The 144,179-nt window shown below is 32.5% G+C and overlaps 3 protein-coding genes and 2 long non-coding RNA genes across 8 annotated transcripts; 2 read left to right on the forward strand and 3 right to left on the reverse strand.

The window, feature by feature from the left end:
- Positions 1 to 510: 510 nt before the first annotated feature.
- On the forward strand, positions 511 to 2,244 carry LOC127719379 (uncharacterized). Its single transcript, XR_007990269.1, has 2 exons — positions 511 to 875; positions 1,753 to 2,244. It is a non-coding gene; the product is annotated as an uncharacterized LOC127719379 (long non-coding RNA).
- Positions 2,245 to 3,238: 994 nt separating this feature from the next.
- On the reverse strand, positions 3,239 to 27,626 carry LOC127719371 (vigilin-like). Its single transcript, XM_052225472.1, has 25 exons — positions 27,581 to 27,626; positions 27,420 to 27,494; positions 23,846 to 24,104; positions 22,333 to 22,432; positions 21,435 to 21,550; positions 19,356 to 19,562; positions 18,847 to 19,062; positions 18,331 to 18,537; positions 17,834 to 17,941; positions 16,427 to 16,531; positions 15,764 to 15,842; positions 15,056 to 15,195; positions 14,272 to 14,490; positions 13,583 to 13,669; positions 12,850 to 12,981; positions 12,337 to 12,555; positions 11,157 to 11,243; positions 10,470 to 10,604; positions 9,623 to 9,841; positions 9,274 to 9,451; positions 8,895 to 9,019; positions 7,717 to 7,956; positions 7,135 to 7,356; positions 5,596 to 5,814; positions 3,239 to 4,754 (listed from the first exon to the last, which is right to left on the reverse strand). Exons 3-25 carry the CDS (start codon positions 24,047 to 24,049, stop codon positions 4,527 to 4,529), a joined length of 3,792 nt encoding a protein of 1,263 aa, XP_052081432.1. The 5' UTR covers positions 24,050 to 24,104; positions 27,420 to 27,494; positions 27,581 to 27,626; the 3' UTR covers positions 3,239 to 4,526.
- Positions 11,256 to 12,321, reverse strand: LOC127719378 (uncharacterized). 4 transcript variants are annotated; one of them, XR_007990267.1, is made up of 5 exons: positions 12,015 to 12,321; positions 11,868 to 11,965; positions 11,703 to 11,769; positions 11,605 to 11,653; positions 11,256 to 11,555 (listed from the first exon to the last, which is right to left on the reverse strand). It is a non-coding gene; the product is annotated as an uncharacterized LOC127719378 (long non-coding RNA). The 4 variants fall into 4 exon arrangements; XR_007990268.1 differs by lacking the exon at positions 11,256 to 11,555 and having other exon boundaries at positions 11,580 to 11,653; positions 11,703 to 11,800; positions 11,899 to 11,965; XR_007990265.1 differs by lacking the exon at positions 11,256 to 11,555 and having other exon boundaries at positions 11,580 to 11,653.
- A 9,341-nt stretch (positions 27,627 to 36,967) lies between the features above and the next one.
- Positions 36,968 to 77,239, forward strand: LOC127719369 (E3 ubiquitin-protein ligase MIB2-like). Its single transcript, XM_052225471.1, has 27 exons — positions 36,968 to 37,050; positions 38,353 to 38,572; positions 39,077 to 39,260; positions 41,264 to 41,370; positions 42,414 to 42,584; positions 42,771 to 42,892; positions 44,531 to 44,641; positions 44,777 to 44,875; positions 46,324 to 46,597; positions 48,271 to 48,321; positions 55,956 to 56,189; positions 57,781 to 57,967; positions 58,770 to 58,876; positions 59,722 to 59,916; positions 63,018 to 63,181; positions 64,189 to 64,290; positions 64,762 to 64,866; positions 65,544 to 65,763; positions 66,459 to 66,553; positions 67,191 to 67,345; positions 68,591 to 68,747; positions 69,197 to 69,360; positions 69,948 to 70,074; positions 71,766 to 71,877; positions 73,012 to 73,100; positions 73,768 to 73,946; positions 76,004 to 77,239. The coding sequence occupies exons 2-27, from the start codon at positions 38,365 to 38,367 to the stop codon at positions 76,185 to 76,187; spliced, it is 3,903 nt and encodes a 1,300-aa protein (XP_052081431.1). The 5' UTR covers positions 36,968 to 37,050; positions 38,353 to 38,364; the 3' UTR covers positions 76,188 to 77,239.
- A 12,665-nt stretch (positions 77,240 to 89,904) lies between these two features.
- On the reverse strand, positions 89,905 to 91,455 carry LOC127720750 (uncharacterized). Its single transcript, XM_052227505.1, has one exon. It carries the CDS (start codon positions 91,453 to 91,455, stop codon positions 89,905 to 89,907), a length of 1,551 nt encoding a protein of 516 aa, XP_052083465.1.
- Positions 91,456 to 144,179: the final 52,724 nt, after the last annotated feature.

The raw sequence follows: 144,179 nt of genomic DNA on the forward strand, positions 1-144,179 counted from the left end.
CCAAGTAAACTAAACATTGACCAATGAACCATGAAAATGAGGTCAAGGTCAGATGAACCATGCTAGGCAGGCAAGTACAGCTAACAATTCTTCCATACAACAAATATAGTTGACCTATTGCTTATAGTTTAAGAAAAACAGACGAAAACACAAAAACTTAACACTGAGCAATGAACCTTGAAAATGAGGTCAAGGTCAAATAAAACCTGCGTGACTGACATATAGATCATAAAATATTTCCATACACCAAATATAGTTGAACTATTGCATATAGTATTAGAAAACAAGAGTGCACACGCTGAAATGTCTCGCCTTCTTTACTAATCATTGATATTATGTTGATAGTCCTAAATATAAAGCTTTATTACAACTGTCACATAAACTAAACATTAACCAAGTAAACTAAACATTGACCAATGAACCATGAAAATGAGGTCAAGGTCAGATGAACCATGCTAGGCAGGCATGTACAGCTAACAATTCTTCCATACAACAAATATAGTTGACCTATTGCTTATAGTTTAAGAAAAACAGACCAAAACACAAAAACTTAACACTGAGCAATGAACCTTGAAAATGAGGTCAAGATCAAATAAAACCTGCGTGACTGCCAAATAGATCATAAAATATTTCCATACACCAAATATAGTTGAACTATTGCATATAGTATTAGAAAAAAAGAACAAAACTCAAAAAACTTAACTTTGACCACTGAACCATGAAAATGAGGTCATGGTCAGATGACACCTGCCCGCTAGACATGTACACCTTACAATCATCCATACACCAAATATAGTAAACCTATGGCATACAGTATAAGAAAAACAGACCAAAACACAAAAACTTAACTATAACCACTGAACCATGAAAATGAGGTCAAGGTCAGATGACACCTGCCAGTTGGACATGTACACCTTACAGTCCTTCCATACACCGAATATACAAGACCTATTGCTTATAGTATCTGAGATATGGACTTGACCACCAAAACTTAACCTTGTTCACTGATCCATAAAATGAGGTCGAGGTCAAGTGAAAACTGTCTGACGGGCATGAGGACCTTGCAAGGTACGCACATACCAAATATAGTTGAACTATTGCATATAGTATTAGAAAAAAAGACCAAAACTCAAAAACTTAACTTTGACCACTGAACCATGAAAATGAGGTCAAGGTCAGATGACACCTGCCCGCTAGACATGTACACCTTACAATCATTCCATACACCAAATAAAGTAGACCTATGGCATACAGTATAAGAAAAACAGACCAAAACACAAATTAACTATAACCACTGAACCATGAAAATGAGGTCAAGGTCAGATGACACCTGCCAGTTGGCCATGTACACCTTACAGTCCTTCCATACACCGAATATACAAGACCTATTGCTTATAGTATCTGAGATATGGACTTGACCACCAAAATTTAACCTTGTTCACTGATCCATAAAATGAGGTCGAGGTCAAGTGAAAACTGTCTGACGGGCATGAGGACCTTGCAAGGTACGCACATACCAAATATAGTTGAACTATTGCATATAGTATTAGAAAAAAAGACCAAAACTCAAAAACTTAACTTTGACCACTGAACCATGAAAATGAGGTCAAGGTCAGATGACACCTGCCCGCTAGACATGTACACCTTACAATCATTCCATACACCAAATAAAGTAGACCTATGGCATACAGTATAAGAAAAACAGACTAAAACACAAAAACTTAACTATGACCACTGAACCATGAAAATGAGGTCAAGGTCAGATGACACCTGCCAGTTGGACATGTACACCTTACAGTCCTTCCATACACCGAATATACAAGACCTATTGCTTATAGTATCTGAGATATGGACTTGACCACCAAAACTTAACCTTGTTCACTGATCCATGAAATGAGGTTGAGGTCAAGTGAAAACTGTCTGACGGGCATGAGGACCTTGCAAGGTACGCACATACCAAATATAGTTATCCTATTACTTATAATAAGAGAGAATCTAACATGACAAAAAATCTGAACTTTTTTTTCAAGTAGTCACTGAACCATGAAAATGAGGTCAAGGACATTGGACATGTGACTGACGGAAACTTCGTAACATGAGGCATCCATATACAAAGTATGAAGCATCCAGACCTTCCACCTTCTAAAATATAAAGCTTTTAAGAAGTGAGCTAACGCCGCCGCCGCCGGATCACTATCCCTATGTCGAGCTTTCTGCGACAAAATGTCGCAGGCTCGACAAAAAGACCAAAACTCAAAAACTTAACTTTGACCACTGAACCATGAAAATGAGGTCAAGGTAAGATGACACCTGCCAGCTAGACATGTACACCTTACAATCATTCCATACACCAAATATAGCTGACCTATTGCATGCAGTATTAGAAAAAAAGACCAAAACTCAAAAACTTAACTTTGACCACTGAACCATGAAAATGAGGTCAAGGTCAGATGACACCTGCCAGCTAGACATGTACACCGTACAATCATTCCATACACCAAATATAGTAGACCTATTGCATACAGTATAAGAAAAACAGACCAAAACACAAAAACTTAACTATAACCACTGAACCATGAAAATGAGGTCAAGGTTAGATGACACCTGCCAGTTGGACATGTACACCTTACAGTCCTTCCATACACCGAATATACTAGACCTATTGCTTATAGTATCTGAGATATGGACTTGACCACCAAAACTTAACCTTGTTCACTGATCCATGAAATGAGGTCGAGGTCAAGTGAAAACTGTCTGACGGGCATGAGGACCTTGCAAGGTACGCACATACCAAATATAGTTATCCTATTACTTATAATAAGAGAGAATTTAACATTACAAAAAATCTGAACTTTTTTTTCAAGTAGTCACTGAACCATGAAAATGAGGTCAAGGACATTGGACATGTGACTGACGGAAACTTCGTAACATGAGGCATCCATATACAAAGTATGAAGCATCCAGGTCTTCCATCTTCTAAAATATAAAGCTTTTAAGAAGTTAGCTAACGCCGCCGCCGCCGCTGGATCGCTATCCCTATGTCGAGCTTTCTGCGACAAAAGTCGCAGGCTCGACAAAAATGGGAAAGTCTCTTAAAACAAACTATCACTTAAACAGTAAATATTCAACAGCTTACATTACAATTTTTTAAAATTTATTCCATACCATAAATCTCACTAGAATTGGTTGGATGTCTTTGTTGTAGAAATAAGATTGGCTATAAAGAAAGTAACACTACTTTTTATTTCTTCCTTTATTTGTATTCTTGGTCTATTCAATGTACATCTGTACATAAAATGTCAGTAATTTTGACAACAATATATATATTATAACCTCATTGTCCATAAATATTAAGTGGTAAATCTTAAACAATTGCATCAAAAGTGTCAACAAAAAAAGTGATTTTGTGTATACATCATAGACATATACAACCTTATTAATAATATTTAAGTGTTAAATAAATTTAATATTAAATTTACACTTTTTTTGTATGATAATGATTACATTTCATATGTTAAATTTTCGTTGAAATAAATGATACACATTTAAATTTTGACTAGGGTATACGATAAAATCTAGTTAACAAACAATATTCTCACTCAACACTATAATAGTCTCGCTTTGCATATGGTATTTGAATATTTTATACATATAAATCAAAGCCCTCATAAAATCAAATTTATACTTAACAAGGGCATTTAATCATGCACTGACCAAAAAACATTGTAAAAGTGTAACTTATACATAAAAAAAATAATCAACAACTCACTCATTCTCAAAAAAAAAATGTATTCCCAATTACCACAAAAAATAAAATATTCAAAACAGGCATAAAATACACGTATAATATATGATATAGTTATGCTATGAATGATTATACTTCCCAGTTTCCAATATCGATCGTTTTAAAACAAGTTTTGTGAACTGATATGCAGTCTTCAGAAAATGATAAAATTCATGAAAATGCTCTTAAATCCTCTTAAACCCATAACTGGAAAAAACCTATAGATATTGGGTATTAAAACCACAAATGGAAATGGGGAAATATATTTCTTGGTTTTGAGACAATGTACACAACCAAACAGCAGTATAATTATAATATTCTAGAATCACAGCACTAAGTTATCTGCCCCTTGACTGAGCACTACAGTTATCTACCCTTGTCAGACTAAAAGATATTTTCTTTTTTTCTTTCATTCTGTATACTGTGATATCATTTAATTGTACAGAAAATTAACTTATTTGAAATATTTCATTTTAGTCACATAATCTATCACATTTATATATATATTCTTTATTTTATGTACAATTATTGTGTATCACATGTGTGTAATATATTTTTGGTATTTTAATTTTAATAAAAATATATGTTTTTCAAATTTAAATCCAATATTTTAAATTTAAACAATAAATATCATATAAATGCAAAATTACAAGTTACATCTTTATACACAACTGTGAATAAAGTTCTACAGTAATGTAAATCATATTCTACCCCCTCCCACCCTAACTGTTCAGTCCACATTTTAACGTTTTCCACCTGGTTTTGGTCCCCAAGCATGGCTAGATTTAGGCTGTACTACAGCCCCAAAAGTTGGGAAATCATCATTGCTCATAGTGTCTGGAACCTGAGATTGATTCCAAGGAGCATCAGTAACAGTGAAACCTGCCCCTGGCCTTTCCTTCCTGGGTCCCTGATCTCTCTGGGGTTTCGTCAGTTGCTTAAGATATTCCTGGTCAATAAAATCTTGAAGCTGAAAATAAATTAAAAAAAGCCCTTTGAATTTATACTTCTCTTACAGGACATTCACATATATTATATTAAAATTATCACAACTAAGCACACTTTCTATCTATTTACATCTACTTGAGGTACAGTTGCCATTAATTTTTAAAGTTAACAATGTTTTCTAATGAACATTTCGTGAAAAAAACATTATACGAAAAAATAGTAAAGGGGAACAGTTTCCAGTCTTTTTTTCTCATATGATTGTCCGAGTATTTGCTTTCTATAATTTCATCTGAACACAAACCACAAATATATATACGGACTGTTCCAGAATTAAACACATGGGATGCATGGTGGACAACGTTTGAAGACAAAACTTTCATGTTTCTCATAATACATACAAAATTCTGAGGTAAAAGTGCTTAACTCAGTAGATAAATGTTGGAACAGCCCTATGATTACATCAACCTCCCTTACAACATCAGAATACTATGTTAGCTATCAAACTTAATACCCAATACTTTTACTGCACTAGAGCATTTATTTAATGAAGTACATGCATGAGACATTGAAATAATTAACCTGAAATTATTCCCGATTCAAAACCTAAATTCAACATTCTCACAATTTTGAAAATTGAACCTAAAATTAAGCTTATCACCAATGATATTTTTATTGGTATTACTTTAAAAGTTTATTATTATCCTACAAAGTCCCAAAAATGACAAGCCACCATTACTTTCTGATTATTTTAAATTATGCAAAGACCACACTACTTTATCGTAAGAAATGTACCATAGCATTTTACTTGATTGTAATATCACAGTAGAGTACAAATTTACATTCAGTATCCAAATAAGACTTACAAATTCCTCTTCAATGTTGAGCAGATGATCTCGGCAGTCGTAACAGTCATCCTCTCCACCGGAGATATATATAATATCAGGATTTTCATCGGGACCCCTTGGGAAGCGGATATCCACTTTGAAGTCATCCATTAATTTACGGATGTTCTTGCCTTTAGCACCAATAATACGAGGATGGACGCGATGATCAAGCTTACATTCAATAGAAGTCATTTCCTCCTGAAATATATAGAATTGGTATGAAGAGACATTAAATGTCGAAATGTGCACCTGGTGCAATAAAATTGATACCGTTAATGTTATCACTATAAGGTTGCTGTCTCCTCGACATATACCAAACATTTCCTTGTATTCATACACAAAAATCAAATAATGTTTTATTTCAATCAACAGATATTTTAACTTTAAAACTGATATATCAAATATCAAATCAGTATATTATTGGTTAATTCCAAAAATTGTTTGAAGTTTTTTTTATTTTCCTTATTATCAAAAAAAGGTTTTAAAATATACTTTAATGTGAATTCAAAATCATCAGCTATATTTTAACCCTTTCGCCGATGAGTCCTGGTTTACCGGGATTCACGCTTCAGACAGCTGACGATGAGTCCCGTTTTACCGGGATCGGAATACCTCTTTTATATTTCCCACTCAAAACAGTGCAAACACGAGTTATCTTTCTTTGTTGAATACCTGGATGAAAGTGTAAACATGGCGCTTCCGTTTGTTGAAAACCGTGTCAAAATCAGAGGAAATTTACGGAATTTACGAGAATTTAAAATGGGGGAACATTTTTTTTGAAAGAATATGGAAGAATTGAAGCCAAACTAGTATACTTTTTTGACATAAAATGTCGTTTTATGTACAAAACACTTGGAATGGACATCGTTCAGTGTAAGGAATTTGTACAGCCTCATTAAATTTTTCAAAATTTGCCGTTTTGGGTTAAAAAATTACGGTTTTGGGTCAAAAAGTAGAATTTTGAGAATTTCACCTAGATAATGCCGAAAATTTGAAAATTTGAATATTTTACGAAGAAAAAAATTATCAAAACATGAACAAAACTGTGAACATGGTGTTAGTGAATGAAATAAAGACACAAAATACTACAGACAACTTTTTATTGACATTTATTATGAAGATCTCCCACTTAAGTAATAGTAGCCAGGGAAGCCATCGTCTCAGAGTAGCTTCTGTCTGGGCAGCTATCGGTGAAAGGGTTAAAGTAGAAAAAGGCAAAACAAATAAAGCTTTAGATTATGATTGTTGAAAGAATCTTCAAAAACTATTTCTACATACAATAAAAATGAAATTTTCTTCATTTACTGGTCCAATAAGTATTTTATTGGTTTTGGAAGTCAGATAAAAGTCCTTCGCTAAGTATGTACAGTGGTTATTGTAAGGTTTTTATATCTTTTTGTTCTGCTGTTTAACAAGCATATAATTCTGAATGTAGTATCTGTATTTTCATTAATATATGTGTTCAGCCTACCACATGCACCACACTGGGTGATATAGACACATAGTATTATTACTTACATAATCTCTGACCATCTTAAGAATTTCTGCCTTGGCAGCATTGGCCTTATCTTCGTATCCAGTGATAGTTATGATATTAGTATCAGGATCCTCTTTACCGGGGAACTGAATGTTAACATCGAACTGATCACGTAGTTTGTTAACCACGGCCCCACGACGTCCAATGATCTTAGAGTGATACTGAGGATCCACCTCACATTTCACTTGGAAGCTTTTCAATAACTGTAAATACAAAAACAGGTTTATTAATTTGTTTTAAGTAAAAAGGAAATTTTGTTTATATTCTTCACAAGAGTGTGCAAATGCTGTAAATAAACTCAGAAAATTTACATTGTGTGTTGTATACAAATAAATCCCTGCCTTTTCTTTAATTTCAAATAATTAAATTTTTGCTTTTCCATATTATATTAGTACAATTCATTGGATATAATGAAATATAATCCAACATGTATAGCATGAAATACTTAACTTATTAAAAGGTAAACTTCATTTAGGAATTGATATCCACTATACACAAGTGTTGTTAAAAAGTATGAATAATCAAAGATGTGAACTTATTAGATATCTTCTAGTTTGACTTACTCTATCCTCTTTTTCCTTTTCTAACTGATCACATCTCTCCTGTAGAGCCTCTAATGCCCGTTTGACATTGGCTGGTGGTCCTGTAACCTTGACCTTGTCACTATGGTCCTCTGCTGGGGGTATTGATATGTTGACATCGTAGTCTCCCATCATTTCACGAACGTCTTTACCTTTAGCACCGATAATATATCGATGGTAATCAAATGGCACAGTCATTTCTTCAGTGACCGGAACCAAATCCTGAAAGTATACAAATGAGCTTTCATCACTTACTGTTTACCGAACAAATTTCACTGGTGAGTTATTATATGATGTTTTTGAGTAGTATATTGAAGCTGTAACCCATAATTTCACTGTAAGTTGAATTTGTTGGGGAGACATCATTAAGTTTTTCAGAACATTGTACACAGATTTTACCATGAATAAGACAATTAGGTAATCACTTTTTAAATGACAGTATAGACAATCTGTTTTAAAAATAAGCACTTTTTATACACTTATTTTAACAGGGAACATCAAAGCTGACTCAAAGTATAAGAAAATTGTCAAGAACTTCAATAGAGGTAAAAATATTTCATATTTGGACAAGAAAATTTTCAATTGAGCTTTCCACAAATATGTATTTACTAGAGCTTTCAATAAATCCATTGTTTGTTTTTTGAAAGATTTTTTAATTCTTTCATTAATTTTAACAAAAGTGTAAAATTTCTAAAATTAAAGTTTGATTTTCTGGAAAACTGTCATGGTAACCTATGTTTAATTCCCCATGCCATTGGTTCATGAAAGACACTGATTTTATTCCCTTTGTACTGGTTCATAATGAAAGACATTGTGGTTTTATTCCCTACAGACTGGTTCATAATGAAAGAAATTGTGGTTTTTTTCCCTATGGACTGGTTCATAATGAAAGACATTGTGGTTTTATTCCCTACGGACTGGTTCATTATGAAAGACATTGTGGTTTTTTTTTCCTACAGACTGGTTCATAATAAAAGACATTGTGGTTTTATTCCCTTTGTACTGGTTCATAATTAAAGACATTGTGGTTTTATTCCCTTTGTACTGGTTCATAATAAAAGACATTGTGGTTTTATTCCCTTTGTACTGGTTCATAATAAAAGACATTGTGGATTTATTCCCTTTGTACTTATACATAATAAAAGACATTGTGGTTTTACCTGTAATGCCAGTTTAGCTGCCTCACAATTCTCTGGTTTACCAGTTATAACAATGATATCGGATTTGTTGTGACCTGCCTCATCCCCGTTAACATCACCATTTGGTAAACTGTTCTCTGCTGGAACTGTACATAAAATATAATATAGGGATAATATGGAGGTCAACAACACTTATAGTATGACTGTATCAAATTATCATTTAGAACGTTTCAGTACTGAATATCAAAATAATATTCCATAAACTGGGATTCTTATTTTATCTTTAAATTCAAAATTGTCATATCAATCATAATCTCTTTTTTCACGATGCAACAGTATTAAGTGACTATATACTGTCAAGAAAGAAGTAATTCAGACTTATATCATTATATAACCTTACCTGCTCCATTCTGTCCACCATCATTCTGACCTCCACCATTCTGTTGTGGAGCACGGTCAGGAAATTTAATGCCCACTTCATGAACTCGTGTAATTTCCTGAACATTCATTCCACGATTACCCATGACAGTTCTATGATACTGTTGAGGGATCACACATTCAACTGTCACCTGTGCATCCTAAAATAATTACAAAATTATTATAAATCAGTCACTTTGACCAAAAATAAAATATAAACAAGCTTAGGGTATCTTAAAAAAGAATTATTACATCTGTATGTTAATTTAAAATACATAAGCCCAAAATATTGTTTTTTTACATAGTACAGTCTTAGAAATTTAAGAACTTACGAGATCTGCAACAATTTCCAGAATCCTCCTCTTAGCTCCCTCAACACAATCCTTAGATCCTTTGATTACAACCGTTTCAGATTTAATGCCACTACGAGGGAAACTGACAGTAACCCCACCATACTCATCAGCGATGTGCTTTAATACTTCACCACGACGAGCTACAAAGTGTCTATGGTGTTTTGTTGGTACCTGACATTCAATAGATACGACGTCATCCTGGAAAATATAAATACAAAGATATAACCAACACTCATATAAATACATTTACAGTCAAGTTTCTATAAATACATTTAGTCAAATTTCTATAAATACATTTACAGTCAAGTTTCTATAAATACATTTACAGTTAAGTTTCTATAAATACATTTACAGTCAGTCAAGTTTCTATAAATACATTTACAGTCAAGTTTCCGTTACTATTTTCTTTGTGTGTCTTGAGTTTTCTGAACTGTATTTCAATTCTCCATAAATAATTTCAATTTATTTTAACTCAGGAATACCAATTTTGGTGGATTTTGTAGGCATGGGTAAACCACAAATTGCTTGTTCCTGATAAATTCCGTCCAATAAATTATCTTCTTTATTCCACAAAAACTAAGGAATCTACAGTAAATGATAAAGATAATGAAAACAAAACAGCAAACCAACAACATACCGAAGACATCTTGCTGCTGGTAACTATTTTTTTAAATGAGAAAGTATATAGAAGTTGTATACAAGTATCATTATAAAATTGATGATACAACATACTGAAGCATCTTTGTGTCCATGATTTTTTTGAAAGTATTTAAGTTGAATGCAATAATCCTTCATTAAAGTGGTGATTTAATTATTGTCAACTCACCAAGCTCTTGATTCTTTCTTCTAGTTCTGCTTTAGCTTGATCAACTGATTCTTTCTTTCCAATGATTGTAATCAACTCTTGGTTGTCATCATCCTGACTGGGGAAAATAACTCTTGCTCCAGTTCTCTCTCGTACCTATTTATCATGAAAGATGTAGGTGAAATTATATTGTATTATGTTATTTATAATACATCGAAGTGTTGTTTTAAATTGGCAGACATCAGATTAAAATGAAAAATATTGAAACAAAATAGTTGTCATAATTTCATGCATAAGTTCCAGTTTAAAACTGGAAAGTAAAATTGTATCCTAAACATCAAGAACTAACTTTTCAAGTTTTCTAGCTTAAATACTTTTTCAATTGGCCTTTCCTGAATTTAAAGAATTACAATGTATTTCCAAAAGCACTGTCAACAGAAGAGATGTGCAATGCTAACATAACTTAAACAAAACAGCACTGACTTACCATTAGTGATTTATCTTAAACAACTGACATTATCACAAACTTATCTCAGAAAAAAACGACAGAAACAGAATGCCTATGTCTCAATTCCAAGACTTGTGCATGCAACACAATTAAAATGGGGCAGGATTGTTTGAAATGCTGTTAGCCACTAATTAAGGTTTATTATTTTTTTTAAATATTCTCCTGCATACTTTAGATTTTGAAATACCAAATATAAATACCTGTCTGATATTTGAACCATTTCTGCCGATCAAGAATCTGTGATATTCTGGCTTAGCTCTTACTTCAGCAGTAAATCCGGATTGTTGCTGCAAAATATAATTATATTTATTTCAATGTTAACAATGAATCATGTCTTCAGTTTCAGACTTCTTTTCTTGTATTAATAAAATCCTATATGGAAATGGTAACTAGATTATTACATTACTTTTTAATTAACTCTGAAAAAAAGTAAAAATACCAACTACAAGGTAAATTCAAAAAGGGGAAGTCCATAAAAACTAACAAATGAATACATTTAGAAATCCTTTATTTCTCTTTTACAATGGTCATATATTATTCTCTTAATGGCATTTTGAAACTGATACACCTATAGTTACTTTCGCTAATGCTTGTTAAACCTACTGTAACTGATACATCTATAGTTACTTTCGCTAATGCTTGTTAAACCTACTGTAACTGATACACCTATAGTTACTTTCGCTAATGCTTGTTAAACCTACTGTAACTGATACATCTATAGTTACTTTCGCTAATGCTTGTTAAACCTACTGTAACTGATACACCTATAGTTACTTTCGCTAATTCTTGTTAAACCTACTGTAACTGATACACCTATAGTTACTTTCGCTAATTCTTGTTAAACCTACTGAAACTGATACACCTATAGTTACTTTCGCTAATGCTTGTTAAACCTACTGAAACTGATACACCTATAGTTACTTTCGCTAATGCTTGTTAAACCTACTGTAACTGATACACCTATAGTTACTTTCGCTAATGCTTGTTAAACCTACTGTAACTGATACACCTATAGTTACTTTCGCTAATGCTTGTTAAACCTACTGAAACTGATACACCTATAGTTACTTTCGCTAATGCTTGTTAAACCTACTGTAACTGATACACCTATAGTTACTTTCGCTAATGCTTGTTAAACCTACTGTAACTGATACACCTATAGTTACTTTCGCTAATGCTTGTTAAACCTACTGTCTTTTAAAGTTAGGAAACAAATAATATATCTAATGTTTTCTTCCATCGTTTTTTTCCTTTACGTTTTTTTTACTTGTATCTTATTCAACTTCTATTTCAGCAAATAAAGATACAACTGGTTTTTGAGCAAATAAAATATGTTTAAACTAATATGATATATAGATGACTAACTACTGGTCTACCTACTTTTTCATTGGTTAATTCTTGAAGTTGTTTCTTTGCATTTTCGACATCATTCTTTGGTCCTCTGATTGTGACCGTGTTGGCAGTTGATCCTTGTTGTGGGAAACGAATAATGACACCACCACATTCCTGAGCAATGGACCGTATCAACCTGCCTTTAGCACCAATTATAGAGTTATGCAGATTGTGAGGAATTTCTATCTTTTCTTCCTTGATATTAGCCTGTCAGATGAAAATAAAATATCTAACAATTAGGAATTTCTATCTTTTCTTCCTTGATATTAGCCTGTCAGATGAAAATAAAATATCTAACAATTAGGATTATTTTTTTTATCATATTACACAATTCTATGACACATAGATAAACAGTCACCAAATCTGGATAGAAATTGAATCAAAATACAAGATAAGATATATTGATTATCAAACCAAAAGAAAATACTACAATGTTTTTTTTTTTCATTTGATAACTTGATTTTGTATGTATATACAATGATATAATAAAGCTGTACGTACCAAATCTTTCTGAATATCTTCAATTAATTTTCTTGCTTTTTCCACATTTGGTTTCTTGCCAGTAATTACTATAACATCGGATTCAGCGTTCTCGCTTGGTAAATCTATCTTTGTGTCAGTCTCATCTCTTATCTACAATAATAATTGTTTCATATTTAGTACTGTACAAAATCAATTCTCTACCTTAACTCGAAATAGAAAAAAAATATCTCTTTAATGAAATAAAAGGTAAGTGGATTGCTCTGATATCAAAATATAGATAAAGCAGTTTCTTGGCAATAGAAAGCAGGCTAAATGGACCTATTCAGAAATTCAAATACTGCAAAATTGTATTTTTCCTGGCATTATTTTTGCAATAATTTAAAACACGCGTTTATATCCCTACACAAATAGTTTGTACACGTCAAAATGATTGATGTGAAGGGACAATTTATGTTCAATGTGTGCCAATTTAAAACCAGCAAAAAAGGTATTGAAATAGCGAATATCCACATTTATATAACTGTCCTCGTCAATGCCTATTTAGACAAATCAGAATGTCCAAAACAGGTATGTTCCTTTAATGCAAGTCCTTTTAAAATCGGTCTGATGCAGTTATTTACATCTGCTCAAATTTAAATAATAAATCATGGAAATCTATGTCATAGCTGATCACCTTATTACAGCTTTAATGACCATTTGAACTAGGTTAAGTAAACTAAAAGTAACACTACTAATTATAGTCAATAAATACCTTTCTAATATTAGATCCTCCTTTACCAATGATGTTCTTGTGGAAATCTTTGAAGATGTGTACTTCTGCTTTATAATTGCTAGCAATCTGAAGGTACAAATTAGTTTATTTGTGTATATTTACAAAGACATGAGAAGTATTTGGAACTCTTTTCTGGTTTGTATAGGTTTCATGGCTAACCTGGCTTCATCCTGGTTGGTCAGACCAATGCCTTATCAAAGAATTCAAACAATAGTTAATGTTTTATTAAAAAAAACCATTTCAAATTTAAGCTGAATTTGAGAGTGAATCTAAATGCAAATCTAAATGCAAGTCTAAATTTGAATAAATTTTTCATTGTTATGTAGACTCAAAATGTACTTTGAATACCTACACTGATTCATCAGCATTTACAGATTATATCAATTGCAGAAGTACATTTTTAAAATGAAATGGTATACAAAGATTTAAGTACAACAATTGCATGTATAATATATGTTCCTTTCTTTATATTCTTTTCTGGTATCTATGTATGGACTTCCATCAATGTTGATTCATTTATATGCATCACTATTTATTTTGCAGACTGAGAAAAATTGTATTATGTGGATACTTGATTTCCTGGTTTTGATAAAATCCTGCTCACGAGCATTCAAGAATTTTGTTGAATTCTGAAATTCATACTATATGAATGTGTAACTCAGACATACCATATCTGTGTGCATTGAGATAAGATACTTGTAACATTTATCCACATCATCTTTAGGTCCACGTAACTGTACAATGTCACTCTTTTTACCAGGATCAGGGAATGTTATCTGTACTTGATTAAATTTATCCTTGATTTCTTTGATGTTGTCTCCCCTGGCACCGATTAGTGTTCTATGGAATCTCTGCTCTATGATTATGTCTCTGGTCTTCTCATTTTCCTAAAGTTAGACAGGGAGATAAAAATTATGTAGAAAAGCAAAAAGAAAACAAATTTAATCTGGTATATACCTGTCCCCCATCAAACGTTTTCCCCAAAAACATCCCAAACAGAATTTTCTTTTTTAAATCAAGTCATTAATATAAATGTATTTAGAGCAAAAAAGTTATTCAATGAAAGTTTATAAAATTCTTTCACTTGGGTGATAAGCTTACATCAAAATGGAGCATCCAAAGATTTTCTATAAGACATTATTTTACAATTAAAATGAACCAAAACATTAGAAATTAATACTGTTATCCAATTTTCTCAAAGTAGCCCTTTGTAGCAGAATAGCAGCCATTTATTTTTATGATTTTTAACTTTGTTGCCGTATTTATAATCATTTATAATAGAAGATTCAATGTCTGAAATATCCACGACGATTTATAATTTTTCTACATGCAAAAGTGACATATATAAACTGCTGTCGAAAATTAAGCTGTTTACAGCTATCAAATCTTGTTCAAAGGAAACATCAATTATGGAGACAAAACTTATTGTTCCCATCCTTAAGGGGTTCTTACCATTCTTCGAGCCATTAGCAATAATTCCTCCTTGGCCTTCTCCACTCCTTTAGGGTCACCTTCTATTCTAATTATAGGGCTGTTCATTTCATCAGCTGGAATCTTGATAGCAACACCTGTCTCATTTTTAATCCGTGTAACTAAAAGTAGAAATTTTATTTAATGCATTGATGTTGACTGATCAGTGTGTAGTAATAGTCTTCCTTAGTTATATTTCATGTCTTATGCTATTCTGATCATTTTCGGTCGTACACCACAGAATAAGTCTAAATTTTGCAAAATCTACATTGAAGCTAACAAGACATTGAACCATTTTTTGTTGACCTTTGGAACCTTTTTTTCCCTGAATTAATTTTGTTATACTTTAGGTTCTTTTTGGTTTAATAGTTCAACATTTGTATAAGTTTTGGTTTTTCAAATAATTTGGCCACAAGCATCAATGAAGAGACAAATATCATTGACATGCCCATCTGGTGCAGTAAAATTGGTACTGTTAATGCTTTTTAATTGGATAGCCAGAAATATATATCATACTGATGGACAGAATGGTGAAAAATATCATTAACAGCGTATACTCATTCTCTCAAATATAAGTTTTATAATTTTAACTCTTGTTAAGTAATAATCCCCCCCCCCCCCCACCCTCCAACTTTCAAATCAAAACTTATTTTTTATTTATATATAATTATAAGTGGGTTAAGTATTTACCATTTTGTCCATTTTTTCCAATAATGTGTTTGTGAAAACGTTGATCGACTGATATTTCAGCAAATGACATCCTCTTTTTCTGTAAAATACAAGACAAATGAAATTAACATCTTAACAAAAAGAAGTACGGAAGCGAAAAAATGCAATGATGACATTAAGATAGGAAAATGTCTTTAAATATTGTAAATTAAACAGTGAACCATGATTGCATTACTTTGTATATGTTTACATGTATTTTCAAATGGTCCAACGCACATCAACCAGATCAAGCTCATTTGACAAAAAGAAAGGTATATGAAATGGCATGGTATGGAACAGGAAAATTGTTGAAAAAGGCAATCAAATTTTTGTTAATACTTTTAAATAAAAAAACTGCCTTCTACTTTCTAAACATTTGATTAATTGATTGTTTAACAGGACTTTCAACACTATTGTGCTATTTCGTGGCGGTCAGTTTTTATAGGTGGAGCAAGCCAGAGTGCCTGGAGAGAACCGCTGACCTTCAGTAGGAAAACTCACATTCCTAGTCAATTAAGATTAGAATCTAGCGCACCTGCCAGTTCTTAACATTTGAACCTGTTGACCCGAGGTGTTTATTTCATTATAAGACCAAAACAACCAGGTTATATACTTGCTAAACATTTGAACCATCACAGTACTTACCAGATCTTTAACAATGACTTCTAATTCTTTGACTGCCTCATTGACTTCCTCTGGTGGGCCTTCTACGTTTATTTTGTCTGTTCCTTCAGTAAATTCAATATGTACCTACAGATTTATCAAGTGAAGTTATAAATACACGGAGACAAATTGATCAAGTGAAGTTATAAATACGCGGAGACAAATTTATCAAGTGAAGCTATAAATACGCGGAGACAAATTTATCAAGTGAAGTTATAAATACGCGGAGACAAATTTATCAAGTGAAGTTATAAATACGCGGAGACAAATTTATCAAGTGAAGTTATAAATACGCGGAGACAAATTTATCAAGTGAAGTTATAAATAAGCGGAGACAAATTTATCAAGTGAAGTTATAAATACGCGGAGACAAATTTATATAGTGAAGTTATAAATACGCGGAGACGAATTGATCAAGTGAAGTTATAAATACGAGGAGACAAATTTATCAAGTGAAGTTATAAATACGCGGAGACAAATTTATATAGTGAAGTTATAAATACGAGGAGACAAATTTATCAAGTGAAGTTATAAATACGAGGAGACAAATTTATCAAGTGAAGTTATAAATACGCGGAGACAAATTTATATAGTGAAGTTATAAATACGAGGAGACAAATTGATCAAGTGAAGTTATAAATACGAGGAGACAAATTTATCAAGTGAAGTTATAAATACGAGGAGACAAATTTATATAGTGAAGTTATAAATACGAGGAGACAAATTGATCAAGTGAAGTTATAAATACGAGGAGACAAATTTATCAAGTGAAGTTATAAATACGAGGAGACAAATTTATCAAGTGAAGTTATAAATAAGAGGAGACAAATTTATCAAGTGAAGTTATAAATACGCGGAGACAAATTTATCAAGTGAAGTTATAAATACGCGGAGACAAATTTATCAAGTGAAGTTATAAATACGCGGAGACAAATTTATATACAGAATCTTGGTGTCAATGCCTTTATGTGCACTATTGAAATCCTAAATCATATTTTTAAGCAAAACATTTTCAAACCAAAGCTATAAATCTGTTACAAAACTAAATACCATTACACTTTGTAGACTAGTCATAAATCCTCAAAAAATATATAAAGCGTGTTGAGTTGATCCAAGCAGCTTATTGTTAATGCTTCATTGTAGTAAAAAAAGATTCAAATATATATATAATATGTTTTTAAGGGCATATTTTTTTGAAGAGGAGTATTTTAGTTAGGCACAGATTATGGAAAAACCAATTAAAATTATATGCAGAGTGGGACTTTTCAATAAATATGTGACTCTGGACTCCCCAGGTGCATTTATTTCTAGAAAAGCCATTATAGACATTTCTATGTAAAACTAAGCTAAATTATATATACATGCAAGACATCAACTACTTTAATCTACCTTAGAAAATTGTTCAGTAATTTTCTGGATGTTTTGTCCCTTTCTACCAATGATGTATCTGTGTAGCCAACTAGGGGCACCAACTTCTGACATCACATTACTGTTTGCCTGAAATAAATAATATCTTTAATATTTATTTTAATAAATAATATCTTTAATATTTATTTTAATATATCAATTTTTTTTTAATATATATTTTATATATTAATATTTCAAGCGAATATGAAATATGACTTTTCTTGTAATTACTGTATTGAATATAATTCCTTATAAGTTATTCAAGGCCTCAACATTAAATCTTATAGTCTGAATAATATCTGTTGATACCATCTGTTCATGTGTTTGCTGTGTCAAGAACATAAACTTGGTACATTTAAAGTCATTTTTCAACAATAAAATCATTTTATAATTATCTTTAAGTCAAAATTATTCCCTGAAAGTATAATTTTCATAAAGTGAAAGAATTCTTGCTTAGATAACCTCTATGAATATCTAACCTTTGAATACACCATGGTTAGCGCTGGTCCCAGTTTATCTTGTTCTCCTCTTAAGGTTATAGTTTCTATGTTATCATCAAGGGAGGGAACTTCGACAGCTACTCCTGTTTCTTTAAGTATCTCGTGTATTCCACTGTATCTCGGTCCTATGATATACTTGTGCTGGGTTTTCCTTACTTCTACTGATACTGTTTGGCACTTTCTTTTCTGTAATGAAGTAATGAATAAATATTTAACGGAAAAATATAACTTCGTCATTTAAAATCAATACGCATACTACTACTAATTTTTTCTACCTGTAAAATGCTTTTTGTGAATTTTCATTCTGAGAAGTGTATCAACGAATTGACTCTTTCCTATAAATTCAAATTTTTATATATTTTGATAAACATATTAAAAAATTAAAGATATTGCTGAAGATTCGAATTACACTAATAGGCCGGGTTCAAGCACTTTTGTCTTATTTGTGATTGAATTGCTGTATAGTTGACAAATATAATTAAATGTAATATTTACCTTATCCATATAAATTCTCATAATTTCATCTTTACATTTGGCCACACCATCTTTATCTCCTGATATAACAATCTCATCTTTCATTACACTCGGTGGGGGGACATTTATTTTGGCACCAGTCTCTTTTATCAGTCTGTCAACGTTTTCATTTTTTGGTCCACATATGAAGGGATGATATATTTTTGGCACTGGTAGTCTTTCAAATGCAAGTTTTGCCTAAAAAAATAAAGATTAAATTTAAGAAAAACTTGAGACTCGAGAGCAGTAAACATATTCCATTCTCTAGTGGAGAGTTGTCTCATTGGCAATCATACCACATCTTCTTATTTTTATATCAATTACTTTATCATTTTATTTACTATAAAAAAAAGTTCAAACAAAAAACTATTGACAAAACATGCATTCAATATTATCAATTTTGTTTTTCAACCTTCATTTCTCACTTTAATAAATACTTGCAATAAATCTTAAATAGAAAAATCATCTGATATAAACTTCAAAAATCTTACCTGTTCATCAGATGTACATTGTATTTCATGTCTAGCTCTCTCTATCCCCTCTTTGGTGCCAGTGATTCTAATCAAGTCGGATCCTTCGTCAGGTTTTGGAATGGAGATTTTTGTTGATGTACTCAATTCCAATTCCTGAAGTTTCTTGCCACTTTTCCCCAAAATGTATCTATGATGTTCCCTTGGTATTTTTAGGCCCAGTTGAGCCTACAAAAATAATAATCCATTATATGAACATATAACTTTAGAAAATCTTTATAAAGAAAAAACACGGACCCGAAATATACTTGTGTCTTACCTTTAAGTTACAATTATATATTTTGATGTATTTTGTTGTGATAATACATAGTTATGTCACATCAGTCATGTCAAAATACATCGTCCTGTCACATCAAACATATCAAAATAATCTTAAATTGAACCAAAAACGGTTACTGTAAACCAAACTTATTTTCACAGATGTTTTATTTCGCGCTTAGCAATTTCTATCCAACTTCGTGATTTTCAAATTTTCTTGTTCAACAAGGAAAGATCCAAGTCTCACATATTTGCGACGATTTAAATTCGTGTTATTTTTCTACTACCGTATAAACTCGCCTAATAGTCGATCCTACTATAAGTCGGGGGCCCTTTTCAGCTCCAGATTCTAAGGATTTAGTCTTGACCCTCGTATAAGTCGGACAAAATTTGGGCATTTTTTTTTCAGCTGACAGTAACTGAACGCCGGTAAAACCAATGCAAATCCAGGAATAATATTCATTTCTGCATTAATGTTTGTTTGGTTTGAATTTAGTTGATGCTCATCATGATAATTTATATTGCTGTTACTAATAAAGATATATTCATTTCTCTTGTTTTGTTCACTGTTCAAATGTTAGATTAGCCATGTGTTGTTTACGTAATGCATCAATGATTTTGTAGGGTATGACTAACAACCTATTGTTTGAGAAAAGCGAATATAAACCAATATGAACCGGAAAAATTTAAAGTCAATCAACACTTGATGAAAATATTTTTCACAGCATACATAACTCGGTGTTAAATGAGCATGTACACTTCATAATTCTTATTATATTGTGATGATTAAAGGATTAAAAAAATTAAGTGAAGCTAATCAATATATTAAAATAACTAACTCCAACTCATTAGTGTCATCTGTTTACCTATCACTGATAGTTTTCACACCTTTAGTAAATACAACTCTTTGTCTCTTAATTGGGGTTATCAATGGATTATATTGGCTTGTCAATCAATTTTGTAATTTTTGTTTGCCTGAGACACTTTAAGGAATAATATTTTGATTTTGGGAATGAATCTTAAAATTATTTTTTGATTATTATATGATTTATAAGCATTGAATTGATATCATGATATCACAATAATGACACAATAACTCCGCTGAAAACATCCTTTCACATATTTGGTACATTGTTATCTCCTTTTCAATTTTGGTTCTTGGCTCTTCTTTTGGGTTTTTAGGAAAACCATGTGACCATGAAAATCAATACACAAACCGGAAACAGTAGAATTTCAACACGAATTTGCAGAAAATGTTTACCAAAGAACAAATAAAACACAAAGACAGTATTGTAGTCATTTATTTTCAACAAAAACTTTTTATTTATTGATTTATGTAAGTTTGGCAATCAAAAACGTAGTTTTGAACAGGAAATTCACTCCTGACCACTTTTCTCAAGCTTGGATTTTTCCTCTGGTCGCTAGATCTCGTCTATTAGTCGGTCCCCCTCTCTGGATTATGAATTTTACTCCCAATTTTCCGACTAATAAGCGAGTAGCAACGGTAGTGAAAGTATCAAAAATAAATTGCTTGTGAAAATTAGTTGGTTTACGGTATCTGCAGCAGTATTAACATGCACAGTATCAAACCATTCAAGAACCACTGTTTAAAGCACATATAAAGCCAATTCTATAGTCTAGACTAAGCGACTCATTTAACTTAAAAAGATAATTTATGTCAAAATTCACATGTCACTACACATCCCAAATGTACAATTTGGTGCTTTTAGAACTTAAATAAGATTTATCTTCTTTGCTGCATATGAATTATTGTCTCATTACCTGTGTTTGTAGCCTGGCAACAATCTCTCTCCTAGCCTGCATCACATTTTTGTCTTTTCCATGAATAACCACTGTCAGACTCTGATCTTTGGCTAAACTCATTTCAATGGATACATCTATAAAACAAGGGAGATAAAACTAATCTCCATGGATACATCAAGAATCAAAGGGAGAATCTCATACCTTTTGCTAAAAGCTGAGGAGACATTTGCCAGTTACTAATGCAAGTGTTATTCAGTGTGCATATTTTTAAACTACTTTACTTCAATTGTTTTTTTCTTCTGAAAGCAAATTTATGAGAGCAAATAATGAATGGGATTGTCCACATTTGTAACAAGTGGCTTTCAAATGAAAACTGATGGTAAGAAGTTGTTCAATATACTTCTACTAGTTCTATGCAAGAGAAAAATATATACATATTTCAAGTCTGCCTGAAAATTCAGGCTTCACTAGGTCAACATGTATATTTACCGTAAATAAACTGTTGACACAGATATGTCTCGTCTGTCTGCATAAAATTCAGAATAAAACAATCTGATGGACAGCAACATTGCTTATTAATTCAAAGTCACTAAACCATGATCTTGTGAGCAGGGCCTCGAAATAGTTGTAAAACTGATATGTACTGATAGTAATGCAACTTTAATTAAATATCAATGATCTATCACGAGTAGTTCCTATCAAACTAACTTTAGCAGAAAACTTAACAATTGTTGTTGCCACCGCTGCAGCCGTCACCGGTAAAAGCAATCCCTACGAGTATGTCTCACTTTCCGCAACCTTCGTCGCAAGCAAGACAAAAATAATTTTTTTTCAGGATGACGAAACACAGCTGTTAGCAAAGACCTGGTGTGTAAAAATATATATAAATACTGAACAACAAATATAAAGAGCTTACTGTTTCTAGCCATTATTTCTTTGCATGTTTCTGCTTGTTTTGTTTCATCACCAAAACTGTGATCATTAAACCGTCTCTCTTCTACAGGAACAGTAAAAACCTATAATGAAATGTACCAAATATATAGTAACTAACAAATCATATTCAGAACCGATCTAATTTTTAAACACTTATTATATGGATGTTGATTATTGTAACCAAGATTTCATAAAATTGTTCAAAGGACAGTCTGACATTAGATTCATCTGACCAACACTGTTCCAAAGATTGTTTTTTAAGTTTTTCTATAGGGAATGTTAAATAAAAATAAACTGCTTCGCCGAGCGCAGCTGGATACGCCTGCAGAGGTCCAACCCTGAACAGTTGGGGCAAAAATAGACACAATATTCACACTTGATACAGGTCTGAATTTGGATTGTAATTAAATATTTGATATATTATAGGTTTCTGAATAAATGTAGTCAAAGAAGTTGAAATTGGTTATATGAAAGATTTCTTGCTGTTGTGCAATACACTGTGCTGTTGCGCAATACTGAGTAAATCTGTTGTCAGACTATAAACAAATAAAATCTTATAACTCGGAAACGTAAAATCGAAAATTTATAAAAATCAAAAGGAAGCTTACAAAAATAGATATAAACAATTTAATAAAGTTTCATAAAAAATGCTGAAAGCATTTTTGAGTTATTGTCCGAAAACTGGAAAATCCCCCTTTTTGTAATGAATAAAACCCCATAAATTGGAAACGTATAGTCTGAAATTTATAAAAATCAAAAGGGAGCTCATGTTGATAGAAATAAACAATTCACCAAAGTTTCTTGCAAATTGGTGAAATTGTTTTTGAGTTATTGTCTGAAAACTGGAAAATCCCCCCTTTTTAATGAATAAAACCCCAAAACTCGGAAATGGTAAATCCGAAATTTATAAAAAAACAAAAGGGAGCTCACGTCAATAGATATGAACAATTCACAAAAGTTTCATGCAAATTGGTGAAAATTTTTTTGAGTTATTGTCCGAAAATTGGAAAATTCCCTCTTTTTTAATGAATAAAACCTCAAAACACGGAAACGGTAAATACGAAATTTATAAAAAACGAAAGGGAGCGCACGTCAATAAATATGAACAATTCACAAAAGTTTCATGCAAATTGGTGAAATTGTTTTTGAGTTATTGTTAGAAAACTGGAAATTCCTCCCTTTTTTAATGAATAAAACCCCAAAACTCGGAAATGGTAAATCTGAAATTTATAAAAAAACGAAAGGGAGCTCACGTCAATAGATTTAAACAATTCACCGAAGTTTCATGCATATTGGTAAAAGCGTTCTTTAATCAATGTCCGACATGTTGACGACGGACGGACAGACGGTCAACCCTAATACGTCCCGTAAACAGGCGTATAAAAAGAGAGCGAGCACAATTTAAAAGGAATAATCAACATGACTGTGGAGACAGCAACCATATTGAAACTTGTTGATTTTTGGAACCTGAATAATGGATCATAACCAAAACATACTTGTGTGCATGTAGATGACCTCATGAGAAATTTGTTGTTAGCTGGCCAAGGTCTAGTAGGTTCTGTCACTGGCAAATCAGCAACTGGTCTCGGTGCTGGCATTGGCAACTCTGGGAAAGCGTCGCTGTATGTTGGTGGACTTGTTGGTGCATTTGGCACATATGCCACTTCTTCAATATGTGGAACCTCCATATTTGTAGCCATATTCAAACTCGTTTGTCAAATGGGAGTTCCAAGTCGAACAGTACTAGCTGAAAGCCTGAAACATCAATATCTAATATTAGGTACAAAAATTAAATGTTGACGATAAGAAATTTTAAAATAACTTGCAACCACTCCCATCTTAAATGAAAAATTATGTAGTTTAATGCAAGGAAAATAATAAATGCTCTAGAACTTCCAGTGTTGGTGAAAGCTCTGTCTGACTGAAAAAAAACAATTTCAGTTATTTCTTCTCTACCGTAGAAAGGCTTGTATAGTTCGCAGTGGTACATAGTCCGCACCCCCTTCTCCCCACGAAATTTTAGGAAAAAAAACTTTTTGTAACTGTTAGAAAAGGTCTAATGAAACTCCGGTAATTTCAAATCCTGTGCGGTCGTTTGCGGTATTTTCTTGGAAAAACCTGTTTTCCATCATCAAACAGAAGCTGAAACTGCTTGTTAATGATTCTAGAACACTTCATGATTGTTAAAATAAGTTTAATTCACTTAAAAAACAATTTAGAAACTTGTGTATGTTTAAACAGGAAGTTTAAAAAGCACGTGTAAAAGAAGAAATTAACCGGTGAGAGTCGAAATCCGTACATAACAGATATCACTATAATACGACTTTGAAAGCAAAACAGTTCCATCCTTTTGTAAAACAGTCTTTAATATATCTATCACATTAATGTTTGAAGGGTCTTAAGCTAATACAAACCATATTAGTCAGTATGGAACACCAAAACGGAACGAACAATAACCGATTTCGTTTTGTAGTTTACAAATTCTAAGCTGGTTTACGGTTGTCTTTTTCACTATGTTTGTATCGTTTCAATCTAGCAGATACCAGTTTATTTCAACCAATGCATTGAAAAGAAACGAGAAATTTGTAATGAAAGGTTTAGTTTTTATATTTATCAGTATTAATTTGATATTGAATAGAAATAACTTATTAATATGGATGAGTTAAAATTATTAGTTTGAAAAATGATAAGAGCGCCCTCTACAATAGAAATAACAAAGATGGCGGAACGTAAACAAACCACCTCGACCGCGAAATTGAAATTTTTCTCTTATTTCTTGCTTATTGTACTCTATAGTCCGCACCCCGTCTGGAAGGTCCAATTTTGGAGAATAAAACCGCGGACTATACAAGCCTTTCTACGGTATATGCAATTTGTAACTGGAGATTTTAATATTGACATTAAGTACTTCAATATGAATGATCCCATTTGAAACAATTTCAGGAATGTAGGTTAGGGATCCCATTTGAAACAATTTCAAGAATGTAGGTTAGGGATCCCATTAGAAACAATTTCAGGAATGTTGGTTAGGGATCTCATTTGAAACAATTTCAGGAATGTAGGTTACAGATACACATAGCTCAAAACTCATGTTTTGAGCCAGGTGGTCATAATGAAAAAAATTGGGCCACCACTTTTTTCAGACTCACATTTTGGTAACCCAAGTAGAATTTTAATGGCCCAAACAGAATACAACAATCTTTTATTAATTTTCATTTAATAAAATTCATAAGACTTCTTTCCCAATCATGACATTAACCATCCTCCTCGAAATCAGTTTTAATTATAACTTTTTCACATTTTGTAAATATATGTTAAGTGAAATAATTATCCTGATATAGTAGGAGCTCTGATACAAAAAGGAGGATTATACCTGTACAGAACAGAGCAATGAATTGATAGACACATTGATAAATTTCAGAATCTTTTGTTTACATGTTTCTTATATTTTTTTAGCACTGCACATGGTATTTAATGAATAGCCAACATCATGAAATAATGACTTGATTTAATAATTCAAAGCCTAAACCACTACTTCCGAATCATAGGGAGAAGTGACTTCTGTTTTGAAACTGATAGAAAGCAGTGGTGAGACTTAAAAGAAGTGTTTGTTTGCTTATGGCCCTATAATGTTTTGTTTTTACAAATATATAAAGGGCCATATGCATTCTATTTATTCTATTCTTTTTTTTATATTGTTCAAATCATACATGAGAATTCAATTAAAGTAACAGTTGTCTTAAACGGTAATTTATACATTTAGTTAAACATTCATATTTTTTTGACTTGTAAGAAGTTACCAACTTGATATCTATCAATATTAAAGAAATGTGTTAGTAAATTAAAAAGGAAAATAAATAATAATTCATCAATTAAAATTCAATGAAGAAAATAGGAATTCTTTGCTTCTCATTAAAAAGATATATAAATTTAACAAATTGAAGCATCTTACTTCAATAAATTGAAACAACGCATTTACATTGAAATAAACATTTATTTAAAGGAGATCTAACCAAATTTCAGTTAAAGAGTGTTGAAAGAGTATTTTTCATTTTATGGATCTTTATTCTTCTGTCAGTTGTTCCATTCGTGTGTCTGTAGTTGTCATCGTAAGAATGCAGATTTCGGTGATAGTTGATCGGTCTACAATCCGTGGTTAGTATAAATATTTCAATGGCGGATTAATAAAAATTTTAAAAACAAATAATGTTTGAGTTTGACAAGCGATTTGGAAAATAATATGATGTTTTAATGCAATAAATGGATGAAACATGAACTAAAGGCAATATTCATGAAGTAACAAATTTATTTGCCTTCAATGAACTTAGGTGTGACACTCAAACAGAAGTTTATCAAAATAAATCAATAATTTATATAACTAATTGAATGTTTCTCTCGTGGTTTTTTTTTTTAAGAAACATGAATCGGTACATACAGAGCTAAAGGTGTTTGGCAGAGTAATACAAGTGAAAAGTTTACAGTGAATAAATCTTCATATATGCGGTAAGGTTGGTTTGGAACCCTCAAGTGACATTTTTTCCCTTTGCAGATAAATTCTATTTGAAATAGCTACAAAGATAGGAGTCTTCAAAGTTATTAAACATCAACAGGGTGAATGAACAAATATGAGCCTCTTTATCTAGACATTGTCATGATTGTTATGTACAAAACTTATCACCTTGTATTGGTACATTTGTAATTCATTATTGAATGCTGATGGTGTAAGATAATTAAGCATTACAAAATGATAATTTGTTTAACCAATTCTAGCATTACAGAATGTAACTAAAATTGGTTAATCAAATAAAACTGCTCACATTTCTTTCATCTGTTGAGGGCAAGGTAAGGGTGAGTAATTAGTACACACACCAGATCAAATATGCATAAATTATATCAGCGTGTAATATTACACATAATTGCAAAGATTATACATCATGCATGAAGAATCATTTAAACAAAACAGATTTCATCAAGAAAAACAGTCAAAATGTCAAAAATTTAGCAGCCACGTCGACAGGTCCGAAGGAACATGTTGACGTGTCGGGGGTCTGGGTATAATTTCTTACTTACTTAAGTACTGCGTCCAAAAATCCGTCCTAAATTGGTTTTTTCTTCTTTTTGGGCTCCAATGTGGAAGCTGCAAGTCTACAAAAAGAATGAATTGTGTGTATATTTTGATAAACAAATGATAAAAATTGTCAGAATTTTGACAAATATGGACCAACACTCACCACCTCCAAAAGGAACTAACTACACTGTGTAGTTCGTGCACCTTGATATCATTGCGCGATTGATTGTTTTGAGTAAGCAGTATTTTGATTGGTCATCTTTGGGTCAAAGTTGAAAAAAAGAACCATTGTAGCACCACATAACATGTGTAGGCGAATACGCACTATTTTGGAATCAAACTTTTTCTTATATTAAGAAATTATTCAATATTTTAAGCCAAAATGCACATGCAAACTACATAATCTTTTTTCTAAAATTTTAATCGAAATAATCACTGATCTTTTTTATTTTTTCCATGTCACGTGGCAAACCTGTGACGCTTTTCTTGACGTCAAAAGGTCACATAATTAACACTGGGCTCCAAGGGGTTGTAACTTGTAAATAACTCAAAAAGTGGAGGTAGTCATATAGGATTGAGGGTCCAAAAATTGTTCATATTATTTTCAAGATAATATGAAAAGATATTACTTAATGGATTTTTTATGTATTGCCTGGAGAGTAACTTTTTTGAATCATATAAGGTCCGTGCAATATTTATCAGGCAGCCACGGTGGGACCGGTGCAAATTCTGGTTTAAATATAATCAGTATTTTTAAAAAAAGTCTTTTGCATGTTTTAGTCATTTTAAAGGTCAAAGCACATGAGCAAGAATTTGTATAGTTAAAAGTATACAAATGCCTCAGCAAGGCATAACCTCCAACTAAGAAAATTTTGGTGGAAAGCCTAAAAGTTTTGCCAAACCACAGCCTCTGTACATACGAGGTTCTAGAAGGGGTTTACGGAATAGAGAATAATGGACAAAAAAACAAAAATAAAGGGCAAAATATAGAAAGATTAGAGAATAATTGGCCATAAAATAAAGAATAGAGAATATGATCGTGCTAAAATTTAAAGAATACAAAATAATGGGCAAACAAAATAAGGAACAGAGAAAAATTGCCTTAAAATTCTACAGAGAACGAAGGATCCCAACCTAGACCCTCCTACATGAGGGTTTGGAATGGGGGGTTTTTCGTTTATGAATTCTTTAGGGGATACTGGGATAGCCATTTGATTTTTCTTATATTAGAAGGATTTTGAATTAATATCCTGTCCAGGTATATAATGAATAATTTTGCCCTTGGAAGACAGGATGAAAAAATGAAAACACCACTTTGATAAATTTCATGCGTCCAATGCAAATGAATATTCTGCAATACAAAATTAATTGTATACACAATGGAAAATGAATAAGCCTGAGTAGCAACAGATTAAAATGAAAAGTCAACCAGTACACCCCCATATTAAATGGTCGTACCCTTATATATAGTCTCAGCCTGAATATTTTAGGCAATTTTTGTATATTCTTTTAATCTCCTTTTGCCGATTTTTCTCTTTTCTTTATTTTCTAGCTTCTAGCTCATTTTTCTATTCTTATTTTTTTTTTTATTGAATTTTATATAAGATAAGATAAGATCGATCCTCTTTATTTCAGACTCATAGGTCCCAATATACATAGACCGTGACTTATTCAAGTTGCTGCTAAAGTATTTTTGTAAATAGATTTGTAGAACTATGATAACACGCTTGCTTCAAACAGTAGATTTTCCATTGTTCACCAATGTTTTATCGAATTTTGTTAAGATATATCAGAGACATATAAATACATGTCTCTGGATATATGTTTCGTTATTCTCATTCACAAAACGACAAATTTATTATTTTTAGAATATAGCAAAGTACTCTCGACCAATGAAATTGTAGGATTGGATGCCTCTTAATTGTGAAGAATGAATGTAAATCATGTTCTTAGTAAGGGATTATCCTATTATTTGGGTCTATTTACAGTTCAAAAGAAAGAGTTTCTTTAAATGAGTTACTACTGCCCCGAAGCACAATTATTAGATTGAAAGGATTTATCACACAGTGATTGAAACTGACTAAAAGTTGAATTGTGAAACAAACAAAAATCTCAAAATAAGTGGAAGTTTACTGGTGCAGTAAAATTGGTACCGTGAATTTTATTATGAAAATATTAATAACTTGAAATTACTATAAAATTAAACAATACCAAAGCAATGCAAAAAAAAAAGAAAAAAATCTTTCAGATAAAAAATAACCTAAATCTTTAGCTTTCCAAAACTTTGATTACTTGATCAGCGGTTGGGGAGAATAGTTATTTCCAATACATGTATTCCGATAAAAAAAAACCAGGAATTTAATTTTGAACATATTAAAAACTTTTAAGGGCATTATTTTTGAACATTTCCCTGACATAATGAAACAGTATTTGATGTAAAAAGCCGGACCAAATTATTGGCTGTGAAATAAAATATAGTTGTAACTCAAATGTATTAATTGATATAAACTGTAAATAAAAAAAGGATAATTCCTCACTAAAATATTACATGATTTACATTCATACTCACAATTAGGAAACATACAATTCCTACCTTTTCTTTCTACTGTTGTGTCACCTAATATCTATAACGCATTTTTTTTTTAAATATTTCCCAAATGATAAGAAAGTCCTCACATCACTAAAACTAATCCATAAATGACATGCCGAAAAAGGAAGTCGTGCATCAATTATAAACATTGCACTGACAATGAAACTAATTCTTGAATAGGACATTTGAGCCTTGAGCACTTTACAATATTCTAAGTTTGTAAGAGAATCATAATCCCTTACTTCATGATAAGTACTCGCTAACGCTCGTACTTATTCATGAAGAAAGGGATTATCATTCTCTTACATATACGTAAACGCATTTATCATTTCTCTAAAGAATGGATATTGAGTATTGCCTCAGGGTTTGTTATTTGAATGGTTACATCGAAACGGTATAGGTATATCTACAGATTTAAAACAAATATCACTGTATGTCGATGCCAGGCGAGACTATGCCAAACCGTTCTCGTTTAAACCATTTTTTGAAAAATTTACACACTGAGAATTAAAATTTACACACTGAGATTTCATAAAGACGCACTGAGATTACAAAAAATGAAAACCACACACTGAGAATTGAAAATTACACATTAAGACTTGATACACACTGAGAATTGAAAATTACACACTGAGATTTCAAAAAGACACACTGAGATGAAATAAACTGTTTTTCATTTTGAAATTACACACTGAGAATTTAAAATTACACACTGAGATTTGGGCGCACTTTTTATGCGCACATATTTAATTAGCATACTTAATCTGAATCTATTACAAGCTTAAAACAACTAGGGGACATAACTCGTTAGTCCTTCAATTTGGCGCCAAATAATTTATAAAAAACATTAGAAATACAACGTATAGAAAAACTACGTTATTATAGACCAATAGAACAAGAAAATACCCACTTACTCTCATTACAAAATATAACCAAATGGTGAAAAACTTTATTAAAATTATCAGAAAACATTGGAACAATTTGCAAAAAGACAAACAATGCAGTGAAATTTTTACCAAAGTGCCTATTATAGTATATAAACGTAACAAAAATAGAAAAATTACCTTGCGAAATCAGGGTAACAGTTGAAAGACTTTTGAAAAGGGACACATGCTTAAAGAGTTTTAAATAAAAACTCCCGATTTTTTGAAATCTCAGTGTGTAATTAACAATTCTCAGTGTGTGTTTTTCAATTGATTTCATCTCAGTGTGTCTTTTTAAAATCTCAGTGTGTAATTTTAAAATCTCAGTGTGTAATTTCTATTTCGCAGACAGTGTGTTATTTTAGGTTTTTAAATCTTAGTGTGTTTTTTTTAATTCTCAGTGTGTAATTTTTCGAAAAAAGGATTTCAACATAGTTTTGACGAGAACGGCTAACCATACGAGACAATACATCGGGAATAAAGTCAAAACCAGTGGCGGATCCAGAAATTTTCATAAGGCCCTGGCACCCTGCCCCCCTAAATCCACCTCTGAAAACAAAGATTGTTCAGGCGCAGTAGTAGCACTCGCATGTTTAGTGCGACGAAGCAACCGCGGGCTTAATAATATTTTCAATTTTATTTGTTTAATATAACTTATTTCTTACACATTCAGGACACTCTTATGATTATCAATGAAGAGTATTACCACACTACGATTATCAATGAACAGTATTACCACACTACGATTATCAATGTATTACCACAATACGATTATCAATAAAGAGTACTACCACACTACGATTATCAATGAAGAGTATTACCACACTACGATTATCAATGAAGAGTATTACCACACTACGATTATCAATGTATTACCACACTACGATTATCAATGAAGAGTATTACGACACTACGATTATCAATGTATTACCACACTACGATTATCAATGAAGAGTATTACGACACTACGATTATCAATGTATTACCACACTACGATTATCAATGAAGAGTATTACGACACTACGATTATCAATGTATTACCACACTACGATTATCAATGAAGAGTATTACGACACTACGATTATCAATGAAGAGTATAACCACACTACGATTATCAATGTATTGGTGCTATTTACTAGGCCAACCAGCGCTACAGGGAAACATAATCAGACATAAGATATACAGCTTTATTTAAAGTTGGTATGAGCAAGACAACTACAAACATAAGCTCTGAAGAGCTGTAATCCGACCACTGAAGACATAGATTCCTAGCACGATGCTATTCACTGAAGGCCATCCCTGTGTTTAGTTTAGGCGAAACACATTATATTTCCAAAAATAGCAAAAGGAATAGGAGACAAGTTATAAAAACTAAAACCTGATTGACCAAACAGGTGCTCCTAAAGCGTCAGCGGTTCCTACATCTTTGAAACATCTGCTGTGTTTGCGGTACATCGACAGGTACGGTGAAATGGAAATTCTATGGCACACTAGCTATTATTTGAACACAATATATTACATCTTTAATAATATAAATAACCTACTATCCCATTCATGTATAAAATGATTGCTAAACAAGAGTACACAAGCCGAAATGTCTTATCTGCTTTACTGAACGATCATGAGTATGTTGAAAGTCTTTAAGATCAAGTTCTCACTACAGGTATCATAAAACTTAAATATTATTAACGATAATTAAAATATTAACGATAATTAAAAAGGAGGTTAAGGTCAGTCGAACTCTGTCAAACGGACATGTGCACTTACAATTATTCTGTACGGCAAATATAGTTGACCAATTGCTTAAAGAATCTGAGAAACTGACTTAATCACGAAAACTTAACATTGACCAATGCACCATGACACAAAGTTTGTCAGACGGAACTAACAGTATAATAGTCCCAGCGGACATGTACACAGTTAGTACAATCCTTCTATTACACCAAATATAGTTGACCTATAGCTTATGGTGTTTTAAAAGAAAACGAACCTTTATAGCTAATCACGAAAACTTAAAGTTGATCTCTGAACCATGAAATGAGGTAAAGGTCAGATGAAACCTGTCCGACGAACATGTCATATACATTGCAATGATTTCAAACATCAACTAAAGTTGTCTTATTACTCATAATATCTGGAAAAATGTCTCGCAACATAAAAAAAAAACAAAAAAAAACAAAACAAAGCTATACAGTTTTTAAGCAGTCACTGATCCATGAAAATGAATTCATGGACATGCAACGGTCAGATGCTAGAGGGAAACTTCAGACCATAATGCATCGATCTGCATACAAGATATGAATTATCCGATCTCTTCTACCTTATGAAATGTAAATAATTATGCAAGTAGTTTACGCCTTCGCCGCCGCTGGATTAGCACTCCCTATGACTCGCATTCGGCGACATATGTCGCTAGTGAGATAAAACCCAGCTAGTATCGTAACGCAATCGATGCGCTTTTAAATTTGCCAAAATTATTTGATCTTATATTTTTAAACATTTATACCCTGGTAACATGGAAATTTGAATATCGTCATGAGAGCTACAAATAACTTGACTAGATAGAAAGCTAAAGCTTCTAGGAGGACCCGATGAATTTTAAGCACCAACTGCAATAAAGAACATTGAATAGAGAATGGAAACGGGGAATGTGTCAAAGAGACAACCACCCGACCAAAGAGCAGAAAACAGCCCAAGGCCATCAATGGGTCATCAACGCAGCGAGAAAATCCCGCACCCGGAGGCGGGCTTCAGCTGGCCCCTAAACAATAATGTATACTCGCTCAGCGAAAAAGACGCCACGCTAAACTCCGAAACATACAAATAAATCAAAATTAAAAAACAACACAAGACTAACAAAGGCTTGAGGTGCCTGACTTGGGATAGGCGCAAAAATGCGGCGGGATTAAACACGTTTAGTGAGATCTTTTTGTATGTCGATATGATATTTTTATACATTCATTCAACATTGGTTTTAAAGCTATAAACGGCTACAATAATATCCATTAAAGTGTGTATATAAAACAAACACGTATTTCCGACTCTAAATGAGCCCCTGATAGTGAGGGAAAGGGATTGACATCATATTGATATTGTACAAAAACATGACTTTGTTACTATTTTTATGAAATAAAGACAACAAAGAATGGTCTAGTTGCTGTACAAAGTTCATCTGCTGATAGCAGGCAAAATATATTTATTTATCAGTTAGCTAAATAGGAGCACACGAGCCATGTAACTTGAGAACTAAATCATTCATAAATATTGAAACCAATGTAGAGCTCAAAAACATCCCTGTTTTACTCAAACAGTCAAAAAAGGATCGTGTTAACCCTTCACTAAATGTAACAGAAAAGAATACATATATATATGCATATTCGTTTAGATATCATAAAATGAGCAATTTATATCATATAAACATAATTTGTAAATAGTCGATTGAATGTATCACAGGTTTCTTAAAAAATACAAAACCAAACTTTTTTCTATAATTCAAAAGGTTTATCAATAATTATAGAATTTAGAGTATTAAGTTGATAATAGTTTTCAACTTATATTCAAAAGATTAATAGAGAATTCGAAACATTCCTGATTATCTATATACATTGTATTTGAACAAAGACCAGGATTCCTGTTAGTTTTATAAATCTTAATAGATTTCAAAAATTGTTCAGGGTATTTTGTTTTTCGGAATCTAAGAAACTATTTTTAAAAAACCTTATGTAGAAAATTTTTATATGCTTGCATTAAAGGATAGGAACTCGTTTTTCAGTTTTGATACATGTAGTCTTCGTGTTTTGTCCCAAGGTGTTTTTCAACTTTCTTATCAGGCCTTTAACATTTAGAAATAAGTTTTACATTCCCCATCACCGTGGTCACTTATTTTTTTTAACGCTCATTTTCTTTTTTTTTTTTAAACTTTTGTCTTGACTATTGACTTTGAAAGCTGAATGACAAAGCATTGCAGATAATATTAATAAATTATTAGTTATTTGCTGATTTTTTTGTATAAATTGAAATCAGCTTCAAGATCATATATACATGATATATGCAAAAAAATCATTTAATATCTAACACCAGATATATATACATGCTGCAGCTACACTGTGGAACAGTATTTACGAACCCCTTTAGCATGCTCAGGACGGACAACAGTTTTTATACGCCCGTCAAATTTTTGACGGGACGTATTATGGTATACAAATGTCCGGCGTCCGTCCGTCTGTCCGTCTGTCTGTCCGTCTGTCCGTCTGTCTGTCCGTCTGTCTGTCCGTCGTAAACATGTCGCACCGTAACTTGAGAATGACTTATCCAAATTTCATGAAACTTAACATAGTTGTTTCTTATGATGGTCAAACGATCTGTATACTTTTTGGTGAAAATAAGATTAAAACTTTTTGAGTTACGGGACTTAGTAACTAAAACAGGTGTGTGTTTTTTTTCACATGTCGCGCCGTATCTCAAAAACAATTTATGATTATTGCTTAAAACTTTACACACTTCTTAGTTATATTAATCTTAAGATCTGTATACTTTTTGGTGATGATTCAAAATTTTATTTTAGAGATATTGAGTATTTTGTTAAAAAAGGGGGAGGGGTTTTTCACATGTCGCGCCGTATCTCAAAAACAATTTATGATTATTGCTTAAAATTTTACACACTTCTTAGTTATATTAATCTAAAGATCTGTATACTTTTTGGTTTTGATTCAAAATTTCATTTTTGAGATATTGATTTTTTTTTAAAAAGGGGGATTTTCACATGTCGCGCCGTATCTCAAAAACGATTTATGATTATTGCTTAAAATTTTACACACTTATTAGTTATGTTAATCTAAAGATCTGTATACTCTTGGTTTTGATTCAAAATTTTATTTTAGAGATATTGAGTTTTTTTGTAAAAAAAAAGGGGGTTTTCGCATGTCACGCCGTATGTCAGAAACTATTTATGCTTATTGCATAAAAATTCACACACAAGACGACGGGCGTATCATGCGCTCATGGCGCAGCTGTTTATTCTCAATTTAAATAAAATTGAGAATGGAAATGGGGAATATTGATTCAGTCTTAGAATGGTTCGAAATATCGATGTTCTGCATGTATTTGATTTCTAAGTCTTCGCTGTTATACTGTCAGTAGGTAGATATAAGATGTGGTATGAGCTCTGCATTTTGATTTTTATTAGTGTTTTATCATACTGCTTTCCATATATTTATTAACTAAAATTTTTAGCTTACTGAATGAATTGCTTTGTAATCTAACGCTTATTTTTAAAATTTTCAATTGTTTACCGCTGCTGGCATGCTGTCAGATGACCCATAGAGGCACTTAACACATGAGTGATGTTTTTTTTGCCAAACAGTTCTACTTATTTTTTAAATAAAGTTATAATTTTTATGTAAGTTTGCGAGAAACCTGAAATTTTGATTGTTGCTTGGCTTTATTCAGTTGTATGTCTTATATGTGATAATGCTTTGTTTTATTTGTTTTGTATACGTTTTTATATTCGTTAAAAAGCTCATCAGAGTTGAGGTTTGTATGTTTTTATGTTTGTATGTTTTTATGCTATGCCGAATCGAAATAAAGTTTGCTATATATATAGAGTTATCTCTCCTGTTCCATTTGATTTGATTTGTTCCAACACGTGTGTTTTTCAGAGCTTGTGCGTAATCTGATTATTTTCGACGAGTTTGGCAATGCTGGTGTTATATTTATAAAGGAAACAACAAGATTCTTTCTTAAACAAAAACACTCATATGTTATCTGGGACTATTATACTATAATAGTCCCAGATGTTATTAACTGTTCTATTTTTAGTCACATAATTATGTCGAAGTATGTAATCAAATACAACAAACACTTTAAATCTGATCTATAATATATAACATGACATTTAAATTTTGACTTTATATATTTATGGACGATGTAACATATATATATACATCTCCTCATGTGAATCTAGTTGGAGGAAAACTATAAAATATATTGTACATTGTATTGTATGAATATCAGATTTAGGTCTTTAGTGCAACCAGCGAAAAGGGAATTTCCACTTTCAGTTTTAAGTGTAAAGTGAAAGTTAAAAAAGAAAACTTAAGAAGAGGAAACATATTGTCGCAGGTAAAACTGTTTTATTATATACTAACATGCAGTTAAAATATTTGCAATGACCTAATTAATCCTTAATCATATAAACAAAAAAGTAAAAAAGTCGAGCATTTAAAGTAAATATTCCAAGAAGAGCAGGTATATATGCAGAAAAAGGTCAAGTAGCACAGTTTTTTTTTGTTTTTTTTTTTAAATTAAACAAGTTCATCATAAGGGATTGACAAATTTAGTCATATTTAAACTAACTTTTCTCTGAGTGCAGACAAATGTGTGCACCTAGAGATGTTTTAAGGCATGGCAGCTAGGACCTAGAGAAGAGGTGCCAAAATAAACTGAGCTTGCTATGTGATATGGGGTTTGCACATAGTTGGAGGCTGTACTTTGACCTATAGTTGCTAACTTCTACATCATTTGGTTTCTTGTGGAAAGTCATCTTCTTATTTTTATAACCCCCAAGGGTGACTGGGGAATAGAAGTATGGTCACCATTGGTCTTCCTCCGACCGGCAGTAAAACCCGTGCTAAAGTGGGGCGTCCGTTTGGCTGTGCGGGATGTACAAATTTGCAGCCACGTCCGGTCAGAATGGGGACGTTAAATCCGATGCCTCGTGTAAAGAGAGTGCCACGCTCTTTGCACGTTAAGAACCCTTGCAACAACTCTTTGAGGGGTCCGTAGGTGGCCTGTTGCAAGGCTAAATTTCTGTCCTTATCCAATATACCCTCATTTCCCAAGGCAGTCTAAATTTCTCCGACCATAATCCCATAATCTATTACAGAACCTACCTATTGTATTTATTGTGAACTTGTTCTCGTCCTGAATATGCATGAAATATTTGCCACTGGGCGTTAAGCAACCAACAATCAATCAATCAATCTTATTTTTATAAGTTTGGAAACATGTTTGAGATGTAGCTTAATTGGTCAAGCTTGCAAAAATGCACACAATTGTTAAGCAGGCTAAAACAATACCATGAGTAAAAGGAGTTCTTCATTAAAAGAGTGAGTGTCTATACTTTATTTCAAGCTCTTTATTGCCAGATGTCTATGAAACTTGTGGAAAATTAAATAGAGACTATCTAAAATCTACTATAAACATTATTTGCTTAAGGACAAAAAAACCAATAGAATATAACTAAAGAACAATACTGATTAGGTTTCTGAAGTTGAAGAACACAGGGAAATATGGCAGGGTTAAACTTTTGTAGTAGCACTTATTTGTTTAAATATTTTTTTCAGCATAGATGCTAATTGAATTGAGAACTAGTAAATCTTTGTTTTGTATATTTTCAGTATTCTATTTTTTGTATATTTTCAGTATTCTATTATCATGATAAAATCTGGAATACGAGTGATAAGAGGCCCAGATTGGGACCCAAGTATCCATGAGGATGGAGGACCAGGTCATTTAGGGACCATCATTGATGTATCCAGACAGGACCAGACCTGTACAGTCCAGTGGGATAATGGACATTTATCTAACTGTAAAGCAACTTCAGACCAACAAGATCTTAGGATTGTTTACACTGAAAGTACAGGTAGTACATCAATTAAACAAGATTCTAGGCTGTAATATTTTATGTTTTGTGGGGTTTCCTTCTCAGGATAACCACTAATAAACTTGAACAAGTAAATAATTTAGAAAGCAAAGTCAAACTTCAGGAAGCTATATAGGTCGCCCTATGTTGGTTGAATAATTTATCTTATAAAGAAAAAAAGATAAAAAACAACACTCCACAAAGTCTCATCATGAAATTTAATTGAAATGTTCTTCTTTTTTGGCCCTTCTATGTATCATATCTCGTGTCCCTGCCTACCATTCTTGAAGTCTTTTATTACTATATTATATAAGTCTCTGTGGAAAAAGCAAATAACATGTAAGACAACACGGACAACACCATGACTGAACAAATATTTTATCATCCTGAATTATGCATGTAATATTTGTTGCTGGATGTTTAAAAGCAGCAATCAATCAATTATGCCATCATTAAAAGTTTGTGTATGCAGCTTTAAAACAGAAAATTAAACTTTTTTTTCAGTTACAAAAGGAAATTCACACTTTGCCTACTGCAATATTTGTAATAACTCACGACAGAATGTTAGTGGCTTGAGATTTAAATGTGTGACTTGTAAAGATTATGACTTGTGTATGAAATGCTACATGGCAGATGAACACGACAAAACACATTCATTTGTACGAATCAACAGTAGAATTTCTAAAGTGTATGTATTTAAAAATTTTTGTGATATTTAAGAATAAAAGTATTTAATACTTATTGTTCTATGTATTCATTATTATTAGGGCCCCGCCTAGTGGCAAGTCGCCAGGCTGTAGTGATCAGTCTGTCCGTCCGTCGGTCCGTAACAAATTGTGTCTGCTCTATATCTAGAGAACCGTTATAATTTCATACTTTATACTTGACATGTATATTAACCAACACCAGAGGGTGTGTCATAATGTTTGTACAACTTCCTAGGTCAAAAACTTTGGTTTCATTTGACAACCCCATGTCCTATGGTAAAAATACAAATTTTTTACCACACATTATTTACAGCGGAGCCCACAGCGATGGCTCCCATCTCAATGATGTCTAGTTTTCATTGTAATTACCAATTTTTAAAAAGATAGTGGATTTCGTGGGTATACCTGAACCCCGGAATTTCAAATGTTCAATAAAGTACAATTATTCCATAAGTGTGTATGCAGATTTTGACAAGCTTTAACCCACAAAATCTAATATCCACAAAAAATGCAATGATTCCTCAATCCACGATTGGTGCTTATGAAAAAATGAATCTGCAGTATTTGAAGATTTGCTGCCATCAGTTCTGGATTTGATTTTTACAAATATCTGTCTTAGTGGCTCTCTCTGTATTTATCCAAAACTGCATTTTTGGCCATCAAATTTCAAGTAGTGGTTGCATCTTTTCAAATACAGTTCTGTTCTGATGTATAATGATGTATAACGAAAAAAAATTATCAAAAATTATGATTCCATGTAGGTTGGAAAAAAGGTTTACATCCCAAAAATATAAAATTCTGCAAGAGCTTGTAAATGATTTTGTTGCAGTAATGTCACACCATATATGGACATGACATCATGTACTAATGAAAAATTTGACACTGAAGGTTATTCCATTACTTGTATGCTTCAAATTTGGATAAATAGCTTATTTTATTGTGAACCAAATGAAACTTTTCCACAGAGTCATCTCCTATTGGTCAATCTATTTAAACTTTTGTCAGTTCTATTGTCCAATTGATTAAAACAATAGCTATTGTTCTCTGTGTAGTTTATTCACTGGGACCTTTAAATTTTTTCTAAGAGAAATCCATCACTTATTGATTGATTTACTTGAGTAAAAAAAATTATCTTCTAAGAGGATTAAAATACATGATCAACCCTCAAAACTGTATGTGATGCATTTATTCAAAATTAATAATATATTTTCATTTTGTTTAATATAAACACTGATTTAATCATAAAAAGTTGATTTCTGACAAATTTTTTAGCATTGTTCTTTTTGAAATTTGCATTTGTTTTTTTTTAATTAAAAAATACATGTAAGAAGGCCTTAATTTAAGCATCATCATTTCCAGTTTTTATTTGTCAAACACACAAAAAACAAATTTTAATAGGAACAAATCTTGTGTTTATGTTTGATGTTTTTCTGCTTTGTATCAATCTGATGACTTAAGCCTTTTTCAACTGATTTTTATAGTTTGTTCTTATGTTGTGCTGTTACATCACTGTCCCAGGTTAGGGGGAGGGATGAGCGCTCACAAACATGTTTAACCCAGCCACATGTGCCTGTCCCAAGTCAGGAGCCTGTTGTTCAGTGGTTGTCGTTGGTTCATGTCTTTCATATTTGTTTTTTTCGTTAATTGTTTTGTTATAAATTAGGCCGTTTGTTTTCTCAATTGATTGTTTCATATTTTTCATGTTGGGGCCTTTTATAACCAACTATACGGTATGGGTTTTTCTCATTGTTGAAAGCCGTACAGTTGCCTATTATTGCTTACATCCACCTTATTTGAGCTTTGGTGGATAGTTGTCTCATTGGCAATCATATATACCTCATTAATCTCCTTATTTTTATAAACAAAGGCATAGATTATATGATATATTATTCAGCTTTTGAATGCTATTTTTGACAATAATCCTAAATACCATGTGAGTAAATTATACAGGCTTGTTGAATCCTTAGGTTGTATGTTATTTCAGGATACCTATTTTAACAAGAGTTAAATCCAAGAGAACTAAGTTGTATGGATTTGGACCTGGAGCCAGTGTCATGCTTACACCATTTGCAACCTCATCTCATATCGATGGTAAGTAGAAAAACTAAAACACTTTCTATTTCAGGGATGTGTGGAGGGGAGGGGGGGGGGGGGGGGGGGGGTGTTAGTCAGGGGGGATTGGGTTGGTAAAGTTGTGATGGTGATGGGGACATTTGGAAGTTTTGTATGGCATCCGAATTTGGCCAAAAATTATTTTGTTTTAATTAAAACATGTTTTGCCTCGTTGATTGATCATTACTCTGGTAAGATGTTCTTGAACTCAAAATTGTGGATCAGTGCCTGAAGTTGTTCATACTTTTAACATTTACAAAAGTTAATACTTAATGAAATTTGGATGGCACAGGTTAAATTATTGAAAAATATTCATTGTGTTTCCTGACACAAGCATTCAGCTTAGGTTGATTGTTTGATTTACACAAGTTTCACTGTGTGTACACGATTTGTTTTACACAAGTTTCACTGTGTGTACACGATTTGGTTTACACAAGTTTCACTGTGTCTACACGATGTAATCATAACTGTTTTACTGATGTAATTAAAAAAATCACTGTAATCTCTTCGAAAGTATGAGTCGTCCTGAATATGTACAAAGTATGGTATTTGCCACTGGATGTAAACCACATTGATTGCAAACAAAACATTAATGTAAACCCTAGTAACTACTTTATTCTGTCCTTTTTTTGTTTTTAACTATTGCACTCAATTTGATCTATCAAAGATCTTTTAAAAAAGGTCCTATGTGTTTGTACTAAGGAAATTATGGAATCGATCCATATATGGACATTTGGAGCTGTTAATATATAGATATGGAGATGTGATTGCTAACGAGACCACATTATCCAAATGATACTGAAAGAACTGAATGTCAGCAAATGACATTGGATGAACTATATAGTCTTTCAACAATGAGCAAAACCCATACTGTATAGTACATGTAAATGATAGACAGCTACCAAGGACAATCATGAAATTACAAGTTGTCTTATCATATTTAGAAAATCAAAAACTTCATTTTATAAATCAGCACCCGATATATGTCAAATTAGATTGATATTTTTCACTGATATTTCCAGATATTGGAAGAATTGAAGAAATGATAGAAGAAGATGGTGGAACAGCTAAGGTCACATGGCCTTCAAGGGAGGTAACTACAGTAAAAACTGGTAAAGATGGTTTAATAGAAATAAAACTGGTAGAACCACATCATGTTGGACATGTTTATATTGACCATATACCGGCAGTAGGTAAGCAATAAGTAAATTAAATTTACTACACTACTTCCTAATTTTATTACTAAATTTTTAAGAGCCTTATTGAGAGGTTTTAGTGATTTGGAATACTGCATGTTGATTCATTGTTAATTGTGGGATAATTTTTTCGGTGGATTATATAAACTGGTCAGGATCTTATTAGTTTTTTGATAATTTCAGATTTATCGCAACCTCCTGATTCATGTATCAATCCTGGAGACAAAGTTTGTGTTGATCTGAACTTTGACACATTTCAAGGACTACAACAAGATTATGGTGGATGGATTGATGATATGGAAGAGGTAATTATATCTAAACAAAAAAGTTATGGAGGATATAATGTTTTCTGTCCTCACAAATTACTTTTACTCTCATATTTTTATCCATTATTAATATTACTCAGAGGTTACAGGCTAGAAAGGAACATACATTTTCCCGGATGCTAAGTAATTTCAGTACGCCTCCAAATCATTTGATTTTTAGCTCACCTTGCCCAAAAGGGCCAAGTGAGCTTTTCTCATCACTTTAGTCCGTCGTCCGTTGTCCGTAGTCCTTCGTTGTCCGTTAACTTTAACAAAAATCTTCTCCTCTGAAACTACTGGGCCAAATAAAACCAAACTTGGCCTAATTCATCTAGTTTAAAAATTGTATCCGCCATGGCTAAAATTAGAAACATGTTTTAAAATGCAGTTTTTAGCTTATATCTCTGAAACTAAAGCATTTAGAGCAAATCAAAATTGTTCAGAAAAGTAAGAACTACAAATAAGTCAACATGACCAAAATTGTCAATTGACCCCATAAGGAGTTATTGCCCTTTAAAGTAAATTTTTCACTATTATTTGTAAATTTTTGTAATCTTTTACAAAAATCTTCTCCTCTGAAACTACTGGGCCAAATTAAACCAAACTTGGCCTTAATCATCCTTAGGGTATCTTGTTTAAAATATGTATCTGATGGCCTCACCCATCAACCAAGATGGCCACCATGGCTAAAAATAGAACATAGGGGTTTACATAGAAGTCTTTGGGAAAATTGTAAAAAAACAATTTCAAATGGTCACAACTTGAAAACTAATTTAAATAATGATAAGGGGTCTTCAGTTACTTTTGTAAGACTACAATGGGATGACCTGCTTTTAATTTAACTACTGGGCCAAATTAAACCAAACTTGGTCTCAATCATTATTGGGGTATCTAATACTATTTATTATGATTTAAACCTTATTTTACATGATTTCCAAAACCACAGTAGATACAGGTGAGCAACACAGGCTCTTGAGAGCCTTTTGTTTTTAATGTTGTTATAGAAACTACTTAAAAGTCAGCACATATCCAGATTGAATTTGAAAGATTACACTTTTCAATATTGTGAAACAGGCATGTGGAAATGTGTTAAAGTTAATTTTTTACACTAGAAGCTTTATTTAAAAAATTCTCATATTTCATTGCTCTCATTACAGATGCTTGGAAAAGGATACATTTTTGAATAACCTATGTAGAATAATGGAATTTTTGTTTTTAATACTGACTTCATCAGCAAGATTATCACAAGTGAGCCCGCTGATGTGGTATGATTGCCTGGTGAATGAGACAACTAAGTCTGTATAGAATAATAAATTGCTATTATTCTTTTTAAATAAATCTGCAATTTGTCTCAACAATATGCTTTCTTGTGTTAAGAATATGAAATAACGTAAAATAGTAAAAGTTGCAAAAGTTGCTTGGTTGTTTGAATGTTAAGTTGCATATGGAATTGAAATAGTGATGTTGCTGCACCTGCTATAATATTACATGACATCATTGCCTATTTTTTTTTGAGTATCAGGTCCTGACCATGATTTTTAAAAATATTAGGCAATAGGATCAAAGGGGAAATGTACAATTGCAGATAAATTCCTTTATGATGTAATGTAATGAAGATATTTAAATGGTTATTTACAGATAATGGGTGAGACTGGGAAAGTTGTGGATGTACCAAGAAATACCTTGTGTGAAGTTTACTTTGCAAGTGTATCCAGAACTTATGTGCTTTTTATTGCTGCTTTAACAAAGGTAATGCATATTTATACAGAACAAAGAAATATATTTTTGCCATATTTGTACAGTTTTAATATAGACTGAAAAGAGTGAAGATATCTTATTCTATCCAACTGTAACCAAATTTTTAAATTGATGTACCTTTTGTAGATGTCAGTTCCTGTTGTTGGCGACAGAGTTATGGTTCTTGCTGATGTAGGAATCCTTATAAGACGTCAAAGATATCTGTGGAAGGAAGCAATGAGGAATGTGAGTACACATATTGAGGTTTTCATTTTGATTTCATGGCTTTACCCAGTAATCAGTTTAACAGGCAATAAAGAAGGTTTGCATGTGATAATTAATTAATCTTATACTATACAATATCGAACTGGGGGAATTGGTTGTCGAGTGGTCTAAGTAGTTCAACTACTGTATCAATAAGCCTGTCAACACTGAAATTGTGAGTTTGATCCCTGCACCTCACTAGGATTGCCAGTTTTCCTATCGAATGTTATGTTTCTCCACGGGCACTCTTTGTACCTCCACCAATAAAATCTGGCCACCATGAAAATCCAATAGTGCTGAAAGTGGCATTAAACACCAAAAATCATTTAATCAACAATATCATACTGATCAAAATGTATATCATACAACTGACAATTGATGAATAAAGTGAAGAAATGTATATTTTAATCTATTGTTACTACAGCATAATGCATAGACGTATTTACACTTGTATGCAAATTTGTCCGCCATTACGTAAAATTACACAGGTTCCCGTAAACTTTAACATCATAATTCAAAACATTTGACGTCACAATTAAAAAGTGATTGTTGCCCGACGTCCAAAGGTGATTCGGAGTAGATCTAAGGTCATTTGGAGGCGAAATATAGCTAAATACCAAAAGTGTAAATACATTTATTGACTGAAGTAGTTCCCTTTGATTAACAGACTCATTACCGCTATAATGATGGTTTTTGTGAATTAAGAATTCCACTAGCAAAACTTCAGGAAAAACATATCACTTTATAATGATAGAAAATGAAGGGTTTGATTTATTAGTTCATGACACATGATCATGTACTTCACAAACTTGACTTAACCAAAGCAAAGGAATTGCTGTTCTTCATCATAAAGTCACAGTGAGGCCTTTAAAATATAGCAAATGTCACATTTCACTGGAAATTTATTTTGGTCCCTGTTGGTTTGAGCAAAATTCTTTGCTAGAAATTGATCACCCTACATCAACCGATTGAAGAACACAGATGTGGAGAAATATCAACACATTATAAAATATATCGGGCATTATAATGTCATACCTATTTATATCTAATTCATTTTATGGTCTTTATAGTCGTTATTTAAGCACTGAAAGCTAGCAAATCAGACATCTTCTAAATCTACCTGTTGTCTTTTTTATGGTCCTGCTGTAGGCAACAGTGCATTAAGTGTTACCCTTGACTGTCTGTCCTTCCGTCTTTCTGTCTTTCCTTCCTTCCGTCCTTCCATCTTTCTGTCCGTGGCAATCGTGTCCTCAGACACATTCTTCTTTTATTTTACAATTCAATTCAAATAATAACTATTTATAGTGCTTGAAATATTACACCTTTTTCTAATTGTAAACCAACCTTAGAAATAATTATTCTGCTATCTTATGCAAATTTTTAAGCCATAAATTCAGTAATTTATTTTAAGATCAGTTTTTTCTCTTCAGTTGATAGGTAAAACTGGAACTGTTGATAGTATAGATGTTATGGGTAATCTGTCCATCAGTTTCTCTGGGAACAGGAAGTTTGACTTCAGTCCATCTTGTGTAGTCAAGGATGATGGTGACAGTGTAGTACCAAGGGACGATAGTGATGACGAAGGCACTATCAAAATAACATTGGAAGATGAACCTTCTGTATACCATGAATCAGAATTGAAGGAGATGCCTACTCCATTTGGTGTTGATGAAGAATCTGTTGACAGCTCTGATGGCTCTGATAGTAAGTATTATCAATTAGTATAGTAATGATAAGCAACCATGCAACTTTAAGATATTTTCTGTAAGGCCAAACAATAATATATGTGCGTTTAGGGTTTCCTCCTATTTGGGTTATTTTAGTTCTGATAGTATTAGATATTTTGCTTCATGTTGGTTGAAAACAAAACTTTACAACAAATGAGATGATTTCAGTTTCCCAATTGTGAACTTTCCATTTATAATTTCCCCTCTCTTGCTGGATCATCTTTAATATATTTTTTCCTAAACCAGCTGTATTTACACAGAAAAAATTTAGAACTAGTCAATGATCCTTCTAAAAATCCTACTAGACAGCTTCATTTTAAAGCTTTTTCTGCATGTAAACTGCATTTATCATATGGTTAATATGAGGAAGGTGTTACCACCGTGATTACCTGCCAAAGGGTAAGTGCCATAGTATATAGACCCTATTCAACCCTTCTACTATTAATGCTCCCTTATTAAGATATGCATGAATCCCTTGCTAACTTACAACAGCAAAGTTTTAGACATAAGTGATGAATATATAAGTATGCTTTTATTTTGTTATAGATTAGTCACTGCCTCTCCTACATGTCCACTTGGATCTTTAAAAACACGACCAACTTATATATTTCAAGACTTGAAGTTTTATGATTTCACAAGATAATTGAGGTTGATTATCACAAGTTATTAGGAAAACTTCCACCAAAAAATAGTTCTTTGATTTTCTCCTACCTGTTGAAATTAATGTTGATTACTACTGTAAATTCAGAAATTATTGCGATGTTTTTATTATTGCGAAAAATGCGACAGGGTTATAATCGCAATAATTTAAACTCGCATTTTGAAATTTTATATACGAATTAAACAGGATTTTTCTCAATATCGCAAAAATTAAAATCGCATTTTAGTCTAAAATGACAAAATCGCAATAATATATGCACACAATAATTTCTGAATTTACAGTATATCAATCATAAAAACATGTTTTGTATTTGTTTAACCAACTCCAGTCTTTTTTGTCAAATACTGACTATAGGAATTTCTACATGATTCTGTGCAGATTATTCTATCATCCTATTAAAATATTGATAAAATAAATCTACTTATATTGAAAGAATGGAAGATTTACTATTTTTACCATTCCAGGGACATTGATAATGTCCCTTATCATACCTTCTTCCTTATATTTCCAGCTTTCTAGAGTTCCAGATACTTCAAGCATATATACATATTCTTGTCCTAAATAAGCATTTTGTGTGTTTTTTTGTTGTGGATGTACTGATTTTGTGTCATGGATGTATACCCCATATCCTTTGTTTTTCTATTTAAGGAATGACTGTAATATTTTTTCTGTCTATGAAGAAATAACATCAAAAATGTGGTGCACACTGAATAACCCACGTAGCAGGTTATTTTAAAGTGTGCACCACATTTTTTATGTAATTTCGAATAGACAGAAAAAATATTACAGTCATTTCTTATAATTTAATTCTAAATTCCATTTTAAACCGGAGTAAACCATGAAAAACGTTGATGACGTCACAGTCACATGACAAAATTATGTCTATGAGCTGATAAACAAAACAACGTCAGCCAATCAGAAGACGTGTTACATCCAAAATTAAATAAGTACAAGATATTTGTTACTGAATGTTAACTGAATATTTACAGATGATGAGGATGGTATCTCCAGTGATGAAGAACATGTACCTAAAGTTAACAGTAAGAATGTTTATCTTAAGTTATCTCCCTTTATATCATTTGATTGATTTCATTAAAGCTCACGACCAGGTCATATTTGAACAACCCAGGCATTGAAATTGGGGTGGGTGTATGAAACAATGATCTAATGAAAAACTTGGAAAGTATTATAGGTCTTTGGAACAGAACTTTTAATGCTGTTTTTCATCTTATGAATTGCTTTGTTATAAAGTGTTTATAACTTACAGGAGAGTAAAAGGTCTTCAGTCATGCACTGAAGTGTTAACACATTAAAGGACTGTTGTTCAAATGTCTTTAACATTTGGAATAAGTGTTACCTTAAAAAAGGTCTGGTGGGGGTTCACAGAATATTAAATAATGGCCAAGAAATAAAGAACAGAAAAAACTTGAGAGAAGAAATAAAGAATATAGAGAAAAAAAGGCATGGATAAAAGAATGGCCTAAAAAATTTTGCGGTCGTATATTGGTATGACGTTGGCGTCGTCGTCGTCGTCGGAAGACACATTGGTTTTCGCACTCTAACTTTAGTTTAAGTGAATGAATCTCTATGAAATTTTACCATAAGGTTCAATACCACAAAAGGAAGGTAGGGATTGATTTTGGGGTTATGGTACCAACAGTTAAGGAATTAGGGCTCAAAAAGGGGCCAAAAAAAGCATTTTTGTAACTTCCAGACATAATTTGTTTGTTAGTGTATGGATCTCTCTGACATTGTACCACAAGGTTCCATATCACAAAGAGAATGCTGGGATTGATTTTGGGGGTAATTGCCTCCAAATTTTAGGAATTAGGGGCCAAAAAGGGGCAAAAAACAAGCATTTTTCTAGTTTCATGACAATAACTTGTGTGTAAGTGTATGGATCTCTCTGATATTGTACCTCAAGGTTTCATATCACAAAGGGAATGCTGGGATTGATTTTTGGGGTAATTGCCTCCAAATGTTAGGAATTAGGGGCAAAAAAGGGGCAAAAAACAAGCATTTTTCTAGTTTCATGACAATAACTTGTGTGTAAGTGTATGGATCTTTATGAAATTGTACTACAAGGTTCCATATCACAAAGGGAAAGCTGGAATTGAGTTTGGGGGTAATTGCCTAAAACGTTTAGGAATAAGGGGCCAAAAAGGGGCCAAAAATAAGCATTTTTCTAGTTTCCAGACAATAACTTGTGTTCAAGTGTATGGATCTCTCTGAAATTGTACTGCAAGGTACCATACCACAAAGGGAAGGCTGGGATTGATTTTGGGGGTAATTCCCTCAAAATTTTAGGAATTAGGGGCCATAAAGGGGCAAACAGACAAGCATTTTTCTAGTTTCAGGACAATAACTTGTGTGTAAGTGTATGGATCTTTATGAAATTGTACTGCAAGGTTCCATATCACAAAGGGAAAGCTGGGTTTGAGTTTGGGGGTAATTGCCCTAAACATTTAGGAATTTGGGGGCCAAAAAGGGGCAAAAAAACAAGCATTTTTCTAGTTTCCAGACAATAACTTGTGTTCAAGTGAATGGATCTCTCTGAAATTGTACTGCAAGGTACCATACCACAAAGGGAAGGCTGGGATTGAGTTTGGGGGTGATAAATCATAAGGGGGTTCAAAAAATTTGGGGGGGATTTTTTTTCCTTTTTTTTCTTTAAAATTTTCCATTTTAAATTGGTTACTTCTGATTTATATATAAAAGCAAATAATAATGATATGATTTGAATAGGTAAATTAAAAAAATTTAAGTTCTTGGACCACACTCATTCTGTGTCAGAAACCTTATAATGCTGTGTCAAATATTTAATTACAATCCAAATTCAGTGCTGTATCAAGCTTGAATGTTGTGTCCATACTTGCCCCAACTGTTCTGCTATTTCATTGAACAATGTTTTGAGGAAAACTGTTGAATTAGAAATTTTTTATTGTTAGTGCTCAATTGTATTGCACACCTGTCTAACTTTTTATTTATCAAACTAAGTAATTTTTAGCTCACCTGGCCCAAAGGGCCAAGTGAGCTTTTCTCATAACTTGGCGTCTGGTTTCTGTCGTCGTTGGTGTCGTCGTCTGTCGTTGTTAACTTTTACAAAAATCTTCTCTGAAACTACTAGGCCAAATTTATCCAAACTTGGACATAATCATCATTGGGGTATCTAGTTGAAAAATGTGTCCAATTACCCCGCCTGCCAACCAAGATGGCCGACATGGCTAGAAATAGAACATAGGAGTAAAATGCATGTTTTGTCTATCATTTTGAAACTGTTATAAATAGAGAAAATCTAAAAAAGCAAAAATATTCAGAATGTTCTACCAATTGTTTATATACGTCAAAACTGTCAGACGACTTCTTTTAGGAGTTATACGACAAATTTTACCATTTTTTGTCATTTTTGCCTATTATCTTGAAAACTATAATAGAAAGAGAGAAACTTTAAATTGCAAAAATGATCAGCAAAACAAGTTCTACAAATAAGTCGAAAGGTTGAAATTGTCAGTCGACTACTTATTAGAGTTATTGCCCTTTGATGACGATTTTTAACAATTTTTTGCGTTTTTGCCTTATATCTGAAAAATTGTAATAGATAGATAGTAACTTAATTAAACAAAAATGATCAGCAAAACAAGATCTACAATTTAGACAAATGGAAGAAATCGTCCGACAACTCCTTATTGGAGTTATTGCCCTTTAATGACGATTGTTATCATTTTTTTGGTTTTTGCCTTATATGATAAAAATTATAATAGATAAATAGACACTTTAAATCACAAAAAAGATCAGCAAGGCAAGATCTACAAACATGTCAAATTTTGCTGATATAGTTATTAGACTGTCACTCTTTTTGTCGAGCATGCGACTTTTATCGCAAAAGCGAGACATAGCGATCCTACATTCCGTCGGCGGCGGCAGTGTCCACAAATATTCACTCTGTGGTTAAAGTTTTTCAAATTTTAATAACTTTCTTAAACTATCCTGGATTTGTACCAAACTTGGACAGAAGCTTGTTTATGATCATAAGATAGTATCTAGAAGTAAATTTTGTAAAAAAAAATCCTGTTTATCCATATTTTACTTATAGATGGACTTAGTTTTTCTGCCAGTTAATATTACATTCACTCTGTGGTTAAAGTTTTAAAAATTTTAATAACTTTCAATAAACTATCCTGGATTTGTACCAAACTTGGACAGAAGCTTGTTTATGATCATAAGATAGTATCCAGAAGTAAATTTGGTAAAAAAAAAATCCTGTTTATTCATATTTTACTTATAAATGGACTTAGTTTTTCTGCCAGTTAACATTACATTCACTCTGTGGTTAAAGTTTTAAAAATTTTAATAACTTTCTTAAACTATCCTGGATTTGTTCCAAACTTAGACAGAAGCTTGTTTATGATCATAAGATAGTATCTAGAAGGAAATTTTGTAAAAATTTATTTCCTGTTTTCTGTATATTACTTATAAATGGACTTAATTTTTCTTCCAGTTAACATTACGTACAGTCTGCAGTTAAAGTTTTTAAAACATTTATTAGATTCATAAACCATCCTGTACTTTTGTTTCATTAACTCTAAATCTATTATGTGAATTCTCCTATCACACTGAAAACATAGACAACAGCAAAAGTAGGCTAGACACTGGGTTCTGCGGAACCCTTACAATTTTTTTAGGGGTGATTGCCCTTAAATGAGGATTTTTTTACCCTCTTTTGTGTTTTGAGCAAAAACTTAAGATGATAGAGAGAAACTTATCAGATTAAATGATCAGCAATTTAAGATCAACAAAACAGAGATTTTTGTCATGAATTCTATTCTTGTCTACAATGTTGAAGAGTGTCCTTTGTTGAATATGCACACAGACCAAGGTGAGCTACAAAGGCTCTTTAGAGCCTCTAGTTTGTTTTCCTACAGCAAAACACAACCTTTGACCTCTTTGGAACCCGCTGAACCTTGAAGAATGGATATAATGAAGCTGTCACATAATCTTGATTATAGATTAAAGATTTTTAAATGTCCAAATTTTTTTTTTATATTAATGTTTTTGCTTACATGCATCCACATCATTTGAACTCTGATGAATAGTTGTCTCATTGGCAATCATACCACATCTCCTTATTTATTTATATTTGTTTACACGTAGTATTCATGTCCAGATTCTTATCTTAGAAACTAAGAGAGAGGGTCATCTAATTTTATAAAATTCAAAGGCGCAAGAATTATCAGTTCAGTGGTCCCATGTCTTATTTATGAACCCAAATTCAGAGGTCAGACTTGTTTTTTTGAACCCACAAGGCACATAATGTATAAGTTAGAATATAATTGTAAAGTATTGACAGTATAATGGTTTCAGGGCAACACATTTTGTTTTATTAGCTAGCTCTTAAGGCACAAAAAGGCTCGGGTAATCATTTCAGAGTTCTGACCCTTTCACTTTTGGAAAGGGCCAAATGGGATTAATAAGGACGTCCCAGATATTTAAGTGTAAAACTAAGTTTAATTTTCATTAAATTATGATGTAATCTAATTTTCTAAAAAAAAATCCCTGCCTTTTGAGTTAATTTTTTTTTCAATGTATCATTCACTATTTACAAGGTATTCAATCAGAAAATTATTAAGATACCAACATCCCAGAACTATGTCATTTTTATATGTGTTAACACCATTCTTATATGGTTTATTTGCTGTGAATTGAATTCTCTATTAGTATTTATACCACTAATACCTTCTAGGTAGTATAAGGCCATATATATATTCTGTTTCATGTTTTAAATCTCCTGAACATGCATGAGAAAATTGCCAATGGACGATAAGCAAACAACAATCAATCGATCATGTTATGAAATACATGCAGAAGTTTTAGTTTTCACTCAATAATTTACAGAATTTTTATCATTAATTGTTTTGTTAAATGTTAAAAAATTTGTCCTTTTAAATTACAATCCATTGAATTTAATTTATCTGGTCAATTTAATTTAATTCAATAAATTTCTTTTCTTAGTTTGATTGATTGTTAGTTGCTAAAGGTCCAGTGGCAAATATTTCATGAATGTTTATGAATGTTCAGGACAATTCTTAGTTTAATCTGGGAACAGTATAGCTAACAATATATATGTTCCTGGTTTAATGTACTATGCATTTCTCTTAATTTTCAATTAAGGAAACAGTTATTTTGAATGATTTTAACTGAAAAGTACATATGAAAAAAGATGACTGTCTATATGTTGTGATTTTCTACTTTCTGTTTCCTGCATGTAAATACTATAGTTTACTACATCTCAATTTCCTTATGTCTGGACATGTTCAAGTTGAATAGCTTTTTCCAAGTAAAAGTGCAAAATTAGTGCAAATAAATCAAAAGAAAATATTAAAACTTTTCATATTTATAATATTCATATTCAACCTGCTGTTTTAGATTATAAATAGATACTACAAATTCCATTGATTAAGGTCTATTTATAGAATATACTTCCTTGTTGGTTTGTCCAGGTTTTAAGAAACTGAAAAGTTTTCTGATCCTGGTATTTTGGAGAATCAATGGAGGCAGCTAGTAAGTTTATAGGATGATTCTAATTATTTTACTGGTATTTTGTATATAATGATTGGAACATAATTTAGTATTCATTTGGAAAATGAATTTCTACTTTCTCTTTATGTTAGACTCTGCATGGATAATGAATCATATGTTTTCCCAACTGATGATCGATGCACAGTTTTTAAATGCCTGTATTGGCGTATCATATACCTGATTTTAAGCTTTGTGAACAAATATTGAGAAATTTTCTCTATTTTTTTTTGGAAACTTGCAGTTAATAAATATAAATTCTGCATAATAATATCAGACATGCACTGGAAGGATAATTAGATAATTTGAAGAGCAAAAGAAGAAACATTTTGTCAGATATATTAAAAAAAATATTCAACAAGTGTAAGTACTGTTTTGGAAAAGGTTATGGAAAATCATTGAATGATTTGGAAAATGTCAAATTTTCTATCTGTGAAAATGATATATTGAGTCTTCCAAATATACTTTAATGCCCTCAGACTAAGGCAAAGGGAGCATTAAAGTTTACCCTGGTTTGTCTATACATCAGTCAGTTTGTATGTACGTCAGGAAATTGTTTTTCGTTTTCTAACTCTAGTTTGCCTCAATAAAAGGTTATGAAATTTATACACAATGCTTGTTACCACCGAACACAGATCAAGTTCCAATTTGGTTCTAAGAGTCATTGAGTTATGTCCCTTTATTGATTAAAACAAATTGCTGAATTTGCTTTATTTAATTGCTGGACATCTGTCCTGTGAACTCATTCTTCTTTTATTGATTATTGTGTTGTTGGTACCACTATATCTGATTTACTTAATGGACCTCATTGGTCAAGTGGTCAATCTACAGTGGTCAAGTGGTCAATCTACAGTGATCACTAGCCTGTCAACTCTAAGACTGTGATTTGACCCTTGGTCATGGAAAGTAACTGTTTCACTACAATCATTGATATGTAAAATGCCAGTTTACCTGCTGATCAGTTCTGTGATATCCTCCTCAAGTACTCTGGCCCCTGCTACCAATAAAAACTGGCTGCCATGGTATAACCAAGGTCACTTAAAGTGGCATTAAGCACCAGCAAACGATACAAACTGATTGAATTTATCCCAATTTAAATCTCCTCATCTTATTTATATTATATTACATAAAGATTTTTTTTAGTTTATTACTTGTAAATGAAACTGACTCAATCTCAAGGTTGATGTGTTTGAACTTTGAACTTAAATCTTTTCTTGATGTACACATACCTTCCAACTTTTCAAAATCTCTATGGGGGATTTTAAGAGGAAGTCTACGGACCTAATGTTCCTCTTATATTGTCATAAGGGTTTTTAATCTGCTACATGTACTGTATGGTTTGAATGAGTATATATGTGCTTAAATACCCTTTAATTCCTTTGAATGCCTGTTTTGAGGTGTTCAGTTTACTATAATAAAGAATTTCAAAATTCAAGACAACTCCTGACATGGGTGATATCCCCCATAAATAGGGATAGTTGGCAGGTCTGATGTACAGTACTAAGATCAGAAAACTTCTACCCTTATAATCTCACAAGGTCTGATAATCAGGAAAAACAAACCTCTGGATTATGTTAAAGAATGATCTTCTGTATAAAATATGGGATAACAGGAATAGCAACAAAAAAAAATCGTACGTAAAAACAATATAAGGTGCCGATTTTGTCAAAATTATTAGATTTAATTTGAAATTTTTCAGGAGCTCCATAATTTCCATTTCAGGATATCCTGAAATAATTCAGGACTTCAATAATTCTATTGCACTGGATAACTGGAAATATTTCAGGACCTCCCAAAAAATAAATCAAATTGTGGACAGTGTCGATCCTGAAATAATTATAAGTATTTAAGGATTCTGAAATTGAATTATGGAGACTCTGAAATATATAATTATGGAGCTCCATAAATATTAAGGAATCATATTCTGCATAAATAAGGACCTCATGAAATTAGGCAATTTTGACCGATTATCTATTATACCTCCAATTAAAATCATCCTAATTCAAAAAGCAATAGCTACTTGATGGACGGCAGATGAATCTTTCTTATCTGAGAAAAATAAATCCTCCAAAATCTAGTGTATTCTGATTTTTTTTAATAGCATCCATGGTTATTGCCCCTGGTTTACGAGTGGTCAGAGGACGAGACTGGAAATGGTCAGATCAAGATGGAGGTGAAGGTCATTTAGGAACTATACAGGAAATCAGTGGTATGAGAAAGACATCATGTCCAGACAAGTGTGCAGCTGTATTGTGGGATAATGGTTACAGAAATACGTACAGGATTGGATTCGAAAATTCATATGACCTGAGGATCTATGATAACGCGGGAGTGGGTAAGTTGACCTGAGGATCTACGATAAAACTGGAGTGGGTAAGTTGTACAGATCGAAAATTCATATGACCTGAGGATCTACGATAACTCTGGAGTGGGTAAGTTGACCGTAGGATCTACAATAACGCAGGAGTGGGAGAGTTGTACAGATCGAAAATTCATATGACCTGAGGATCTATGATAACGCGGGAGTGGGTAAGTTGACCTGAGGATCTACGATAACGCTGGAGTGGGTAAGTTGTACAGATCGAAAAATTCATATGTCCTGAGGATCTACGATAACGCTGGAGTTGGTAAGTTGACTGTAGGATCTACAATAACGCTGGAGAGGGTAAGTTGACCTGAGGATCTACGATAATGCTGGATCGGATAAGTTGACCTGAGAATCTTCAATAACGCTGGAGTGGGTAAGTTGTATAGATTGAAAATTCATATGACCTGAGGATCTACGATAATGCTGGAGTGGGTAAGTTGTATAGATCGAAAATTCATATGACCTGAGGATTTACAATAACGCTGGAGTGGGTAAGTTGACCTGAGGATCTACGATAATGCTGGATCGGATAAGTTGACCTGAGGATCTTTGATAACGCTGGAGTGGGTAAGTTGTCTAGATTGAAAATTCATATGACCTGAGGATTTACAATAACGCTGGAGTGGGTAAGTTGACCTGAGGATCTACGATAATGCTGGATCGGATAAGTTGACCTGAGGATCTTCCATTACGCTGGAGTGGGTAAGTTGTATAGATTGAAAATTCATATGACCTGAGGATCTACGATAATGGTGGAGTGGGTAAGTTGTATAGATTGAAAATTCATATGACCTAAGGATCTATGATAGTGCTGGAGTGGGTAAGTTGACCTGAGGATCTACAATAATGCTGGAGTAGGTATTAAAGTTGACCTGAGGATCTACAAATAAAGTTGGAGTGGGTTAGTTGTACAGATTAAAAATTCATATGACCTGAGGATCTACGATAACTCTGGAGTGGGTTTGTGGTACACATTAAAAATTCATATGACCTGAGGATCTACGATAATGATGCATTTGGTAAGTTGTACAGATTGAAAATTCATATGACCTGAGGATCTACGATAATGCTGGAGTGGGTAAGTTGACCTGAGGATTTATGATAATGCTGAAGTGGGTAAGTTGACCTAAGGATCTACAATATTGCTGGAGTGGGTAAGTTGTGTAGATTGAAAATTTATATGGCCTGAGGATCTACGATAACTCTGGAGTAGGTAAGTTGACCTGAGGATCTAGAATAACTCTGGAGTGGGTTTGTTGTACAGATTGAAAATTCATATGACCTGAGGATCTATGATAATGCTGGAGTGGGTAAGTTGACCTGAGGATCTATTATAATAATGCTGGTGTGGGTAATTAATTAAGTTGACCTGGGGATCTACAATAATGCTGGAGTGGGTAAGTCAATGTAAAGATCAAAAATTTATACGATCTGATAAGGTTTGAACTTGTAGCATACATGAATAAAATCAACTTCAGACATCATGCTTACTACAACACTTTTATAAAATCCAAAATTAAAGTAGTTGATATGAAAATGGATTATTATTTTTTTATAGCTGGTAACAGACACCAGGGAATGAAATGTACAGAGGTAACCTGTGAGGAAGAGGAAGATGATATTATGGGATATGTATGGCAGTGTATATCTAATCCGGAGGTTACATTATGTAATAACTGTTACCATGCAGATAAAGGGGATGTAACTGAAGGTTTTCGTAGAATTGAATACCCAGGTCATAAAGGGTAGGTAACACTTCAATATTTAACGAATCATGATTCATGGGGCAGGACCTACACAATCACCATTGAAATGAGATGTGCTTCACCATTAAACATCATTGAACTACCACTAGTGCTTTCCCTTTAACTGACTTAATCAATAACTAATACATGTAAATTATCAACTAAAAGTTTCAAAGTAAATTGACCATGCCTGAGGGGACAAAGCCTAATAAACTCCATGGACAGGAGATGAGCAAATGCTTACACAACTACATACCAAATATTATTGACCTACCACTAGTGATTTTCATTAAACTGACCTAATGACAAACTTATATATTGTTGAGGCAGCTGACAACTATAAACACCAGAAACAGGATGCCTAAGTGTTGCCTGACTAGGACATTGTTGTGTTGAGACAAAAAACCTAAGTTTTTTTTAAACACATCAAATGCTATCATAAAAGATCACTATTGAACTCTTGCTTATGATTACTTAGATTGTGTAGTCTTCATTAGTTTTAAAATTATGGTGGTACCAAACACCTTGACTAAAATTAATTTGGCTCGTTTAATTTTCATAACATTTTGACAAAATATTTACTTTGACCCTTTGACAAAAATATAAAAATTTCTAAAAATTTGAACCACACACTTTATCAGAAAAATTTCATTGAATGTATAGCAGTTTGACAAACACTAATTTTGATCATTGAATATTTCCTTAACAATAGAACGTGATTAAAAGGTTCAGCTGATTTTTACAGAGTTATCTCCCTGTAGTGTTATTATGTACCACCTTAAACTTTCATTTATTTGTACAGGGTTAAAGTACCAAAACGTCAGATGACACAGAGACAAAAACTGTTGGGAATTGATGTTGGTGCCAGAGTTATAAGGGGAGCTAACTGGAGATGGGCTAACCAAGATGGTGAGTTAATATTAAATAATGGCAACTGTTTTTATATTTTTTATTTCAGTAAAATGATATGGTCATTTTCCATTTTAGCATTTGCAAATTTAGAATTAAGAGAAATTCTAATATGATGTTTTTCAAATGCTTTGAGTACACACCCGTGGTAAAATTTGAATTTATTCATTCATATGTCAGCTGATAGGCAGCGTCATGATTTGTTTGGGCTGTTCCGATCCTTCTCCAACGTCATATGCCTTTTATGGATGATTTACCTCACGTCAGATGATGTAAATTACATCATTGAACGATGATGTAAGAATGTAAGGATTTAACGGGAAAATGCTTATTCAATTTTCCATCGTCAATAACGTCAATATTAATAGTGTGTTCAATTACTGGAACAGCAAACATTTCCCTTCACATAGAGCGCTTCGATACAAAAGAATTGCTGTCTTTGTCCTATTAGAATAGAAATAATTCATGGGGCTTGAATTTATATTGATATTACCACAGGTTGGCCCTTTATGCTGATATTTAACACCTTGCTGTCGCTTGTGGTAAAATATTTAGCATAAAGGGACAACCTGTGGTAAAATAACGATAAATTCAAGCCCCATGAATTATTTCTTAAACATATTGAGAATAAAGATATCCATGAAACACATGACAACCCAATAGAATACTGCAAAATAAGAAAATATCAAGTATTTCAATACCTTCATTAGACATCAACCCAAAGACAAAAAACATGCAACTCTAGTGCTGAAATCAATTTTGCTTATTTGTACATTATCTGCAGTCAACCAGGTTAGTCAATAGATTGAGTAGACAAAAAAATAAGAAAAATTTTCATTAAATAGGTGGACCTGGTCAGCAGGGAGAGGTTATTGCCCTTGTGAACTTCAGCTTGGACACAGATCGTGATGCAGCAGAGATTACGTGGGGTAACGAGCACTCCAATGTGTATAGACTTGGCTATGAAGGAATGGTAGACCTGAAGTGTATGAAGCCAGGCACTGCCAAATATTACTACCCCTATCATTTACCAGAACTCAGTAAGTCCATGATCAGACCAGGCACTACCAAATATCATTACCCCTGTCATTTACCAGAACTCAGTAAGTCCATGATCAGACCAGGCACTACCAAATATCATTACCCCTATCATTTACCAGAACTCAGTAAGTCCATGATCAGGCCAGGCAATATCAAATGTTATTACCCCTATCATTTACCAGAACTTGGTAAGTCCATTATCAAGCCAGGCAATACCAAATATTATTACCCCTATCATTTACCAGAACTTGGTAAGTTTATGATCAGGCCAGGCAATACAAAAATTATTACCCCTATCATTTACCAGAACTCAGTAAGTCCATGATCAGACCAGGCACTACCAAATATTATTACCCCTATCATTTACCAGAACTCAGTAAATAGATATAAGAAGTTGTGGTATGAGTGCCAATGAGACAACTCTCCATCCAAGTCACAATTTGTAAAAGTAAACCATTATAGGTCAAAGTACAGCCTTCAATCCATTATCAAGCCAGGCAATACCAAATATTATTACTGCAAACTCAAAATTTTTGCAAGAAATGTGATTGGATAGGTTTTTCAAAACTTAGACTTGCATTTTTATACGACCGCAAAAAAATTTTTGTGGTCGTATATTGGTATGACGTTGGCGTCGTCGTCGTCGTCGTCGTCGTCTGGCGTCGTCCGAAGACACATTGGTTTTCGCACTCTAACTTTAATTTAAGTGAATGGATCTCTATGAAATTTTACCACAAGGTTCAATACCACAAAAGGACGGTTGGGATTGATTTTGGGGGTTATGGTACCAACAGTAAAGGAATTAGGGGCCAAAAAGGGGCCAAAAATAAGCATTTTTGTAACTTCCAGACATAACTTGTGTGTTAGTGTATGGATCTCTCTGACATTGTACCACAAGGTTCCATATCACAAAAGGAATGCTGGGATTGATTTTTTGGGTAATTGCCTCCAAATTTTAGGAATAAGGGGCCAAAAAAAGGGGCAAAAAACAAGCATTTTTCTAGTTTCATGACAATAACTTGTGTGTAAGTGTATGGATCTTTCTGAAATTGTACTACAAGGTTCCATATCACAAAGGGAAAGCTGGAATTGAGTTTGGGGGTAATTGCCGAAACGTTTAGGAATTGGGGGCCAAAAAGGGGCCAAAAATAAGCATTTTTCTAGTTTCCAGACAATAACTTGTGTTCAAGTGTATGGATCTCTCTGAAATTGTACTGCAAGGTACCATACCACAAAGGGAAGGCTGGGATTGATGATGGGGGTAATTGCCTCAATATTTTAGGAATTAGGGGCCAAAAAGGGGCAAAAAACAAGCATTTTTCTAGTTTCAGGACAATAACTTGTGTGTAAGTGTATGGATCTTTCTGAAATTGTACTGCAAGGTTTTATATCACAAAGGGAAAGCTGGGTTCGAGTTTGGGGGTAATTGCCCTAAACGTTTAGGAATTTGGGGCCAAAAAGGGGCCAAAAAACACATTTTTCTAGTTTCCAGACAATAACTTGTGTTCAAGTGTATGGATCTCTCTGAAATTGTACTGCAAGGTACCATACCACAAAGGGAAGGCTGGGATTGAGTTTGGGGGTGATGAATCATAAGGGGGTTCAAAAAATTTGGGGGGGGGGATTTTTTTTATTTTTTCCTTTTTTTTTTCTTTTAAAATTTTCCATTTTAAGTTGGTTATTTCTGATTTATATTTAAAAGCAAATAATAATGATATGGTAGGAGATACACACCAAACAGGATGTGTAAATTATTATATAATAAGTATTGTGCAATAGCAAGAAATTTTCAATTGCACAGTATTGCACAATAGCAAGAAATCTTCAATTGCACAGTATTGCGCAATAGCAAGAAATCTTCAGTTGCACAGTATTGGGCAATAGCAAGAAATATCCAATAGCACAATATTGCGCAATAACAAGAAATTGTCAATTGTACAGTATTGCGCAATAGCAAGAAATATTTAATTGCACAGTATTGTGCAAAAGAAGATACTTCGTATAAATTGCTTATTTCTTGACAAATTTCAATGGGGTTTTATTCTTGAATTCTTGGGGTTCTTTAATATGCTGAATCTAACCGTGTATTTAGTTTTTGGATTTTGGGCCCTGTTTTTAAATTGGTCCACATTGAGGTCCAAAGGGTCCAAAATTAAACTTAGTTTGATTTCATCAAAAATTGAATTATTGGGGTTCTTTGATATGCCGAATCTAACCATGTATTTAGATTCTTAATTTTTGGTTCCGTTTTCAAATTGGTCTACATTAAGGTCCAAAGGGTCCAAAATTAAACTTAGTTTGATTTTAACAAAAATTGAATTCTTAGGGTTCTTTGATATGCTGAATCTAAACATGTATTTAGATTTTTAATTATGGGCCCAGTTTTCAAGTTGGTCCAAATCGGGGTCCAAAATTAAACTTTGTTTGATTTCAACAAAAATTGAATATATGGGGTTCTTTGATATGCTGAATCTAACCATGTATTTAGATTTTTGATTTTTGGGCCCCGTTATCAACTTTGTCCACATTGAGGTCAAAAGGGTCCAAAATTAAACTTTGTTTGATTTCATCAAAAATTGAATTCTTGGGGTTCTTTGACATGCTGAATCTAACCATGTATTTAGATTTTGGATATTGGACCATAATAGGTGAATGTCCAATTTAAATTTTTAAGTTCTTAGACCACATTCATTCTGTGTCAGAAACCTATGCTGTGTCAAATATTTAATCACAATCCAAATGCAAAGCTGTATCAAGCTTGAATGTTGTGTCCATACTTGCCCCAACTGTTCAGGGTTCGACCTCTGCGGTCGTATCAAGCTGCGCCCTGCGGAGCATTTTATTAAATTTTAAAGCATTATCAAATCAAAGCATACAAGTTCACTTACAAATGCCCCAAAAAATCATTCTTTTTGGATAAGGCTGTTGAATATATCTAAATTTAAATAGGACAATCTAATAGTTTGTAGTAAGAAAATTGTTTTCAGATCAACGTGTATATGAAGTTGATTATCATAAGAACAAATTTAATGTAGCAAAATAGTAAAGATTTTCTCTTTACCAGTATTGTATATACTAAACCTTTTTTGTGTCCTTATAGAAATGCCAGCAGAACCATTTCACATTCCTGAGACAGAAGAGGAAGACATACCAGAGGCTGATGGTAGATTGAGGCCAGGAGATAAAGTCATGATAGGTGTGGACCCTGATGTCTTTCAGTCCATCCATAAAGAAATGAAACTTTGGAAAGAAAAAATGATGGAGGTATATATATGTAATCCAGGAACTGTTGACCCCTCCAGAGTACCTGAGTTCATCCTTTGGTTATATGTCATTTCGCCTCCTGGTTTTTGTCTCGCCCGTGACGAAAGTCGTGGAAAGCGAGACATAGGGATTGCTTTTCCGGCGACTGCTGCGACCATTTCTAGGCCCTGTCTACAAGATCATGGTCCAGCAACTTTGAATTAATAAGCAATGTTGCTGTCCATCAGATTGTCTTTTTCTGAATTTTATGCGGACAGGCAAGACATATCTCTGTGTCAACAGTTTATTTGTGATGTTTGTGTTACTTAGTCTGTACTGGTAGTAGAGAACACAGCAACCTTCCAACATGGATCATAAGATTTAATATATCCCCATTTCTAATGGAATTTTCCTTTAAATCCTATTTACACATCCCATGAAGACAAAATAATGCCCTTCAGTATGCCGATCTTTATGTTAGACAAAGGAAGTCCAGGTTACCTTTTTTGCATTCCTTAATCAATCTTTTTGGTTAGTTATGTTGAAGTAGATAATTGATAATACAGGGATTAACTTAACATACAGGGATTAACTTAACATACAGGGATTAACTTAACATACAGGGATTAACTTAACATACAGGGATTTATTTAACATACAGGGATTAACTAAACCTTAAGGGATTAACTTAACATACAGGGATTTATTTAACATACAGGGATTAATTTCACATACAGGGATTAACATAACATACAGGGATTAACTTAACATACAGGGATTAACTTCACATACAGGGATTAACTTAACATGCAGGGATTAACTTCACATACAGGGATTAACTTGACATACAGGGATTAACTTAACATACAGGGATTAACTTAACATGCAGGGATTAACTTAACATGCAGGGATTAACTTAACATACAGGGATTAACTTGACATACAGGGATTAACTTCACATACAGGGATTAAGTTAACATACAGGATTGATGGGTATCATCTAAAGCATCTTTAACTTTTCATTTCAGATGATAGGGATGACTGGGAGGGTAGAGGGAGTTGAAGGCGTGACTGTGGCAGTCAACTTTGATGGGGACAGATATAAATTACATGAAATGGCTCTCAATAAGGTAGGTACATTAGCAAGTGGAACATATTTAAGAAAGTCTTAGAAAATTCTTGTCTCTTGAACAACCTTATCAAATTCTTTATTTTATGAAAAGAAAAAAAGTGAAAGAAAAGAAGAAAAAAAAAGGAAAAGGAAAAAAAGAAAAAAAAAGAAAAAAGTAAAATAAGTTGGGCATAAGTGTTGCTTTCAGTCATATGTAATCATTTTGCTTATAATAGGTGGTGAGTTTTTTTTTTTACATGTGTGATTTACTCACAATTAAACCAAATCAATTAAAAAAATAAAACGAAGTAGGTTTGACTAGTGCATTATAGCTACCTTCCTGTAGTAGTGAACACATGTTAACCTTAATGATCATTGCAACATGCCTGTACCTAAAAGTTGGTACAATATTAGTTTGTTTTGAAAAAAATTAGAAATTTATTTAATAATTAATACTTATTTTAGATTACTATTTACCTCAATTTTTTAGGTGGAAGTATTTTCAGCAGGTGAATTTGTGAAGATAATGGAGGATTATGGGAAGGTTCAGAAATTACAAAATGGTCATGGGGACTGGAATGATTTAACTAGAAAGGTTTGTCGGAATTAAATTTCAGTTCTTGGAGTTATTTTATGACAATGAACTTATGAGTTCATTCTTTTTAGATTAATTAGAAGATTAAAAAAGAATGGAACCATGTTTATATGTATTGTTAAATGAATGTTAAATCACAAAATTTGTTAAATGAAAAGTTAAGTTGTTATTTTAAGTTATTTTGCAAAAGAAAAAACTCTATTTGTATGTTAAATGAGTGGTAGGGATGAGTGGTAGAGATGAGCCACTGGAATTATAGAATCTGAAACTAATCAGGTTTCAATAGTTTTCACAGATGCAGCAATAAAAATCACATTCATAATCACATCAGATGTTTGTCAAATCTATTTATATCTCTAAGAAATAGGGGGTAATCATGAAAGCTTTAGGTGTATTTTTTGTCAAATAGGATATGTGTTTTTACAATTCAAAATATATGAAATGGGTGGGGTACTGTATGTCTCAGCTGCTAATCCCCACCACAGAGAGATTGAAGTGTTATTATATGAAATATATGACAAAAAAGGTAGGTGAGGTTCTCTTTTTGCATGCATGAAATATTTGCCACAGGACGCTAAGCAAACAACAATCAATCTTTTTGCATAAATGCTGTACGATAAAAAAATCCCACATTTCTTAAATTATGTAAGGTGCAATATAGTTTTATGTATTTTCAGTCTTTAGGAAAGAAAGGACAAGTAAAAAGTGTCAATGTAGATGGTGATGTCAAGGTCAAGTTTGGTGAAGTGTCCTTGACCTTTAACCCTGAATGCTTGACTAAAACTGAGGGACCAGCAGACTTTATGACTAGCAGTAGGCCTGAACCAAGACCTGAACCTAAACCTGAACCAAGACAAGAACCTAAACCTGAACCCCCTCCTGATAACAGGAATCCAAGTATGTATAAAGGGGGTCCAGAAGTGGAGTTCTCCTTCATTTAAGAGATTGAAAGTTTGTATGAGTCTTATTCCATGTGAAGAATTTTTCACAAGTCATATGCCATGATTAAATGAAGGTTACACAAGCTCTGTTCTATGGTAATTTCTTTTCCTTTTCTTACATTCTTGCTTACACCCTCACTAGAACATGACATCACAATTTTTTTACCAAGAACACATCTGTTTTTGCAGACCAGATAAGCTTTGCCAACATAGGGTTTAAAATCATGAGAGAAACTGATTTTACACCTGATTGTAAAATGTATACTGTAAATTCAGAAATTTTTTCAATGTTTTTATTTTGGCAAGAATTGCAACGGGATAAGTTATGCCAAAATAAAAACTTTCACTTTAAATTTTGATAGCATTATTTGTTAGCAGCATTTCCAGAAATTACAATAATTAATCTCACATTTGTGTCAATATATTGTTCAACCATCATAATAATGAATGCACACAAAAATTTCTGAATTATTTATAATTTGAACCGGATTTCAGAAATAAAGTCTCTCATAAGTTGAACCAGAGTATAAGATGTCTCTGGTAACTTTCTGAAAAAAGATATCAACTTATACTGCGGAATTTACAATAAATGAAATATCAGTAACATGTCTGTCACATATGAATGGTAAATATTTGTTGATTGTATGATAGGTACAGATTTCAAGGCTGCAGTAGAACAAGACATGGAAGATGATGTGTTAATACATTTGAACCAAGAACCTACGATGGAAAAGAAACGAGAACTTGTAAGTTACTATTCACAGTTAATAGCATATTCTGGGTCTTTTTATTAAGGAAACTCCACACTGGACTTTAAGCAAGCAATAATCAATCAATCAATCGAAGATGATCCAGTATTAGTTAAGACTTTAGTCCTAAATTTTTTTAATTTTAAAAGGAAAAAGGCAATGGATGTTGCTTTTTAGTCTTCAATATCCTTTTGATCTTAAGGAATGAAAATAGGGGAAACAACTGTTTACTAATTCAATATCCATGTTTACTATATACGCGTCACCAGGTAAACTCATTTTGAGTCAGTAAAATTACCAATGGATGTCCGTAAATTTTATATTTTTCACTGGAGATTTCAACTGTTGATATATAATTTGACCGTTTTGTGTTTCTTTAAGCATACTGTTTTATGTTTTTTTAAGCATATAAAGCTATTTTAACGAAATGATAAAAATCAAAATGTTTAGTCTCTAAGAAAATCTATAAGATTTCCATTGCTTTTTTTACAAAATGGATGAAATTGGATACTATGGAGTCTTTCTGAACAAGTTTATTTAATATGAAGTATGAAGACTTGTCAGCCTACCAGAAAGATGATCCTTGAACTAAAGGTTCCGCTATCTTTATTACATATTTGTACATCTGTTTTAGGTGAGTGGTCAAGCTAATTTCCATCCCATTTATACAGCCTGTAAGAATGGGTCTGCTGGAGTACTGAAAGCCTTGTTAAAGTATGCTGGATCACAGGCTCTGGAGGAAGGAGACGATGGGACTAAAAGTACACCGCTACAAATCGCCGTCAAAAAGTTAGTATCAATACATATGCTCATAATTTATAACAAACCTTTCTGAATTTATCCGTTAATAAATTTAGAAATTGATAAGAAACTAAGGTTTCAACTCCCTCGGGCAAAGTTGACCTTAGATGGATTTAGCTATTTTTTGTGTGTCTTTTTAGGTCATATAGCTCCTCAACTCAAATATTCGTCTTTGAGTGTTCCTGATGAAGGTAAATCAAAAAATTGCTTCAGACGCATGAAATATATTATCTGTTGTTTTCAATTTTTAACTGCATTTCCATAGGAAAATATTGGTTATTAATTTGGTGATGTACGGCTGTCAGGCGGTTGGGTGGGTGGCCGGGCGGGCGGCTGCCAACCAGTGTCCTTGCAATAACTTGAAAACAATTTGAAGAAATCATTTCAAATTTAGATATGTTGTTTCCTGTGACTAAATGAATTTTCAATTTTCACGATTTTAGCTTATGTGGTTGTTGAGTTGTAGACCTTTTAATAGCGAAAAGTGATACTTAGATTGATTTTGGCCTTAACCTTTTCTGAACCCTACAAAAAATCTTTTTTTTTCACTTGATCCTGTTTGGGGGTCCAGATTTGTAAATATCATTTTCGAGCAGGAAAATCCGATTTGCTGTCAATCTGACAGCCTCTTGCCACATATTGCTGTCAAGTGTACCCTAACATAACAAAGTCCGTATCTGGTGATAGAACATACATGAGGACAGGAGGACATGATTATGACTACATCAAATAGAAATATATCCATGTCATCTGTCATACAGATATTCTGTATGCAAACCTATCAACGGACCAATATTTTGGGGGAACATCTTGGAATTTTTCTGCTCACCTGAAATATTTCAATGTGTTATATTTTTTGGAAATAGTTAGGCATCTTGTATCTGCAATGCCTCCCTAACCATTGACTAGATTTCAATAAAGATTTCACAAAACTTTCAGTAACTAATTACATTTTGCATGCCCTATATTCCAAAGCATTGTTTGGGTTCTCATAAATCCTACCATAGCTTTATTAATGGGAGAGTGAGGGTGGCAATGAATGAGCCAACTATGCATTTTTGTCATATAGTATTGATTGAAGCAAGTTGGTAAAATTTTATTACTCATATTTACAAGTTGAATGTAAAGTGTGATATTTTAACATTTCAAGTTTTATATATCACACTCTTATGTTTAACCTTAAAAAATCGTCAGAACTTTAGGTATTTATTAAACATCTTTCTTCTTTTTCAGAAAACATTCTGATTGTGTAGAATTACTGTTAAGTTACAATGTGAATAAGGATGCTGTAAATGACCACAGACAGTCAGCTGTTCATCTGGCTGTACAAAACAGAGATGTAGCCACGCTTCGTGTCCTAAGGAAACATAAATGTGATATTAATAAAAAGGTATAGCTGTTACAGCATGAACAATTATCAGAATTTTTAAGTTTTCAGGATTTGGCCATTTTTTGCTCCTATATTGTTCAAATAAAATGTTGACCTTTTCCAGATGTCTGGATTATTTGCACCTTCTTTACTTTCACCCATGTCTTTTGATGAATGTTCTTGATTGTATTATTTCTATACTGGAAAATTACTTTCCGATTTGAATTTTCCTTGGAGTTCGGTATTTTTGTTATTTTACGTTTTACAATAAAATAAAGATTTGATTTAGAATACCTGTATATGTTGAATGAATGCTAAAATTAAAAATATCTTTAATTAGTTGTATAAGATAGAAGCAATTCATCAAATATCATAGCTTCGGTTTTTTTTTGTGTTTTTTTTTAAGATGCATTTTAAGAACAAGGGGATTTGTTACAATAATATTAGATGTCATATTTTTGTTATTATAGGATGCCCTAGGAGATAGTCCTGTAGTAGATGCTATAGTAAGACAACAGGGAGATAGTACAGAGATGTTAGATGTGATACTAGATTGGCCAGGAATTGACTTGAACTTTGAAAATAAAAATGGATTTTCTCCAATCCATATTGCTGCCAGGAAGGGAGATTTAGGGTAAGAGATAACTATACATATGCCATGAAAGAGCTGGGTAAATTGTTTTATGTCTGTTCGTCCGTCCTTTCGTTGGTCTGTGCCGTTAAATGTTTGTCACACTTTTCTTTGGAACTACAAATCTGATCTTCCTGAAATTAAATGTCAACCTTCATGTTAGCATGCTCTACTGTGTGATGTGTTTACAGATTTATTGATCAATAACTTATGGTTAACCAAATACTTATTTATATTCTTACACATGATGACCATGTATGAATGTTAATCACATGTTTCTAAGAAAATGTAAGAAGTTTGAGGCCCTAATGCAATTATGTATGACAAAATAAAAAAAATTACAGACTAATGACTTATGGTCATCTGAAGGATGTTATTCAGTAGATTTATAATAATTTTTGATTTTCAAATTCAAGGGGCCAAAAAAGTGGCCTTACAATACTTTTTGATTATCAAATTCAAGTGGCCAAAAAAGTGGCTTTATAATACCTTCTCTTTTTAAGTTTTGTTTGTTTGAGAACTCTTAAAAAGCTATTCCTGTTTTGTTGATAATCATCTCTTGATTAATTATATTTGACTTTTATCAACAGAGCAGTAAAAAATCTCTTAAAGAAGGACAGAAAGTTACTCAATAAGGAGAAGAGTGATGGGTACACACCTTTACACCTGGCATCATGTATGGACCATCATCAAGTCGTGCAATATCTACTGGACCAGGTATGTATGGACCACCATCCAGTTGTGCAATATCTCCTGGATCAGGTATGTATGGACCACCATCAAGTCGTGCAATATCTCCTGGACCAGGTATGTATGGACCACCATCAAGTCGTGCAATATCTCCTGGACCAGGTATGTATGGACCACCATCAAGTCGTGCAATATCTACTGGACCAGGTATGTATGGACCACCATCAAGTCGTGCAATATCTCCTGGACCAGGTATGTATGGACCACCATCAAGTCGTGCAATATCTACTGGACCAGGTATGTATGGACCACCATCAAGTCATGCAGTATCTGCTGGACTAGGTATGTATGGACCACCATCAAGTTGTGAAATATCTCTTGATCAGGTATGTATGGCCCACCATCAAGTCGTGCAATATCTCCTGGATCAGGTATGTATGGACAACCATCAAGTCGTGCAATATCTCTTGATCAGGTATGTATGGACCACCTTCAAGTCGTGCAATATCTCTTGATCAGGTATGTATAGACCATCATCAAGTCGTGCAATATCTCCTGGACCAGGTATGTATGGACCACAATCAAGTCGTGCAATATCCACTGGACCAGGTATGTATGGACCACCATCAAGTCGTGCAATATCTACTGGACCAGGAATGTATGGACCATTATCAAGTTGTCAGTTATCTCATGGATAAGATATGTTTATTGGTAGATCATTAAGCTATTCTCCCCCCAGGCAAGATGGCCAATAGCTTAGCTGTATTTGGCAAAACCTTTTTTAATGTTTTGATTTTCAATGCTTTTCAGCGTTGTATTTGATTTGGCCTTGCTATTGTTTTGATTCAAGTGCCATTGTCTTTTGTTAATGGAACTGGGTCTGGCACACCAAATTATAAATCTGGTATCTCTGAAGATAAAGGTTTTTGTTTTTTTTTTTTCAGTGATTTCTCTGGACATGGTTTGTTTAAGTGGTTACTACTAAGTGAGTCTGTTTTGACTTATCTTGTTTTGGTGTCATTTGAATAAAAGACAGAGAATACCAAAGAACACTGTAAATAACCCTTCGGATGTGAAAAGAATATCTTATTTTCCACATTCCTTATGTGCCTGTTCCATGTCAGGAGCCTGTAGTTCAGTGATTGTCGTTGGTTCATTTGTTTTATTTGTACATTGTTATGTTATAAATTAGGCTGTTAGTTTTCTCAAATGAATAGTTTCATATTTTTCATGTCAGGGCCTTCTATAGCTGACTATAGGGTATGGGCTTTTCTCTAATTTTCATGCTTTTTACACATCAAATAAAAAATTCTCAATCGGTGTGAGAAAAATATTTCTCATCTCTAGAGGAAACTTTGTTCTCAGCAAATGATCGGTCAGATTCAGTTATGACATCAAATTTTCTTGGTTTCTTCTGAATTTTTATTGTGACGCCATGAAAAAAGGCGATCATGCCTGATGACGTCACATAAAAAGAACACAACTTTCTGCAAATCTTTGCAAAGGAAGGATAAACTTTGTTTATATAAAGTCTAGTAAACATTAGAGAAACCAACATCAGTTAAATTTTAATTATTCATTAAAGGTCGGCAAGCCTCACGCTTTAGATATTAAGATTTAACTGTCTCGAGTGGAGAAATATCATAACACACTATGGTGGAAAGTTGTTTCATTGGCAATCATACCACATCTTATGATTTTTATACTTATTTTTCCAGCCTGGTATAAACATTGATGCTAGGACAAGAGACAAAGGTCAGACAGCTCTGTTGATTGCTTGTTTCTATGGCAGCAGAAAAACAGCAGATATTTTACTGAGTGAAAAATACAGTAAGTTTACTTTTGAATTATTATTGTTCTAAGGGTCTGAATTATATAGTAATAATTGGTTTTGGTTTTGCTCATTGTTGAAGGCTGTACAATGACCTATAGGTGCTTACATCCAAGTCAATTGGACTCTGGTGGAGAATTGCTTCATTCACAATTCCCTATTTTTATATTAGTCACTATCATTTATATGTATTAATTCTGGAACAACACAAGTGAAATATTTTGCTGTCACGGTTGTGCAAATGCATCCAATCTCATTTGGCTGAAAGTCAGTTACATGGTAAAAAAAATCATGTGGTGCTCAAATAGGGCAACAAGATTTTATTGAAATTTACTATGTTTCAAGGATCAAATCGTAAAATAGTTTTCATGAGTACCACGGTGCAAAATGTGTATTAGATAGATTAAAATGGCATCAAAGTAACCGTATTGGATGTTTTCAGTGAGATATAATGCATGTATAGTCAGGTAATAGTCTTGGGAGAAAGTTTTGCTTTGGTGATTGTAAAATAGTGAATAATTATTTCCGGAGCATCTGAGATCACCCTCCATTATTGGTGGGTTTGTTGTTCCTTCTTTATTCGTCTATGTTGTGTTTTGTATACTGTTGTTTATCTATTTATTCTATGGCATTGTCAGTTTGTTTTCATTATGAGTTTGAATATCCCTTTCATATCTTTCGCCTCTCTTTTAAAATATATATTTAAGGAATGACTGTAATATTTTTTCTGTCTATGAAGAAATAACATAAAAAATGTGGTGCACACTGAATAACCCGCGTAGTGGGTTATTTTAAAGTGTGCACCACATTTTTTATGTTATTTCGAATAGACAGAAAAAATATTACAGTCATTTCTTATAAATTAATTCTAAATTCCATTTTAAACCGGAGTAAACCATGAAAAAACGTTGATGACGTCATAGTCACATGACAAAATAATGTCTATGAGCTGATAAACATAACAACGTCAGCCAATCAGTAGACGCGTTACATCCAAAATTAAATTATTTTGACATAATAATTAATTGATTAGTTAAACTTGTTTTCACTTATTAAAAACTAAATATTTTATGAGGTTTGACAGTTTTGTTGACAACATTATTTTAATACAAACATTGTTTTTATTTCCAAAGATTGCCAGATTGATATCAGGGACAGTGATGGTAACAACGCCTTACATTTATGTCTGAGTGGTCCACCACAAGTCATGGAAATTACTGAAGTAAGTATGGGGGAAAATTTGAGGGGGTGTGACAATAAAGGGGAGATTATATTTGAGTGGTCCACGTGGCACAAGTCATGGAGATTACTGAAGTAAGTATGGGGGAAAGATTGACAGGGTGTGACAAGAAAGGGGAGGTTATTATTTGAGTGGTCCACCCCTAAGTCATGGAAATTACTGAAGTAAGTATGGGGGAAGATTGACAGGGTGTGACAAGAAAGGGGAGGTTATATTTGAGTGGTCCACCCCTAAGTCATGGAAATTACTGAAGTAAGTATGGGGGAAAATTTGAGGGGGTGTGACAATAAAGAGGAGGTTATATTTGAGTGGTCTACCACAAGTCATGGAAATTACAGAAATAAGTATGGGGAAATTTGAGGGAGTATGCCAGTATTTTATGTATCTATAACACATGTAAAAAATTTAAATCATATATTATTAAAGATTAATAAGAAATCATTAGAATTATTTGTACTACTGGAACAAAGACTTGATTATTATATAAAAATACATCTGTTCAACATTTATGATATAAATTGTTTGCTTTCCACATTTAGGAATTTCTTTTATTATTAAAGCAGGATTTTAATGAAAAATACCTCAGGCATAAAATTTTCGAACGGCAATATACTCTGTTTATAAATAATTGATTCATTTGTATTAACAGATTCAGAGATCAAACCTTCGAGAAAATGACAAACAAATAAAGCAACAACTAGACCTGGCAGAACTCTTAGTCAATAAAGGTGTGTCCTACACTGTTAAAAATAACAACGGAAAACTACCGCAGGAACTGCCTTCTGCAGAGAAATTGAAAGAAGAATTTACTGCTATAATAGTTTTAAGGTATGCAATTAAATATAGATTGTAAGATACCATTTTTGTCTCTCCTTGATGGAGTCAAAAAGTGAGACTTAGGTTACTAAGCCAGTGGCGTCAACAATTAGTTAATGTTTATGATTAGGTCAGTTCAAGGATAACCACTTATGATATTTGTTATGCAGTTGTATCAGCATTATTTGGCCCTGTACCTTTAGTCATGTTTCATTGACTTTGAATATTTTGCACAATTTACATGTGAAGGTATTGCTATTTTAATTTCAACATTTGTGTTTTAATATAAAAAAAATACAGGCGAGACATATCTCTGAGTCAACAGTTACTTCATAATGGCCTTGGTTTCCTCATGATGACTTCAACATTAAACTATTGAGTTTATTATAAATGTTGAAATATTACAAAACTAAATTTTGATCACATATTACAACATGTGGTAACTCAGAGGAGTCAAAATAACTTCTTACTGGAAAACTTGTTTTAGTATTAATATGAAACAAATTAAATTTCCTATAGATATGGGATTGTAAAATAAAGAATGAATACTTCACATTATTTTTTAAACAAAACATCCAAAAAAAAAAAAAAAAAAAACATTGTATCATATTTTTACAGTTTCAATTTTAGGAATCAAAATAGTCTGCTGAATTATGTTATAAGCTTTTATTTATACTTTTTCTTTGAAACAGCTTTTTTCAGGAGAAGGGCAATAAAATGCCTCTGCATATTTCAAATCAGTAGTAAACATTATAATATTGAAATTAAAAGACCCTTTATATTTTATATATGTAGAACTCAAATCTATGGTGGGTTCCATATCTATGGCAGATTTCAAATCTATGGCAAATATGATGTCACAAACGCCATACAAATCATAAATCTATGGCAGTTTTTGTTTTCTCCAAATCTATTGCAGATTTTGAAAAAACATAATTGTCTGGGGAAAAGTGTAAACTATAGCGTCATAATTATATAATGTCATATTACCCGGGACTCGCAGAGTTTTACAAACAAATACACAGGGAAACACTTTTCCCTCTTGGTTGTTTACAAGAAGATTTTGTCTTTTATCCAGAGGAGGGACAATATGTGTAATACTGTCCTAATCAGGCAATGAATAAAGGCACCACTGTTTTTAGAAGCGAATATTTATTAAATCGTTATCAGTAAAAAAAGATTTATTAACGCCCAAATAAATATTATGTAAAAAGGCAAATTGTTTAATTCTTTTTATTCAAACTGCATTTTGGTTTGTTAAAAGACTTTCATTTTGACTAATGGTTGAATGACTGGGTTGAACAGGTTCCATGCACAAAGGAAGAAATGCTAATTCTCCTGGGGTACATCATTTCACTTCTAAAGTTTGTTTCAGTGTATATGATTTCCTCACTTAAGAAATGTTATGGTCGCCATCAAGATTTTGGAAGCTCCATTTCACAAATAGTTATGAATATGCTTCCGTCGTCGTACTCCTAATCTGTTTTTCTAATACTGACTTTAACTTACTACTGCCTTTTTCGTTACCTTTGGACATTGGTACGGGTGCCACATTCATATCATGTCATAGATTTGGAAACTAGAAAATCCGCCATTGATTAGATCATTAGAAAAATTGTCATAAAATTGGATTTTAAAAAATCTGCTATAGATTTAAGATGGCATGACATCATATTTACCATTTGGAATCTGCCATGGATCTGGAACCCGCCATGGATGTGAGTCCTACATATATACTGCTGACCAAACAATTGAACAACTAACTATAATCACACATAGAAAAAAAAGTAAAAATATACAGTAAAAACTGTATATCAAGGTCACCCTCCAAACCAGAAAAAAATGACCTTATAAGAAATATGACTTTTGAATTAAGGTACAAAATGCATAGGTATTACAACAGTGCGACAAGGAGAAGGTGACGTGCCAAGACAGGATTTTGCTTCAGTGAGCTGGTGACCTTAATTGCAGATAGGACTTAGATATTACAACAAGGACAAGAAGGAAGAGACCGTGGAATGTTGAAATGATTTAGTTATTGTGATCATTAAAATTATATCTTATTGTAGATCGAGTAGAGAACAGCACCAGTTATGTCCCTTGTGTGAAGAAGAAGGTAACGAGGTGTATGCTGTATTTGTGGTACAGCCGTGTGGATGTTCTCTTTGTAATGGATGTTTCAATCCTAAGTTCAAACGATGCCCTAACTGTGGTAAAAGTATACAGTCATCCACAAAACTCAAGAGGAAGTAATCTTTCAGAACTGTGGTGAAAAATTTGTTGTTTTGAGTCAATCTGATTGAAATTGAGTAATTTTTTTTTCTAACTATTTATTCTGTGGCATAATATGTAAAAATGACAAATTGGTAAAATTGACAAATGATGTTGTGTTATGGATGGAAGCAATGTCTTTTACAAGCTTGCTGAGACTGCACAAAGTAATTAAGTTGTTGTATTAGTCCTTTGTATTGGTGCATTGTATTGGTCCTTTGTATTGGTCCTTTGTATTGGTGCATTGTATTGGTCCTTTGTATTGGTCCTTTGTATTGGTGCATTGTATTGGTCCTTTGTATTGGTCCTTTGTATTGGTCCTTTGTATTGGTGCATTGTATTGGTCCTTTGTATTGGTCCTTTGTATTGGTGCATTGCATTGGTCCTTTGAATTGGTTCTTTCATCAGTGCATTGTGTTTATTGAAGAAGAAAATTGAATTGAAATATAAATGTAATAGTTGGAACTATAATAGAAACAGAAAGGAATTACAGCATTGCTGAATATTTCTGATCTATTTTTGTGCTTATTGTTAGTAAAATATAAAATCAAAACATTGTATGATTATTCCCCTTATACTGCAACTCTAGAAAATATTTCTATATTGGACAAAAGTATTTTTATGTTGAAAATAAAGATTTTGGTCATGAAGGGATGATAAAAATGCTTTTATGTAATTGGTACAATTTTGATGGCATATCATTTCTTATCTCTCTGAAGATGTCTCTTTTTGATGTTGTTGGTCTTGATCATCCATACCCAAAATCTCCTCTTATTCGTATCGTACACTTTAAGAAAAGTAGAATTCAGTGAAAACAGTTAGACTTCAGAGGCAACACTTTTAATGACATTATTGTACATTATTAAATGCTTTTTTATACATTGCAGTTTACTGATCTTTTAAATTTTGTTGGTTAAAAGCTCTACAGAGTAAATGTTACTTGTATCAATTTGTACCTCTTTGCAGGTAGCAGTATGAGTTAAATTGTATATGGTTATGATATTCTATGAATGCAAATAAAAGTGTTATATAAATCTTATTTAGTTGTTAATTCTACCAGTGTCACAAATATTTGGTCTTTCGATCATTCAACAATTTACCAGACATTAGGTCTAATATTGAATTCTACAATTTACCAGACATTAGGTCTAATAATGAATTCTACAATCTACCAGACATTAGGTCTAATAATGAATTCAACAATTTACCAGACATTAGGTCTAATAATGAATTCTACAATTTACCAGACATTAGGTCTAATAATGAATTCTACAATTTACCAGACATTAGGTCTAATAATGAATTCTACAATTTACCAGACATCAGGTCTAATAATGAATTCTAGAATTTACCAGACATTAGGTCTAATAATGAATTCTACAATTTACCAGACATAAGGTCTAATGAACATTCTACAATTTACCAAACATTAGGTCTAATAATGAATTCTACAATTTACCAGACATAAGGTCTAATGAACATTCTACAATTTACTAGACATTAGGTCTAATAATGAATTCTACAATTTACCAGACATTGGGTCTAAAAAGCATTCTACAATTAATCAGACATTCTGGGTCTAATAAACATTCTACAATTTACCAGACATGCAGGATCTAATAAGGTTTCTACAATTTACCAGACATGCTGGGTCTTTTAAACATTCTACAATTTACCAGGCATGCAGGGGTCTTATAAGCATTCTACAATTTACCAGACATGCAGGGTCTAATAAGGTTTCTATAATTTATCAGACATGCAAGGTCTAATAAGCATTCTACAATTTACCAGACATGCAGGGTCTAATGAGGTTTCTACAATTTAGCAGACATGCAGGGTCTAATAAGGTTTCTACAATTTACCAAACATGCAGGGTCTAATAAGGCTTCTACAATTTACCAGACATGCTGGGTCTAATAAGCATTCTACAATTCACCAAGCATACAGGGTCTAATAATAATTTTACAATTAACCAGACATGCAGGATCTAATAAGGTTTTTACAATTTACCAGACATGCAGGGTATAATAAGCATTCTACAATTTACCAGACATGCAGGGTCTAATAAGGCTTCTACAATTTACCAGACATGCTGGGTCAAATAAGCATTCTACAATTTACCAGACATGCAGGGTCTTATAAGCATTCTACAATTTACCAGACATGCGGAGTCTAATAAGCATTCTACAATTTACCAGACATGCGGAGTCTAATAAGCATTCTTCAATTTACCAGACATGCAGGGTCTAATGAGGTTTCTACAATTTAGCAAACATGCAGGGTCTAATAAGTTTTCTACAATTTACCAAACATGCAGGGTCTAATAAGGCTTCTACAATTTACCAGACATGCTGGGTCTAATAAGCATTCTACAATTTACCAAGCATGCAGGGTCTAATAATAATTCTACAATTTACTAGACATGCAGGATCTAATAAGGTTTTTACAATTAACCAGATATGCAGGGTCTAATAAGGCTTCTACAATTTACCAGACATGCTGGGTCTAATAAGCATTCTACAATTTACCAGACATGCAGGGTCTAATAAGGTTTCTACAATTTACCAGACATGCAGGGTCTAATAAGCATTCTACAATTTACCAGACATGCTGAGTCTAATAAGGCTTCTACAATTTACCAGACATGCTGGGTCTAATAAGCATTCTATAATTTACCAGACATGCAGGGTCTGATAAGCATTCTACAATTTACCAAATATTTAGTCTGATAAGTGTTCTACAATTAACCAGATATTTGATTTGAAAAACATTCAGCCATTTACCAGATTTTAAACTGATAAGTCACAGACAAATTGACAACGAAATGGTAAAAATGAAAACATAAATAAAATCTACAAAACACAACATAGAAAACTAAAAACAGAGCAATATGAACCCCACCAAAAACCGGGAGAAATCTCAGATGCTCTGAAAGGGTAAACAAATCCTGTCCACAAAATGTTTGATTTTATAATCATTCTCAATTCCTCAAAATTTGGTTCGATTTACATATGATACTTATGATGTAATAAACATGCAATTTACCCTACATTCGGTGTAATGAACATTTTATAATTTATCCAGCGTAAGGTATAATATGATTCTTAAGTTTACCAGAAATATATGATTTTGTAAAAGAGAGACGAAAGATACTAAAGGAACATTCAAACCCACATGTCGAAAATAAACTGACAACGCCATGGCATAAAAAGGACAAACAGACAAACAACAGTACACAAAATACAACATAGAAAACTAAAGACTGAGCAACACGAACTCCACCAAAACCTGGGGGTGATCTCAAGTGCTTTGGAAGGGTAATCAGATCCTGCACCACATGTGGCACCTGTCGTGTTAGTACAAACCCGGTAATAAGTCTAATTCGGTAGGTCACATTAGGGGAAAATGGGACGGGATTGTAGTTACGACATTTGGAACATATCCGCTATTATCTGTGAAACGGATATTCCATAACGGTTAACCAACTCGTGATGGCGTCCGTAAAATTTACGAAGGGATGATTTCAACTTCACAACTTGAAAATCTTGGTTTAATAGCTTTCTTGTGAGCGCAACCCTCTATCAAGGAAATCATGATAGGAAACACAAGCCCTGGAATATCATATCAACTGAGAGATATATACTCCTTATGCAGGCGCTGCTGAAATGTTGCTACATAGAAATGAAAAGTTCACAATTGGGAAGCTAAAATCATCTCTTTTGTCGTAAAGTTTTACTTTCAACCGACCCTCATTGTCAATTTCTAGACGAAAGTCAAGATGTAAGGCAGACTTAAATGTAACTGTTGTATCCTTTATCTCAAGTTCGATGGGATAGATGCGTTCAACATAGTCACCAAATTTTGAATTATTTAGTGAGAGAACATCATCTATATAGCGGAAAGTAAAGTTAAAGGACACTGGTAACTTAATTTCTTTCTTCCTAAGAAGTTTCTGTATGAAGCCAGCCTCATATGAATAAAGGACAAGTCGACAAGAAGAGGGCATAGTTGGTTCCCATGGGAATGTCGATTGTTTGTTGAAAAACACGTCCTCCAAACGTAACAAATATGTTGTCAATCAAGAAATCAAGCATCTTGATAATGTCAGTTTTAGAAAATTTTTTGTTTGAATTAGAGTGATTTTTTACAAAGTAGGATGTATCCCTCCCTAAGACGAGGTACTTGTACCTACGTTGGCCATTCTTTTTTATGAAACAAAGCAGAACTAACTCTTTCAATTTGTCTTTTAGTTTTGAATGGGAAATAACTGTGTAAAGTGTAGAAAAGTCAAATGTTTTAATACTATTGCAAGATGAAAGAGTCTTATATTGTATGTACTCTAAAAGATCTTTGGACTACCCATGAAGGTCTCACACGGTCGGAAGATATTTGGTTTGAAAACATAAGACATTTAACAAGATATTTGGTTTTGTATACATTCTGTGATTTACCACACCTGGCAGAATTTTTCAAGGCTTCAAATTAAAAAAATGATATTGGATTTTAAGTATCATTCTAAAACAAAATTTAAAGTGATTCACATGAATGGAGAACTTGTAAACATTTTAATAAGTTATTCATTAGACTTAGATTTGGGAATATACCAAGAAGCAGGTATATATGCTTCTTCTTGTACTGCCTGTTTCTATAAACAAATTGGCTACAGAATTACTAAGATATGCACAGCATACCATGTATTTTTATCTCTATTTATAAAAATTTCATTGTGTTTGTATAAATTTTAAATTTTACATAAAGAAATACCTGAACCAAGTCAGGAATATGACAATTGTTTTCAATTCGCTTGATGTGTTTGAGCTTTTGATTTTGACATTTGACATCATCATATCTTTACTGTGGGGCTACATTGTTTTTGGTTTCTCAATATAATTGTTTAACACTCTTATGTCTTGAATAATCTTATTGTTAACGGAATTGAAAATTTCTTTAAATCAGTGAAGTTTTGTAATCCAACCAGATTCAAAACTGCTTTTATCTTTGTTTATAGGTTGATTGATAACGTTTTATTTTGTCAGTTTTTATAGACTTCCCCTTTTTGAAATTACCTATGAGATCTGTATTTTTGATATACTTTTTTTTTATAGATTATGAAGATTACGAGATTTGAACTACTGTGGCCTCAATGTATGCAAATTCTCTTATCATACAGACACTATCACTAACTTTGGGATTGCCAGTCTCGTTCTGATATAAAAACTATAATCTTACTAGAAATCAAAACTTGATACCTTGTGTTTATGAGTCTTTTTTTTCCTTAAATCATTATCTTTTAAATAAGGCTTTGTAAATCTTGAATGACTGTCATTGGAAGTTCTTGTGTAAGAAAAGCATATTTATAGTTTCAAAACTTGGAGATCCTGGTTTGAAAGCCAAGTTTGTACAAAAATAAATATTTTCGTTTCCTTGGTTTCTAAATCTGCACGATTTCTCACATACACGTAAACACAATTTAAACAATACTAACTAAAATGGAAGCTGTAGAATACAAATTACTACGAGTATATTTCATTTGTCATCACAATTTTGTCCTTCATCCTGCGTTAATAACTCATCACCGAAAACAGTTATAGATAGACTGTCATTTAGAACACAACTTATGTCACTATTGTGAAACTACCTACTTACCATTACCATGAGGCACATGAATTGTATATATGGTTCATGTTGATCGCTCTTTATTTGTATGCATTTTGGAAGTTTATTTGAACAAAAGAATATCTTGGGTACACACCAATGATATATCAACACAATACATCTTGAGATCAACATACTGTCGGAATAAAACAAAGATAATAAATTAAACTCAGACTATCAAAGATCTGACATCAACCTCAAATTTTTAATATACTATTTCAAAAATACCCATAAGATCTGACATAAGTTATCACTTGGGTTTGAATACCATGACTATGTGGCGATACCAGATCGCTTTTGTTTAGATTTCATCTCTCGTCTTAACATGCTTAAGTATTAATATCTCATCAAAGATATCAGGCTTATAATTTGGTACGTCATACGAGCGTTTCGTCTACATGCACAAGACTCACAAGTGGTGCTCGATTCAAAACAGTTGGAAGGCCAAATAATAAAAACAAATTAAATAAAAATTGCATTGAAAACCGAAAATTCCGTATGTATTTATATCGCTTTCTATGGTCAATTCAGGAAATACGTGTAATTCCTAGTCAATTTAAAGATTTCATGTAACCCCTAGAATTTCAGTAATCACATGTAACTCCTGCAAGACATAATTAATTTTATCAAAAAAAGTTAAATCAACAAAAATACTGAACTCCGAGGAAAATTCAAAAAGGAAAGTCCCTAATCAAATGGCAAAAGCTCAAACACATCAAACGAATGGATAACAACTGTCATATTCCTGACTTGGTACAGGCATTTTCTTATGATATTCCCACATGTTAAGCGTATAAAATAAAATTTGAAAAATTGGTGTGGCGGCATGGTAAGTAACATTTTCATCCTTTACGACAGACAAACATAGCTGGGGAAGTATTTTCAAAAGAGGTTGCGTATTTATGTATACCAAATGAAACTAACACATCCAACTGCTGTGGTTAACACAGTGCGATTTGAACTATACCTTTTCATTAATCCCATTTGGTGCCAACGTTTTTTTTTTCAAATATTCAAATTCTTTCCCTAGACAAAGCAGTGTTGTGGTTAATGATGGTAATAGCCAGTCGATTGAGATCTGCCTTATTGAGGCCAGCAGATCTCAAATGTCCACTGAGAGGAAGGTCAGGCTTGCATTCATAGTCACTACGATAGCCGTTCATACGTTTGTGAAATGGCTGTTCTGACTCACCAACATTACACTGTTTACCATATCTATACTGTTGGAGTATTTGTAGTTTTGCAAGTCACATTGCAAAATATGGTGTATTTGTACCAGTGTAGTGACTGTCAAAAGTCTAGGTATTCAGTATTTGCATGCAAGTCAGACATCGTTTGTTTCCATTTTCCAGAACCCTTGCAAGAGACAGCAGACGAAGAACCTAGTTTAGTGGATAATACTGGTTTATTTTTATTTTTATATACATATATCGGAGTCTAACGACTGAACAGCAAAAACAAACAAAATTATAAAAGTCGTTGCATAAACCTTAAGACTTTTATATATATTGTCTATGTAATCACAAAATGGAAGGCTGAAAAAGTCAAAATCTACCGAAGTTTTGTAAAAACTTAATAATTTCAGCAGCCGACAAAATCAACATTTCCATCCTCGTCATTCGGTTTCTTGTTAATAGTTGTCACATTGGCAATCTTACAACATTACGTTTGTATTTAAAAAACAGCGATCACTACAAAAAATAAAACATCGAGCCCTTAGACTAGAAGTGTACCGCCCGAATTCATTGATTTCTTGGATTAACAGTCCATTAACAGTGGCATTGTCCAATAGACAGTCCGCAGGGCTAACAGTCTTTCAACAGTGGTATCGCCTCTTGATAGGCCTCGGGTTTTAACACCATTGGTTTATTGTTCAACTGATAAACTTCAGCAATTAAGAGTATCCCATTGTTAATATTAGTAAAGGTAAATCATGTTTTTGATTCGCATTCCTGCTTTTTTCAGAACAAACACTTTGGAGAACCAAAAAGGTATCAATACATGGAAAATACAAGCCCCAAAGGGATTTACCGATACGACATATCAGGGATTGCGTTTTCTATCATTATTTCCTTGATAGGGGGTTGCTGATCACAAGGAATCTATGAAACAAAGAGTTCCAAGTGTTGAAGTTAAAATAATCCATCCGAAAATTTTACGGACGCCATCACTAGTTGGTTGGCCGTTATGGAATATCTGTTTCACAGATGACGATGGATTTGTTGCGATCGTCGTCACCACAATCCATGAATGTGACCTACCGAATTAGACGTATCAGCGGGTTGTACTTACACAAGCAACACAACGGGTGCCACATGTGGGCCAAGATCTGCTTACCCTTCCGGAGCACCTGATATCACCCCTCGGTTTTTTGTGGGGTTCTTGTTGTTCAGTCGTAAGTTTCCTATGTTGTGTTTCGTGTACTGTTGCTTGTTGTTTGGTCTTTTTCTTATTTTCAGTCATGGCGGTGCACTATATGTTCGACTTTCGCTTCTCATTTAAAACAAGTCTACCAGAATTTGTTTTTCTTTAAAGAAATCTGCTTAACATGCTTTTTAAAAAAAGTAAGTAAATATCAAGTGACAATCTAAATCAAAATACAAAAATGGCATAACAAATTAAAACCGACAAACTACAGAAAAGACAATTAACAGCCTTCAAAGACACAAAACATAAAATTAAAGATCAAGCAAAGCATAAGCATCACGCTTTTTCATCAGAATGAATACAAAATAAGATGTGAAAATTTTATTTTATTGATTTAAAGCAATAAAATCGAAAAAAAAACAGACAACACAGACATGGATTTAATGTAATCATACAAAACAAGCATCACACTATTTCATCAAAATAAATACAAAATAAGATGTGAAAATTTCATTTTATTGATTTAAAGCAATATAATCGAAAAATAAACAGACAACACAGACATTGATTTAATGTAATTAAACAAAAACAATTGCATTATGAAAAGTGACAAAACTAATCTTTTAAATATTGGAACTTGAACAAGTTTCTGTCAAAACTTCGCAAAATTGCAGATCTTTGAATTATTATGTTTAGTTAAAAACCAATATTTGGCCTCAGTTTTAATACAGCTTCTCATGTGAACAGATGCAAGGCATGTCACCAGCTTGTTATAATTGAACAATCAAAGAAATTCAATAAACATTTTATGCTAACAATTTTAACGATAATACAAAACATTTATGCTACCCGGGTCCGGATTATGATAAAGGTTTAAATAGTTATTTAAAAGAACAAACGAATATAAAAAAATAATTTGAATGGGCGGCATAAAGGTATCGATCATGATACAGACCATAGAGTACTGATTCGCCATTAGTAATATGAAGGATTCCACCAGTGGAACATGAACTGCTTATCTTTCAGCATCAACTGAGTCAGTTCTCAATTTTGCTGGGCTTCCTGAAAAGTGTTTTGTTAACATTCGATCATCAAGCATTGTGCAAAATTGTTCAATACATCATATAAGCAAACTTCATTTTAAAAACTCACTAGCAAAGACATCTTTCATACCTTACATTTGCAGCGTTAGAGTTCAGGGTTCAGTGGCCAAATAGAATAACAAGGATTTAAGAAAGTGTAAAAATCACTAAAAAAACATATTGCATGGAAGAATCACGTTTTATTTTTGGCTTTTAGGAAAATAAGAATTCAAGTACTATTCTAATTCAAACTACTGAACATATCTTAATATATATAAGCATACAAATTACAATCCCGCAACAAGTCCATGTCACTATACAAAAACATGTACTTTTATAATAAATTTAAAAATCTGTACAGCACTTCAGCAATAAGTTCATTAATGTATAAAAGGACAAACCTCTAAAAGAAATTCATGCTAGTGTTAAATTTTTTTACTCTGCAAATATGCCATAATAATCATAATAACACACATAATTATAAAACGTATACCAGGAAATTAAGGTATCTCATAATTTCCTTCTACAAAAGGAAATCTTTTACAAATTTACCCAAATCAACAAAATCGCAAAAATAGTTCTTTTTTCATTCATCTCAAACAGACCTCTTGCAGATCAAAAAACGATAATTCAACATCGTACCTGACCCATTACAAAAAAAAAGCAATCATCACAAATCAATAATTCAATAACATATCTGACCTATTCCAGAACTGAAATAAAGTTATCATCAACACTGATTATAAAGATTACAAAGGAAGCATTTCATTAAAATTTGATGAAAAGTAAATATTTAACATCAAACAGAGTTCAATCAGCTTAATTTGTTAAGTTATTTCACGAGAACTCCTTAACTATAACAACTATAAAAACTATTACAGTTAGAACATACCAAGTAGTGAAGTAGTTCAATAGGTCATAGATAATCAGACAATGGTCAATATCAACATAGGTCAAAGATAGTCAGACAATGATCAATGAAAAACTATAGATTGAAGATAAACAGACAATGGTCAATAAAAAACTATAGGTCAAAGATAATCAGACAATGGCCTAAAAACTTTAAGTTCCATAGAATCAGACAATGGTCACTGAAAAACTATAGATCAAAGATAATCAGACAATGGTCAATAAAAAACTATAGGTCAAAGATAATCAGGCAATGGTCAATGAAAAACTATAGTTCAAAGATAATCAGACAATAGTCAATGAAAAACTATAGATCGAAGATAAACAGACAATGGTAAAAAATAAAACTATAGGTCGAAGATAATCAGACAATGGTCAAAAAGGGAAAACTTTACGTCGAAGAGAATCAGACAATGGTCACTGAAAAACTATAGGTCAAAGATAATCAGGCAATGGTCAATGAAAAACTATAGTTCAAAGATAATCATACCAAAATCAGTGAAAAACTATCGTTCAAAGACAATCAGACAATGGTCAATGAAAACTATAGCTCGAGGATAATCAGACAATGGTCAATAGCAACGTAGACCAAAAGAAACGCTTTATTGGAAAAAAAATAATGAAGAATAGGAATTTCAAGATGTTAATTTTGTTATTAAAAAAACATGGTTTTAAAAATTATTGATTTTTTTTTGAAAAACTGAACAATTTCTAAAACAAAACTACTATGTGCAGATCTCTAGTCAGTTGTTTTGTAATTTGTCTAAATTATAATAGTATGAAACTCTGTTTATGCATAGACAAATTTAATATCAATACTTTTTACATATTAAAGACTAGAACATCAGACGTTTTGGGTTGTCCATTTATAGTTATAGCTATATAACACATCCTATTATCAATCTTGTAGAAAACAAATAACTGTATTGCGTATTAATATGGGTTGCATTTTGTAAAAACAGCTGTTTCACAAACCACGCCTCTTTTGGGGAGACATATAATATTCCTAGATATACATACAGATACTGGCCAAATTGAATTCCTAGGAAGACCCAAAGTGAAGGGAGGTGTAGTACAGAATTTTAGTATAAGTTTAAACTCTTAGAAGTTTGATGCATATAAATGTTGAAAATATGCCGCATAGCCCAATGTTTTGACCTTTGAAAAAAAATAGCAGTGCATATAAACTTTCCATTCTAAGATATATTTTTTTACGAAACTTTATAATAAAAGTGGCACAGTTTTAGCCGTAAAAGGGGTTCCTATAGGAAATTACATTGTCTATATTTTCAAAGTGCAACCAAACGTATGGAACATTACGCTTGACATATTGTATAAGTATTTTTTTGGATTTATGTATCCAGTTAATTTAAACTCTTAGTGTGAACGCTTCTGAAAATTTATTTTTTCCAATAATTGCATTTCTAATACTCTGAATTCGTCCATGCATTCTTAGCTAATACTATATTTACTATATATGATTGATTGATTAATTGATTCGTGTATATTACCACTTTCAACACTATTGTGCTATTTCGTGGCGGCAAGTTTTTATTTGTGGAGGGAGCCGGAGTACCCAGAGAGAACCGCCGACCTTCGATAGGAAAACTGACAATCCTAGTCAATTAAGATTGTCAGGCTAGTGATACAGTAGTTCGACTACTTGGAACAGTCGGCCACCGAGGCCCCATATGTACTATATAGCATACCTAATTAACCGAAGTTTTCTGTACTGACATACCTAATTAACTTAATCTCTCTGTACTGGCATATCTAAACAGCTAAAATAGCCGTATTGTTAAGTAAATAATCATATATTAAAAAAAATAAAAAAAACCTTTTTTTGTCCAATTTTGTTTTGTGTGTGTTTTTTACGATGTGTAATACCACCTGTTCATTTTTCGTATCTTTGTTCATAGAAATAAAAAGATGTGGTATGAGTGCCAATAAGACAACTCTCCATCCAAGTCACAATGTGTAAAAAGTTAACAATTATAGGTCAAAGTACGGCCTTCAACACGGAGCATTGGCTCACACCGAACAGCAAGCTATAATTATATATAAAGGGCACCAAAAAGACTAGTATAAAACAATTCAAACAGCAAAACCAACGGTCTAATCTATATAAAAAACGAGAAACGAGAAACACTTCAGAACCACATCAGTATATTTATAATATAATTCAAATCTTTTTTTAAGATTATGCTTCCAATGTCAGACTCACCGCTTCGACAAATAATTATAAGTTATTTCCAATACTTAGTATATTGTGGTGAACAGTATTTAAGAGTATAGCTGCGTTTTTTTTTTATCCCAGCTATTTTCACAAGCTGCGAGTAATGAAGATTGGAAATCAAATCGATTCTGTGGTAATTCTTGTAGCAAATAAGTAACGATTTTATCTTCACCTTGATCGCAGGCCTTTGCCATCCCATCGTTTACATTACAGTTGATAATCACTTTGTCTTTAATGTATATAATAACATTAATTCATCCAAATATGCATGCAGCTGTGAAAATTTTCGGAATATAAAACATATCAAGATCGAACTCTTGTAATAACAGAATTGCAAGATCAGCATTTATGAAGACGAAACTATCTATTTCAAAATCAAAATGCTCTTTTCCAAATTGTTTAAATGATATTTGAACAAGCTCCTAATTACCGGTGGTAGATGACGCCGTTATAGCGACTGCTACATTGCATAAACTTAAGTTCAATGTTTGGATATACTTTACGCTATCGATCCAACCATTTCTACAGGATATTTCCATAACAACATTGATGACAAATAGGTTTTTGTATGACTATTTCTAGTCGTCCATACGAACAGCCTTCATTCATTGCAGATTTTATATCAAACTTGGCGTTTTTTTCCTTAGTTCATATTTTCTTCACAATGTCCAGCCACCCATAACTACAAGATTCAGTTATCGTGGCTTTTACATTGATCATTTTTAGGTCAAGATTACTAACCGCCCAATGGACAATATTTTCTCTTCCGTATTCACAAGCTATTCCTAATTTTGATTGGACCATATTTATATGACCGTATCAACAAAAGCAAATTGAGCTATTTTGTTTATTTCTATTATCAATTCGTCAGAGTTAAGCATAGATAATGTTGTTTTCGTTATAATTGTCCTAGCCAATTGTCTTTTCTCTTCATCTTTCAATAGTCTGTGTTCGTCTGAATATGAATCGGAGTTGACATCAATGGACAGAACGGTTGTCATTGCTTGATTCATATCAATCATTCTGACGTCTGTCGTGTTAAAAAAATGTTGAATTATTGCCTTTTTGGCATACTTACAAGCTTCACGTATGATCAAATTAATATTTAAGCTAGAATTATTTGTATGCTGTAAAAGCATTAAAAAATAATCCCGTCACTGGAATTCCCTGAACCTGCAATGTGAACTGAATTCGAAATATTAAGTAATTCCCTCGGCAGGTTTTCTATCATCCATCTAACAATAGGCTGTTGTTCAATTTAACATGCATTGGGAAATGCTTCGTTTGTTCTGAAATTTGAATGATCAACATTTTTCCAAAGCCATTCAATAATATTTTCTCTGTTATACCTACAAGCAATAGTCATAACGACGTTCATGTCAAACAACCCCTGATCGGCATTGTTCCACAATCATTCTATTGTTGTAGAACTCAATTTACCTCTACAAGCTTAAGTCATTGCTGTGTTCATATCAAATAATTTATTGTCAACATTCTCTATCAACCATTTCACTATGTCAAGGTTTTCCAACCCAGAAGCTTTATTAATTGCTTCCTTCATATCAAATGATTCATTGTCAAAATTCTCTATCAACCATTTCACTGTGTCAATATTTTTCGACCGACAGGCATTGTTCATTGCTTCCTTCATATCAAATGATTTATTGTCAAAATTCTCTATCAACCATTTCACTATGTCAAGGTTTTTTGACCAGCAGGCATTGTTCATTGCTTCCTTCATATCAAATGATTCATTGTCAAAATTCTCTATCAACCATTTCACTGTGTCAATATTTTTCGACCGACAGGCATTGTTCATTGCTTCCTTCATATCAAATGATTTATTGTCAAAATTCTCTATCAACCATTTCACTATGTCAAGGTTTTTTGACCAGCAGGCATTGTTCATTGCTTCCTTCATATCAAATAATTTATTGTCAAAACTCTCTTTCAACCATTTTACTATGTCAAGGTTTTTCGAGCAACAAGCTTTATTCATTGCTTCCGTCATATCAAATACTTTATTGTCAAAATTGTCTATCAACCATTTCACTGTGTCTAGTATACCCATAAGACAGGCATTGTCCATTGCTTCTATCATATCAAATAATTTATTGTCAAAACTCACTATCAACCATTTTACTATGTCAAGGTTTTCCGACCCACAAGCTTCATTCATTGCTTCCTTCATATCAAATAATTTATTGTCAAAGTTTTCTATCAACCATTTCACTGTGTCTAGTTTTCCCATAAGACAGGCATTCGTCATTGCTTCCTTCATATCAAATAATTTATAGTCAAAACTCTCTATCAACCAATTCACTATGTCAAGGTTTTTCGACCAACAAGCTTTAATCATTGCTTCCTTCAAATCAAACAATTTTTTGTCAAAATTCTCTATCAACCATTTCACTGTGTCTAGTGTTCCCATAAGACATGCATTGTCCATTGCTTCCTTCATATCAAATAATTTATTGTCAAAATTCTCTATCAACCATTTGACTACGTCAAGGTTTGGCGACCTACAAGCATTGTTCATTGCTTCTTTCATATTAAATAAATAATTGTCAAAATTCTCTATCAACCATTGCACTGTGTCAAGTGTTCCCATAATACAGGCATTGTTCATTGCTTCCTTCATATCAAATAATTTATTGTCAATATTCACCATCAACCATTTCACTACGTCAAGGTTTGGCGACCTACAAGCATTGTTCATTGCTTCTATCATATTAAATAAATAATTGTCAAAATTATCTATCAACCATGTCACTATGTCAAGGTTTTCCGACATACAAGCATTGTTCATTGCTTCCTTCAGATCAAATGATTTATTGTCAAAATTCTCTATCAACCATTTCACTATGTCAAGGTCTTTCGACCAACAGGCATTGTTCATTGCTTCCTTCATATCAAATAATGTATTGTCAACATTCTCTATCAACCATTGCACTGTGTCAAGTGTTCCCATAATACAGGCATTGTCCATTGCTTCCTTCATATCAAATAACTTATTGTCAATATTCACTATCAACCATTTCACTACGTCAAGGTTTGGCGACCTACAAGCATTGTTCATTGCTTCTATCATATTAAATAAATAATTGTCAAAATAATCTATCAACCATATCACTATGTCAAGGTTTTCCGACCTACAAGCATTGTTCATTGCTTCGTTCAGATCAAATGATTTATTGTCAAAATTCTCTATCAACCATTTCACTATGTCAAGGTCTTTTGACCAACAGGCATTGTTCATTGCTTCCTTCATATCAAATAATGTATTGTCAACATTCTCTATCAACCATTTCACTGTGTCAAGTTTTCCCATAAAACAGGCAATTTTGATTGCTTCCTTCATATCAAATAATTTATTGTCAAAATTCTCTATCAACCATTTCACTACGTCATGGTTTTGCAACCCACAAGCATTGTTCATTACTTCAATCATATCGAATGATTTATTGTCAAAATTCTCTAATAACCATTTCACTATGCCAAATTGTTCCGACTCCCAAGCATTGTTCATTGCTTCCTTCATATCAAATAATTTATTATCAAAACTTTCTATGAACCATTTCACCATGTCAAGATTTTTCGATCCATAAGATTTATTCATTGCTTCCTTCATATCAAATGATTTATTGTGAAAATTCTGTATCAACCATTTCACTGTGTCTAGTTTTCCCATAAGACAGGCATTCTTGATTGCTTCCTTCATATCAAATAATTTATTGTCAAAATTCTCTATCAACCATTTCACTACGTCAAGATTTTTCGACCCACAGACATTGTTAATATCTTCCTTCATATCAAATAATTCATTGTCAAAATTCTCTATCAACCATTTCACTGTGTCTAGTTTTCCCATAAGACAGGCATTGTTCATTGCTTCCTTCATATCAAATAATTCATTGTCAAAATTCTTTATCAACCATTTCACTATGTCAAGGTTTTCCGACCGACAGGCATTGTTCATTGCTTCCTTCATATCAAATAATTTATTGTCAACATTCTCTATCAAGCATTTTACCATGTCAAGGTTTTCCGACCCACAAGCTTTATTCATTGCTTCCATCATATCAAATAATTTCTTGTCAATATTCTGTATCAACAATTTCACTGTGTCTAGTTTTCCCACAACACAAGCATAATTCATTGCTTCTGTCAAATCAATCTTAGAATAGTCTACATGATGTAACATAAGTTTAATGAAACTATACAACTCTAAGTTAACCATTACTTTGATGATATCTATCCACCTGTAATATTTTTGGTCAATATTTTGTATCAAGAAAAGAAAAAGATCTTTCGAACTATTATTTTGATATGTTGAAAGCATTGCAGTAATGATTGAAATGACGTCAACTTCACTGATGATTACTTCTGCTGTTTTGTAACATCGTGCTTTACATGTGTCTATTATCAGTTCATGTATATTGAATATAGAGTGGTCATAATTACGCAAAATCCATTTTATAATTTTTTTAAGATCATTTCTACATGAGAAATTGAGTAACGATGTAATAGGATGAAACATTGTTTTTATATTCTCATGTAACCATTGTAATATATCATCAAAATTATTGATTTTGTCGTTGATTGTTTTCAACGCGGTGCTCTTTACATCGATTTGTAAATCGGGGAATCTTTCATATATCAACCGAAGTATATTTAAATTTTGTAAATCGGATTTGATAACTGTATCTATTTGTTTATCAGTATCTTCTATTATCCACTGGATAAAACGAAAAACTGTCAAACTGAATTGTGTAAATACCTTCTTTATCATCGTTTCCATTTGCTGATAGTTTTGCAATTTCCATATAAAATTCTTAACAGCCTCAAAATTTTCGTAACTGAAATCCTCAAGGAGAAACTCTTGAACATCTAGCACACCTGTATCGGCTGTAAATAACATCCACTCTAGAAATGTTTCCATGCCATCTTTGCATGAAGTAGTAAAAATTTGCTTCTTTTCATTCTGGTTGCATAACTTCTTGTTCAACAGAATCTTTAATACATCCTCCCAGCCATTCTCACATGCTGTATTAACAATACTACCTGTGTCAAATGTTAAAGGCCGAGTATCAATCAAAATTTCTGTCACAAGATCTTTACAAAGTCTGATGCAAGCTGTTTTGATGGATTTTCTTAAATTGAACAAATTCAGAGGTAACGATTTAAACAAAATCTTCAGAATATCGGTTTTGTTATATGTGTCAATACATTCTATGGAAAGATTTGTTGATATCAAGTCGCACAATCTCCTAATATCTTCTATTTCAAAAACTAGATCTACAATATCAATTTCTTTCGATACATGGCTTAAAAGAAAGCTAACAGCTGGATCATTACCATTTTTCAGTGCTATTTGTATGCTAAAATCGTAATTACACTCTATTCTATACTCATTTATCATTCCATATATAAGTTCCAACTTCATATCTGAGTTGTCTGTTTCACACAAATAATAGAAACATGCTATTACTACTTTTTTACTTGCTTTAACTTTTTCCATATTTTGCTCGTCTTTCATGTCATTTTCAATGAAATGAAGGACTGTTGCAATATGTTTATCTACGTTATGTTTCTGTATAAGGGACCACAATAGAGCCCTTGGAAAGTGGAATGAAATCTGATCACGTCTACCCTCAATTCGTATGTTTATCGTATCTTGTGATGTACAATTGTTAAATTCCTTGATCAAATGACGTATAAAATCTGGGTTATTCTGCAGTATGATTGACGAATCGCAAAGTATCTTTACAAACTCAGCAGATCTCATCATATAATCCTTCTCAAATAATGTGAAAAGTCGCTTAGTCAAATATCCAAACATATTTTTTGCAATGATCAAACACATCTCCTGTTTTCCGAAATTCCCGAACTCTAATTTTATCAAATCGATTATAAAATCAAAGTTTAACACTGAAATAACTTCTGAGGGATTGACTTCATAATATGATATAGCTAATGCTTCATATATCATAGGATGTCTAAAATGATAAACCGTTGTTTGAATGTCTTGTTTTAGAAATCGACCATCCATTTGTTCTGCCATTTTTTTAACTTGACTGTAGAATAAACGTCTTCGTTTACAGTTTCCACATGATTCCATAATTGTCTCCAGTTTTGATATGTCTATTTCGTTTATTTCTAAGTAACCAGTATTTAGTAGTGTGTAAACCAACAGAGCATAAGAAATATTCTTTTCAAGATTCATGTCGGTAGAATCTCTAAGTGAGTTTATTTCAGCAATAAGGGATTGATCTAGATGCTTGAAAAAATGAATACCTAGCTGTAAAAAACTTTTGTTCGAAGTAAACATAAAGCATAATTTGGGATATCCTATAAACGGGTCTGTTTTGGAGATTTCATAAACTGTTCTACCGTCTAAATTAAACTCTTCATCACCAATGTATGAATTCCATGTAATACGAATTTCATATTTTTTACAAAAATTAAACAACAAGGTTGCTTTTTCATCTTCGCTCATGCAAAATCTGGAAGAGCTTAGATCAATTTTACAACAATTTTGAAACAACCTATGAGAAACAAGTAAATATTTGAACGAATTCATTTTTGAAGAATCCACAGTAAAGATTATCTTCATATTCCCTTTATATTTCCTTGCATTTAACAAATCCAAAATATGACAATTGTTTAAATTATTATTAGAGTACTCTCTGGAAGAAAATACATCATCTATTAATACAGCAGTTTTTCTCTCATCTGTAATAATGTCCTTTACCTGTTTGATATTTGTTACTTTTAATAAGTCAAAATCTTCATCTGTTAGACCAAACTGTCTAAGTATTTCCAATCCATTTCTAGATTTCCCTGATCCCTCTTTACCAATAATGACGAAAACATCCTTTTTGTCCATCCATTCCTTACATTTTCTGACAGCATTAGTTTCAACAAATGTTTCTTCCTCCACGTGACAATCAATTTCCATGTGTGTTTGATCTGCAAAGATGAAAAAATGATTTGCGTTTACACAACCCAAAGTTATGGATTTTACCGTTGAAACATCTTTTGAGCTCTTAGGAACTAGTTAAAACAAATTAAAGGAACGAGTTACATGATAGTATATGCTCTAGGAATTTCCGTATCATTTATATTTATACCTTTCCGAAAATCAAAGCTCTTTCTTCAAACAGAGAAAAAAACTGAGCAGAAATCCTACTTGATATCAAGCATGTTCAGGTCGCAACGTTACAGGTCGCATAGCTCCAAGTCTTTAAAAAAGATTTTATCTGCACTGGTTGCTTACATCTTTTGGCATGGCTGTCTATAAAAGAAAGTACTTCATAGTCTAATTCATTATTCTAAATTTTTCGCTATATAAATGGAATGTGACACCTGTTAAACACGAAATGTTGACTTGTAGCCCACAGTTCGTTTAATAAATAGTAAGAAAATATAACTGTTCACGTTTATAATGCAAAAGTAATAGAAAATAAAGGACAAAGTGTATTAATTCATGAAACAAAGTCACGACGCGCTAAAAAGGAACTGTACTGTTCTTCATCTCTTTGTCACAGTTGTTCCTTTGTAATCATATGCAGTACAGTTGATGATACAAGAAAATTTGTCTAATAATGAGGAGGTGGTGAGTTTGATGACTTTGATTTTTTTATACGACTACCCTTTTATTTTATTTATATTGACTTAAGCAGGTACAATTACGGCGAAAGTAGTTTACTGATGTTAATATCAAGATATCTAACACAAATTGCGGGATTCGTATTTACTTCAAAATTAGCGAGACCGGGAGCATCGACAGAGTAAGCGTCTCTTGTTACGCATACATCACCCTTCATGTGATTTCACACTCATTCAAAACGTCAGAATCAGAAATAGTAAACAGTCGATAAAATTACAGATCCGAATACTATACTGGTGATCTGATGTTCTAAGACAGCAAAAACTTATATGATATGACAATTCAATATCATAACATCTATTGTTTACCAAAACCAAGAACTGTGAGCGCATATAAGAGATATTTGACAATCGCTTTCACAATGTTACGAGGATACAGGAGCCTCCTGTTTTCGAAATCTGAATGCAAATATAACTTATGACATTTTGGATTTTGTTTCGTTTGATTGCTGTCTCATGAACGAATGTCTGGCATATTTGTTTATTCCTCCATAATATTAGTGGACACGGTTTGCGTATTGCAAACACTCTTTTCAAATGACAGAAACAATTGTTGATGGTAATTCGGATCAAAGAACTAATACTTTATATCATGGTCTATAAATGTAAACAAATCTTTTTTGCAAGCCATTTGAAATTGAAAATTTCTGAAAGATATTGAAAAATAGTTGCGGAGAGAGGTGTGCGCATGCGCAAGAAGATGGCTGCTTTTTTGTAATGCTCCGAGATAGAGACTTTTATTTCTGTCGAATTCTCCCAAATATCTGCATTTATCTAAAAGCATACACAGCCATGAGTGACCTTACATACACAAACACGTTTTTAAACAATTTTTAAGTGATGATACAGACTTTTGATTAAATTATTACTAATCACCACGTGGTAGCTCACCATCCAACATGGCGCCCAAAGTAACAAAAGACTTTTGTAACAACTGTAGCAAGGATGTTGTGTCAAATGACAGAGCTCTGTCGTGTTCAATATGTGACAAATGGTTTCACAATAAGTGTGAAAGAGTTCCAGTAGGAGATTATGACTTTTTACAAAAATCCGACGATAGCATTCAGTGGATATGCAAGGGTTGTAAAGGGGCATCCCAAAAAATTTGTAAAATGTTAACTTTAATGCACACAAGGCAAGATAAGATAGAAACAGAAGTTGTTGGTCTCGCTAAGAGTCTCAAACATTCTAATGAAAGAATCAGTTATGTGGATAAAAATATATCCGAGCTAAATGAAAATTTACCTATGATGGTATCGCAACAAATAAGTCAGATTATTGATGATAAGTCAGAAGAAGAGAAAAGAGAAGCCAATATAATTATATTAGGTATACCTGAAAGTGAAGAGGGGGATTCGAGAATTAATGATACTGAATTTATTCAGGGACTTTGTAGAGATTCGTTAGGGATAGATAACATTGCTATTGATGAGATTACACGGTTGGTTGCAGAGCCAAAGAAAGGCTCTGGGAAATTCAGACTTATTAGGTTAATTGTGAAAGATAATACATCTCGAAATAACCTCTTTCGCAACGCTTATAAGTTGAAAGACACCAAGATAGGTGCACACAAGAAAATAGGTATAGGCAGAGACCTCACAAAAAAAACAGAGAGAAAGCAATAATGCTTTACGTATTGAATTGGGTCAGATGAAAATGGATTTTCCTCATAAGAGTTGGGCCATTCGTCGAGAGAAGATAGTTGAATTGCCGAAATCTGGGATTCCTCCATGGGCCCCAGATAAGTAAAGATAACAATCGTTCAGATACTTCAAATGTAAATACGTTAACAGTTAATGTTGATAATTTTGTTCCAGTTAATAGTTATGTTTCAGTTACAGTTAATGATAATAGAAATGAGTTGAATATTTCGCAAGATGTTTCTGATCACCAGTCAATTAGTGACGATAAGAAATTTACTTTGGAGGATAAAAGGAAATCTTTGAGAGTTTTGTTTTCTAATGTAGACACCCTGTCAAATAAGCTTTCAGAGTTTGAGTCATACTTATCAATTAAGAAGCCACATATTATAGGTTTATGTGAAATATATCCTAAAAACTCTATGGATAAATCTATAGCATCCATGCTAAATCTACCTGATTATGAAAAATATATACCTGACATAATGGGTGATAGAGGTGTAGTTATTTATATTCATAAGTCTTTGACAGCTTTTAAAGTTGACATCTTATCTGAATCTGGTTTTAATGAATCAGTGTGGTGTGAAGTTAAGTTAAAAGAAACTGATAAACTTTTATTAGGATGTATTTATAGGAGTCCGTCGTCTGTACCATCAAATAATAAGAAATTGAACGATTTAATATGTCAAGCTTGTAATTTAAAGTATAGCCATTATTTAATTATGGGAGACTTTAATTTTCCTGAGATCAAGTGGGCTGATAATGAAGTATCAAGTGGTATTAACACAGATCCTTTTAAATATCATTCCACCAAACTCAAAAATTATATTGTCGATCAAAACGTTTAGCAAATATGTTCTCGATCAAAAAGTTATGCTGGTGGTAGGTAAAGAGTAAGAAGTTATAATTGAAAATTTCCAATCAATTCATAAAGCTAAAATCATACCAGTCATACAGAGAATCTTGTTAAGGGGAGATTGAAATAGAAAAATATTGTTCCATTATGATCTAAATAACGTGACAAATGTTTTATTTACATCTGTTTCTATGGGCTTTAAAGGGGCATTAGCTACGAGATATAAAAAAACCCATTAAATATGATTTTTTTTCAATCATTAATGAAAGAGAAATAGTGATATAATAATTCACTTTTAGCAGCCAGTTTAGCTCATTTTTTGTCATAATTTTAAGCATAAATTCCGCCAAAAAAAAATCCACAGAAAGATTGATCTTTTTAAAGCCCCTGTGCACAGTATTTTTGGGGAAAAAATCCTAAAATTGGGCAATAATTTCATAGAAAAGAGAAAGTCGAGTACACCTTTTTATGTTCATGCGTGTTTGAGTTGAGTATTTGTCTTGAAAACGTATAAAGCAAAACTATTAGATACATCATCTCGCTTCAGATTCTATAATTTTTATATATTTAGGCTACAGGTTGATACAATAACATTAAAAATTCAGAAAATGTGTGTTTGAATAACAAATTTTTACTAAAAGTACTTGACGACAGACTTTGCAAGTGGATCTTAAAAATGCTAAACTTAAGAAAAATCATTTTCTGTGTGTGTTATGTTGGGTTATTAGTCTTCAACCTCTGAAGGGCTTCCACGAAATATTTAATTAGAATTTTTAAAAATGTTTTTGAACTTTCGAAAATTCTACCTGACAACCGATCAGACAATAGTTTTAAGTTGGCTAAATGCATAAAAGTACAATAAATGATGCTCAATAGCTAGTAGATACATTTGTCTTTTAAAATACAACTGGCATACAAGGATCGGAATGATGCTATGTGGATCAATTTATCGGTTTTCAAGAGCTAAATTGACAGTGTGTCATCCCAACAATGGTTTCCATTTTTACGAATGTAAAATTAGGTGGTGTAAATGGGAAATAATTTTGACGAAGTAGAATCCTGACTGGTTTTGTTTTCATTTTTCACAGTACTGGTTTGAAACCGCTGCTCGTGTATCAACGGTATCATAATCTCAGTAGTTAGTTCCTCGGTACTGACATGATTTATAACAAACCTTTCTTTAATTGTCTGTTTATAAATTAAGAAATGATTAAGATAACTAAGGTTTCAACTTCAACAGGCAAACTTGACTTTAGATGGTTTTGGCTAATACTTTATGTCCTTTTTGTCATTTAGCTCTACAACTGTTTCTGTTCTTATAGAACATTGACTCAAATATTCAGCTTTGAGCGGTCCTGATGAAAGTTAATTTAGAAAAGCGCTTCAGAGCAAGAAATCTATAAATTGTTGTTTTTATTTTAAGTGCAACTTTCATCTAATATAGGTGTAATATGTCTACTTACTTTTGACTTTAACTAACGTCTGGTTGAACCTTTCCATAAGTTGTTCTTGGTAATCATAGCCTTTCCTAACACATTCATCCATTAGTTTTGGAATTTTTCCTGCTTTTTCTGCAATTTTTTTACTTATCTCGCTTAGACAAGGTGCTATGTCTGCAACACTCTACAATGAAAATAATCAGTTTTTACATTTAATTTGTACTTTTAAAGCCAGGTTATAATATTAAGTCAAACTGATCATGGCAATGGTGTAGTAAAATAAAAATCCATTAATACGTCTTCGCGTTTTGTGTCTCATAGTATATTTAATGAGTTTTTATCGACCAATTTTCTTTTATACATATGTGCTGTTTTTATGAAGCATATATTATGAATATTTTTCCTTTTTGATTGACATAGTTATAGAAACAGTATCTAGACGGTACGGAAATCTTTCAGTTCAGTTAAAATGACGCATTCTCTTTGTTTGCACAAAATAATCCGGGTTCATTCAAAAGTTTACATTTTTCTTTGTACATCGTAAAAAATAAAGAATAAATGTGCCCATACGGATGTCTTTAGTAGAACCCAACTTCCTGATTTATTATCCTTTACACATTTAAGGTTAAACAAGTCCTCCTATAAATTTGGATTATTGACATATTATTATTGATGAGTGATGTTATTTAGAATTTCCAATGTAATTGGTGATAGCATAAAACAATACTAGCGTGACTTTATATCTAAAGTTGTCTTATTTGCAATCATACCATATCTTCTTACTTTCGTATTCTTACCTGATGAATGTCTGATTGTCTGGTAAGCGTTTCCATCTAATTGTTTTGATACTGTGTGAATAGTGTCCGATCGAGAGCACCTTCTTTTGCCTCACGTAATTTCTGCTTAAATTGTGTTTCCTTGTTACACACTTTAGCAATGTCTATGATACCACGCTCGATCTTCACAACTGAGGTGTTATAGTCGTTATCCGACATTATACCTTCTTTAGCATGGCCATAGTCTTGGTTCCTGATCTGAACCAAAGTTTCAACAGCCATCCGTAGAGTACAACAGTGCTGTAATATGATTCTGCTTACGGATGGGTCAAGATTTATTAATGTTATACCAGGTGTCGCTGCAACGGAGCAGATACTATGCATACTCCCTGGACTGGGTCTCTTTCTATGATTAGCACATGGCAGCAGCATGGCATTAAATATTTTCATACAGTCATTTTGAGCCAACATGGAATAGTTAGTTGAAAATGTGTAGCCTGGTGGACATTGACAACAGGGTGCATTGCACTGGCAAAGATGATAAAGTTCGTGCTTGTTGTTGTTTAGAAAGTCTTCGAACGTCGTGGATTGAAACTGAAGACAGCTAAACCAGAATACATCGTCACAAAAATTGACTAACAAACATTTGGCTAAGGTAAGATCGAGCACATCAGTACATAGACCTACCTTTGCCTTACTGCAGCATACATCAGTTGATCGTCTGGCTGTATTATGACATGGTAATTTTAATGATCGTTCAAACAACAACTCCATTTGTGATAGGTGCAGAATATGAAATGAACGGGCCGGATATTGCCCCGGTGGACACTGACAACACTTTGAACTGTTATATAAATGATAGATTTCATGTTGATTTGTGTTAACAAATTGTTCAAACGTCTGACCTTTATTTGCCACGTCCAGTTCTACTAAAGACACTAATGCAGCTTTAGAATGGTCAACAACTAGAATGGCATGGCGTAGAAAATTCTCTCGTTCGATCGAGGTCATATTTTAGCAGAGTTCTAGAAAATAAATTGAAACTTTAAAACAAAAATAAGCTTTTTTTTTGAAGGGCTGTTAAAATGAAATACATGCAAACGTAGCAATTCATACACAATACATTCTCAGAAAATACTGTTAGTGTAAAAATGTTTTTTATGTATAGCTACAAGAGTAAATAAATATGAGATTTGCAAGTAATTCAATATTAGTAATTGGGATTAGGAAACCAGAGCAGTGCTCTTATATAAATCCATATCTCTAAATTCAAAAATAAATTTTCGAAACTCTGTGTACATGCTGAATAGAAAACAAATTTGTATGTAGCAAAATACAGTAAATGAATATGATAATATAAGGAAAGTTCATTATTAGTTGTTATATATAAAAATAGCAAAGGGAGATGGTAAAGGGGTTTATTATTATAGAGTGTTATTACAGAAAGGGACAATATTTCTTTATAATGGAGGAGAGGGAGGAGTGAATAGAATTCTTAGATTGTAGATGTAAAATGATTGCTACTCATAATAAAATTTTGCACAGTTTTGAATATCAATTTATTTTGATATACTGTTAGTCTATCGGAGCCAAAAAGTAAAATATTCGTGGAAATTCTGATATGAATTCCTAGGTTATATATGTTTCATTGACGATGTACATTGAATCTTTTGCATTTTAACAAATAGTGTTCCGTTGTTTCTGTTTCTCCACAAACACACTTTGGGGATTGTAACAAGTTTCTGTCGTAAAGATGTATGTTGAGTTCGCTACAGTTCATTCTTATTCTTGCATGATATAATTGACCAGACCGGGAACCAGAATAATAAAATACAAACTTAATTTAACGTTTTATTTTGAAATAATTGTTGAAGGCGTGAAGGGACGGACTACAAATAGTCCAGGATTTTACTGTTGAGGAAAAAAATAGTTACTTGCGATGTTGGTCGTGTTGCAATAGGTTGAAAGCATTAGTCAGACGCGTATTATATTCAAAAGTACTGTTAAAGAGTTTAAATTTGTGATTAAATTTCATAATTCTTTCAATAAACAAAGTGATAATATTGTGTAATTCATCTGCATATCTTTAAAAAAGAATTCAGCTTTTGAATGATTGCTATTAAATTTAGACATTGATAGAACCGTTCAAAATGACAAACTGGTTCATCTTTCCTTTGATTACTTGTACTCTCCCTGGTGATAATATTCACCTAGCTTTTGCTTATGACGCATACATTTTGCAGTTAATTCGATATTCTTGTACTTCCACTGACGTTTCAACTTTCTTAAAAACAAGGATTGATATATCACATTTTGACAATCAATGTTTCTTAAGTAAAGCTTGTGGTCAAAATATTTGAAAATAAAAACAATTAGAACAAACGTTGAAGACAACGGTATACAAAAATACACCAGATTTTGTATTTCGTAAATTGATGTGACTTCATTGATACTGGTGGTCAAAGTATGGAAAATAAAAAAATCATTACAAAAGCTGAAGGGTTGATGATACGAAAATAAACAAAAGTATAATCAAAATCGTACAAAGAATAGGGTGATGCCTCCCATGATTTATAATGATTTTCAAAATTTTATAACAGCAAGTTTTCATAAAACGATATAACGCTTTTCATGTTAGTACTGAAATTCTGACTACTAGGATGGTGATACCATCGAAGATTAAGAGTCCACCAGCAGAAGTATCTACCCAGTTTTAGTCATAACATTAACATTATACATATTTTGCTGCTTCAGATGCGAATTAGTGTCTTTTTCAATATTCCTTCTTTATTTGAATTAATCTTCCAAGTAATTCCATTAAAATATTATCAATAATGTAGAAAACAAAATGAACTGAAATAAAAAAAAAATGAGAAACCTTTTCCTTTTTCAAGACACCGAGCAGGGGTGTAAAATACACATATGCAAATTTGTATCACCAGGTAATAAGATTATCCTATACTTATTTCTACGATTAAAATCATTTTAATAGCATTACTATGCTGAATTTCATGAAATTGTAATAATTTATCACGCATGTCTGTCTATTGTTCAAGAATTTTAATTATAAATGCAGGCAAAATTTTCTGAATTTACAACTATTTTATTAGTGTACTCGTAATTTGGAATTTACTGTTTTTTCCCTGAATTCTATTTGGGTCTCGCCACTTTTATGTCGTACGATGAGTCAAGGTTGCCTTAACATATTTCCAAAATGTGTCTGCACAGTGTAAATAAACGAAGGTGACTTTAAAAAATGGCTAGATATAATGAAGTGAAGGTCAATGCTTCTTGGTTAAATATCTTTAGAAAAAAAGCGAATGTTCTGTTTCTTCTTTTACCTGAGCTTAAACAAAAACAGATTCACCACAGTTAAACATAATTACATAAAATTCCATTTATTTTTAACAATACACAAAAAAGCAATTTACAAACCTTTGCGAGAAGCCAATACGTTGTTTAAGAGAACATCTTTTTTTAAATATGGAGATAAAATAAATCTAAATTTAGAAATCGTAATGTTATCAATTTTGAACGTATAACTACACGACCTATAAAGATAAACATGTTGTGAACAAGGTTTAATCTTTATTGAGGTGCATCTACCTGTTTGCATAACTAAACTGTTTGAAATTATGTATATTTACATGTTGGTAAATTTTTATAAAGTTTACGACTAGGATTCTGTTTGCAGCCTCCCTGTACAAAAATGACCTTTTTCAGCCGTCTTCAACCAGACGAAACATTATGATGACAAAGTCGTCAGTGGTTTGATGAACATTTGGCAGCTGAAAAAAGTATCATGCAGCCAAAAATGCCCTTATCCCAGCTTTGCTACTCATTAGAGCACAAAAAAATTATAATTCTTTCAAGGTGATCACCGAATTAAGAACACAAGGTATCCTCCTTTCCAAACACAGTATTTGTGATTACTGAATAAAGAAATCAAGGTCTCCTGTTATCCTGACATACTTTTAAAGATGATTACTGGATCAAGAAATCAAGGTCTCCTGTTATCCTGACATATATGTATTTAACAAAAAAGTCTTCTTTAATATGGGAAGCTGTACATGCACCTTTGACCTTGTGAGTACTCTCATGTGTTAAAATTTCTTGCTATTTAAGTGAAATATTACAAATAATGAAATATTCTGAGTGGATTGAGTCTCCAAAACACATCTTATGAGAAAATTTCCTTGAAATAGTACTTTACCATGAATATTAGTTGACAGAACAAGCCATACCTAGAGTTCTGGGGAGCTTTTTCTCCTTATTTCTTATATTCTGCTATACTAGAAAATTTTTCCTAAGAAATACTTTAATAAATATATAGTTTTAAGTAAACGAAATTATTTTTAAAGCAGTAACAACAAATTATTCACCAAAAGAGAAGCTTTTTATGTCCCTCTCTGGAACCCGGCGTAAATTTAAATTTTACGTAGGGGCTTATTGAAACCTCCTTGGAGACAGTAAACTTTTATACGGATAGTTCATTCAGCTTGAAATGCATTTATAATAACACTTCTATCATAAATGAGTGAAAGGTACCTCAAAATTTTTATTAATTGGCCTAAAAAGTAGAAATTTTGAGGAAATGAGAGGTATAAAAGGACCAAAAGAGACCTTATAAGGAAGACAAAGAGGTCCATTAGTAGTATTTATCATCCTAAAGTCATCTTTTGTATCATATTCAACTGTTTGTAGGCAGATGAGATAAATATTTGATCATTTATTTGTCCACACTATATTTTATCATGATGCGGCTTGGTTTGGAGTTTTCAAAGAAATTTAGCTCGAATCGCTGTAGATGTCGTCTTACATTATACTAGATTTTTCTCAAACTGTTGAACTGATTATGACAAAACTTGACAGGAATGCTTGAAATAACCAGTATTACAAAGGAAAAGAGTCACATTCAGTTCACATGTAATTTTAAGGTGAAAACTGAATCAAGAAACCAAGGTCTCCTGTTATCCTGACATAATTTTAATGTGATAACTGAATCAAGAAACCAAGGTCTCCTGTTATCATGACATAATTATTAAGGTGATTACTTGACCAAGAACCCACGGCCACCTGTTATCCTGACAAAATTAATAAGGTGATTACTGGATCAAGAACCCACGGTCACCTGTTACCCTGGCATAATTATTAAGGTGATTACTGAATCAAAAACCCAAGGTCTCCTGCTATCCTGACATAATTTTAAGGTGATTACTGAATCAAGAAACCAAGATCTCCTGTTATCCCGAAATAATTATTACGGTGATTACTGGATCAAGAAACCAAGGTCTCCTGCTATCTGACATAATTTTAATGTGATTACTGAATCAAGAAACAAAGGTCTCCTGTTATCCTGACATAATTTTAATGTGATAACTGAATCAAGAAACCAAGGTCTCCTGTTATCCTGACATAACTATTAAGGTGATTACTGGATCAAGAACCCACGGTCACCTGTTATCCTGACAACATTATTAAGGTGATTACTGGATCAAAAAACCACGGTCACCTGTTATCCTAACATAATTATTAAGGTGAATACTGAATAAAAAACCCAAGGTCTCCTACTATCCTGACATAATTTTAAGGTGATTACTGAATCAAGAAACCAAGGTCTCCTGTTATCCCGAAATAATTATTACGGTGATTACTGAATCAAGAAATCAAGTTCTCCTGTTATCTTTTCTATGTTGTGTCATCTGTACTATTATTTGTCTGTTTGTCTTTTTATTTTTGGCCATGACGTTGTCAGTTTGTTTTCGATCTATGAGTTTGACTGTCCTTCTTGTATCTTTCGTCCCTCTTTTTTTATCCTGACAAAATTATTAAGGTGATTACTGAATCAAGAAATTGAGGTCTCCTGTTATCCCGACATACTTTTTAAGTTGATTACTGAATCAAGAAATCAAGGTCACCTGTTATCCTGAAATGATTTAAGGATCTAACCCTGGAGGCAAGCAGAATCAAACGAGACAACCGATCAAGGTGGTTTTATCATTTATTAAGGTTAGGTTCAAATTATGACAAGTATTACGCTCTATACCGACAGAAAATGATAATTATTTAATATTGACGAAACTGACCTATCCTGTTTTTCACAACACTGTGGTGTCGTGGCAAGCTGTCAAAACATCGCTGTAGGTATAAGCAAGGCAATATTATTAACGTAATTATGAACTGCATTTTGATGTGTTGTTTTTCTTCTTTTTCATAAGGAAATCTAAATAAATGCCTAAGATAATATACAAATATCACTTTTCGTTAAGAAAATATAGTCCAAATTTATTCAAACCTCATTGTTCAATACTTTCTTGCAAAACGTTTTTATTTGTTTTCGACATGGTATTCAATTACTCTTTATACGAATCGAAAATGAAATAATACTGCCACCCATCTAACAAAAGTCTATTATCCCAGTGGATACCATGTGCCGTCACTTGTTTGTTTACTAGTAATAATATTGTTTTTTAAATATGTCGATACATGTATCTTGGCAATACACAAGGTTATGTTCTCTGACTGTTAATGACGTCTTCGCACTAAATCCGTTGGATGTTGGATGTGTACTGAATGATATTTTAGTCTTAGATGCATGATTGTTTTTTTAATTAGTTGTTATTGGCTTTGAACTAGCTGTCAGTAACTGCGAGTAATCTCAGATCTGTAATTAATGTTTTGGTTGTGGGGATGTTTTAATACCCTGCCACGTCCACTCTGTGTTTTTGTTGTATGTATTTCTGCTTTGTATCGATCTGATGAGTTAAGCCCTTTTCTGATTTTTATATAGTTTGTTCTTATGTTGTACTCTTACACCACTGTCCCAGGTTAGGGGGAGGGTTGGCGCGCCTTCAAACTAGTTTAACTCCGCCACATTCTGAATGTGCCTGTTCCAAGTCAGGAGCCTGTAATTCAGTGGTCGTCGTTTGTTGCTGTATATCATATTTATTTTTTGTTCATTATTTTGTACGTTTTAATAGCTGACTATGCAGTATTGGTTTTACTAATTGTTGAAGACCGTACGGTGATCTATAGTTGTTAATTTCTGTGTCATTTGGTCCCTTGTGGAGAGTTGTCTCATTGGCAATCATACCACATCTTCTTCTTTTTATATAAAAAATTAAATTAGTCTACTGAAATATTTGCTTATATTTTCTTCTTTCTTATACTGTCAACTTTACATCTTCAACTTTTATCCAGGTTAGTACATGTATATGGACATCTTGTAGTAGAAAAACTACGATCAAATGTTATTAACATCGTTATAAACAGTGGCTTATACTCTCGATAAAACAATGTACGTCCAAGATATCCTTTGCCTGAAGGAGTAGTAACATCTCAATCAAATTCATCGTTTAAAGTATGCATGTGTTGAAGCGCTGGCTGCTTCGCGCGTGGTTCTGTTAGGAACTGATTAAAAAAATTTTGTTATGAATGAGAGAAAAAAGTTTATCCAAAACTGAAATTGAACACAGGTGTTTTAATTCGACTTACCTCGTCTTTATATAAGCTTCCGGTCGCCATCATATATACTGTTTAAAAATTTCAATTTGCAAATCTACCCATCATCCAATAAACCCAGTTATTTGGATCCTTCTGGTCTTTCATGGTCATGTGATATTAAGCAATTGCATAAGTTTTAGAAATTGGAAAATACTTGAAACTTTGTCATATATCTATAAACTTTTATCGAGTGCTTTCGTTTTAATTGTTGTTGTTTTTATCATTCATGGTTTTTTCTTTAAGATATTATTGCTTGTTTGCTGAACATCCAGTAACATTTATTTCATACAAATTCCGGACGAGAACAAAAGAATATTTAATATAATAGATAGGTTTTGTAAGGTAGGCCGACCGGGATTAAAGGCGGGAAATTTTGACATTTTAGGGTATGATAGAAAGGGGTAGATATTTTGCCTTGTCAAAGGACACCAACGGACCCATAATGAATATCAGGCTTATAATTTTGAACGCCAGACGCGCGTTTTGTCTACAAAGACTCACCAGTGGTGCTCGAATAAACTGTTGAAAGGCCAAATGAAATATTAAGTTGTATTGCTTTAAAAACCGAAATTTCCGAAACATTGTGCACATGTTAAGGTAATCTATACCTTGGGTAGAAAAACCTTTTTTTCTCAAATAATTTTTAACAGGAACATTTTTGGGAGATATTCTTTATCATAAAAAGGGTCACCACAAGTTAGGTAAATCACCATAGACTGGGACTTTTATTCCTCTTATAAATAACAAAAGACGGTTAACTAGTATGCCGATATTTTCGGGAAATTTTATAGATACAATGACCATGCATTTACCATCACTTTTGAATCTTGTTATTAAATGATATCATTTGAATTTAATCGGGACAATAATGCTATTTTTTGCTTTTGCATTTCAGTGAGAGAGGAAGAAGATACGTCAGTGAATCTAAAACATCACCATTCGGACTATTATTTTTGAAGGTCTCCTTCCTGGTCTGAATGTGAACTTTATGTTACTTGAAATCAATCATTTACACTGTACTGGAGCAGCAAGATTATCAATTGCTTTGTGCTAAAACTGTAATATTTACAAAATCGAGTGTTCCCAAACGTATATTCCCACGACGCGTTTAATTTACAGAATATTCGGTATTTCCCCATCTTGATCGGATCAACCAAAACTGAGTTTTTACAAAATTAAGTAAAAATATATTTGTCTGAAGATCTGTTGTTTTTAGGCAACGCTTCCTTTATTGATTAAAACACCAGGACTGTAACTGTTACTGACGGTTACGGTCTCGACCAGTATAGAAAATGAACATATCAATGATATTTTAGTCAATCCCCACACCCCTGGCGTCCTCCATCAATAAAAACTGGCCGCCACCATATAGCAAGGAAGGCTGAAGTGGCGTAATATATGTAACAATCAATTATCAATCAATCAATCCTAATGGGAGAAGAAAAAGTAAACCTGATACATTTCTCAAATTGTAAAATTGTTTTAAAACAAAACTTACCATGCATTTAAATTTATTTCTGATAGCAGCTTCATCCACTGCGGCAACTGCAGTGAAAATATAGCCAACACCAAGCTCCCATACATCTATATCGTATACCTGTTGTATAAATGCTGAAGGCATATATATATTTGTAATATTTTATTTCACAAATGTTGTATTTTGGAAAACTTAAATAACCTATGGTTTGCTGTTTTGATCACTGAAAGCTGCCGGTAGTATCAGTTCATACAGTTTAATAGATTTGACGATATAATTATAAGAAATGTGCATCCAGATTGCTTGTGCAAAAGAAGCTGTGTATAATAAGATTATTTAGAACAAATTGTTACATTTTATGACTATAGAATGACCAATGCACCAAGAAGAATAGTGAGAGATTGGCTTGACGTCTGGCGTTATTTTTCAGGACTTTCTAGGGTCGTGGGACTCCTAAACATAGCCCATTTACACATAAACAAATGGCAACTCAGGTTTGGAACGGGAAGTGTCTGTTTCGCAATAGTAATAGATCCTTTTTCAAGGGTATAAATCATTCATCATTCGATTCCTTATTATTGTTTCTCTACGAGTATGTACCGTTTTTTTCAGGTACATACCTTTAGCTTTATTTCCATCAACACTCCATTTCTTTTACTCACCCGGTTCAAAGGGCCTTGAGAGTTATTACCATTCCGTCGGCGTCGTCGTAACCGTATGCTAAAATATTCTGCTCTGAAACCAAGGGACCAATTTCAACCAAAATTCAAATAAAGGATACTTAGGGTTTTTAATATAAAGTGTGGGAGTTTTGTTCATGCTTATCATCCGACATTGCTTAAAAAGAACATTAGGATAAAATGCAACTATTTTCTTATATCTTGAAAACCATAATAGATAGAGATTACAGAATAATAAGCTCGGAATGTCTAGATCAAAAGTAAAGTTATTATAATAAGGCCAGTTAGAGGATTAAGGAAAATAACGCATAATTTTCGAGATGAATGGATTCAAATATCTGCAGACTAGAAATGATTTCTTTGCAAAGTAACTACCTATTCTCTATGTTGTGCCCTGTCGTGAAGTATCCAATGGTACCATAAAACATGAATGCTAAGTGACAACACCGAAATTTTCCCAAACCAGTTTTGTGCTTCATGTTGTCGCAGTCTTAGACCTCCAGATACTAAACTAGTCTTCTTATCTGTAATTTTTACCGTTCATTCCCGTTTTGTTGGTGATGCATTCATAGCAGGAGACGCTTACCCTGTTGACGAACCCGGTCCATCTTCTTTTGTAGTTCATGCGTTTACCTTGATTTGATTTCTTATTCGATTTATGAGATCTGACTGATATATCTTTTTTTAACAATTTTATTTTGTTCGAAGGGTGTGGCCAATGTTTTTCAGAAGGAAATAAACCCTACAGATGCATAACAAAAGGCCTTTTATAGCTAAATATGCGGTATGGGCTTTTCTAATTGTTGAAGGCCGTACGGTGACCTAAAATTGTTAATTTCTGTGTCATTTGGTCTATTGTGGAGAGTTGTCTCATTGGCATTCTTTTTGAATTTAGCTAAAACTAGTAAAATATCATACATTTGAAGCTGTCAACATTGTTGAAACGAACAGCAGACAACAAACGTGTTTATCTTAATTTGCATATTTAAGTTGGCAAATATAGGCTTTTACATTTGGCATTATAAGGGTTGATTTTTGGGGCCAATTTAAGGCCTTCGTGACCATACTCTTTTATCCGAGTTTTAACTTTTTATATTTCAGTTGATCAGTAGGGGAATATTTTTATTCTTCGTTCTTTAATGTTGTCATTTAGCGTGCCATTTACGATACCACTGTTGTGTACTTCTTTATTGGTACAAAAATTATATTTAAATATACCTTTAATCGCCCATTAAAGGGGCATTAGCTACGAGATATAACAAAAAATTATAGCATGATTTTTTTTTTGTTCAATCATTAATGAAAGTGAAATAATAATTCGCTTTTAGGAGCCAGTTTTATTGAATTTTGTCAAAATCAGCTAAGAAACATCGCTGATGAATTATTCACTTGCAAGTGAATAATTTGACCTCGTTCAATCCGTATTCATGTTACCTTTAATTAAACCCCTTAGCTAGAGATGAGTTACGCATGAATTAGGCGTGTTCAGTTATTAAAAGGAAAATAATGTCAACATTGAAATTGAAACAAGGGCATACTATTTGATTGACTGATTTGATCCCCAAAAACTCATTCTTATACAGGTAAAAACGATGATTAACATATATTTCTAACCTATAATATGAAATTAAACAGACATAGAAAAATCCAATTGCATGAGTTCGCTATGTATTTATATCTTTATTTATGATTATATCGGGTTATATGATCGTCGGCAGTCTTCGGAGTTCACCTCGACGGCTAATTAGATAACGCTGAGACTAAAATACACACGAAATTTTTATACATATGATTCACTTTTATCAAGCCCATGTATTGTAAATTGCTTATTTTAAACTTTTTATAATTTGGATATACGTTTTAGTATTTATAAATCAAATATGAGAATTTGAGTCAAATCGGTGAACATGCATTTGACAGCTAATGCCCCTTTAAGGAAAGTTATAATAGAAGCCTTTGATCACTTCAATTGACCGTTTCAGAATTTAAGGATTATGGTTAATTTTATTGTTCGTACCCCGAAATGAAAATAACCAAAACTGTGTAAACATACATCACAGACAAACAACACAACTGACTAAAAAATACAAACAAACATACAAAGTAATCTAAAAAGACTCTAACAAAAAGGGAGTAGATATAAATAAGAAGATGTGGTATGAGTGCCAATGAGACAACTCTCCATCAATGTCACAAAATGTATAGAAAGTTAACAATTATAGGCCAAAGTACGGCCTTCAACACGGAGCCTTGGCTCACACCGAACAGTAACTTATAAATGGCCACAAAATGACTAGTGTAAAACAATTGAAACAGGAAAACCAACAGTCTACCGAACAACAGGCTCCTGACTTAGGACAGGTGCATAAAAATGCAGCGGGTTTAAACGTTTTAACAGGCGCCAACATTCACCCTAACCCGAGACAGTAGTGTAACATTACAACATAAACAGGTACACTATAAAATATGTCTTGAAATGGCACTACAACATAAAAAGGCACACTATAAAATATGTATTGATATGGCTTAACTTGATCAAAAAGACATTTAAACAAAAACAAGTAAAGATATACTGAACGAATAAGTTTGATCTATAATACAACATAAATACAATATTTGCCATAACATAGACGTTACAGGTAGTAATAAAAAAGATGAAGAAAGAGTGCCAATCAGACAACTCTTACATGGGACAAAATGATATGTATTTATGTCTAATTTTTATTAGACATGAGTTAGGACATAACTTGTGTTTAGTTCGGAACACTTTTACTTCGTTTTGTATTTAAGTGTATTTACTTATACTTTGGTAGTAGAAAACAAACACGTCAGCAATGAGTGGTAAGCAAGTATGATACCTATACATTGTTCTTATAAGCATCATATTAGTCCATTGAAATTTTGGTATCAGGAATTATATAGTTTCGGAATGGAATGATATCAATTAATCATTGAATTTGCCATAAAAAAATGTATAAGTTATGAATATTGAACTATATGTTCAGTACGAACTTCTCGTGTGTACACTTACAAATGCATAAAACGAAAATGATACATTTAACATGATTGCTTTGCACTTGATTTATTATTATTCCACACTTTTAAAGTGTTCAACAAGTATTTGATAGGACACGTATATTTGAATTAAATGTTTCATTTTGCCGTTTGAATGTAAGTTTTTGTAAAACTGTTTTGATTCGGGCGCCATTGATGAGACTGATATAGACGAAACGCGAGTATGATATATCGACTTATCAACCAGGAGTATTTTTAAAATTAGTTATAACAGGGAAAGTCTAATTAACACAAAGTATGGTTGGAATAAAATAAGGTCTGTTTGACCTGTATAACGGGCGAAAGCTTTATTTCCATCAACCGTCCATCGTTTAGCTCACCTGGCACAAAAAGGCCTCGTGAACTGTTGCCATCACGTCGTCGCCGTCAAATTTTACAAACCTTTTTAACTGAATGATCTCTAGGGTATCTAGTATAAACGGTATAATCTTTGTATCTTACATGAATGCTATAAATAAAAATAGCTCATAATGGTAAAATGCATTCATTTTCTAATACCTTGACAACCATAATCGATACAGAAAATCTGATATGGTAAAAATTCTCTGAATATCAAGATTAACCCATTTACTACTTCCAATGTGACTCTTTGTATGAGTTATTGCCCTTAAATGATGATGTTTGACCTATGTTTAAGTGTTTGCCCATTATCTAGGAAAGTATAATATATAAATAGAAATTTATTAGTAAACAGCAAAAATTATTAGCTATACAAGATCTACAAAAATTGCTGACCGAAACAATTAAATGCCTTTAAATGACGAATGTTTGCCAGTTATAATGAAAACTATATTATAAATGTAGCAACTGTAAATAAAAAAAATATGAGCATTACAATATCTACAAGCATGCTATGAAGACCGAAACCATTGAAAAACCCCTTATATTGGTTATTGTCCTTAAATGACGATGTTTTACCTAAAGTTTGAATTTTTGACTTTAAACTCGAAAACTATACTAGGTAGATATATACTGAAACAACACAAATGATCAGGGATACAAGAGCTACAAAAATTCCGATATGACCAGATCCATTGAATGACTCCGTGTATGATTTAATGACCGTAAAGGGCGGTTGTTGACTAGTTTTCGAGTTTTTGCCTCAATTCCATTTTTTTAAGGGGACCGATTCATGCTCTTAGGAGCCCCTTGTTTATATATCTTTTCACACGTGTCGGACTTCACTGTTGTAAATAGCATTATCTTTTAATTTCACGTTCCACTTGATACATGATGTCCTGTCCATGAATAACTCATTTATGGATATTTAATTTTATGCTTACAAAAATCGAACCTAAAACTTTGATGCAATAAAACATGCTACAGATGCAGTTATGCTTCATACTTTGATGGTTAAAATCGGTTGATATCTATTGAAAATTGCTTGAAAAGGTGGTATGTATTTTAATACTTAAATATAAGATTGAGAAAATGAATGCAATAATTATAAATTGTCTCTTAATGTTCATGTTATTAATTATCTTGTGAACTGTCGCACGTTTTTGTGAAATATTACACTTTTGAATATTTAAATACTTGTTAATGGGAATTTATACAATAGATATACCCACGGTACGGTAGGTTCAGTATATAGAAGGCATATATTCTGATACTCAACTAATTTAACAGAAATCGTTTAAATGGGATGTTTGAATATAAATATAGAAATACTTTTTAGCAATCATACATTAAAAAATTAAAATGTAAATAAGCGATGTCCTTTTTCAAAATTCAGAATGACAAATACCGTTTTGATAAAAATTTCTATATAGAAGTCGATTCAAAGGTTTAGCGCTCATTTCTCCTGAATATGTTTCACACCAAAGACATTTTCAAATTGGATAATAATAAAAACATTACTTTATTTAAAGAGGATAACATCACTTAGTAGAATACTAATCTCCCCCGAAGTCCTCTGAATAACTCAATAATTAATATGATAAATACATATACATTTATACATAAATATATGCAAGCAAATGGAAAAAACATATAGATTAAGTTTTATGTATCATAAACATGTTTTCTTAATGATGTACAAGACAAATATATGGACTTTTAACGCATAGATGAATTTATGTAATAATTATGTCATTGGTCTTATATGCGTTTTGTAAATCTTATTATAAGCTATTTTGTTTTAAAAACAAGAAATTATAATACCTTTGTTTGAACTGTTCTATCTTTATTCATTTCTGCAGTACTGAGAACCGACCGTGCAAGGTCCTAATGGGTATTCAAGGTTGTCAAAATCCCACTCGTCGTCTGCAGTACTGGAATATTGAAATGTCTTTCTTATAAAAAAAATCGTGGATTTGGTTATTCTCAAATATTTGACACAGATAATCAGGCGCAATACTATTTACACCCTTATACTATACTTCTTTGTGATATATGAGTCTTGTTTGACAAAGTTAACCATCCTAATTGTTTTAATATAGTTTGTTTTATCATTTATCTCATTCTTTATTCAGAAAAATATTTTGGCTACCCTTTTGGTAATTTAAGCCTATTTTTATATTTGAATCAATTGTTTCTGTGCATATTATACAGCAATAATGAAATAGAGAAAGTACAAATCCATTATAAAATAAACATAACACTTTTTGTGGAATATAATGCTACAATCGATTTTGAAAATAAAACAATAGATACAGTTACAGTAAATAAAATTGAGAATCGAAATGGGGAATGTGTCAAAGAGACAACAACCCGACTAAAAAGCAGAAAAACAGCCCAAGGCCACCAATGGGTCAGTTAGAAAATCTCGCACCTGGAAACGGGCTTCAGCTGGCTCCTAAACAAAGATGTGTACTAGTTCAGTGAAAATGGACGTCACACTAAACTCCGAAACATATAAATGAAGTAAAATAAAAAAAAAAAACCAAAAAAAAAACAACATACACGACTAAAATTCGGAGGGGGTGGAAGAAAACCCGTCCCCCTATACCTCTATTCAATGTAGAATTAACAAACGCACATCAATACGGACAGTAAAACTCAGTTAAAAAGAAGTCCGAGTAGAAGTCCGAGTCTGATGTCAGAAAGGTAACAGAAGAAAAAAGGCAAAATGACAATAATTCATAAAAGAGGGACGAAAGATACCAGAGGGACAGTCAAACTCATAGATCAAAAACAAACTGACAACGCCATGGCAAAAAATAAAAAGACAAACAGACAATAATAGTACAGATGACACAACATAGAAAACTAAGGACTAAGCAACACGAACCCCACCAAAAACTGGGGGTGATCTCAGGTGCTCCGGAAGGGTAAGCAGATCCTGCTCCACATGTGGCAACCGTCGTATTGCTTATGTTATTACAAATCCGGTAAATAGTCTAATTCGGTAAGTCACATTCGTGAAAAGGAAAGGGTATTGAAGTTACGACATAAGGAACATATCCGATATCATCTGTGAAACGGTTATTCCATTAACAGTCAACCATCTCGTGATGGCGTCCTTAAAATTTACGAAGGGATGATTTCAACTTCACCATTTGGAACTCTTGGTTTAATAGCTTCCTTGTGAGCAGCAATCCTCTATCAAGGAAATCATGATAGGAAACACAAGCCCGGGAATATCGTATCAATTGGGAAATATATACTCCGTATGCAGGCGCTGCTGGAATGTTGCTACATAGAAATGGAAAGTTCACAATTGGGAAGCTGAAATCATCTCTTTTGTCGTAAAGTTTTGTTTTCAACCGACCCTCATTGTCAATTTCTAGATGAAAGTCAAGATATGAGGCAGACTTAACTGTATCTGTAGTATCCTTTATCTCTAGTTCGATGGGATAGATTCGTTCAACATAGTCACCAAATTTTGTATCATTTAGTGAGAGAACATCATCTTTATAGCGGAACGTAGAGTTAAAGGATATTGCTAACTTCTTATCTTTCTTCCTAAGAAGTTCCTGTATGAAGTCAGCCTCATAATAATAAAGAAACAAGTCGGCAAGAATAGGGGCACAATTGGTTCCCATTGGAATTCCGACAGTCTGTTGAAAAACACGTCCTCCAAAAGTAACAAATATGTTGTCAATCAAGAAATTAAGCATCTTGATAATGTCAGTTTCAGAGAATTTTTTGTTTGAATCAGAGTGATTCTTTACAAAGTAGGATATATCCCTCCCCAAGACAAGATACTTGTATCTACGTTCGCCATTCTTTTTAATGAAACAAAGATATACCAACTCTTTCAATTTGTCTTTTAGTTTCTTAAATTAACTAAGAACTACAAGCAGTTACTGACATGCCAGCTCCAGACCTAAATTTAACTGATTGAAAGATTATATCTACATCATATGAAAATCAAGCACAATCCCTCCCGTTAGGGGTTTAGTATCATAAAATATATGAGAAGAACATAACCCGTATCATGCTAACAACTGGTTTTAGAAAAAATGTGTTTATTTCCAATGCAAAAACCCTATGAGTGAATCAATAATAATTCCAAAATATGTCATCTTTAATAATCTGACAACAGTATCGTAACTGTATCCCTTCTGAATAAGTTTGTTTAAAGGTTTGGCTAACTTTTGAGGTTAATGACGACATTTTTGTGCTTTGTATAGAATATTATTATAAAAGATTGGATGTGAAATACCTGAACGTATAAGATGTCTGCATGTTGATTTATATCTACGAATGATGTCCTCGTACCGATGATAAAATTTTGAAAATGTTTTGACTAGTTTGTAGTAATAATTTTTCAGTAATACAGAGATTTCTTTCGTTCAGATCAAATACGTTGTTACATACACGAGCGAATCGAACAAGTTGAAATATATAATCACCATAAGATGGTGATAAAGGAAATACATGTATATCTATTGATTCTATGAAAGACAATCATCGATTAACATGCCAAGTAATTTTTCAGTGTTCACATTTCGTAAAAGAATTCCATAACACACTCAAATTTTGCTCACGTGAATTTCACATGAATCACGTGAATATTTTCACGTGAATTCACCCCCAACGAGCTTATATGTGAAACTTACATGAATTTCAGTGAACGTTACCCCCCAAAAAAAATGGTATTTTTCAAGATTTTAATAAGATTTAAAAATTAAGATGTTACTTAAATGACTTTGTTTTTAAATTCATGTGATTTCACGCGCAATTCACGTGAGTTTCACATGACTTTCAAGTATGATATAAAAATCAGAAGATGTGGTATGATTGACAATAGGACAACTATCCACCAAAGTTCAAATGAAGTGGGTGTAATCAATTATAGGCAACCATACGGCCTTCAACAATGAGAAAAACACATACCGCATAGTCAGCTATAAAAGGCCCCGACATGAAAAATATGAAACAATTCAATTCAACAGCCTAATTTATAACAAAACAATTTACGAAAACAAATATGACAGACATGAACCAATGACAACCACTGAACTACAGGCTCCTGACTTAGGATAGGCATATACAGAATGTGGCGGGGTTAAACATGTTTGTGAGGGCTCAACTCCCACTTACAGTGGTGTTACAGCACAACATAAGCACAAACTATCAAATTTACTTGAAAAGGGCTTTACTCATCAGATCAATACAAAGCAGAAGAACATCTAACAAAACACAGACCGGACGTGGCAGGGTATTTATACATTCCTAACAACAAAAAGACACAAAGTACTGATCTGAAAGTTCTCGAAGTTTCCGACAACAAAGCCTATTACAACTAATAAAAAATCATGTATCTAAAACTAAAATATCAACATCCAATGGACCGTTTGAGGAATTTCACAAAATTTACGTTAGTGATTTTCCCTGTGTCTATTCTACCTTTAATGTTTCTTGTAAGCTTTGGAGATTTCTATTTGATCCAACTAACATAGATTTGGATTTGTTAGTTTTCAATAATTATTTTAACACCATATCTTAAAGGTTGCAATCTCGTCATTAGATTGATCACATATCTCACTATATGAATTCGTAGAGTAGTTAAGTGTTATGTCTCCCGTATACAAATCAGGCTTTGTATTTAGGTGAACAGATTGTTTTCGAATCTTAGCTTGAATTGACAGTATAACAGCTCTATATGTGAACGTTCAGTTTCTATCAACATAATTGCTCATCGTTCGAATATTGATTAACTTTTCTTTTGTTAGAGATGTCCTTCGATGCATAATATTATAAAAAATATCAAAAGTGCAACAATATATCAAAATTCCTACAACTGCAACACATAGCGCTAAACATCATAATTGTTTTATTGAAATATATGAAATAGCTGAATATTGTTTTAACCATATGATAAAGATTCAAATGCCAGCAATATTTGACAGCTTTTAGATTAAACCATAAACCTTAAAAAAAAAATACAGAAAAAAATTAAACTGCCTTCTTATATCTTGTTATACGATGGGTCATATGAAAACACACCTCATCATACTAAAAAGTAAAATAAAAAAAATACCGAACTCCAGGGGAAGTTCAAAACAGAAAATCCTTTATAAAATGGCAAAATCAAAAGCTCAAAAACATTAAACGAATGGACAACAACTGTCATATTCCTGACTTGGTACAGGCATTTCCTTATGTAGAAAATAGTGGATTAAACCTGATTTTATAGCTAGCTAAACCTCTCACTTGTATGAAAGTCGCATAAAATTCAATTACTACGAAAAGAATGTGTGAACAAAACAAACAGAAATAATAGGCAAAAATTGGAGTACAGCAGTCAACATTGTTATATACTTATAATCACCATAAAACAAATAATTATTTCAACAAGAAAAACAAATTGGCATATGGACACACTATAGACAAAGTACATTAGCAAAATTGAAAGAAAAGAGTACAAAATTGGCCAAAGCACAATAACACAATGGCGGGATGAATAAGTACCGAGATACGCCTAAAGTATATTACCTAAAATGGACTTAACTGTAAAGGTTAAAAATGTGTCTTTTCTTATTTTCATATGAGTCGGAGTTCGATCAGGCACTTGTCAAGAACAAGAAAATCAAAGAAGCCCGATCATTTAATTTCACATTCAGATATATTGATGATGTTCTTTCCATTAACAATCCAAATTTTTCTGATTGAGTTCCATTGATATATCCTCCAGAACTAAAAATTAAAGAAACAAACCTCACTTATACCTCAAATTTGACATAAGTAGTCATCTCAATACCAGATTCTATGACAAGCGAAACGATCTTTATTTATAAATTATAATTATAAAACGTCACCAGTGTCTGAGCAGAAAGTTGATGAGCCAAGGTTATGTCAAAGAACGTCTCGTCTTGTTTCTAAAAAAGTTCATTGAAAAATACCAAGACCTTGTTGATAAATATTCCGTATCAACTTCACAAATAATACACGATGGTGATGAAGTATAGATTCTAGGTACTGACGTTGTTTATCATCTTAATTACGTGTTAAAGTTCCCCTTTTTTGTCCCTGTATATTTTTAACCTTTACTGTTTATTCATATTTGATTATATACTTATGACGTGGATTGGTACTTATACATCCCGCCATTGTGTTAGTGTGCTTTGGTCAATTTTGAGTTCTTATCTTTTTTTTTTGCTTATGTACTTTGACTATATGCCATTTTGTGTTTCTTTGTTGAAACAGTTATTTGTTTTTATAGTGATTAAGATTTTATGACAATGTTGACTGCTGTATCCCAATTTTTGACGTTTTTATCTATTATGTCTGTTTGTTTTTCTCACATATTATTGTCAATATAATGGAATTCTATGCGTCTGTCATACAAGTGAGAGGTTTAGCTAGCTATAAAACCAGGTTTAATCCACCATTTTCTACATAAGGAAATGCCTGTACCAGGTCATGAATATGACAGTTGTTTTCCATTCGTTTGATGTGTTTGAGCTTTTGATTTTGCCATTTCATAAAGGACTTTCCTTTTTGAATTTTCCTTGGAGATCGGTATTTTATATATTTCATTTCGTTTGAAATTGGGTTTTTCCCCGTTTGCTATTTGTAGTAATTATATATAGGTGGGAACTAGTGTAACTAGTTTTGAAACTAGTTCTGCAACAGTACGTACTATTTATAAAGTTTGATGTTAGGTGCACAAGGCACGAGAAAAGTTTTTGGCGGTTTCTACGTTTGGGGTTTATGGTACTACATAAGGTTTGGCATTTAAATGTGTTAGTATCGAAGGTGCTCGCAGTTACGTCGAATCGAAGTTAGTAACATTAGTATATATACAGGGGCTGCTATGTTTATTACATGTATTTATATATGTTGCTTGAATCAAAGAAATATGTACTATAAAGTTAAATAAAATATTGTATCGCAAGAGAAAATAATATGTTACTGCGAGCAACTAATCCTATTTCTGTGTTTGTTTTGTTTATAGCCTATTGAATTTAGAGTAGAAATACTTTAAATTCGGACGAGCAGGGCGAGGGAGAATTTAATGTTATTTTACTTTTGACAAACCAGGGTTATGTCAAAGAACGTCTCGTCCTTTTTCTAAAAGAGTTCATCAGAAGATACCAAGACCTTGTTGAAAAATATTCCGTATCAACTTTACAAATAATACATGATGGTCTTGAAGTATAGATTCTAGGTACTGATGTTGTTTATCATCTTAATTGCGTGTTATAGTGTTCTTTTATTTGTCTTTTTAAATTATTAACCTTAACACTGTTTAGTCAATTTTTGGTAATATCCTTTTGGCGTGGCTCGGTACTTTAGTATACATCCTGCCAGTGTGTTATTGTGCTATGGTCATTTTTTGTATTCTCGGCATTCATGTTTGCTTCTGTGCTTTGTCTATATGCCATTTTGATTTTCTTTATTGACATATTTGTTTGTTTTTATAGTGATTAAGATTATGACGCTCAAAGTCGAATATTTGAAAACCAAGAATATATATTAGCCTAAATAGTTGAAGAGCTTTATGACCAAAAAGGACCTAAAAAATAGTGACGTTGTCAAGAAAATTCTTTGCTGTCATAAATGTTGCATATTTTGGAAAATGACATCTGATTTTGGAATCCTTCTTAATTGTTGTCATCCAATCAAAAGATTGGCTTCTTATGAGACATACATGTAATATAATTATTGATATAAAAAGTTGAGATAACCAAATGTCATTCTATTACAACTTTTGATATTGTGCGATTTGATACACCATTACATTCATTTATTCTATTTATTTACTTGTACAATGACTTAAATGAAAGGTGCATATAGTAAGAATCCTTCTTATTTTTTAAACCCTTGCTTAAAAATTTACTTCTGTAATCATATTCTCTTATCAGTAACTTGCATGTATAATTGTTCATTTTGATAAACAAAATCTAAAAATACAAAAACAAAACGAAAAAATACAAAATGCAAAAAAAAAAAAAAGAAAAAAAAGGGCATACTATGAATTTTACATGATATTTCACGAATCCTTCGACAACGACAGGAAAAAGAAACCATTTTCGTCATCGACAGTATCCACATCATAATTACAGATAACAAAAATCGTTCAATATTTCATTCCATCGTGAAAGAGCAGTTTATTCAGTTTGGTCATGTTTGCTTATGTGCTTTGTCTATATGCCATTTTGATTTTTTTTGTTGACATATTTGTTTGTTTTTATAGTAATTAAGATTATGACTGCTGCACCCCTATTTTTGACATTTTTTCCTATTATGTCTGTTGTTTTGTTCACATATTGTTGTGAATATAATGGAATTCTATGCGACTGTTATACAAGTGAGAGGTTCGGTTAGCTATAAAATCAAGATTAACCCACCATTTCCTACTCAAGGAAATGCCTGTACCAAGTCAGGAATATGACAGTTGTTTTCCATTCGTTTGATGTGTTTAATCATTTATTTTGCCATTTGATATGGGACTTTCTGTTTGTCTACAATCAATTTCAACAAATATGTTGTCAAGAAGAAACTCCAGCATACTGATCACTTGTTCCTCTATGTAGGATGTTTTACATTTTTGATAACTATTAACAAAATATGCCGTAAAGTATTGCAAAGCAAAAAAAAAAAAAAAAATAGCGTTTGCTTCAATTTTTATATTGAAAAGCATTGTGGATTATTTCCTTTAGACGATTTTTCAATTTCACATGAGGAATGGTGGTAAACAGGGTTAATTGATTTCAGAGAAAGATAGAGATTTAAGATTATCAAGAAGTTCTTTAGAGTTATTTAGAATCTACATTTGGTTAATACCACTACGCGATTAAACAGTTTCACAGTATTTATGAAGACTCTCTTTCACTGATAGAATTTTTGTCAATCTAATGGACAATTCCTTTGTAGAACATGCTGATGAACCGGCAATGTATCGTTGTTTGTACGGAATTTTGTGAAGATTAGGTATCCAAAACAAACAAGGCAAGTCCTCAGATTTGCTGTTCAATGTAATGTTCATTGAAGTTATGAAGGACTTATGATTCGCGAAAAACTAATCCTGGTCAAATGATATGTATGTTAGGTTACCTGAGTGGTCATTTAATCCTCATTCTTTTACTAGACACTTGTAGTTGTACGATTTACACACAACGACAATATTATTTGAATCTTCGTCCGCAGGAACAAGAACATATTCATCGTGAAGAGATGATAGGCATTTCACAGCTTCTTTGTCTCTGTAAACGGACTTTGGTCGATCATTCACACAGTATTTCAACTTATAAATTGGACGTTTTGACCCATTCAGACAAAGTGTCCAGTTCAACTTCTTCTACTAAGGCGTAGTCCTCAATGGAATCCATAATTATTTTGAAGTTATGGTGTTGGTGTTCTCTGAACATGAGATATCACCTTTCGGAGATGTTCATGTTGAATTATGTTTAGATCCCCAGTAATAACATGGCCAGAGGGAATGTAAATATAAGGTGAGTGGGTACAGTCACATGTCAGAGTTTTTTTTATTATGTACTCTTCTAAATCAATGTCCTGCAATGCTTGCTTATATCAGCGTATGTTTCCCTGTCCTATATGTTCTCCCATTTGTTTGTATTGTAGTCATGTCATGTAATGTTGTCATTTTAAAGTTATATTTAACATTGCCATAAAAGCGGGAGGTTTGGCTAGCACAAAACCAGGTTCAACCCACCATTTTTTTCTTAAAATGTCCTGTACCAAGTCAGGAAAATGGCCATTGTTATATTATAGTTCGTTTCTGTGTGTGTTACATTTTAATGTTGTGTTTCTGTTGTGTCGTAGTTCACCTCTTATATTTAATGTGTTTCCCTCAGTTTTAGTTTGTAACCCGGATTTGTTTTTCCTCAATCGATTTATGAATTTCGAACAGCGGTATACTACTGTTGCCGTTATTTATTGTTTAATACTTGAGGTGCAATGATTTTGAATTAACTGTAGGATACAATAGGAACAGACTTATTTTGAAAATAAAGTGGAATTCTAGATGTTACCTCTTTGTGATGAAGAACGTTGCTGATGTTTATAGCATCAATTCCTTTAGCAGTAAACTGAACTGGAAAAGATTTCCTCTTTTCGTCATGTAAAGATTCCGATCTTACTGGTTTAAAAAGACAGAAAAGAGCTACATCACAAATTATACTGACCAGTCTGTATTTGTGCATCCCTTGTCAAGTGCATTATCTCTCAAATATTTTAAGAAAATTAACATGCAATGAAAAAAGAATAGTTCTAATGTAATCTAACCCTGGCGGATGATGAAGATGTGAAAGAATGTCATCAAAGCTTCTAGAGGACAATCTAGATTTGAATGACCTTTTTTACATTGGGCCGATGGTAATGGTTTTGCCAATGACTACGCTGGGGTCTTAAGGTAGTATTAGATAAGCTCATTACATTTACATCACTGCAGGCTGAACTTGAAAAATTTCCTACTCCTTTGATGTTATCATTACAACCATATGGCATTGCAGTATCTAGTTCCCTTATCCAGAAATTTTCTCTATCTTTTCGGAAAGGAGTACTTAGTATATAGCTATTGTTATGGTGATATATTATCTCGATGATGCGTACTTTCATAAGGAAGGATTATGGTCCAGTTGATTAAAATGATAAAATGTTAATAAGTTTCCATGGGAGATAACCTAAAACATTATTCTTTTGAATAAAGAAGACTTTTCAAAAGAAAAATTGATTATCTCCCATGGAAACTTACTAAAAACGTATTGTAATTTCACACATATTTTACTGAATATAAAATATTTTAATTCAAATGATGTCTGATTCTTATGAATATAGAAGACTTTTCGAAAGAAAAATTGTATGAAAGCTTAGTTTGGACATTTTTATATCAATTCAAAATTACTACCCATCACCTTTAGCATGACAATAACAATAAAATTTCTATACAAACTGTTAGACTGATTTTTATAATAACATTGGAGTGGAATTAAAGTCTTATGGGATTTTAAGTATGCTTTATTTTATCACCTTGCACTTTCACAACTTGACTGTGGTTTTCTACAGCAGTTTGTTCAAAATTCTGACCAGTTGAACAGTTTGGTTTTATAAAACAAATTGCAATTTGGTCAGAATTTTGAATAAATTGCAATAGGTGGAGAGCAACACTAACAGTCAAGTCACAGTAAAATATCAGCGTATATATTACTTGATACTAATATCGCTCGGCTGGTCTATATATTGAAGAGCGGGATCAAAATAATTATTAGAAAGTCATGAATATAGATAAAGGAATTAAACATCTTTACGGTAAAAAAGAATTAAGATCATTATGACATTTTTTAAGATATTAGGAAAATTAAATTTTTTACCAAGTATTTTAGAAAAGAACAAGTTAATTTATGTGTTTTGAAATGTGTTTGAGTCAATTGCACTGTGACATTAGTATATTCGAAGGGATGTACAAGGAGGTCTTTGATTCTCCTTTCCCTATCCTAAGTCCAATCTCCCTCCCCTTTCTCCTATTTCCGTCCCCATACTCCCGCTCCCTCCCTAATTTCAAGACGAAAATCTATCAATTTTTCCCCTGAATATCTCCATTTTTACTCTCCCTCTTCTCCCGATTCCCCATGACTCTCGCTTCTCGCCCTCTCATTCCTATGTTCCTATAACCCTCTCCATCCCCCCTCATAATCCAAAAAATGTAACCATTCGCTGTTACAATCATAATCTATCTTTTGTTTAAATACTTATACCATGATAAGGTTTACACGGATGAGTAATGTTTATATTTCATATATCTTAGCTATGGTCAAAATAAGAAAATTACTTTTACATATTTGTATTAATTCAAAATATTTTTCAGTGCTACATATTACTGTTAACGGCAATTTTGCCAAAAAAGATATAGGGTTTTAAAACCTTGAATCGAAATAAATCTTTAACCAAAATAAATTATTTTGTATCTCAAAATCCACATTTATTTAAATTCAAAAGAAATTTAAACATGTTTTAAATAATACCTTATTTTTTTTTACAAAGCTATTCAAATCGCCGTTTTGAATTATCTCTAAGGCATTTATATGTAGGCAAATGAAAGTGCATTACTGAATTACTGAAACCCATCATTTGATAGCCAAGAATTTATAAGTACTTCAATACTTGAGGAGTTAGTTGAAACAACAGGGACCGCAATCGAATAGCTTAATCCCCCTCCGGTTATCTTATCGATAGATTATCTAAGAACGGTATGTAATACATAATGTCATTATTGATGCACTGTATTCTAAGAAGATGATACCATCGGGGACTAGCAGTCCAGCATCAGCAGTATCGTTCCAAGGCAAAAACATGAAAGTAACATTTAATACAAATACTGCGTCCGATACACGTTTGCTGGATTTACTGTCATCAGGAATAATAAAACCACGAAGTTGAAGCCAACAATGAATAAATTTTTGAATACTTGGAGAACTATATGAAAAAAAACGGGTCATTTTTATGAATAAACCGTTATACTGTTATAGATGCAGATTATACACTCGAAGCTGTGATGCTGTATTGTTTTAAGGAAAATGTAAAGGCCCATTAGTACAATAAATTCAGGGAAACTAACCATAAATTATTTATAGGTATCGAAGCATTAACTGTAAATTGGCATACATTTACAAATTAACTTTAATATTTTAGTTGAATGCCCAGCTAGTTGGTCACCAATGAATGAAATATGCTATCTACAAACCAAACAGAAGGAATATTGCGCAAATGTACAGGTAAAATATTTTAGTAAAATATAATGAAAGAATGCTGCATCCCCCATCTGTACCATAATAAAGAATGAATAAACACACATTTGTACCATAATAAAGTATGAATAAACACAAATAAAACATGTTATACTTTATATATACTTTAACCAAACTGAAACAAATAATCAAAATAAAATAATAAAAATACCGACCGAACTCCAAGGAAAATTCAATACGGAAAGTCCCTTTTCAAATGGAAAATCAAAAGCTTAAACATGTTAACGAATGGAAAACAACTGTCATATTCCTGACTTTGTACAGGCATTAAGACATCTACAATGCAATATATACCCTTCAAAGATACGCATGTGTCTATACCATATATCAAGTCTAATCAAGTACATATGTGAAGCAGGATCTGAATACCCTTCCGGAGAACCAGATCTAGAGATCACCTCAGTTTTTGGTGGGGCTCGTGTTGCTCAGTCATTAGTTTTGTATGTTGTGTTCTGTGTACTGTCGTTTGGTCGTTTTATGTTGTTTTGCCATGGCATTGCCAGTTTTTTTTCGACTTATGAGTTTGAATATCCCTTTGATATCTTTCGCCTATCTTTTCCAAACAATCTTTTAAAAGACGCGAATGGACCTAATTGGAATGTTCAAAGATATTTCTGCAACATCAAAATATTCTGTAAGGATAATATTAAGTATACGTCTAAATCTGGGTTATTGAATGATAGGCCATTTGCTATATATCTTTGATTGAAATAAATGATAATAAAAAAAAAAAAAAAAAAATTTGGCAAAATGCTATTCTTTAGTCTTTCAGAATGTTTCGTATGAATTTTGCTTCGTATACGTAAAGATAAAAAAAAAGAAAAAAAAAACAAGTATTATCGACCATTATTTTGTGTGAATATTCATAGTCTTCATATCTTTACTAAATTTGACGGATTAACACATAAAAAGACTCATCAAAGATACCAGGCTTATAGATGTCTTGATTTAGAAATTCTGAGAATACTTTTTCATGTATCTGATCGATACATTCTAAGTTATTTACAGGGGATCATAACCTGTAAATTATGCAGTTATAATACTTTGTTTTATAATGAATTTTCGTTATTGAAACAAATAGTCTGGCAGAACATCTATGAACAAAAGTATACAGAATGACATATTCAAAGCTAGATAAATTTAAATCAAAACAACAATGGAATATATTATTGTGTAACATTTGGTGAATAAAGGTGACAACGCGATTACCGATGTTTAAATCTTGTAAATCAATTAGAAAGAGACAAATCAAGGTTATAAACAGAAACTGAGTTAATCGGAAGAACACCAAAGGTTGCGAGACCGAGTACGTCGACAGGGAAAGCGTCTCCTGCTATGCATTCATCACTCGCCATTTGAATTAACATTCAGTCAAAAGGATACAACCGGTAAAAATTACAAAACAGACGACTATACTGGTATCGAACGATATGCGAAAACATCTCGTTAGTGAGTTGATACATCGGTAAATCGTATTGTCAACCAAATCGTGATAGTGACTGTATTTGTCTAATATTTGTTGTATTCATCTTGAGTTTAATCTTTATTGAAATGTATTTTTCTGAGTACATGAAGGGTTTCGTTTAAATTATTGTTTAAAGCATTTGAATTTGGCAATACCTCTTGTAATTTTGTAAGCAAAGTAATCCTATTCTTAGCAAAATTCAATTTGATATGTTTGCAGTAACCAAAATAAAAAAAAGATAGTCAAAGGCAGTTCAATATTTGACATTTCAAATATCATTTTTTTAGTGCTTGATTACAAGAGACCGAAGAGCGTACGACTAATCAGTTATACATGTTCTATAGTTGATTGTTCTTCTTTGCAGAATTTACATATATTAATGTTGTTTATCTTTATCTTATAACGTAGTGTATTCTACAAATTTTATTGATATTTCTATATTGTAATCACCATGAATAAGTAAATAATGAGTCTTCATCACAATAAAGAATAGGAGTTTCAATTCAAAATGCTGAAGCATAGGCGTAAAATGTAAAATATTTGAATGTTTTTATCAAAGTAGCCTTTAAAAACAGCTATGCGTAAGGCTGATAACATTTCGATTATTTGTTTGGAAAGATAGCAGCATATAAAAAGACGTAGTGAAAAGTAATATAACAAAAATGCAGAACTCCAAGGAAACTTAAAACGGAAAGTCCTGTATCGAATGGCAAAATCATAAAACTCACACACATCAAACGAATGGAAAACAACTGTCATATTCCTGACTTAGGACAGGAATTTCCTAATGTACAAAATGAAGGATCAAACTGGTTTTATAGCTAGCTAAAACTCTAACTTGTATGACAGTCGCATAGAATTCCATTATATTACCAACAATGTGTGAGTGATTGATGATTCCTAAAGAGCGCATCATCGCAAAGGTACTACATAGCGACCAGAGTCCCTCATACAATTTTAAGTTACTAGTTTTTAAAGGCGTAGAGGAAAAACTTCCATTGAGTAAATATATTCATCTCAGAAAAAAGTTTAAGAAACACGTTGTCATATAAACGAAATAAAACTTTATAATGTGAACACATTTTGTGTTTTTGTGGTATGCTTTGTTACACTTCTAGAATTGTTTAGGGTTTTTATTAAGGGTATATTCTTGTTATTTTTTTTGGAACCGTGTACGTTTTTTTTTATGTTTGATGATGAGGGGTTCAAAAGATATTTTTTATATCTTTTATTTGAATGTGACGTATTTCATTGAGGAATCTACATCGACATTATATAGTTTATATTTTCTTCATTTCATTAAATGATTTCTTAAAATATTATTTTCTAACTTAGAATACATGCCTGTCTCTTGGAGGAAACGCAGCTGAATTTTACAGCTATAAAGAAATGACCAATTCTCTAACAGTTATCACAAGTAAATGTATTAGAAACTGCAATGAAATGTCTTCAAATTGTATTTTTTTGTTTATAAAATGTTGAATGATTCGTAACATTAAAAGTGTTTTTATCTCCAGTTATAGATTGCCTAGCCACATCTCGCACAATTATTTAGAAGATTTTGGTTTTTAAAGCCCTTCAATTTTGTATTTGATTTGACCTTCAAATTGTTTTGATTTGAGCATCACCGATGAGTCATACATGAATAAAACCTGCGCATAGCGTACAAAAATACAAGCCAGTTGTATACTACATACACATACAGCCCAACACATAATAATAAACTCAAATTATTCAAATGCAATATTAGCCGATTAAATTTAATGTGGGAGGTATGCATATTTCTTCTCTTTTTTTCAAATACATTTTCAGGAGCTTATTCCGGGTAATACTCTTAACTAAATTCATAATACATATGTATGTCATTGATATAGAAAGAAAAATATGAACACTGCATTCTTGTTTTTTGGACCGAGACGTTGAAGCAAATTTTTGCGCGTTGTTTTTGATAGCGGTGACAGCGTCAACACTCACTAAATCTTTATGTCAGGTCTTTTTAAAGAAATCGTTAAAGAAAGGTTCATGATATTTGGTATGTATTTTTTTTATAATTGATAAATCTCATTTATATAAACAATATTTGACCATGTTCCTATGTATTGATTCATTGACTTAAAGATCTATGTATTTTACTCGTGTTAGGATATTAATATTCCTCTGTGGTCAAAGAAAGAAAATAAGATACCGATTGAGAAGGCAACTGAAATGTCAAAAGAGGATTTAAAGAAGCGATTTAATTTTCTACCTTACAACAGTACGGTTCGACTTTAGGGAGATATTGAAAATAAACTAGACAAAAAAAAAAAAAAAACAATCACAAAAACTTGAGACATCTTGACGCTAAAAAAAGTTTTGCAATATTCGGCGAATGTCTGTGCAGAATGTTAAGCTCTAAATTGTCCTTGTGTTTACAGAACGTGTTTTCAGGAAATCTACACCATTTGAAATGTGTTTTTTTTTATGTGATTCGTTAAAAATATATTTACAGGTAATGTGTATGTTACTGGACGTCTACAAGGTGGTGTTTACCTTTGGATTGTTTCTGGGCAACAGATTGATAGCAGTCTCTGAATTCCTAATGAACCATCTGATGGTGAATGTGTTCAGATATGGAAGGACAATAAGGGTCTTGATGCTTTGGACGGGTCTTACTCCGCTACCCTTTTATGTGAGCAGGTAATTAATTTTTCGAATGTTAAACAATAATTATCAAACATTGCATATAATATAGAGCATTTTAGGAGAACCTGTGGTACAATTTTTTTTTTATAGTTTAGTGATGCATTGCTATTTTAAATGCTCTGTTACCCCGTCATTGTCGTACCAATATATAAATAAGAGGATGTGTTATGATGCCATTTAGACAACGCTCCAATCTGTTACCTCGTCATTGTCGTAACAAGACACACTTTTCATCAGCATTAGAAAATAATAAACTGTTGTTCATGTCAAAATAAGAGTCACATAAAAATTGAAATATTACGTTAATCAAACGTCATTTAAGATAAAAAAAAAAAAAACCCATTTTAACTGCATTTTATCCTGCAATCATCATTTTTACTAAACAAATACAGATGTACAGATAATATGAAAAGATAATTGTATACTTCACGTCCATAAAACAAATCTATTCTTTTTTACGTGTCAACAAACAAATCTATTTTATTTTAAGAAAGTTATCTGTGATAATATATACGTCACATAAAATACGTCACTTTTTGTGGCGTTGATCCATTCATGTGACACGTAGTTTATACTTCGTTTATGGTGTCCTGGTGTGCTGTCGTAAATTATTCATGGGAGGTGACCGTTATTATTCTGCGGTTTACATGTTGTAATGTACTTTTATATTATTTATTTATGTATTTCTCTGTTCTGAGCGTTCTTGTGTTAGTTTGTACAGTATTCCTGTCACGTAGTGTTGTCATTTTAGCGGTATGTTTATCATTGCGGGAGGTTTGGCTAACCATAAAACCAGGTTTAACCCACCATTTTTTCTTAAAATGTGCTGTACCAAGTCATAAATATGGCAGTTGTTATCAAATAGTCTGTTTCTATGTATGTTGACTTTTTTTTGTTGAAGTTCAGTGTTTCTGTTGTTTCTGTTGTTTTCCTCTTATAGTTGATGTGTTTCCCTTGGTTTTAGTTTGCAACCCGGATTGTTTTTCGCTGAATGGATTTATGACTATTGAACAGCGGTATACTACTGTTGCCTTTATCTATAGTCTACTGATTACTGTTAACATCACAGCTCAATTTGGGGTCCTTGTTGCGGTCCGCGTTTAAGTCGCGTCGATTTCATTTAAAACGAATTTTACGAATTCAAGGAAAAACTATATGTTGAAGCCAGCTCAATATTTGACTGAAGGATACACAAAATATTCGTACACTGTAGGAAAATATTAAATGTCTTTGTACTCGCTAAGAAACAAGAGAAAAGCTCGGCGAGCCTTGATTTTTCTCCGTTTCCAAAGCTCGTCAAATAGATTTTATATTTTCCTACACTGTACTGATATTGTTTATATATTTCATTAGATATCTTACGAAAACCTATTTTAAAACATGTCTATTTGTAAAAATCGGAAAAAAATTCTATGATCATATTTTAATATTCGAGAATGTACAATAAACAATGTAATTTATTTTATGATTGAATATTTTAATCATTTTTTTTATATTTCAGAGATTTTTTCGATGGGTTTGATATAAAACTATGATACAGAAAGAAATTTTTTATCTTATTTTTATACTATGTTTGAAAATTATATTGTAATTATTCTTTTCATTTTGGACGCCGTCATTGGCAAATTAAGTATTTGTTTGTTTGTGTTGTTTTTCTTTTATCTATTATATATAATATATGTGCATTTAAAAAGAAATTATACGACGTACAATGAGTGCACTGGTTTTTAACTTACGGAAGCCCATTGTTGTGCATGTTTTATTCCCTCTGCACGAGAAAAAAATATTGCTTATGAAAACAAAAAACATTCATTTGGAATGATTACTAAAATTTGTTTCCCTACATCATTGACGAAAAGGTATATGTTAGAAAATCATACATCTGTCCTTTTTTTCTTTGGTATTAACAAAGAAAGGACGATGAAAATAACCTTATATAATTATGCTGGATACAGAAATTTCCCCTATATTCTAATAAAAAACAATATGTCGCTTGGTCGTCAAGATGTTCGACAAAGTGTTTACCACTATTCTTTCTATAGTAAAAAAAAGGCCTAATGAAAAACTTTGATGAGGTATATTCAACAAACGGTATCTATCAAATACGATTCTTCATGTTCAATTGGAGGATCGACTACATTGGCTAATTTAACAGAGCTTGTCTACAACAATGTTTTCCTCGGTAATGACACAGATGGACGACTTTAAACTAGAATCTGTGACAAACGTGATGATTTCATCTTTCCAATTGTCAAATTAGCTGAGCAGTTACATACCCTCTCTCCAATCGGATGGCGTTTACATTTCGATTTAAAACGTAATGCATAATCACTCTAATTAAACTTCTTTAACAGGAGTGTGCTTCTTATACAGACACTGCCATATCAGCGTTATGGAGTAACACGACTGACGTTGACAGTACATACATTACGAAACATATGACCGATACAAGTTGTCTGCGTCTCATCTCTTTAGAGAATTGTTTTTAAAGTTTTTGGTGTTCAGATACTAGAATAGCCTCCGATCTGTAATGTTAATGATTATATCGTATCACCGATTTTGACATCTTGACTAAGTGAAGATTCACATGACTGGTGATGCACGCATAGCATAAGACATTTAACCTATCGACGCACCCACTCTTGTTCCTTTTGAAGTGTGATTTTTCCCATTTTTGTTTCTTACCTTTATTTGTATATTCCTTTTCATTGGATTGGACACTCACTCTCCTCCTTTTGAAGTGTGATTTTTCTCATTTTTGTTCCTTACCGTAATTTGTATATTCCTTTTCATTGGATGATATTTGAACATCGGTTAAAAGAAACTATGCCTCAAATATAAATTAGTTTGAGCATAAAAAAGAAACTAAGTGTTACTTTGAAAGATACTTCTGTTGTGTTAAGACTCCATGTCTGACAGGTTTTCTACAAAAATACGTTTTTCTACCACGGATACATTTTATAGTATGCACATCTGTTTTTAAGGTGGTACCAAACACCTTGACTAAAATTAATTTGGCTCGTTTAATTTTCATAAGATTTTGACAAAATATTGACTGTGACCCTTTGACAAAAATAAATAAAATTTCAAAAAACTTGAACCACACACTTTGTCGGAAAAATTTCATTGGATATACAGCAGTTTGACAGACACTTATGTTGATCATTGAGAAGCTTAATATTTCCTTAACAATAGAACTGATTAAAACGTTCTGCTAATTTTTACAGAGTTATCTCTCTGTAGCGTTATGTACCATCTTAAGATAATATAGTTTTCATTGACATGGTTTAGGTTATATAAGTACGTTAACATTGTTTTATTTCAAAAGTTGGAAAACTTGGATTCATTTATTAGAAATTAAGGAATTATTTTAGGCATGTCAATAGGATGATTAAAATTCTCAAACAATGGTTGAATATTAAACTAACATAGCAGCAGCTGTAAAGATGTTTTTAAATTCCTGTCTTGAAGACGTCTAAAAAAATCAAGTTCCTATATACATGTTTTATCATTTGATAGCACTTTCAATTATACATGGTATCGACAGTCAGAGATAATATCAATATATCTTTTGATGTTGAAAGATTAGTAAATATATTGTATAAATGTGGTTAGCCTTTGTAGAAATCTGCGATTAACAAAATATGTATCAGAATATAAAGTGAAACGTTGTATTGCAGATAATTAATTTTTAATTGGAACTCTTTAACACTAAACCAAAAATCTATGCTGATACAGCTAAGGAATATGTTTTATGCAAATGAAGTTTTTTTGTAAAGTACGACGTTTGCTTCAAGTGTTAACAAAGTGCAAAATATAGTACAGAATTCTGATGTTTTTTTTAAAGTTGACGTTTGTGTCACGTATTAAGAGACAGCGAAATATTGTACGTTAAAATTGGTACCGACTATTCATTCTATAACATTGTCAATATGATAAATAAAGGCAACAGTAGTATACCGCTGTTCGAAACTCATAAATCGATAGAGACAAAAACAAACCCGGGTTACAAACTAAAACTAAGGGAAACGCATCAAATATAAGAGAGAACAAAAACACAACATTAAAATGTAACACACACAGAAACGATCTATAATATAACAATGGCCATTTTCCTGACTTGGTACAGGACATTTTAAGAAAAAAATGGTGGGTTGAACCTGGTTTTGTGGCATGCCAAACCTCCCGTTTTTATGGCAATGTTAAATATAACATTAAAATGACAACATTACATGACATGACTACAATACAAAAAAAATTATAGAACATATAGGATAAAGAAACACACGAATAATAGCTAACAAAAGTTATTTCTGCTTCACGCTACTTTTTTATACATTCAATGTTTTGGTATCTGCTGTTTATCATTTTTAATGATGTAAATTGGTTTTCGTTGCTATACCATATTCCATTATTTTGCAAAATGTTTATAAAATGATTCATGGTGAGACTGCCAATGAGACAACTATTCATTATTTAAGGCAAAGTTGGACCTTGTGATATGTAAAACAAACCTAGTGATAAGTCTAATTCGGTTATATTCGAGGAAAAGAGGACGGCATTGTGGTTATGACAATTGGAACATATCCGTCGTTATCTATAAAACAGATATTCATTAACGGTCAACAAACTCGAATGGCGTCCGTAAAACTTTCAATTATGCCAAATTATCTGTTCCTGTTGGAACACATATTTTATATATTTTAATCCGTTAAGAACAAATACAATATTATTTCTTACAGCGGAAATTATAATAAGGACATTTTTGCAGTTTTGAACTAATTTTACAAAGGAAATTATAGTCCATGAATGTTTTCCCAGTTCATGACAGCTACAATGCTGAACATATAATCTTATTCAAAGGACAAATAAGATTACATAAAATTGAAAATGGAAATGGGAAGTATGTCAAAGAGAGAACAACCCGACTAAAGAGCAGACAACAACCGAAGGCCACCAATGGGTCTTCAACGCAGCGAGAAAATCCCGCATCTGGAGATGGTCCTCAGCTGGCTCCTAAATAAAATTGTGTACTAGTTCAGTGTAAATGGACGTCACACTAAACTCCAAAACATATAGATTAACTAAAATTTAAAAACATACAAGACTAACAAAGGCCAGAGGCTCCTGACTTGGGACAGGCGTAAAAATGCTGCGGGGTTAAACATGTTTTGTGAGATCTCAACCCTCCCCCTATACCTCTAGCCAATGTAGAATTAAGAAACACGTATCAATACGCACAGTAAAAATCAGTGTAAAAGAAATCCGATTCCGATGTCAGAATAGGTAAAAACATTGATGTGAAATACCTGAACGTATAAGATGTCTGCATGTCGAATTATATTTCTGAATGATGTCCTTGTACCAATGATAAAATTTAGTAAATGTTTTGAATAGTTTGTGATATCGAAAACCCTGGTGTAATAGTTTTTCAGTAATATAGATATTTCTTTCGTTAAAATCAAATACGTTGTTACATAAACGAGCGAATCGAACAAGTTGAGATATATAAACACCATAAGATGGTGACAAGGGAACGTCAACTTCTAAAAATGGATAATTAACAATAGGAAATGAAAAAATCATCTCTTTTATCATAAATTTTAGTATTAAGCTTCCCGTTAAAGATATAAATATCAAGATCCAGGAAAGGACAGTGTTCATTGTTAGTATTAGCTTTATTTAAAGTCAGTTCGGCAGGATAAATCTTTTTAGTGTACATACTGAACTCGTCATTATTGAGAGCCAATATATCATCTTAATATCTAAAAGTGTTATTAAATTTTTGAATCAGATGTTGTTTCGATGGATCTTTGCTGATTTTATTCATAAATTTTAATTTATAACAATACAGAAACAGGTCCGCAATAAATGGTGCACAGTTAGTCCCCATGGGAATTCCGATAACTTGACGATATACGAACGAATGTTTTCCTAGTCCATGACAAGTATAATGTTGAATATATAAACTTATCGAAAGGACAAATAAGATTATAAGATTGTTTCCCTAGTTCATGGCAGCTAGAATACTGAATATATAATCTTATTCAAAGGACAAATTAGATTATATGAATGTTTTCCTAGTCCATGACAGCTACAATACTGAAAATATAATCTAATTCACAGGACAAATCAGCTTATATGAATGTTTTCCTAGTCCATGACAGCTACAATACTGAATATATAATCTTACTCAAAGGACAAATCAGATTATATTAATGTTTTCCTAGTTTACGAGTTCAACACAACACAACCGTGAAAATAAGGATATAATATCCTGTTTGTTATAAGATTTATAAGATGTTATAAGGTACAGAAACACACACAGGCGATCTATTAGAAAAATAGATTAAATAGAAAAACAAAAGATATGGGGTAATCATCCATGACAAAAAATCACGAAGTACAGCCAAAAAAAAAAAAAAAAAAAAAAAAAAAAACACACACAAAAACCAAAGGAACAGCGCTTTTTTTGCTGTTCTTCACCTCAAAGTCACAGTGAGGCCTTCAACAAAGGAAAAAAAAAAACAAACTGTCACCTCACTGCAAGTTTAAGACGGCCCCTAGCACCGACTTGAGCGGAATTTTTTGCAAAAATAATTTGGATAGACTTTGTAAGATGTAACCCTACCTTATCGGGCCCGGTCAAAAAAGAACATACTGGAAAGTAGTACATATTTAAAACAAAATAGTTCCTACGCATAAGGGTAAATCTTAAACTATGTAGCTTATATTTTAGTAATTAAGGTATCAGATGAAAGTTGAAGGACTGTAGAACACACAATTTGCTGATAATTTTGAATAATACACATGTATGGTGTATGAATGAATTCTAAAATTGAGGGCATATATAGCCTGTTTCTGAGATATAAAGTGCCTGGTTTGGTGTATCCAAAATTCCGGTAACCAGTGCAGTACGGTCTGATGTATACATACAGGTATATTAATCCCGCTTCCATGTAATGTTTTGAAGTGAAAAACGTGGATAGGAATGAGGACCAAGAATATGAGGTGTGCATCTTATTAAAATTTTTGTATACAAACTGGCCTAAAATTTAGAGAATGATGTGGCACAAATAAGAGAAGTTATCTCAATATAAATACACCATAACTTTAAAAATACAGAAGAGCATACATATCAAAGTTTTTTTAAAAAGTAATTTGTAATTACAATATCCCTGATTTGATAAAAAGTAAAATCACAAAAATACTGAACTCCGAGTAAAATTCACAAAGGGAAGTCCCTAATCAAATGGCAAAATCAAAAGTTCAAACACATCAAACGAATGGATAACAACTGTCATATTCCTGACTTGGTACAGGCATTTTCTTATGTAGAAAATGGTGGATTAAACCTGGTTTTAAAACTAGATAAACCTCTCATTTGTATGACAGTTGCATCAAATTCCATTATATTGACATCGATGTGTGAACAAAACAAACACAATAGGTAAAAATGTCACAAACAGGGGTACAACAGCAACACGAACCCCACCAAAAACTGGGGGTGATCTCAGGTGCTCCGGAAGGGTAAGCAGATCCTGCTCCACATGTGGCACCCGTCGTGTTGCTCATGTTACAAAGTCGGTAAATTGTTTTATTCGGTAGGTCACATTCGTGAAAAGGGAACGGGATTGTAATTACGATATAAGGAACATATCCGATATCATCTGTGAAACGGATATTCCATAACGGTCAACCAGCTCGTGATGGCGTCCGTAAAATTTACGAAGTGATGATTTCAACTTCACCATATGGAACTAAAAATGGAAAGGTCACAATTGGGAAGCTGAAATCATCTCTTTTTTCGTAAAGTTTTGTTTTCAACCAACACTCAATTTCTAGATGTAAGTCAAGATATGAGGCAGACTTAACTGTAAAACGGATAGTTCCTAATCAAATGGCAAAATCAAAAATTCAAACACATCAAACGAATGGATAACAACTGTCATATTCCTTACCTGGTACAGGCATTTTCTTATGTAGAAAATGGTGGATTGAACCTGGTTTTATAGCTAGCTAAACCTCTCAATTGTATGACAGTCGCATCAAATTCCATTACATTGACAACGATGCGTGAACAAAACAAACAGGCACAATAGGTAAAAATGTCAAAAATAGGGGTACAGCAGTCAACCTTGTGTTATCATCTTAATCACTATAATAATTTATCAAAAGAATACGTTGATTGAAATATGAAACGTCACTACAGACACGGACATAGCGAACGAATTTGGCAAATATAAACACCGTTGTCAGGGTCAGTAGTAACAACAACTTAGAAAAAATAACATTAGCAAGAAGGTACGAAAATTCACCTCATGTATAGTGTTTCCCGTGTGAAACTGAAATATCAATATAAAAAAAGGGGCAATGATTAATGTTTACCTTAGCGTTATTCAAAGTAAATTCCGCAGTATCAGTATTGAACTCTTGACCATCAAATCAATAGAAGTTCTGATAACGACAATATATAAAATCTTTATTTGTCAACGATGTATAATTACAGAACTCTTAATTATTTATAGCATAGATATCACAAAGGTAACGGTAAGTGTTGTTGAAATTTATGAAAAAAACCTTGAATTTAGACGGATGTATATTAATAATACTAAAATATAAATAAATCTGCTATTAAAGGGATGCAATTGGTGAATTGAAAATGGAGAGTGTCAATCAGAAAATATTTTGTATATGTATTTGTCAATCACTTATTGTGTTGGGGTTAAGAAAAGGATAAATTTATTGATAATCAAAAAAAACAATTTGGAAATATACCTTTAACATGATATATGTTCTTCATGGAATTATAGCGCATATTCTTATGTTATACAGCCACTGGACTTGCTCGAGTTCCTTGATATGTTCATACTGAATAGTATAACGATAATATACAGCGGAAACAGGGCCTGACCCCAGACTTTAAAAAAAAAAAGGGGGGGGGTTATTTCAGAAAATATAAAAATATAGTAGTAACTTCCGAGCAAAGCAATGCAACAAATTATTTGGACGGTTTTATGCTAAAAAAATGTAAATCGATAGAAATATGACCTTTTTTACGGCGATCATAGGGGAAAGGGGTGTAGGCCTTTAACTTTCTATCATAAATCCACCACTGTGAAATTGAAAGAGGAAGAACAACACATAGAAGATACTAAGCACATAATTATGTAAAACTTGAAATGAACGAGACTAATCATCGAATTTATACTTTTTCTTGGCAAAATAAATTACAGTGCCACTAGTGATTATGTGTTGCTTAATCTTCAAAAGTCTTAATAAATTGTTTGTTACATTAGGAGATGGGTTACTAAGATTTTTTTGTAAGTTTTTTAATGTTCTAATTCTGATTAGAATGTGGATCTCATCTTCCGATTCATACGTGCAAAAAAAAAAAAGAGGCGGACAATACAAGGGACATTGAAAACTCATAAAACGTGGAGGAAATTTACACCACCGTGGAAAAACTCAAGACGACGAAAACTCATAAAACGTGGAGGAAATTACACCACCGTGGAAAAATTAATGACGACGAAAACTCATAAAACGTGGAGGAAATTACACCACCGTGGAAAAAATTAAAGACGACGAAAACTCATAAAACGTACAGGAAATTACACCACCGTGGAAAAATTAAAGACGACGAAAACTCATAAAACGTGGAGGAAATTAGACCACCGTGAAATATTAAAGAAGACGAAAAGACAAATAACGCCGAAAAAGGTACATTAAACAAATAAAGTAACATTTTCTTCCCAGTGTGCTGTAAGAATTTAGAAGTTCCGAGAAACGTTTGTAATTTTGTGCCTCCAGTTTCTGGAGAGAATCAAATCTAATTTGATAAACAGAATGAGTCAATCTGATTTTTTTTCTATGATTGAATATACATTTGTATTATCTTTATAAAGTTTACACTCTCATATTTTATTTCATTTGTTACTATCTATCATCATCAATCAACAATCATCATTATATTCAACTGTTTGTTATGACACACTCTTTGTGGATACTGCAGTTGATAATAAATTTTTTTAGAGAATGATATGATAAAATCAGCCTTAATACATATAAATCAGCATGTGCTATACTGATACCGTCGCTCAGTTGATGTCAAAACAGCTTTTCGACCTAGTCCAATAAAGAAAAGTCCATTTTAACACAAGGGCTAATGCAGGACATTCACTTCCTGTTTCAATTGTTTTACGCATCAACTAACTTTGAATGTATCGTTATGCATAAGTAACATTTGTATCATATTTTGTAACTTAGAATATCACAAAAAAAGTTATATCATGTTTTGTGTTTTGTAATAATATAAAACGGAAATATTCCACAGCCTATCCGAGTAGAAACAATCGATTAAGAAGCAATTTTACCGTTTAATTTTCGTCGATCAATACGGGGATTTCTTCAATGTGTTAGATCACCAGAACGCAGGTAATTGAAAAGTAAGAATGAAAGCAGACAGTAAAAGAGTAATAATGCTTAAAATGTCTGATCTATTATTCCAAGCATCTTCATATATGCAGAGAAAATTAATAGAATTAGCATAGATTAATTATTCGACGAGTAGAAATCAGAGACTTCATCAAAATTAACAAAAATGCATAGGGACTACAAAAAGACAAGTTCAAAGGTGAATTCCTGTACCTGCTTCACGGTAAGTTTCTTAATTAAAATAGTTTGATAAAAGTGTTATGAACTAGCTGTTTCTGTGTTGGCCCTATTATAGATTCTCCATCAGCTTTATTAACCTCTTTGATTCCCGGGGCTAGTACAGAAAAAAAATATAGTTTATAACACTATAGTTTTGTACTGTATCACGGTAGGTATCGTGTTCATCTTGGATCGCGATTTTTTAAGAGTATGTCTACAATTTTTTCAAGTTAATATGATCTAAAATTTAAAAGAACATTCTATATTTCTGGTAAGACACAAAACAGAGGCTTAAACTGAATATACAAGTGCATATCAAGTAAGTTAGAATTTACGATAGAAAGATATAATCAACATAACGTTTTGGTAAAAGGTTTGATTAAGCCTTAAATTGCTTATATTCAAAAATGTAGAATGAAACTCTTTTTACACAAATACCAAAGGTAATACATACATGGAATCTAGATATGTTGTCACTTAAAAACAAAAATCGTCTTGTTTTTGCGCTTATTAGGACATTTCGAGAATAGAGAAGTTTTCAATATGTCTATCTCTTTTTGAGATTAGTCATATTTCTATCGAGTTGATACACACCATTGCTATGGGTTAAAAAGTTGTATATTAGTGCATTTAAGTTAGCAAAACCGTAAGGTGAAAAGGTTCAAAATGATCTTTTCTAAACAATTGCATTAAACGCGCCTGGTAAGTATTTACAAATTGTATGAAAAGGCTTCGTTCATTTAAATATATTGCTGTTCGTCACATCTCATACATTGAAACCAAACCAGTATAGATAGATCAAACAAGTCTGCGCTCATGTTAATATTGTTCACATCATGCAAGTTCATTGTATGCGAATCACGCTGGTTTACGTATGTTTGGGTCAATCCAACATGTCTACACCCATGTGAACATGTTGGATTGATTCAAACATACGTATATAGATGTCGAATCCATATATTAAATTTAATTAATGTGAGATGATCGATCTGAATGTCATACAGTAAATATGAACAATCTTTTTAATTATTTCAAAAATGGATTTCTCTTCTCTATGTTCAACTCTTAAGAAAATGTTATTGTGACATTTTCATATAAAATCAATTTTCCTAATAAACTTTCTCATTGTTTTGTTTATTAAACATGTTATATATACCTATTCAATTCTAGTTTTATTGCTATCAAAATTTAAGTTTGTTGCAAATAATACAGGGGCGGATAAAGTGTGTAAATGTTGAGGGGAGAGACACAGGGCTTATGGTAGAAATTTGTGTTTGTATTGCATTTTTCTGATTTTCTTTACTGTTGCCTTTTTATTTTTTGAATGCATCTTTAAAACTCCCGAGTCCACGACTTTTATGTTATAATATACTTTCAATAATTGACTGTAAAAACTAAGGTATCATGAAATAATATTGACGGCATCAATATTCCTGCACCAGATGCGCATTTCGACAATTTATGTCTCTTCACTGATGTTCCAGGCCTAAAATTTGAAAATCCAAAACTTCTTATAAAAAGTGTTTCGGATAAGAACATAGCTTTAATACATATGCGAAAAAGCCAAAACTCTGATTCTATGATAGCAAACGAACAACGGGGTAAATATGATTTACAGGTGAGAGCTACACATCCTACAGGCAGAT

This window comes from Mytilus californianus, unplaced genomic scaffold (assembly GCF_021869535.1).
Source record: "Mytilus californianus isolate M0D057914Y unplaced genomic scaffold, xbMytCali1.0.p SCAF_11, whole genome shotgun sequence".
NCBI classification, from domain to species: domain Eukaryota; kingdom Metazoa; phylum Mollusca; class Bivalvia; order Mytilida; family Mytilidae; genus Mytilus; species Mytilus californianus.

What these genes read in the sequence shown, in the direction of transcription:
- LOC127720750 (XM_052227505.1), bottom strand. Translation starts at nt 91,455, where the DNA reads ATGAAGGAAGCAATGGACAATGCCTGTATTATGGGAACACTTGACACA.
- LOC127719371 (XM_052225472.1), bottom strand. Translation starts at nt 24,049, where the DNA reads ATGGCTACAAATATGGAGGTTCCACATATTGAAGAAGTGGCATATGTG. An exon ending in TGGAAAAAATGGACAAAATG is followed by an intron (nt 15,196 to 15,763) that starts GTAAATACTTAA and finishes TTCTACTTTTAG; the next exon opens with TTACACGGATTAAAAATGAG. An exon ending in TCAACATTGAAGAGGAATTT is followed by an intron (nt 4,755 to 5,595) that starts GTAAGTCTTATT and finishes ATTTATTTTCAG; the next exon opens with CTTCAAGATTTTATTGACCA.
- LOC127719369 (XM_052225471.1), top strand. Translation starts at nt 38,365, where the DNA reads ATGATAAAATCTGGAATACGAGTGATAAGAGGCCCAGATTGGGACCCA. An exon ending in GAGATGGGCTAACCAAGATG is followed by an intron (nt 58,877 to 59,721) that starts GTGAGTTAATAT and finishes TTCATTAAATAG; the next exon opens with GTGGACCTGGTCAGCAGGGA. An exon ending in ATGAAATGGCTCTCAATAAG is followed by an intron (nt 64,291 to 64,761) that starts GTAGGTACATTA and finishes TCAATTTTTTAG; the next exon opens with GTGGAAGTATTTTCAGCAGG.